The 138296-nt window shown below is 33.8% G+C and overlaps 10 protein-coding genes, 1 long non-coding RNA gene, 1 other non-coding gene and 1 pseudogene across 13 annotated transcripts; 7 read left to right on the top strand and 6 right to left on the bottom strand.

The window, feature by feature from the left end:
* Positions 1-21032: 21032 nt before the first annotated feature.
* Positions 21033-23689, top strand: LOC146950021 (vascular-related unknown protein 4-like). Its single transcript, XM_085745994.1, has 3 exons — positions 21033-21603; positions 21727-21771; positions 23256-23689. The coding sequence occupies exons 1-3, from the start codon at positions 21271-21273 to the stop codon at positions 23397-23399; spliced, it is 522 nt and encodes a 173-aa protein (XP_085602120.1). The 5' UTR covers positions 21033-21270; the 3' UTR covers positions 23400-23689.
* Positions 23690-42388: 18699 nt separating this feature from the next.
* On the bottom strand, positions 42389-44212 carry LOC146950020 (soyasaponin III rhamnosyltransferase pseudogene; annotated as a pseudogene).
* Positions 44213-50965: 6753 nt separating this feature from the next.
* Positions 50966-52963, top strand: LOC146950019 (uncharacterized). Its single transcript, XR_015027417.1, has 3 exons — positions 50966-52118; positions 52290-52376; positions 52677-52963. It is a non-coding gene; the product is annotated as an uncharacterized LOC146950019 (long non-coding RNA).
* A 27073-nt stretch (positions 52964-80036) lies between these two features.
* LOC146950018 (uncharacterized) lies at positions 80037-80471 on the top strand. Of its 2 annotated transcripts, none has more exons than XR_015027415.1 (2): positions 80037-80175; positions 80279-80471. XR_015027415.1 is itself a non-coding variant. In XM_085745988.1 (2 exons), the coding sequence occupies exons 1-2, from the start codon at positions 80103-80105 to the stop codon at positions 80374-80376; spliced, it is 168 nt and encodes a 55-aa protein (XP_085602114.1). In that variant the 5' UTR covers positions 80082-80102; the 3' UTR covers positions 80377-80471. The 2 variants fall into 2 exon arrangements, 1 of the variants encoding a protein (XP_085602114.1); XM_085745988.1 differs by having other exon boundaries at positions 80082-80172.
* A 2120-nt stretch (positions 80472-82591) lies between these two features.
* On the bottom strand, positions 82592-82662 carry TRNAG-CCC (transfer RNA glycine (anticodon CCC)). The gene has a single exon. It is a non-coding gene; the product is annotated as a tRNA-Gly (tRNA).
* A 2148-nt stretch (positions 82663-84810) lies between these two features.
* Positions 84811-91636, top strand: LOC146950016 (protein disulfide-isomerase 5-4-like). Its single transcript, XM_085745986.1, has 15 exons — positions 84811-85050; positions 85657-85747; positions 85935-86029; positions 86296-86353; positions 86506-86690; positions 86840-86897; positions 87981-88021; positions 88129-88203; positions 88987-89043; positions 89300-89366; positions 89503-89646; positions 89921-90142; positions 90921-91073; positions 91156-91233; positions 91314-91636. Exons 1-15 carry the CDS (start codon positions 85010-85012, stop codon positions 91389-91391), a joined length of 1443 nt encoding a protein of 480 aa, XP_085602112.1. The 5' UTR covers positions 84811-85009; the 3' UTR covers positions 91392-91636.
* Positions 91604-93523, bottom strand: LOC146950015 (uncharacterized). The gene is made up of 2 exons (XM_085745987.1): positions 93268-93523; positions 91604-92443 (listed from the first exon to the last, which is right to left on the bottom strand). Exons 1-2 carry the CDS (start codon positions 93446-93448, stop codon positions 91806-91808), a joined length of 819 nt encoding a protein of 272 aa, XP_085602113.1. The 5' UTR covers positions 93449-93523; the 3' UTR covers positions 91604-91805.
* A 1836-nt stretch (positions 93524-95359) lies between these two features.
* LOC146950014 (protein MAINTENANCE OF MERISTEMS-like) lies at positions 95360-97477 on the top strand. The gene is made up of 4 exons (XM_085748605.1): positions 95360-95602; positions 96000-96737; positions 96828-97175; positions 97226-97477. The coding sequence occupies exons 1-4, from the start codon at positions 95360-95362 to the stop codon at positions 97475-97477; spliced, it is 1581 nt and encodes a 526-aa protein (XP_085604731.1).
* A 4498-nt stretch (positions 97478-101975) lies between these two features.
* Positions 101976-107492, top strand: LOC146950013 (Ypt/Rab-GAP domain of gyp1p superfamily protein). Its single transcript, XM_085745985.1, has 11 exons — positions 101976-102255; positions 103253-103348; positions 103575-103678; positions 103934-104196; positions 104303-104425; positions 104757-104845; positions 104979-105084; positions 105324-105421; positions 106077-106337; positions 106622-106705; positions 107150-107492. The coding sequence occupies exons 1-11, from the start codon at positions 102163-102165 to the stop codon at positions 107162-107164; spliced, it is 1332 nt and encodes a 443-aa protein (XP_085602111.1). The 5' UTR covers positions 101976-102162; the 3' UTR covers positions 107165-107492.
* Positions 107493-108047: 555 nt separating this feature from the next.
* LOC146950012 (COBRA-like protein 10) lies at positions 108048-111417 on the bottom strand. Its single transcript, XM_085745984.1, has 2 exons — positions 110625-111417; positions 108048-109680 (listed from the first exon to the last, which is right to left on the bottom strand). Exons 1-2 carry the CDS (start codon positions 111214-111216, stop codon positions 108266-108268), a joined length of 2007 nt encoding a protein of 668 aa, XP_085602110.1. The 5' UTR covers positions 111217-111417; the 3' UTR covers positions 108048-108265.
* Positions 111418-113200: 1783 nt separating this feature from the next.
* On the bottom strand, positions 113201-119256 carry LOC146950011 (DDRGK domain protein). Its single transcript, XM_085745983.1, has 8 exons — positions 119074-119256; positions 118877-118985; positions 117980-118083; positions 116440-116529; positions 116198-116356; positions 115956-116012; positions 114133-114169; positions 113201-113698 (listed from the first exon to the last, which is right to left on the bottom strand). The coding sequence occupies exons 1-8, from the start codon at positions 119197-119199 to the stop codon at positions 113493-113495; spliced, it is 888 nt and encodes a 295-aa protein (XP_085602109.1). The 5' UTR covers positions 119200-119256; the 3' UTR covers positions 113201-113492.
* Positions 119257-126192: 6936 nt separating this feature from the next.
* On the bottom strand, positions 126193-129775 carry LOC146950010 (protein translation factor SUI1 homolog). Its single transcript, XM_085745989.1, has 5 exons — positions 129663-129775; positions 128667-128752; positions 127526-127734; positions 127394-127447; positions 126193-126446 (listed from the first exon to the last, which is right to left on the bottom strand). Exons 2-5 carry the CDS (start codon positions 128701-128703, stop codon positions 126402-126404), a joined length of 345 nt encoding a protein of 114 aa, XP_085602115.1. The 5' UTR covers positions 128704-128752; positions 129663-129775; the 3' UTR covers positions 126193-126401.
* A 7535-nt stretch (positions 129776-137310) lies between these two features.
* LOC146950009 (conglutin delta 2-like) lies at positions 137311-137985 on the top strand. Its single transcript, XM_085745982.1, has one exon. The coding sequence runs from the start codon at positions 137362-137364 to the stop codon at positions 137782-137784; it is 423 nt and encodes a 140-aa protein (XP_085602108.1). The 5' UTR covers positions 137311-137361; the 3' UTR covers positions 137785-137985.
* Positions 137986-138296: the final 311 nt, after the last annotated feature.

The following is a 138296-nucleotide window of genomic DNA, read 5'->3' as shown; positions in this document are numbered from 1 at the left end:
TTCCCGATTCATTTGCCTATTATATTATCCTGCAAAAAAAAAACATTATCAAGAAACAAAACACATTCCGCCAAAAATTTCTCTTGCAAAGAGTCTCCTTATCTACCTCCAACCACTCTCATATACCCCCACGCTTAAGTGTCTCACCTAAAAGTTGAATCTAGAACGCAAAGCACAACTATCTAACCAAGCATATCACACCAAAATGAAGTATCTTCACCATTGTCAGCCCAATGCCCTACCCCGTCAAGAAACCAACATGCAACCATTCCTCCTCCCCCCTTTTACAATATCACAAAGGTCCTTGCACCAAATAGATGACAAACTACTCCCTCCTCTATCCCGAACTCCCTCCCTCCATCCCATATTTATCCACCAACACTTTATATTATAAACCACCCAGATCTACATGCACATACAACTTGGGAACTTCAAGCCACTTTAGCAAATCAATATATCTCTTTCAAATTTGAGAACTTAATGTAAAGTCGGGAATTCTGAGATGTCGCAATGGGCAGTTGGTATTGGATTTCAACCATGGACACCAGAATTAATCTAATTCACATGCACATATTTGGTTAGTTGATCTTCCATAATAATACCAGCGACAACAAACTTTTTTGAAATTAGTTGTGCAATAGGAACTCCAATTTCTCTATATTAACCTACTTAACACTAAGCCTTTGGAAATTTTGCTATAATATTGGTAGATGTTGATTAAAATGGTTTCTTGAAAGATACTCCCTCCAGTCATTATTATAAGCAAAAGTTCACTTTTTAGATTCATTCAATAAATGATGTATGTGGTCTATAGACCACATACATCATTTATTGAATGAACCTAAAAAGTCAAATTTTGCTTATAATAATGACCGGAGGGAGTAATACATTTGTAGAAAGGAGGAGTATTCTTTTTATCTAGGGATTGTTTAGGAAATAATGCCATCTTTTTGCTCGCCTTATCAAAATTCAGGTGATGATATGTCAGAGTGTAAGAAATTGAAAGGATGGTAACATAAGTTATCTGAAATATTCCCTGCATGCAAGACATTGAAACAAACAAAGAAATAAATAATATTATACAAGAGAAAAGGAACTTTACAGTTTACATATTATAAGATTCAAAGTTTGATTTAATGAGACATGAACTTTAATTTAATGAGATTTGGAACTTTACATATATGTGCATTTAAACCATCAGGGAAGATAATCTCTGATACAGAACCAGTCACAGAAACCATGCTATCAAGTCAACGATGATCATATGCCTCCGATAGTTGGTATAGAACGTCCACCACATCCAGCAAAATAATTAATTAATTGCAAAACCATGTAATATTTAATGAATGAAATATAAAATTGCATATGAAAAGTGAAGATTGATCAATGTTATGCACCTCTCTGTGGTTCAAATTAGTGATATACAATGAAGCATAAGCAGTTTCAGTTTCTGCAGAAATCCATTCTAGTTTTCTCTTGATAGGAGAAGCCAAACTGAAACTACTTCTGGCACGTTGTATACCACTAATTTGAACCACGGAGAGGGGAATAACATTGATCAATCTTCACTTTTCATATGCAATTTTATATTTCATTCATTAAATATTATATGGATTTGCAATTATTAATTATGTTGCAATGTGGTGGACAATGTATACCAACTATCTCAGGCATATGATCATCGTCGACTTGTTAGCTTGGTTTCTGCGACTGGTTCTGTATTAGAGATTATCTTTCGTGATGGTTTAAACGCATATGTAAAGTTCCAAATCTCATTAAATTAAACTTCAAATCTCATAATTCAAACTTTAAATCTTATAATATCTAAAGTTCTTTTTCTCTTGTATAGTATTATTTGTTTATTTATATTTGTTTGTTTCTGTCCAGCATGCAGGGAATATTTCAGATAACTTATGTTATCATTCTTGACACAGATGCAAACATGTATCACATCTCATGATGTCTATACATGATCCATATCATTAACTGATTCCTTAATTTCTTCAGCATTTGAACCTTCTTGTAGTCTGTAAGTTAAATATATATGTTTCTAGTTCTATAGGATATTCATTTATTTTGACAAATTTTAGTCTCTTCCGTAGATAGTGACTAAAATACTCTAAAAATATGAACTAAAAATGACCACAATTTTTATAGAAACCAAACTTGAAAGAATAAAAAAATTATAGGGCTTAAAGCATATTTAACTCTTACGTATATGTTTAACAATCTTTTGACACAAAATCCTTCAAAAAAAAATTTTGACACAATATATCATGATATGATTTTTTTTTTGGTAGTGGTTGGGTTTGAACCCGGACCTTGCATATATTATGCATTGTCCATACCAACTGAGCTAAGCTCATGAGGATATATAATGATATGATTAATACATCCACAAACACTATCACGTTTTTAGTAAAAAAAAAAAAAAAAAAACTCTCACTTTTCTCACAGAATTAAATGCCAAGTATAATAGAGATCCTCTAAATACTATATACAGTTAAAACTCTATAAATTAATAATGTCAGGACCGGAGAAATTTATTAATTTAGAGAGTTATTAATTTATCGATAAATTAATAATTATTAATTTAAAGAGTTTTTAAGTAATTATACTATACATACCAAACAAAAAGGCAAATTAGTCTATGCCTCTTAGAATTACGTTGCAGCGAACCTTGGGACTCAACGTAAATTAGTAACTATTGTGTTCATATGCATTGGAAATCAATAATGACTTTTGAAGTACAGTAAATATAAACAAGAGGAACAAATGTGTTCAATGTATTCTTAATATATTTTTTTCAGTTTCTAAGAATTATTAATTTATGATTTTCTTGGGACCAAAAATTATAAAGGGATCTCCCGAAAAATTATTATCTTATTATTTTATCGAGTTTTTCAATTTTTTACATTGGCCCAAGTCGGGACCGGACAAATTTATTATTTTAGAGAGTTTATTAATTTATCGAGTATTAAATTAAAGAGTTTCTACTGTATTATGCAAACAAGTCAGACAAGTCATATAAGTTGTTGGAGAAAAATCTGATTGATTGCAATGCATTAGTTCATGGAATCAAATTACTATCATAAAGTCACTTGATGATATTTAATTCTTTGTTAACATAGTTCTTAAAGGAAAAGCAATAGCATATCATAAAACTTACCACATGCATTTTTTCATCATAGCTTCCATCTACTCCATCTGAAAAGCTTCCTACAATCCTTGCTCTTAAGACAATGTTGTAAAATGCCGTCGACCATTGATTCTAATTCATATCCAAGTAAAAATACATCAGCTATATAGAGAAAGATATACTATGGTTAATTGTTGAAGTTAATTACACTTCAGATTTAAAATTAAAAAAATATATGTTCGCAATGTTGATATAAATCGTGTCATCAATGTTTCTTATATCTCGCAACCACAACCCAATTGTGATTATCGAAGTTGCATAAAAAACAGTTGATGACAATTCAAAAATCATGTTGCAATTGTTACGGAAATGTGAGATTTTAAACCTTGATTGCACTATAAAAATAACCTAAAACTGTATAAACGAAGTGACAGAAAAATGAAAAAGAAAACTTACCTCATCCATATCCATATGTAATTCAACTAGTTTAGTTGGACTTATCTTAATCAATGACATGTCTCAAGAAGCTTCAATCTACAAACCTTGTCCAAAAACTTCCATTGTGTACATCGGATTTTGGTTTCGACACAAATCAAAACTAGGTAAAGTTTAAAGCTCTCCAACTTCAACCAACCTGAAAATATCCATTAATGTTGCATCAAGCCGACTAAATTGTTTCAAATATTCAATATCATCGAGAATTTCATACCTCTGTTCCTTATGTTGATGCCATACATTGTTTTCAGCAAGTCCTATTTTGCACAGTTCATTCATAGCTGAACGTGCACGGTCATTGATTTTATTGTTGATAGGCGCAGGAAAAATTGACACTCCAGGAAGGTCACTTCCTCGTTGCATGTTGAGTGATGCGGCGGTGTTAGGGTAGAATGATCAAAATTCCTAACCCTAAGTTAATTTGGTTGGTATAAATATACACGGAACTTATCAGGTGAGAACTAATACATAATGTGAAAAATGAGAACCATCAATAATAGCCATTGGATTAAAATAAAGGACCAGATTCTATACCTAACTTAATTAAAAGTGACAAAATTTTCGTTAGGTTTGCGAATAATTAACTCCTTCCATCACTATTTTTGTTATCGGCCTAATAATGCATATGCAACTATGTTTTTAATCAATCTTCTTTCTGGACAACCACACAATTCCTCACAAACACCCAAAGAATTCAAAGAATGGAAAAAGGTAACAAACAAATGTGCCCTGATCTTCTTAAATTTCACTGAACCAATGGCCAAGGGCATGTTTATGCGATAGAAATATCGTTGATAATTGAGCTTCTTAGTCACACAAGAAACAATAAATCGCTCATAACGAATAACAATGATAGATGTGCCTAAAAGGGATCAAAACAAAGTGTCAATATACAAAGAATAAAACCATCCAAAATTCGTCGTTACATATTAGCATAACCAAGACAAAGTGACATATTAGACCACCGAGAAGGTAAATCGTATAAATAATTATATTCGTAAGCCTTTAACCACCACCAAGAATGGAGCTTGATGCGTTCGAGTAGCTGATCCTAAGAGGCTTGCTTAGTGCAAAAAATTCTTGAATTGCGCTCTTTCTAAATGACTCGGATACAAGACAACCAAATCATCTAAAAGTTGAACCTAATAACCTTCTTGAAGACATGTGCACCACCAAACTGAAAATCATCGGAACTGATATCAGCTCGATGAACGGTAGAAACACCCAACCAACTATAAATTAGACGCCAAGTACCACTAAAGTATTAACAAGCCATGAAGAAATGATTAATTGATTCCACTTGATTGCAACCTCTAACACATAAGGAGTCGGGAAGTGTCACTCCTTGAAGAATCAAATTATCCTTTGTAGGAATTTTGTTGTTAATTGTTTTCCTCACGAAGAGAGAAAATTTGAGAGACACGGCTTTATTCCAAATTATATGAATGTGCATTCATGTGAAGATTATCATTAGGCATGAGAATATGATAAACCCCTTTTACAAAGTATCCCTTAGCGGGGTTATGTTTCTAGATTCATTACTCTATTATATTATCCTACACACAAAAAAAAAACAAAAATTATCAAGAAGCAAAACACATTCTGCCAAAAGTTTCTATTCCCAAGCAAAGAGTCTCCCTATTTACTTGAAACCATTCCCATATACCCCCTAGCTAACTGACTCACCGGAAAATTGAATCTATACCGCAAAACAACACTATATAACCAAGGATCTCACCAAAATGAAGTATTTTCACCATTGTCAGCCAAGTGCCCTAACCCGTTATTAAACCAACTCGCAGCCACTCCTCCACCCCCTTTAACAATATCACAAAGGTCTTTCCATCAAGTAGGTGAAAAACTACTCGCTCTTCTAACACGACCACCCTCCATCCCATATTTAGCCACCAACACTTTATATTATAACCAACCCAAATCTACATCCACATACAGCTTGGGAACTTCATGCCACTTTAGAAAATCAGGGATTCGATATTATACATCTCTTTCAAATTTGAAAATGGTCTCACTTGAGTAACGATATTTTGAATTTTCTTTATTTTCAATTGAAGACTTGTGTTGCATCCGTTATGCAAGAGTGCTTAATGTAAAGTCAGGGATTCTGAAAATGTCGCAGTGGGCAGTTGATATTGGAATTTAACATGTACGGATTAGATTAGTTGATCTTCCACAATAATACCAGCGACAGCAAACATTTTTGAAATTACTTGTGCAATATGAACTCCAATTTCTCTAGATGAATCTACTATAATCATTGTGCCTTTCGAAATTTTGCTATAATATTTGTTGATGTTGATTAAAATGGTTTCTTTCATGATAATATATTTTCTAGAAAGGGATAAGTATTCTTTTTAGGGTTAATTATGTTTCTAGTCCCTATAAAATAGCGACCTTGTAAGTTTAGTCCTTACTTAATTTTAATAGCATTTTTAGTCCCTAATTTTGTTTTTTTGCCCTGAGTATTAGTCCCTACTCAATTCAAATTTGTTTAATTTATGCTTAAACTCTTAAATTTTTGAACAATTTTTTGCAGACATGTTTAGAACATTACTAAAAGTTCCTCCGCAAAAAATTATCGCAAAATTTGATTTCTACATCCAGATTTTATTACTTTTTATCTTTAACTTTTGTCGTTTTAAAAAATTCATATTTAATTCATTTCATGTCTGAAAATTCTAAATTTTAGTAAACGAACCTTTCATAGTGTTCTAATCTTGTCTCAAAAAAATCGTTCAAAAATTTAAGAGTTTAAGGATAATTAATCAAACTTTGTTTTAGCAGGGACTAAAATTATAAGTAAATTTTTTTTTATAGGGACTAAAAATGCTATTAAAATTAAGTAAGGACTAAACTTACAAGGTCGCTATTTTATAGGGACTAGAAACATAATTAACCCTTCTTTTTATTTAGGGATTGTTTATGAAATAATGCCATCTTTTTGCTCACCCTCACGCCCTGTCAAAATTTAAGTCATGATATGTTAGATTGTAAGAAATTGTAAGAATAATAACATAAGGGGATTTGGTATTTTAGAAACCAAACTCGTCCTTAAGAAATTTTCTGCATTGCACAGGCTCGACATTTCATTTATATCTGAGATAGTATATGAGTGGATCATGTTCATGCCTATCTGGAAAAGTATAAATCTGATGCACTGTGTGCAGAATCAAAGTGAGCATTGCAGCCACGACCTAAAGTTCTCTATCTCAGATCAATATCTTGCAAATGATGTGGAAATGTTGATTGTTTTGTTGGATGAATTTATAATTCCACTAATGCTGCATAGAAGTACTCAAGCATTATGCATGCGATGCTACAGAGTAATCAGGAGATTATGCAAAGGACACCAGAGTTTATGATGGTGAAGCTTTTCATAAGGCTATATGCATGTAGTACTATAAAGATCTAGGTATGCTGCAGAGAAAACCAAAGAATTGGTGACTATGCCGATGAATCTGAATATAAGTTTAATTGTGACTTGTAACCTAAGTAGGCATTATAATAAGGCCCCCTTTTGGATTGAGCTTATTTTGAGCTTATGAAAAAGAGTTTATGCAAATAAATAAGTTTTTATCTTAATTCACAAGTTCTCACTAACGAAAATTGTATCTTCGTAAGTTGTTTTTTCAAAAACTACTTTAACATGCTTATAAATAGTACATAAAAGCATATTTATTTTCATAAGTTGTTTTGCATAAGCTCTAAAATAAACTAATTCAAAGAGGCCTTGTATATTTTTTGTCTAACGTGCCATGTTAAGTTGTGAATTTCCCTTGTCAATTCCCCATAGATCACTTGGTTGCAGAATTCTCTCCTCAACCTTGTGGTCCTTGGTCCGAGACTTGGGCTTTGTTTGCGAGTTTGGAGGGGAATGTTGGAGGGGAAGGGAGGGGAAGGCTTGGAAAAAAAGGAATGAGCAAGTGGAAGAAATAAAGGAAAATGGGAGGGGAGGGCTTTAGGGGGATTAACTTTTCTTCATAATAATAAACCCTCCTCATTTGGGGGAACTAAAAAATTGTATTGGAGGAGGGTTTTGGGGGTTTGGGAGGGTTTATATGAATTCTTCAAATTTAATCTACGTTGTTATATTAATTTTAAAATTAAAACTATAGTAATCATATGCATTGATTTATTATTCTCTAAAAAAGCCACTCTTTTAAATTTTTTGAAAGATTTCTCCATTTTCCCTCGTATCTTCCACCTCTCAAAGTCTTCCCTTCCCCTCCCCTCCAAACTCGCAAACAAAGCCTTGTGTCTTTAAAAAAAGTTATGAATTTCCCTTTTTTAAGAGCTTGAAGACATTTGTTTGGGACAAAAAAGACCATGGTAAGGCCTATATCTCCATTTCTTTTCAATTAGAAGATATGTTAATAAAGAAGACCATAATAATCTTTAATATATAAAATTCATATTAATAATATTAATAAATAATTGTTGTGAATCGGATTCAAAATCATACCATTAGAAACAATGATGTGTGGAGCAAAGGAAAGTGGTAACCAATATTAAAGTAATCACAAGCAACAACAATAATAACAACATCTAGATCTAATCTAGGAATCAAAGTGAAAAGCTCAAAACCACAAGCAAAAGATAAGGAGAGAAGAGAAACAAACACACCAAGAAATGTTTACCCAGTTCGATCCAACTTGACCTACTTTGGAGGAGAGATTGATCTCTCCAATCCACTATCAATGAGTTCTTACAAAGAGATACAAATGGGTTACAAGAAATTAGCTTCAACAAGCTAACAAAGAATAACCCTAATTTCTACCCATTTTCCCAATCTCACCAAAAAACAAGACACTCAATGATTTTCACTCACCAAGGTGTTTACAATGTTTCCCAACCCAAGAGAACCCTAATCAAAGACCCTCAACCTTAAAGTTACATCCTTTGATTTCCCAAGTTTTTCTCTCTTGAAGCTCTCCTTCAAATATGAATTGAAACACTTAAATAGTACACAGTGACAGACAAAATCGCACCACGCCTCAGAAAATCGCACCACGACAACCTTATCCAGAAATCGCATCACGCCTGCACAAAATCGCGTCACGATTTGCCTTCAGCAGCAACCATCCATTCTGCTAGGAAAATCGTGTTGCATCTGAGATTTTGCCTAGCAGAAACCATCCATTCTGCCAGGACAATCGCGGTACGGCTCCAAAAATTGCGGTATGATTTCGAGCTTTCACAGCATCACTGGACCGTCAATATATTCCTGAGGACCTAAAAGACCCTATAAGGGCTTTTAGACCCTCTCAGAGGCCTCAAGCGCCCTTCAGATGGGACCTAAGGCCCAAGGCGCGCCCTCCCCATGGCGCCACCTCAAGCTGCTTCTAAAAGCCGCCTAATATCTAAACTACCTCTATTACTTGCTACCCAAGTAACCCAAAATCAGGCCCATAGAGGGCTATAAATACAAACCTTGAGAGCTTTCTTAAGGCATGACCAATACAATACAAACCCTAATATGATTATTGTACTTTCTGCAAGTACAATCATAATTTGAAGTCAAATTCAACAATAATTATTAATAAAATCACTTGTATTCATCTGTTTCTTTATATTTCAATCTAAATAAGTGATTGTCACATAGATTTAGGTTTTTTTCTTTGTGATTTCGTCGTTTGAGTGTGACACTATGTTGTTTGTCGTCTTGTGCGGTGTTGTTTGATTTTCGGTCTTTGTTCAGCTATTCAATCAATGATTTGGTCGTCAACGTTAGACATCCGGAGACATGAGTATTTTGTTGACTTTATTTTTATCATATTATTTGTAGGTGTTTTGTCGGTGTATGTTAATTGGATCCTATGAGTTTGTTCGGATATTCGTCCATTAGGTTTTCAGCGATGTCGATTGATGTACTATATCAATTTGAATCAATATCTTTTTGTTTATGTTAAAAAAATATTAATCAATAGTGAAAGAGGGTATTTTGCAGGAATTTATTAATTATATATATTAATTATATATTGCTAACTTGCATATCCCTATTAAGAGGTTAGTAAGATTCTGTGTTTAATTTCATGTTTGTTACAGGAATCTACTATCTATCGGATCTTAATCGATATCTATATCTATGCTATATCATTTGTTCATTTGGGTTGGCTTTTTTTCTTTTCAAAACTACCCTCGACTTTTATTACAAATAACACATGTAACAAATATATAAGAGAAAATTCAAATATTAAAATAAAAGTGTAACAAACAAGATATGATTATATGACTAGTTTTTTTTATTATATCCTTTAAAAAGTGTAACAAACTAGATGAGTATATCTATACTTTATATAAAGAAAATATGAGATTTTGGATCGACGTTTTCATTATCCTAATTTTACCCTTAACAATTTTTTTTTATAATAATGATCGTTGTTGACGTCATTACAAAGATAAGAATTTAGATTATATTGTTTTGTTGTATCGTTGGTGTCATTAAAATAAATAAACAATGTTAGTTTAGTTTTGCCACCACCAAAATAAAAAATGTTAGTTTAGTTTGTTATAATTTGAAAGCAACAATCATTTATATTTTTACTTTTAATCAAAATCAAATTTCATAAAAAAAAATGCGTTCACAATTTTTAAACGTTAGTGTAATAAAAAGAGCAGAAAGACGAGAACGTGAGTACCTATCTTTTCGCTAGTAAGAATAATATTTTTAGACGACCATTTATTGAAAAATTTAATTTAGTTATCTCACATCAATAAATTGCTATATCATTGCACCTTATTATCTTTTAAAGTGCTCCCTTATGTTTAGAGGAGACCTTAGAAAAAATTTAAATGGATGTGTTATGGTTTTAGCTGACCTATTGGTTTTAAAAAATTATTGGATGGATTGTGATCCATTTATATTATTAAATGGATGGATTCAATCCGATCTATTAACTATTTGTTGTTTTTTGAACAAGTTATCTAGATTTTTTTATGAAAGAAAGAAATTTATCTAGTTTTTCTTTTATGAAAGAAAGAAATTTATCTAGTTCTTTGTTAGTTGGATTGGTTGGATGAAGTAATGAGTGAATTGATTGGATGGATGCTAAATCAAATTGTCACCCTTAACTGTGGCTAAATTGAACACATATCTGAAATGTTTAAGACTGGCCTGCATAACAATACTGTCAAGGACCACTTATGATAATGGTATTGATCCATATGGGAAGGAGTTACAAAATGTTCAATGTTTATTATAATAACTTCCCTGCATGTATATCAATTTTATAATCAACACATCTCCTATGACTTATAATGGGAATTATTGAGTGATAAAAAATAAAGTTCAATGGTCAAATGCATTAAAATGCACCTGACATTTGGCATTTGTTAATCACATGATCATTATTTCTGTTGGTGTCATAATTTAGCTAACACTGATCATCAGTAGTGGGATTCCATGACAAAGAAACATTGCCATGTTTTGTCCTTTGACAAAATGGTCACACAACATATTCAACTTTTAGAAATTTTGCATGTGTATTGTGGTCCATATTTACTTTTTGGTCAAATAACTTTCTCTTCTTCATTTTGAAGTGATCATTAATTATGTGGTTTATTTTAAATTGCAGGGTGGTCCTCCATTTTACTGAATCTGTTTCAATGCATATTGCATCATTTTATGAATTTGTCACACTTTGGGGTATTGGTACTTTTATGTTGTCAGAAAGCTACCAACAGCAAATGTAGTGGTGCTTCAGTTGGGCATTTGGGCTATCATGTGCTACTTTAAAACTTGTGTCCTTTTCAATTTTATGTATTAGTTGAATCAATTCAAAATGACATTAGAAAATGCATTATAAAGAAATAAACCATGATCTTTTTTTAAAGAAAAAAATAAACCATGATTTAGATTATAGTTTATATATGTATTTCCTAATGTGATTTCTCTTACTTCTTACTCATAACACACACAATACAAAATTGTTTCATTTGAGTTTAACTCAACTTTGCAAAATTGTTTAATGTAACAAGTGTTCAAATATTGTAACTTCTTATGTACTTTAGCCAACATGTTACTTAGATTTTTCCCAATAAATATTGAAACATTATCTGAATCCAAAATAGACACCTGAGGTATAACAACGATTACCCTACATAGCTATCTGATTTCATTCATTAAAAAATAGAAAACAGTTGTCTAGTTAAAATCTAGTTTCTAATGAAAGATTAGTTAATTACAACTTTTGAAGTAGGTTTTGTGGGGCAAAGGCTGCTGGGACAATAGTTAAATGATCAGGTGAAAGATCAACATGTAGTTATTTTTGGAAGATTTAGAAACCAAACACTTTAAGCAATTGATCAAATGTTTGATTACATCATCACTAAAATGTTCTCCATCCACGTCTTATTCCGTGTCTTGGAATTTTTCTCTTCATTCTCATCATGAAAATCTTCCAACATGCAACCGTGGAGATTTTTTTTGGTGGTGGCCGGGGTTCGAACCCCGGACCTTGCATATATTATGCGTTGTCCATACCAAACCAAGAATCTTGATTAAACTAAAAAAGACTCATGTCATCTCATCCTATCGTTCTTGGGTAGACCCCATCAACTTAACATAATACCTACGTATCTATTATTTCAATCAAATGGGGTAAAACAAATAAAATTCAACCATAAACTTATATGTATACCGTTAATAAATTAAAGGTTTTTTTTTTTCAGCAAATAAATTTAAGGTTAGATAAGTGTTTTGTTTAAAAAATATAACGAATTTACTTTAGTCCCTAAAAATAAAAACGGGGCATTTTTACTCTCTTCAAATTTTATGTTTAACTTTTGGTCTCTAATAATAAGTTTATGTTCATATTAATGTTAAGGTTATGATTTTTCATGTTAAAGAGGTGTCCAAGTCATATTCATCCATTATATCCAACATATATATGGATGTCTATATTATTATGTTCGTGAAATGTCAATGATATATATCCATTAAAGAACCAAAAACGAAACAGAAAATTTTGGAAGCATGAAAACATCTCATTATTATTTTAATGGACTAACACTTTTTTTTTAGGGATTAATGGACTAAAACTTGTAATATTTTTAATGGAAAAAAAAACTTATTTAACCCATAAATATAGCATTAAATATAGCATATATAAAACACTTATAGAAAAATAAAACATTTATAGAAAATTGTTTTGTGTGTACACCTTAAAACAAAGAGAAAAAAAATGAGTGGCATGATAGTTTGATGATATGATAGGAGAGAGAGATGTTGAATTGGTGTAGAAAAACAAATGGTGTCTATTTATCATTATTGATATTTATATATGAGGGGAGATATTTTGACTCCGAGAGTAAGTGTAATAACTTACTCCAAATCTTGACCTTTAATTTCACTATTGATTAATGACTTAGATTAATTGATATGGTAGGCTTTAACCACAAAATAACAAAACAATAAATGTCTTTTAATTGATTGATTTTTTTTTCTTCTCCCTTTACTTTTTTTTGTTTTCACGCTAAAAAAATTCCTTCAAAAATATGTGCAATTTTTATTCCAAGGAAAGGATATTTCTATTCCTTAAAAAAAATATTCACTCATTCTATTTAATTAAAGTAATTCAAGATTTTAAAATTTTAATAACACGATGGTTAATAAAGCCGGCCCTAGTTTTCTAATGAGAGAAACTCCAACTTCTCTCTAAACTTTTTTTCCCCTTCGTTCATTGAAGAGTGGTGGTTTTAGGTCATTTTTTGACCTAGAATCACCCCTCTACATCTTTTTTCTCTTTTCTTTGAATCTAAATAAGTGGTTTTCACATAGATCAAGTTTCTTCTTTTGTGTTTTTTTGTGATTTCGTCGTCTAAGTGCGGCGTTGTGTTGTTCGTCGTCTTGTGCGGCGTTTGATTTTGCGTCTTGTCGCGGTGTTCGTTTAATTTCGATTGAAAGATCGACATCAGTCAATTACAAATTCAACAAATGATTTGGTCGTCAACGTTGCAGATCCGGAAACATGTGAATTTCGGTGATTTAAGTTTTATCATATTTTTTGTAGGCATTTTGCCGTTTTATGCTATTAACTTGGGTGCTGTGAGTTTGTTCGCAGATTCACCCTTTACGTTTTTAGCGATGTTTGTATCTGATGTACTCTATCAATTTGAATGAATGTATATCGTTTTGTTTTTGTCAAAAAAAAAAAATAACACGATGGTTAAATAAGCACCAAATTTTTTATTTGACCAAAAAAAAATATTTCTTCTTTCTTTATTTTTTTATGTTAAAAAAATTGCATATATTTTTAAAAAAACAATCGTAAAATTTAAAGAATTGCATATTTGTTCTTCTCAGTAGAAACTCTTTAAATTAATACTCGCTAAATTAATAAACTCTCTAAAATAATAAATTTGTCCGGTCCCGATTTGGGCCAATGTAAAAAATTGAAAAACTCGATAAAATAATAAGATAATAATTTTTCGAGAAATCCCTTTATAATTTTCGGTCCCAAGAAAATCATAAATTAATAATTCATAGAAACTGAAAAAAAAAATATATTAAGAATACATTGAACACATTTGTTCCTCTTGTTTACATTTATTGTACTTCAAAAATCATTATTGATTCCAATGCATATGAACACAGTAGTTACCAATTTACGTTGAGTCCCAGGGTTCGCTACAACGTAATTCTAAGAGGCATAGACTAATTTGCCTTTTTGTTTGGTATGTACAATATAATTACTTAAAAACTCTTTAAATTAATAATTATTAATTTATTGATAAATTAATAACTCTCTAAATTAATAAATTTCTCCGGTCCTGACATTATTAATTTATAGAGTTTTAACTGTACTATTTTTTTAAAGACATATTTTATTTTCATGACAGATTAGTACAAAAATTTATGTTGACAAAAAATATAAGAAAAGATAAGGATTATAATGAAGAACCCAAATAAAATATGTCTTTTTTTTAGGAAAAAATAAAATATGTCTTTTAAAAAATAGTAAAGGGAGAAGAATAAATATGCAATTCTTTAAATTTTACAATTGTTTTCTTTAAAAAAAAATATATGCAATTTTTTTAGCGTAAAAAAAAAGTAATGGGAGAAGAAAAAAATTTTGTGGTCAAATAACAAATTTGGTGCTTATTTTACAATCATATTTTTAAAATTTTAAAATCTTGAATTACTTTAAGTATATAGAATGAGTGATTTTTTTTTAAGGAATAGAAATACCCTTTCCTTGGAATAAAAAAATTGCATATATTTTTGAAGGAATCTTTTTAGCGTGAAAACAAAATAAGTAATAGGAGAACAAAAAAAAAATCAATCAATTAAAAGACATTTATTGCTTTGTTATTTTGTGGTGATAAGTGTTAACTACAATAGAAAATGAAATTAAAGCATACCATATCAATTAATCTAAGCCATTAATCAATATTGGAATTAAAGGTCAAGATTTGGAGTAAGTTATTATACTTACTTTTGGAGTCAAAATATCCCCCCTCTTTATATATACATGTATATAGTCTACATCGATAAACTTAAACGGATGGATCCCATTGGAAGAAGGCAAAGAGGTACGATCTGTGTCTTCGACCCATTTCCTCCTCCGTACATACAAATAAAAACTTCCTCCAATATTTTTTTTATAAATAACAAATAGAAAAGCTTGATGGTACAGTTTATTGTCCGTTTACCTTCTTTTGAAGTGTAAATAATGGTTTACATAAAAAAAATACTGATGAAACAAAAAAAATTATAGACTAGAAGTCACTAGCCCGTGGGTCCCTAAATCGGGCACTACCCGCAACGCATGCAAATTGACATCCTTGTTCTTGTTCTATATACCCAATAGATTGCCCAATAGAAATTATTTGTTTCTTCTAAATTGTGGTTGATACATCGTATCTAGACCACATTATAAAAAAAAAATAAGTTGTTAAATTTAAAATGCGTCTCCCAAAATACTACGTGTGGTGGAGACTCTCAACAGAGACAGTATTTAATGACCTACTTTCGATAGGGCAAGATAATGAAACAATAATAAAGCAACGTGAGCAAATATAGAAAGAAAGAAAAAAAGTGCCTAATCAAATGACTTACAACAAATGCCAAAGTCATCAAGTATTTTTATTCTTTTCAAAATGATTCCTTCTTTACTTATATGTTTGTTTATGGCTTATAAGTCAATAGACTCAAATTCTCATTACATCATTCCATCCAATGATAATGTCTTGTTTATCTTTTTCAACAGGGATGAGTACTCCTAAATAATAAATTAATAAAAAGAAGAAACCTAAGGTGAGAAAAATAAACGCTAGCTCGATACCATGAATTTCTCTTTAGAGTTCGATTTATTTAGCTTTTATCGTGAGATTTTCAAGATGCTTTCATGAAGAAATGAATGATTCTAAGGCTTTAGTTTTTATCCTCTTCCTCCTTTCTTTTTTTTAGATATAGAAATTTTTGAAGAAAGATATAGAAATTGAAAATACATTAGAAGCGTGGGTGCAATATCCGTTGTTATTAAAATAAATAAATAAAAATGGGTTGAAATATATATCTTGTACAATTTATGACTCAATTTTTAAGAGCTTTTTTTTAAGAGAATATAATTTATGATTCATTAAAAATGAGTTATATATATAACCAATTACGGTTGACACCGATGGTTAGACTACCCACTCACTCAAGTTGTGATTTTAGTCCAAAATTTTATAATTGATAAATTATACATCAATTTCATTATAAATCATTAATAATATGTAAATTTAATTGATAATCATCAATGAAGTTGATGGTTTTCTCCAACCTAATAGAGATGTGTGTCTTTATTAATTTAATTTTTTTATTTACAAAAAAATGAGTTTTTATAAAAATATTTAGCTACTTTTAAGACGAAAAGAACTTCTGAGAAGAAATTACCATTTTGAAATTTAACTCATATATTGTGTATAGGAAAATAAATATCCTTCCATCTCTTTTAATAAGACCTTGTAATAAAAATCATTTGTATTAAGAAAGTTGTTGGAATAATAAATTTGTCTCAAATGTGTTCGCCTTTACTAAATTACGTACCCTTTGTTACTTATATATATGTACTTGTAAAAGCACAATAAGGAATACTAGGGTTTAGTATCATAGTCTAGGGTTGTTTTGACTGATTATTGGATGATTTGAGAGTGATCTCCAGGGTGCCATTTATGGCCCCTTATGGGCCTGATTTTGGGTAGCTTAGGCGGTAAGTAACGAGGGTAGGTGCTTCTAGAAGTGGATAGAGGCGGCGTCCTGAGGAGCACGCGCCTTGGGCTTTTTTGGTGCTTTCTTGGGTGCACTAAGCCCTCTAGCAGGGTCCAAGAGTCCTTCTGGATGTCTCCTGGGCTCTTACGAGTATATTGACAGTCCAATATATATATATATATATATATATATATATATATATATATATATATATATATATATATATATATATATATATATATACACACACACACACACACTTGTACCCACCTAAAAACACTAAGGTGCAAGTTAACAAGCTGCACTTACTTGTACTTTACTAAAACACCCTTTTGTCTCTATTAAACTTTATTTTAATTAAAAGGACATTTTTGTAAATAGCATAAATAATATTTGTTTATAATAGAAAAACATGGGTGTTTTGGCAAATAACTAGTAGGTGCAGCTTGTTAACTTGCACCTTAGTGTTTTTAGGTGGGTGCAAGTTAACAGTGGGGGCTGTTAACTTGCACCCACCTAAAAACACTAAGGTGCAAGTTAACAAGCTGCATCTACTTGTACTTTACTAAAACACCCTTTTGTCTCTATTAAACTTTATTTTAATTAAAAGGACATTTTTGTAAATAGCATAAATAATATTTGTTTATAATAGAAAAACATGGGTGTTTTGGTAAATAACTAGTAGGTGCAGCTTGTTAACTTGGACCTTAGTGTTTTTAGGTGGGTGCAAGTTAACAGCCCCCTATATATATATATATATATATATATATATATATATATATATATATATATATATAATGTTAAATATTTTTATTTCAAGATAAATTGATACTATTAATAAGAGATATACTTGAAGAAAGGAAAAATAAATGTATCTAAAAGTTTGTTGATGCTCTTATATTTAAGGACAACTTTTTCTATAATATATACTATAATTAAAGATGAGGGAGTAGTATAGTACATGGAAAAATATATGATTGGTGATGCGATGAAAAAAATGAAAAGGTAAAAAAAAATAATGTGAGTATATATATATATATATATATATATATATATATATATATATTAAAAAGAATGTGACTAAAACAAAATTTATTAATTACATGTGTAGTAGTGCCATAAAAGTTTATCATGTATTGCTATGTCTTATGATGTGCTATTTTGTCTTGCGTTATTCTGTTCAATGCTTACCTTTTAACAAAATAAAACGGACCCATAGATCTTAAAATAATTGTTAATTGAAAAGAATGAATGGAGTATATATTTAACCCATAAATTTTCATTCTTTTACTGTGGGTATAGAAATTACAATTTGGAGATGGTGAGTATAACCCCCATCATTAGAATTAGAATATAATTAATCTTTTTTTTTTGGTTACATAGCTAACAAAAAGAAAAAGGAAACAGCAAAAAGACAGCGAGAAAAGAAAGCCTAAGCCTTAAGAAACTCAGTTCACATGGCGTCGAGCCTGATCAAAGGAAGAAGATCATAAGGAGGAGATGAATGTGTCACAAACTCTTCATTCGAAGTTGCCCCAAGCTTTGCCATGAAGTCAGCACAATGGTTTCCCTCTCTTAAACAATGTTGGATGGTGAAATTTCTCGAGGCAAGCAGGTCTTGAATATCTTGGATTAAGACTGCATACGCGTGGAAGCGAGAAGTTCTGTTGGACAGCAGCCTAACTGAAAGCAGCGAGTCTGTGTAGCAGATTAAAGCCTCTATTCCCTTCTCAATTGCAACAAGCAGCCCTTTGTGAATTGCCGTAAGCTCAGCAAACAAGATATCTGTTGTTGTACCGATAAAACCCGAGAAACCTTCGATGAAGAAACCTGCTGAATTTCGCAAAAGACCTCCATAACCAGCTCGAATAGGGGAGCCCAAACAGCTTCCATCTACGTTCAGCACGACACAGTTGGCGTTATTGTTATTCCAACGAACTGTTTGCTCAGAGTGCTGGACAGGAGCAGCAGCATGGAAAGCAGTTTCAATATCGTCCATTGAACTGTGTATATTAAAAATAATTCGAGGAAGTGATAAAAACTCCTGGCTAAGGCACATTAGGTTGCGGTTTCGCCACGTCCACCAGAGGCCAGCAAGGAAGAGGGAAGAGTGAGCTCCAACAGCATGGTTTTTGATCCAAATATGCGGATTAATTTCGCTGTAAAAATTCTGACCAGCAAACCCGAGCCTATTCCAAATCTGAGAGGAGAAGCGACAGTCCCGAAGGCAATGTTGAGTTGTTTCCTCTTCTTCTCCACATCTCGGACAGGTGGAAGAGGCTGCCATTTGACGGTGGTGCAGAAGTGATAGCGTAGGGATCACATTGTGGCTTGCTAGCCAAATCATGAACTTGTACTTTTCGGGGATCTTGAGCTTCCAAATCCAAGACCAAGATAAGAATGAAGGTGGATTGATAACTGGATCCAACTTGTTAGTTAGCCAAGAATAACCACTTTTAGCTGTGTATACCCCATTTTTGTTGTGGCTCCAGATGGTGGTATCCAACTTTAGTTTGTTGCAAGTATTCTATGATGAATTTTTTTATTTAATATTAAAATTTATTACTTATGACGCTAAAATATAGTGAAAATAGGTTACACAATTTTTTATGAAATAAAAAGTAAAGCAATTTTTATGAACAAAAAAAATTACGACCCATCATTTAGTCATTTAATATTGACAAAAAGAAACAGAAAAATAATTGGCTTAAATGCAATTTTAGTCCCCCCATGTTTTCAAATTGTGCAATTTTGGTCCCCCCTAGTTTTTTTTGAGCAATTTTAGTCCCCCATGTTTACCCCAGTTTTGATTTTAAAGTCCCTACACCCATATTTGGTTGGATTTCTTTGAAGTCTATGATAGTAACATAAACCTTTCACACTTGATCAATTTCCCTTTTTCATCCGTTCTCTTCCATTCTACCTCCCCAGTAGACTTCGTTGAACCCTCTTTGTTTCCGACAACAGCCCCGCCGTATTCATCAACCAAAAATCAACAACTCCCATCCCCACCACCACAACAACCTTCCACCACCCACCACAACCATCGTCATCACACATTCCATCCCCTTCACTGTCTTCCTTCAACAATACTTTCCCGCAATTGTTTAACCTGTCACCATCACCCACCATCACCTCATCCAAACTCCCATATACCCTCTCTTCCTCACCACCAAACTCCCACATACTTTGATATCCAAACTCCCACATAGTTTGCCGCAAGTGTAGTGAATGGGGAGACCACACGGGGAAAGAGAAAACATAGAGAGGAAGAGATGAGAAATAATTTGATTTTTCTAAATCAAATTCTTAATTGCATTGAATTGGACAATCTTGGTTTGTGTTTGGTGGTAATGAGAAGCATCAGAGCCATGGTACTTGTTGAGATGAGAATAGAAGAGATGAAAAGGGAAAGAGTGATTAGGTGTGACAAGTCTATCGTACCATCATAGACTTAAAACAAATCAAACCACATATGGGTGTGGGGACTTTAAAATCAAAAAGGGGGTAAACATGGGGGACTAAAATTGCTCAAAAAATATTAGGGGGGCCAAAATTGCACAATTTAAAAACTTGGGGGACTAAAATTGCATTTAAGCCAAAATAATTTGGGTAACCCACTACCCAACCCAAACCAAATCGGAACTTAGTGGGTTGCCCAAACCCACCCATTAATATAACGGGTGGATATTTTTCATCACTCAAACCGGAGTACCCTATATGGTTTGGGTCTTGGGTTTGGCCAAACCCAGCCCAAACCCACCCACAAACACCCCTAATTATAAGTATAAATGTTTTACATTTTTATATTGTATTAAACAATACTTATCTTTTTTAATGACACCAAAAAATATAACATTCTTATAGACAAATTTATGTAAAGGTGTAATTGGAAGTGAAAAAATCACTCTAAAACCATATATTCTCTTTATATAGTATGTACATATAGATAAATTAATTAACTTTTTTGAGAGTAAATTAACTAACTTCTTTGGTCTTTGAGATAAGGGAATGAGAGTTAGCCGAAAGAACATTTCCAAAGTTCTCTAGTCTATGGTACTAAATTAAACTAAAGACTAATTCAATGCCTTAGTGGAAAGTTAAGTCCACCATAAAGAAAACTTTGGCATATCTTTGTTGGCACATGCCCTATCTGTCACCATAAAGGTCAAACTCTCTCTTCTTATTTTAACTTTCCCAACTTCTTTTTCAAGATTCCTAAGTCGTCATATATTTCATCATCATATTTATCTATACTAATTAATTCTTCATAATTAGTCTATTATATTTCGAATATACTCTATATATGTGCTTTATGTTAGAGACTTTCCCTCTTTAGAACTAGCCACCAAACTCAACTAATTATACATATATATTCTTTATCTTCTCTTGTTGGTTTTTTCAAAATTAAACAATAGCTTCAATGAGTTCAATAAGCAAAGCTCCTTCCAACAATAACATGATAAGTTTTGAGTCTTCAGAGGAGAGTAGTTGGACTAAGTACTTTGAGGATTTCTTTAACAATGATCAGAAGTGTTCTATTAATTCTTTCTCTGATTTTGATGATGGCTCTTCTTCCCTTGTCTCTGATGCTGCTAATTCCTTGGTTAGTGAAAAAAAAATTGCTGATCAGAATGCCCAAGGTGGTATGCAGTATATTAAGAGATTGAGTTTCAAGAAGAGGAAGAAAATCATAACTAGTTTGGTTGATCATGATTTGGAAGATACTGCAAGTTCTCCTATCAATAGCCCTAAGGTTTTTACTTTTGTTTTTCTTCCTACATATATATTTAAATTATTTAAAGTGGAGTTATATTTCTAGTTTGTTCATTTAGATATGGTTTTATAATTAATATTTTAGGCTTTATATGTGAACCAGATATTCAAGGCAAAAGAGAAGGAAGAAATAGACCACTTTTATCAGGTTAGTTTGATCAATTCAGTTAGCTTTTATGATGAAAAATATATATAAATAAATTAAATAGTTATCTACTTATTTTTGGCTTGTTGATCTATTGCAGTTGTTCAAACCACATTAAACTTGTTAGTTGAAAGTGATTTTGGCTAAAATTAAATGTTGTCCTTGTCTATGCCATGAATGATGTGTAGACCCTCTTGCTAAAAAGTAGTGTCTGCATTTTTGGTCAGATGATGATTGGTTTCTTGTTCCTTTCTTGTTTTCTCATTTTGGTGTTACTGCTTGAGTATTATACTTCCATTTGGATAGATCCTCACCTTTATTTCAATATATATATATATATATAGTTGGAGTATATGAGACTATTGTACTCCTTTCTTTTAAATGTTTGAAAGAGGTTTTATAAATAAAAAACTTAGTTGATAGCTGCATTGAAATAGGGTGCGAGTTCGGCTTTATAATTCCTTATTTTTTGCACACTTAAGGTGCGGATTTTTTGTCATTAGTCTATTTGACCCAAACAAAGTTTGAAAGAAGAGTTTTCATATCACAACCTATGTTGCATTGGTGCGGAACTGGCAATTTTTAAAAAAATTAAGGTATGGATAGTCAATAAAATCATAAATTTTGTTATATAATATAACATGAAAGAGCTAAATTATTCAATTCACAACAAAAATATCACGATAAAGTTTAAAAGTCAAAATTTATAATTGATTAAAAGAAACTCAAATGTACAAACAATATTATATTATCATATATCATCGTATTAATATACAAGAGAAAGCCACAAATTTCAAACATAAAAACAATCATGAGAGAAAATATAGTATCACAAATGTTGTATGCGTAACCGGTACGAGTACTTAATTCACCATTTTACAAGTAGCGCATCCATGCTTCAGAAATCAAAACTTAAGTAAATTAAGGGTGTGTTTGGATAGAGGGTTTAGCATGGGAAGAGAGGGGAGGGTTTACTAGACACTAGGAAAAGTTTTTTAAAACATTTAACATATTAACATGATAAACACTCATATAATACTTCAATCACACTTAATTTATTTTAGAAAAACATGTTATATAGTCCGTAATTTAAAAAAGAAAAGTAAACCATCCCCTCACTTCCCCTCTTAAACCCTTAATCCAAACACACCCTAAAATTAAAGCCATTCCAAACTACTAAAAATAAAGCTAGAAAAAAAATTATATAATATATATGTGTGTGTTTTTGATATATTGTCAATGATGTATAAAAAAATTACAATGTCAGTATGTGTGGTTTTAAAAATAGTATGATTGAATTCAAACATTTTAAATGATTTGATAAATATTGATTGATGGTATAAAAAATCTTTACATTGACCATCTATAAGTTAAATCATTGCAATTTTAGTTTCCTTCTCCTTAATCTTCCTTCTTAGGCTGAAATAGAGCAGTACTCGTTTTTTTCCAACTAACAAATTGCCATTTTAATATGTTATGTTTTGTAGGAGAAAGGAAATACCCCAGGAGAAAAAGATGAGAGGAAGGAAGTGGGATTTAATGAAAGGGATACTAGTAGTAACCACACAGAATTGAATAAAAAAGGCCTCTGCTTAGTTCCTATGTCTATGGTATTGAACTATGTAGGTTGATTATAAGTTTCATGACACCACCCCCATATATGCATTCCTTTCTCTTAATTTTATTGTTGGAATCATTTCTCTCTCTTCTTATTTTTTGGAAAATAGTCTAGTAGTGAGAATCTCGCACCTTAAGTGGGTAGAAAGGAGGATTGCGAGTTTGAACATGCGTTTCAACAAATCAAATGTCCTACGGCTACAAAACCAAATTGTATTTTCAGGACATCATTTCTCTTAATGTAATGCATGCTTGCGCCTTGTAAATACATAATGAGATGCATAATTATTTTTCGTTGTCACTCTTTTTAACAATTAAAAAAAAATTATGTGTATTTTTTTTTTGTACCGTTCAAGTATTGAATCACTCAATTTGAAATTTACAACACTCGCACATTTTATACACAAATTACTTGCACTAAATTTCGGTGATACAAAATTTGTGTTTATAATTGCCTCTCAAGTTTTCCATGGCCTATGTGGGGGTGGAGTTAACTAGTTTCTGGATTTTCGTACACATTTGAATTAACGGGTTTCATGAAATTATGGTTTAGATATTGTTTTATTTGTTACTATTGTTAGGCTTAAATGTAATTTTTGTCCCTCTATTTTAATTTAATCAAGATTTTAGTCCCTCCATTTCTAAAAAAAACTATTTTGGCTCTTCTTTTTTCATATTTTTTGGTTTTTTTTAATCCCCGTCAATTTTGATGATTTGTCACTCGACGTGTCAACGAAGTGTCTGTGTGTTAGCTAATTCATTCTCCATCTCATTACTAGCATTTCCATGTCATTAAATAATTGAAATACTTAATAAAAAAACTAATTATAAATTAAATTAAAATCTGCATTTCTTAGTATCGTCCTCACGAATGTGTGACTCCATAATTCCATCAATGCAAGGAATTTGAATTTGCGATACAATGAAAGATTCATAATCCATATTTGATTTTAAAAAAAAAAAATCTATATCTTATCAACGATCGCAATCACACCAGAATTTCAAACAGACATTCTAAATCCTTTTAAACCACACTCACATTAATCATTTTTTTTTTGTGGTGGTCAAGGCTTGAACCTCAGACCTTGCATATATTTTATTATGCATATTGTCCAAACTAACTGAACTAAGCTCACGAGGACACCCACATTAATCATTTAAATGTGGGAAATGGTGTCCTGTTATGGATACTAAAAAAGAAAATTATGTAATAGTTATTGCATTTAAATAATCCATAAAAAGTTAAAAAAAAATTATTTTTTAGTAATAACTTCTCTTTTTGTATTCTTAACCATTGTCTAGGGCACCGGTTAGCATGACCTTTAAATATTATACTATAAACTATGGAAATAAAATTAAAAGGCATCAATTTAGAATGAAAAAAAAAAGAAATTGATTAAGTTAGGCTAGTCATTGAATGAAACTTGGAAGTATGAATTAGACATAAAATCGAATACTTAAATAAAAATGTTAGATCATGAGCAAGGTATGAATTAGGCATAAATTAAACTATATAGTATACTTTATTCATACAACCTCATGGCCAACACAATGACTAATGCACTTTTAAGATTGTGCGTCAACGTTACAGATCTGGAGACATGGGTATTCCGGATACTTGACTATAGTCATATGTGTAGGCTTTTGTACTTTGCATTTTTATGTTATTAACATGGATGTTGTTAATTAGTTCACATATTCAACCTTTTTGTTTCCATCAATTTGAATGAATGAATATCATTTAAATATTACACTAACTATGGAAATAAAATTAAAAGGCATCAATTTAGAAAGGAAAAAAAAAATTGATACAAGGTGTGGAATGAATTAGGCATAAATTAAACTTTACTTTATTCATACCAACCTTGTGACCAACACAATAACTAATGCACTTTCAAGATTATAAAGAGTATGATACTACTTTTCTTTAGTTCGATATGGGACTATTTCTTGCTTCTTTAAGCTTTAGAAGAAGAAACATAAACGAATAATTCAGCAGCTCATAATCATATATATAGTGTTAATTGCTGTAAAGTTGAATTTTTAAGTTTATGCCAAGTTTATAGAATGCGTAACATTTCACAATTATGTTAACTGCTTTAAATAACAAATAGATGTATGCTTTGTGTATAAATGAACTTGAGATTCCATTGCAGTACAAAAAAAAAAATTCTACTCACCTTCATAAGTTGCGAAGATCTACAAACCAAAGCTTCACCAATGGAACACACTAGCTGACCAAAAATCCTAGCCAAAACAAACAAACATGCCATGCCAAGGTAACCCACACTAAGGTTGAGTACAACCCTGTAGCAAACAGAATTGACCAATTACTTCACATATTATTCACACCACTTATCAGCCTCAGCCTCTTTGTAGTATCGGTCCAGCGTCACCTATCTTGTATCGGATAATATCATAATTCTTCTAAATTAATCACCTTCAAACAATATCAACCAATCATAGTTTCACCAGATACCCATGTACCAGCCAATACACCAAATTTGTAACTAAATTCTGGTATAACTGCACCTTAATCCAACTTTCGGTTGTGCTTGATCCTCTTCGATTGCGCCAGTGTAACTGCCAAGCTATTCAATTTATTGTTTGCGAAACGCAGTTACAAGGACAGTATCTTTACATATATCATCCGACAGAGAGCATTCTTTGAGTCAGATTCTACAATTATAGGGCCTTTCAAAAACGTACTAACGCGAATTGGGAATTATGTGACTATGATCTAGATTCCTTGTTGGGTCCTACTTCTAATTTGGCCATAATGAAACTTGTTTTTAATGTGTTTGTTCGGAGAATTACTTCCCAAACTCTACATCAATCTATGTTTGTTGTTTCTAAGAACCGTCTTCCCATGATTAGCTTTTTAATGGTGTTTTTGAGTGTTTGATGTTTGATATTTACACTAATCCCAGATTGTACCAATGGCTTGGTTGATTGGAGTTCCTCTAATTTAACACGGTATTGTGAAACACATGTTGGGCCACGAGGGGAGCCCAAGGGAGTGAGGGACCATCTACATCCATGCAAGAGCAACCACATAAATGAGAGACGTCACACTTTTACCCAAAACCGTAAGGTAATGGGTCCTCCCACTTATAAAGTATACAACCTCCACTTTTCTGTCCGATGTGGGACATATAACTCACACTTACACACAACAACACCGTGGATCTTCTTTCTTTTGTTTCTTATAAGTCTCCCTCAGTATGTGTGTCATTGTCACTACTTGCTATTGCCAAACTTTTGAAATTCTGGTCTTATTTCCTTTTGTCTTCTTCCACAAATTTTTCAAAACATGGCAACCAACTTACAAGATCGGAAAATTGAAATTCGTCTCAGTCAGCTAAGAATGTTTCAATCAACTCATTGAACTAAATTTCCTCATCTTACTTTGTTCTGGAGCTCATTCGTTTTGCACGTTTCTTCCTTGATTTTACTAGAATAATTTTCCTTAGAGAAATGATATTTTGACAACTACTTTTTGACAACTTTTGGACAACTTTCTCTCTCTTACTCACATGATGTTGTTAACCTCTCTCTTCCTTTTTCTCTCTCTCCATTGTTTTTGACCAATAAAAAGTGAGAAAAACAAGGTTGTCAACAAAGTTGTAATCAAATGGGTCCTCAAAATATCATTACTCTTTTCCTTATACCCTTTATCGGATGTTGTTACCACTTGTTGTGAAAGCTGGTCGAGTTGTGTCTCAAGATTTTTTATAGACTGCATTATTTTTCTAGGTTGTTTACTGGTTCCGTCTCATATCGTGAAGAATTCATTGGTCGCTTCGATGAACTGATTCAGCATCTCATAGCGCATTGATGTTTTCCTCTGTGGTTGATTTTTTGGATGCCCTTATATAGAGTTTAGACAAAATTTGTTACTCAACCTCAAATTCGAGGGTTCCTTCTAAAGCATTATTTTAGGTGTTTGAAAAAGGATTACCTCTTCGATAGTTAATCATTTAATTGGTGATTTCTACACGCTTCTCCATATAGATGCATGAAAGACTCTACATAACCTCTTAATCGTTCACATGTGTCATACAAAGACTTTGCATTACCTTGTTCAAAGTTAATGATGTCAACACAATATTCTCCATAAATTTGGCCAATGGAAAGAACATCTTCGGACACTTCTCTTCTAGCTCATCCCAAGTTTGAATGATACTATTTGGGAAAGTCAATAACCAATTTTTTGCTCTTCCTCCCAAAGACATCAGAAAGAGTCTCGGCCTCTTTTGATCTTTCGTGATTCATTATGGGCAGCAGTATCGACTAATAGACCAGAATAGCTATAATGTGGCAAATGTAATTTGAATTCAAATATAAGTTGTTACTATAATTGTGGTTCTGACTTTCTGACTTATTAGTATCTCCTAGTATTAAGGCATAGGCTCCCATGAATAATGGTAAAACATAGCTATCCATTCCTCTGATGTGGGAATTCAGTTTGTACATTGTATCTATATATTGACCAATACTACAGTCAATAAAATCATCCTTTTATCATACTCTTTATGGTACTCAGAGCTTATTAAGCTTCAAAGCAATTTTTTTTTTTACGATCCTAACATCATGTCTTCCCCAAATTCTGATGTTGAAAACTCCATTCCCACAACACATACTGTGTCATCATCAGTTGAAAAACTGGTTGTTCTAAATGCTGGCTCACAACTTTATATTAAGTTGGATGGAGATAACTATCCTGCTTGGAGGATACAATTCATGGCACTGTTAACAGGCTATGATTTATTGGGATATGTTGATGGCAGTAATATCTGTCCATCAAAACATTTGGAAAATGATGCTGTTGCTGTCAATCCAGCCTTTACTCATTGGGTTCGACAGGATCAACTCATCCTTCATGGCATCATTTCATCGGTGGCTGCAACTGTAGTCACTCATTTGGGTATTGTCAAAAATGCTAAACAAGCATGGGACATACTCAAAACCATGTATGCAAGCCGATCACGTGTACGTGTCATGGCTCTCAAGCAACATATATCCAACTTCACGAAGGGAAATCAGACCATGGTTATGTACCTTCAAGGTATCAAGTCTATTTCTGATGAACTCTCAATCATTGATCATCCTCTTGATGAAACTGATCTGGTTATTCACACACTTAATGGATTGGGTGCTGAGTATCGTCAAATAGCAGTGGTTCTTCGCAGCAGAGAAAAATCAATTGATTTTGCAGAATTACATGAAAGTCTGATGGATTTTGAAACAATTCATCACACTGCTGAAGTTGTGTTCCTGATAACGTGGTTGTTACTGCTAATGTAGCCACTCGTAGCAAAGGCAATTACCAGAACAACAACAACAACAACAACAGAAGCAATTCCCTGCCACAAAATCCTGATAACCGAGTTGTATGTCAATATTGCAACAAACGTGGTCATACAGCCAGAACCTGCTATCACATCAAGGGATTTCCTAAGAAGAATGGACCCAAACCAAGAGCTAATTTGGCAAATCATCAAGCAAATCATCCAAATACAAATTGGATAATGGATACCGGAGCTTCTCATCATATCACTCAAGATTTGCAGCTGCTATCCTTGGCCAACTCGTATCCAGGAGCAGATCAAGTCATCGTCGGCGATGGAACAGGTTTGACAATAACTCATACAGGACAAAAAAAACTATTCAAACACCTTTTAAACCTCTTCAGCTTAAAAAAGTGTTGTGTGTACCTCATATTAAATCAAACCTGTTATCTGTTTCAAAATTGTGTCAAACTAACCATTGTTCTGTTGAATTTTTTCCTGATTGTTTTGTTGTTAAGGATCTGAGTTCGGGCCAGGCAATGCTGCGAGGACCACTTAATCAAGACCTTTATCATCTACCTGCATCATGCATTTCATCCGCCTCAAATAAAGCATTTACTACCAGCATTCAATCATCTTCCGCATGGCATCATAAATTAGGGCATCCATCTTTCAAGATATTGAAACATCTGTCTGACAACCATCATCTTCCAATAAAGTTCACAACATCTCATGAATGTAGCTCCTGCCATTGTTCCAAGAGTCATAAACTTCCTTTCTCCAATCATCATCTTACTAGTAGCAAACCATTGGAATTGCTCTATTCAGATGTTTGGGGACCAGCTCCAACAAGATCAATAGATGGTTATTTGTACTATTTAGTCATTGTTGATCATTTTTCAAAATATGTTTGGTTGTATCCTATGAAACAAAAGTCAGATGTATTCTCAATTTTTATTCAATTTAAATCCATTGTAGAAAAATATTTCAATTTGCCTATTGTTTCTTTATTTTCTGATAATGGTGGAGAATTTATAAAACTCAGAACATTTCTTGCTAATAATGGCATCTCTCACTTAACCACACCACCACATACTCCTGAAGTTAATGGTACAGCAGAAAGAAGACACAGACATATTGTAGAAACCGGTCGAGCTCTTTTGCATTATGCGAACTTGCCTTCACAACTGTGGTCTTATGCTTTCACTACTGTTGTCCATTTAATTAATAGGATGCCAACACCAACAATAAAAATGAAATCACCATTTGAAGTCTTGTTTAAAATGAAACCAGATTATAACAGAATGCACTCCTTTGGATGTTTATGTTATCCTTGGTTAAGGCCTTACACCAAAAACAAACTTCAGCCTAGGTCACAACCTTGTATATTCTTAGGGTATTCAATGTCTCAACATGCTTTTTACTGCCTAGAGCCTCTATCAAATAAGATTTATGTTTCGAGGCATGTTAATTTTGTTGAACATTCTTTTCCTTATTCATCTCTGATCAATACATCCAACACATCATCCATCATTCCATCAATAGACTCCTCTGTGCATTCAATTATTTCTGTTCAGCCACAAAAACATAATTCTACACAACATGCCTGCATTAACAATAGCCATGAACCTGTCATTGAGTCAACTCATTCAACACCTGATGATCAGCATGTAGTGGTCCAACCAGCAATGCCTACGACTCAAACTTCAGCAGGACAAACAGGAAATGATCCACAGACTGGTAATGTTTCTCATCCTTCCATCTCTACTACTTCTAATCATCATTCTCAGCAAAATATTATTGTCACTCGATCCAAAAATAATATTTTTAAACCCAAGACGGTTTTCGCTGCTACCAAACATGATCTTAAGGAAAACCTTGAGCCTTCAACAATCAATCAGGCTCTTAAAATTCCTCAATGGAGAGAAGCTAGTTCTGCAGAGTTTAATGCATTACTAAATAATGGAACCTGGACACTTGTACCAAAACCAGAAAATACAAATCTAGTTGGTTGTAAATGGTTATTTAGAATAAAAAGGAATCCAGATGGAAGTGTAGCTAGATACAAAGCGAGATTTGTAGCTAAAGGGTTTACTCAAACTCCTAGTCTTGATTTTAAAGAAACATTTGCTCCTGTTGTTAAACCACAAACAATCAAAGTTGTTCTAACTTTGGCACAAAATTGTGGGTGGTCACTACATCAAATGGATGTTAATAACGCTTTTCTACAAGGTAATTTAACTGAAGATGTGTATATGCAGCAGCCCCCTGGTTTTGTTCATACTGAATATCCAACCCATGTTTGCAAGCTACGAAAGGCAATCTATGGTCTAAGACAAGCACCGAGGGCTTGGCATGATTCTCTCAAAGCATTTGTTGTTTCTTACGGTTTCTCAACAAGTCTCAGCGATTCATCCTTGTTCATCTTCAATAAAGAAGGGGTGCAAGCATTTTTGCTAGTTTATGTTGATGATCTTCTACTAACAGGCAGCAATGTTATCTTTCTAAATCAATTTATGAAAGAACTCTCCAATAATTTTTCTCTAAAACTACTTGGCTTTCCTCACTACTTCCTTGGAATTGAATTAATTCCTACAAAGGAAGGTTTATTATTGTCTCAGCATGGCTATATCAGGGAACTGTTAAACAAATTCCACATGTCAGGAGCCAAATCAACAGCTACGCCTCTCTGCACAACATCGTCGCTCAAGTTGAATGATGGTTCAGCACCTGCAGATTCAAAAATGTTTCGGAGCATCATTGGTGCACTTCAATACACAACCTTAACTCGGCCAGACCTTGCCTTCTTTATCAATAAGCTATCTCAATTTATGCATCAGCCTACTCAAATACATTTCCAGCAATTAAAACGGCTGTTACGATATCTCAAATTGACCATCAATCATGGACTAATGCTCAAGAAACCAAAACACTTACAGCTGCACGCATTTAGTGATGCAGATTAGGGTGGAAACATGGATGATAGAACTTCTACCTCAGCCTATATCATTTATTTTGGAGGGAATCCTATTTCTTGGTTATCAAAAAGGCAAAGAACTGTTGCTAGGTCGTATACTGAAGCTGAGTACAGGTCGGTTGCAAATGCTACTGCTGAAGTCATGTGGTTGCTCAATCTGCTACAAGAATTAGGCTTGCCGTCATTAAAACCTACACTATTTTGTGATAATATTGGCACAACTTACCTTTGTTCTAATCCTGTGTTTCATTCAAGAATGAAACATATTGCCATGGATTATCATTTTGTTCGTCAACAAGTTCAGCTAGGAAAACTTCAAGTAGCTCACATATCAACTCGTGATCAACTTGCAGATATTCTCACAAAGCCGCTTCCTCGTGTCAGATTCTGTGATCTTAAAGACAAAATTGGTGTCACAGATGGTGACCCAATTTTGAGGGGGCATAATAGACCAAAATAGCTATAATGTGGCAAATGTAATTTGAATTCAAATATTAGTTGTTACTATAATTGTGGTTCTGACTAATTAGTATCTCCTAGTATTAAGGCATAGGCTCCCATGAATAATGGTAAAGCATAGCTATCCATTCCTCTGATGTGGGAATTCAGTTTGTACATTGTATCTATATATTGACCAATACTACAGTCAATAAAATCATCCTTTTATCATACTCTTTATTGACAAGTATTGTAGAACTTGATCTGATGTTCATTCGGATCATATAGTTTAGTTCCCATACATCATACATATTATCTTTCAGTCCCATGCGAACAACATTCTTTGTTGGTTGGAACCATTGAGTTATCTGCCCTTGATTTGTCCGTCTTCATAAATCCCAAAGTGTGACTTAGTGATGATTGGTTATGCTTCGACCATTGCCACTCCCTTCTTCTTTGATTTGTCAGACTGTGAGTCATTTAGGATTGATTGACTAGATTCTTCTGCCAATTTAACTAATCGGGTTGCCTTCCGATTTGCTCTAGTTATCTTCTCGATTTCTTGATCAAAAAGTAGCTTTTTATTTTCTCTCTTGTTGCACATAAACAAAATGATACCTTAAATAGAACAACAAAAGATTAAAAGAGAGTAAGAACTGTCTCTCTATATGTTATTTTTTATTTTTCAAACAAAATAAAAATAAAAATAAATGATCTTAAATACGATAATAGAAAATAAAAATAAGAGAATTGATGCTTGATTTAGCAAGTGTACTAAATTGTAATCACGATGTAACCGCGAACGTCTGCAGGAAAGCGGTAATGGCAGGTTTCTGACTGTGAATCGGTGGTGAAAGGTGACGACGGTGGGCTTCAGGTCAGGGAGGATTGGGTTGCTGGAAAATATCATGGATGGTGAGGGGATAGAAGCAACGACAGCTTTGGATGGTAAAGGAAGAAGAAGAGGAGTTAACACAGGAAATGAGAAGTCTGACGGGAATTGAGTGAGATTTGGTCCCATGATTAGCAAATGCACACATTTTAATCTCAGCCCTTACTTTTTAATCTAATGGTTTCAATTTATTCTCATCATTCTCACATATAAAAGTCATTCTCATGTGATATATATATATATGGTTTAAATATGTCATTAGTCCCTGCAGTTACACCATTTTTTGGGTTTGCTCCCTACACTTTTTTTTGTTTGGTTTCAGTCCATACACTTAATAAAAAATTTGGTTTTGGTCCGTGCTGTTAGTCAACCGTTACAAAAAATAGTCAAAAGTAACTGAGTACCACATGACCCAATTGTTACATGTCATGTGGCACAATAAAAAGTATTTACAAATTTAATTAAATCAAATAAAGAAAGAGTCATGTTAACTTGTGCCCTTAGGGCACAAGTTAAGAAACTAAAAATGGAATTAAAAACTAACTTTTGTATTGAAAAGACAAAATTTCAAACTTTTAATATATTGAATGCACAATTTCCAATGAAAAGTTTCTATGTTTAGTTTCTAAACTTGTGCCCTAAGGGCACAAGTTAACATTTCCCATAAAGAAATTGATTTATAATTAGTTTTATTGACACTTTTTTAATATTGACACTTTTTTCTCAAGTTGTGTTAACCAGTGCCCCCGGGGCACTAGTTAAGAAAGTTAAAAATAGAATTTTTTTATTAAAGACAACAACTTTTTTGACTTTTCTAAAGTAGAACATTCCACTTTTCATCATTTCCCAATGCAAATTTTCCATATTAATCACCTTAACTAGTGCCCCGGGCACTATTTAACATTTCCCTTTTCTCAATTATACCTGAATGATTTCAACTTGGGGTAGAATCTCTGCACACGCTTGCATCACATATTTCCCCAATGGAGCAGCACCGCCGGCAAGCTGTTTCAACGAAGATAAGTCATAACCACTCACCACCTCACGCCGCTTGATCAGCTCCACCATCACCGGCGGAGCAAAAAACATATGCGTCACCCTAAACTTCTCCACCGCTGCCAAAGTCTTCTCCAAATCAAATCTACCACCCATTGACACCACCGTGTTCCCTCTCCTCAGCTGCATGTACATTATCACCGCCAATCCCATCACATGTTGCATCGGCACCAAACACAAGAACACATTCTTCCCCCTTACTATAGAAATCCTGATCCGCCACTCCTGCCATGGCCGTCACTATGAAGTTCCGATGAGTCAGCATCACTCCCTTACTTCTCCCCGTGGTTCCCGAAGAGTACTGAAGCGTAACACACGAGGACCTGGTTTTTTTTAATATTCTGTTACTAAATTATTAATAATAATAAAACTAATTATAAATCAATTTCTTTATTTGATTTAATTAAATTTAAATATTTTTTTATTGTGCCACATGGCATGTAACAATTGGGCCATGTGGTACTTAGTTACTTTTGACAGTTTTTTTTAACAGTTGACTAACAGCATGGACCAAAACAAAAAATTTTATAAAGTGTAGGGACTGAAACCAAACAAAAAAAAGTGCAAGGACCAAACCCAAAAAATGGTATAACCGCAGGGACTAATGGCATATTTAAGCCTATATATATATATATATATATATATATATATATATATATATATATATATATATATATATATATATATATATAGGGGGCTGTTAACTTGCACCCACCTAAAAACACTAAGGTGCAAGTTAACAAGCTGCACCTACTAGTTATTTACCAAAACACCCATGTTTTTCTATTATAAACAAATATTATTTATGCTATTTACAAAAATGTCATTTTAATTAAAATAAAGTTTAATAGAGACAAAATGGTGTTTTAGTAAAGTACAAGTAGGTGCAGCTTGTTAACTTGCACCTTATTGTTTTTAGGTGGGTGCAAGTTAACAGCCCCCATATATATATATATATATATATATATATATATATATATATATATATATATATATATATATATATATATATATATATATATATATATATATATAGGGTAATGCTAATACACACCCACCTTAATTTTAGAAGGTGTGCATTAGCATCATGCACCTATTTGTTTTGGACAAAATTTACCCCTTTCTCTTTCTTCAATTATCATTAAATGCATTTCACACCACTTATCAGCCTCAACCATTCGAAATCAACTAATCATAATTTCACCAGATACCCATGCTAAATTTGAAACTAAATTGTGGTATTAGTACAACTTAATCCAACTTTCAGTTGTGCTCGATCCTCTTCGCGCCAGTGTATTCGCCAAGCTGTTAGCTTCCCTGAACACATGAGAAAACATCACATTTTTTAATGTAGGTTACATGGACAATCATCTTTGTTAATCATGATCCGACTGAGAGCATTCTTTGACTTGGAGTCTACAACTATGGGGCCTTCCAATAACCAATCCTTATCCAAGGATTATTCCAAAGCCAAAAAAATTGCTAAAAATACTGCTTCATTTTTATGCCAATATGAATATCTCAGGCTGAACAACCAAGGTTTTAAAAACAAGTCCATTACTGCAAAAACGGCTGCGACATAAAGGCACTAATGGTTACTTCAAAAAAAAAATATATTAAGGTACTGGTGGTGATCATTATGGCTGCAAGCCTGCAACATAAGGTTTAAGAGAGGCAAGAGAAGGTTTTAGGTTTTAAAGGTTTCAGCCTACATTTTATTCCCGTTGTGACATTTGTGATGCACATGTGCTTTTGTGCATCGCGCAATCGCTTGTAACATTTATTTCTTTTCTAGAAACTTGAACCTGCGCAATGGACATAATAATGTTATGTGCGTCGCACATCTACTTGTGAACTCTTTCACCCTTTTTTCTTCAAATTTTCTTGAATTTTCACATAGGAACATCTTGCTAGATTCCTTATTGCGTCTTCTTAATATGGACATAATGAAACTTGTTTTCGATGTGTTTGTTCGAAAGATTACTTCGCCAAGCTCTAAATCAATCAATGCTTTTGATGGTTCTAACTTCTAAGAATGGTCTTCCTAGGATTAGCTGACACTCAGAGCTTTCCTTTGTCTCCATCAGAACAAAGTCAACATGGAACATTAACTCTCCCACATGAACAAGTATGTACATTCTCTTTTTTTCCAAAAGATTTTTTGTGAGAACCATCACCTAGGATAAAAGGTGTTTCTGAGTGTTTGATCTCTATGCTGTCTAGTTGTTCTAGAAATGATGTTACATTGGATTTACATTTGATCTTAGATTACAAATGGCTCTACTGATTGGAGTTCCTCTAGTTGAACACGGTAAGGTGAAACACCCTGGATCTTCTTCTTTCATTTTTTTTTGGCAAGTCTCCTTCGATATTTGTGTCATTGTTGCTGCTTGTTATTGCCAAACTTTTGAAATTCTGATCTTCTTTCCTTCCGTCTCCTTCCACAAATTTTTCAAAACCTTGCAACCAACTTATAAGATCAAAAAAATAGAATTCATCCCGACGGGCTGACAATGTTTCCATCAATATATTTAACTGAATTTCCTCATCTTATGTTTTTGTTCTGGAACTCTTTCCTTCTACTATAATCATTTTTCAGATTTATTCATAATGTTTATTAGGAGAATTTTCCTTATACCCTTTACAAGAGGTTGTTACCGCTTGATGTGAAAGTTGATCAAGTTATGTCTCAAGATTTTTTATAGACACTGCATTATTTTTCTGTCTTTAAGATATTCCTTTGTCTTGGTTGCTTCCATGAACTGATTCAACATCTTCACCAACCTTGATGGTTTCCTCTGTGGTTGATTTTGTCGAAGCCCTTGTATAGGGTTCATAGCAAAATTTTTGCTGCAATTCAAATTCAGGGGTTCCTTCCAAGATTTATTGTAGGTGTTTGAAAAGGGATAACCTCTTTGATAGTTACCCATATAGTTGGCCTCTTCAGATGAACCTTCAAAAATGCATTCCCCATTTTCATGTCCTTTACTGCGAGACTCGCTTCAACACTTTCGCTTGTGGAGGTTTGGAGTAAGAAGCCACCAACTGTTTGGTAAGAGTTTCGAATTGGGCAGCCATAAGATTGTGACTGACCATCAAAGCATTTTCGGTATCAAGTTTCCAAATTCCCTTCCTTTTCGCACTCTTATCAGTCAGTGTGAGGTAATCATTTTGTTCCATTTTCTCCACCAGTTCTTTGACTTAAGGATCAGATTTTGTTTTCATGGTTCCTCCAGTTGAAGCATCCAATAACATGTGTTTTAGTCCCTTATCCCCTAAGTAAAGATCTGCATTTGATTAATTTCATCAATACTATGTCTCGGACACCTCTTCAGCAACAATTTGAATCATTTCCATGTGTCATACAAAGACTCTACATCACCTTGTATAGGGAATCAATAGAGTTTCTTAGTAAATAAAAATTATTATGAATTGTCAAGTATAAACAACTTGACAATTAACATGAAGAGACCATTATTTAACTTCTCATATATGTAAAATCCATTTCTATATTATATGGCAAATCAATCATGTGATTTTGTTATTTTATTCTACTACAGTTGGTAACTTCTGTTGTGAAAAGGAAAAATTGCAGTTATTTTAGCTCTGTGCCATTTTGCTCGATCAGATATATACAAGGATTGAAGAAGTGAGCAAGTTTGCTTCAACTTTCTGGTTCCATTTCAAAATTAGAATATGAAATTTCTATTTATTTTGAGACATTTTTAATTTTTACTTTTTGAAAAGTGATGCATGAGGCATCACACAAAATATTTTTTTGAAGAAGTTAAACTAGCCCACCTAAATTGGCACCGAAGAGAATCGAACCTGAGACCTCGAGGAGGAGCACACTCCCAGATCCCAAGCCACAAAATATAATACCAAAAAGAAGAGAAAGTACATAAACGAAAAGGGGAACTAAGCCAAGGACCTTTTCAAAAGGTAATGAATCTAAAGTTGGACATACGCAACCTATTCCTAATGTACTCCATCCTAAGGAAGTAGGACAGATTTATCCACAAAGCTAAAGAGGAAAGAAGAGGGTTAAGCCAAAGTTGGCCACTCTATCTGCACAAACATTTCCTTCACTATATATACGAGTAACAAAGAAAGTCATATTACTAATTAGAACTAAACAATTTAGATTAATAGTAGACTTCCGGTGAATCAATCTGTCTTGAAACCTAGCTTGATTTCTTCTATACCAAATGACATTCAAAAGATTTATGATGCTTGCTTTGATTACACTTTACTCTAGGGAGTCCAATTTCTGTCACATAAATGCCAGTTATCATGAATTGTTGTGATTTGAAGAGTGGTGATTATTACTGTGGCCAACCAAAACCAAAGTTTTAGAGCAAAGGTACATTCAAAGAAAAGATGAAATGTGGATTCAGTACAAGTTAGACAAGAAGAGAATATGGATGGAATATTAAAACCAAAACCCGAGGTTTTCATCTGCTGGGAGCTTCCCATGCATCAACCTCCAAGCTAGCTAGAAAGGATTTTGAAGGAGGGATATCAGCAAGGTTGACAAAATCGGGACTTTGCTTCAGGTCGAAAGGGAATAGCAAAATTGGGACTCGTAAAATCGCAATCAAAATCGAAGGATTTTACTCAAGGACTTTTGTAGAATCGATATAGGAAATTGTAAAATCGCAATCAAAATCGATGGATTTTATTTACCCAAAAAAATTAATACTAAATATATGTTATAAATGGTATATAGTTGTAAATGACTTAGTTTATAAGAAATCCTAAAATCGCAATCAAAATCGATGGATTTTGTCTATTTTGGGATTCTACTATGGATTTGAGTCGTTGAAGATGAAAAAAGTCGCAAAATCCTGCATTTTAGGATTTAAGTCGGGATTTTGACAACAATGGATATCAGTACTCCAAATAACTTTAGCCCAGTTTAAATTTGTAGTTGAAGATGATTTGAATAAGAAGGCTTCTTTAAAGGAAAACTCACCGTGCTATTAGGACTCCAAATGAGTTTGTCTTCTCTATGTTCAATAGGCAGAATTACTTGTTGCATGTGTTCCCTTAGAGTTGGAAAAAGTCATCTTTACAGAATTAGGAAAGCTCCATTAATTGATATGTTGCTGATAGCAGTGATTCAAATTGTTTATACAACATTTTGTATATTTTTAATTCAACTATTTAGCATCAATTTGTTCCATGAAGATAAAAAAAAATCAATGAATGTGAAAGATTTTGATCTTAACGCTGGAAAATCCTTGGATGTGTTAGTTTGTCATATCTAGACAACTTATTATTATTTTTAAGAAGTCAAACTAGTCCACTAAAATTGACACTAGAGATAATCGAACATGAGACCTTGATATGAGCACATTTCAAGTGCGTTATAACTGATAAGTTACTAATTTGTCATACCCACCTCTTAGACAGTGTGAAGTATGTTACTCAATGATTTATGTAATTGACAAACATTTGAACTTTTTATGTTTGTAATCTTAGTCACTCATGATATTTAATTATAAGACACAATTCTTAATAATTTATTTTTGAAAAAATTCATAATAATTTGTTTTTTGTGATTATTATAATGATTTAGTGATATATATATATATATATATATATATATATATATATATATATATATATATATATATATATATAGAGAGAGAGAGAGAGAGAGAGAGAGAGAGAGATTTGCTAGAACACACCCACTAGTTTTTATGTGGGAGTGTTTTAGCAAGCTACACCTTAAGGTGTGTTTAACTACTTTTTAGTTATATCTTTGCTAAAACACACCTTCTAAAATATAAGTGGGTGTATTTTAGCAAATGCCTATAGGAGTTGCTAACATACACCCACTTATTTTTTAGAATGTGTGTTTTAGCAACATTCACCTTAAGGTGTGTTTAACAATTTTTTAGATTTTTTTTTGAATAAAAACTAGCACTTTATATTAATTGAACATGTCCCAATGGACTTCTTGTACAATGCAAGGGGGTGTGTCTTCTAACCAAACCTTATTTGGTTCAGCTAAAGCAAATTGGGCCAGTCTACGAGCTGGGCCATTTCCCTTCCTACCCACATGACTAAAAGTGACCCATCTGAACTTCCCCATTCTAAGTCTAATGCCTTTAATAATGTTGCCAACATAAGAGTTGGGGCTGTTCTTCTTCGTCGTAAGAATCTGGATGATACTCTCGTTGTCTGACTCAAATTGAACGTCCAGGAAACCACAATGATAAGCAAGCTCCATGGCCAAGTATACACCGAAGGCCTCAGCTGCGGCAGGATCGTTGAATCCTTTCCTTTTCCAAGTGGCAGCTGCGAACACCTCTCCAGATCTGTCACGAACTACAGCAGCAAGATCCCAGGTATTGTTTTCTGAAAGATTCGCATCTGTATTAATCTTATAGATGTCCTGCTCCGGTTTTTTCCAACCTGTTTCTCTATTGCGGTGAACTTGAGTTATGGATCCAGCTTGTTTCATGTTGAGAGAGGTAGAGTTGATGCTATTGCATGTTTTATATTCCTGAATATTTTTGCTGGTGTAGTTAATCACATCTTCTTCACTACTTTTTCTATCTTTTAGTTATATCTTTGCTAAAACACACCTTAATAAAAACTAGCTAGTGGGTGTATCCTAGCAAACCTCATATATATAGATATATATATATATATATATATATATATATATATATATATATATATATGAGCAGGGATCCGTTGACTCCGAGAGTAACTCTTTGGAGTTACTCCAAATCTTGACCCTTGATCTTAATTCTAATTAATGGTTGTGATTAATTACTAATGATGTCTATTGTAAGATTACTATACCCCTTCTTCCTTCACAAACCTCTAACCATGAACAGATTTTGAAAACGAGGTTGCTTATCATCAAATTATTAATGAAACCTTTTATTATAAAAGTATTCACTTAAATTATCAATGATACCTTTCGTCATAAAAGTATCAATCGATACCTACAAACCTATTAAAGCCTTCAATTTCAGAAAATTAACGTTAGTGTAACATGTAATTGTTTTTTGGTTAACAAGTTGCAACTGAAGGCAGCTCTCCTGGTGTCAATTATAGGATTCAACGTTATACCTTCCAATTATTTGAAGGCATTTACAGGCTTGTGGGAGATTGCCCCAAAATTAATATAAATTACTTTTAGGTGATGAAGTTTTATATGGATTTGTCCAATGGCTAAATCACATCAATTTTTAACTTTTATAGGATAGAACTTCGGATGATGTAAATTATTTAAAAACAAAAACTGTTCACCTATGTCGATTGATCCTCCCTTAACTTGATAAAAAAAATTCACGGGTTGAGTATTTTCTTCCAAAATTTGATTTCTGTCTCATGCACTGTTGTAGCGTGACTTGGTGTTTAGAGAGCACTATTAAAATCTTCTGCTAGGGATCATTAATAATTAATCACAACCATTAATTAAAATTAAGATCAAGGGTCAAGATTTGGAGTAACTCTAAAGAGTTACTCTCGGAATGAACGGATCCCTCCTCTATATATATATATATATATATATATATATATATATATATATATATATATATATATATATCTAAACTTGCATTTTTCTTATGCAAGTATTGTGTTGATGTGGTACTCTCCAAAGAGTTCCCTCTCTACTTTAAAACCATTGCAGTGTCTAATTATATAACTTCTACAACAAAAAAACAGATGCATTAAATTAAATTTGTAAATCAGTAAATGTATGTATATTTAAAAGGTTTGAGGTCCCATGAGCATATCTAAGTTAACAAGGACAATATGCATTATTATATATAGAGGTCGGAGTTTAAACCTCAAACATCCCATTTATTCACCTTAAAAGGTTAATTGTAGTTACATGAAGAAAAAAAAAGATTTGATATACTTAGACCCATTGTCTTCTTTGATTAAAAAAAAAACCATCGCATTTATACTTTAATATCTTATTATATAACATCTAAAAAAAAAACTGATGCTTTAAATTAAATATGTAAATGTATTTAAAAAGGTTGGATATGCTTAGACCTATTGTCTTGTGTAAAAAAAAATATATATTGCATTTATGATAACTAGTGATTGCTAAAATAGTCTATCCAATGTTGGCATCCAATATAGTAGCATATTTAAAAGATCAGAGGTGTTATTTATCAAGAAATAAATCATCCCGAAGGATTCCCGACGTTTGTGCACCGTTGGATTTGTTTTGTTTACAGGAATACATGGGGTTATTGAAAAACAAGGTGGTGCCCACATGGTCCCACATGGTTACCTTACACCATCGGGATAATATCGTGATAATAGTTTTCGGAAAAAGTAGCATTTTTCTTAAAAGATAACCCTTGTATATTTAATGCAAAACAAAATAAATGATATTTATTCATTCAAATTGATAAAGTACATTGATACAATACAAATTCGCTAAAAATGATGTATCTACAAACAAACTCACACCATCCATGTTAATAGCATAAAACAGCAAAGTACAAACGCCTACACATATTACTATATTAAAGTATCTGGAATACTCATGTCTCCAGATCTGCAAGATGCACAACGTTAAAGTCATTGATTGGATCTGCACTGGATCGAAGCTGATATGACAATCTGTATTGAACAAATACTTAAACGAAACAAGAAAGACAAACAACGTCGCACAAAGATGGCAAACAATAGGTTGGTTTATTATTAAAAGCTTAATTGTGAGAATGAACTCTATACTTTTGAAGAGCATCAAGGAAATTTTTAATGTATTCATTCTGAAGATCTTTTGATCTGAAAACATTTCCCATATCTTTGGCATTTTTCCTGTACGTACTTCCTTCCTCATCCACTATTACCAACCTCAATGTTTTGGCTACAGAGTCCCTAGTAAAGGACCCATCTTGCTCACTCCTGGGTACCTCAATAGCCACCTTCTTTTCTTCTAGTGCTCTTGAAAACAAACATTGGTCAAGTAAATAAGGTAATGTCACAAGAGCATGCCCAAGATGAAGAATCTCAATGACTGAACCTGCACCACAGTGACTCATACATCCACCAATTGATCCATGAGCTAAGATCTTAAGTTGGGGTGCCCATGTTTTCCAAACAATTCCGCGTTCCTTTGTTCTTTCCTCGAATCCTTTAGGTAATTCAAGTGTACCCTCTTTAAGATTTTTCAGAGCCCAAAAGAAAGGCAACCTAGAAAGCTCAATTCCATGAGCTAACTCAGTTAGATCTTCTTGACTTATCTTCGTCTCGCTCACAAATGCGATGTAAACAACAGAAGATGATTCTTTTGAATCCAACCATGCCCTGATTTTCACCCAATCAGGGTTGTTTTCTTCCTTTTCATCATCTCTTATCTGCATGGATGGTGGAAGCAATCCAACTGGAACCACGGGAACCTTGTGTCGGTCAGAAAGATAATCTAACCATTCACCTTCAAGTTCTCTACAGGTTCTGATAAGATAAAGGTCACAGCTAGAGTATACATTTTCGGTATCAGAACGGGTGAATTGTCTTCCAGAATCATTCTGAACACTTGACTTTATTCTCATAATCTCATAAGGTTTGAAATGCATGCTTGTTTTGAAAGGAACCCACTTTGGTGGACCACACACCTATGCTGTTTTGTTCCTTTGGTGGATTAAAGAAACATATGTTCCAAGCTGGGACTATGCTATAATGAGCACAAGGAATGTTGAGGCTTTTCGCTATTGCCGGTAACCAATTAGCTGTAGAGTCACAAAAAACCCAATCAGGCTTTGATGTTTTGAGTATCTCAGTAACATGGTCTTGGAGACCGTCATAAGCCGATTTAAGGTAAAAAATCATGTTTGGTGGAACATTCTGAGTGCTCTCTTCACCTTGGAGTTGTTCAATATGTGGTAAAGGTGATTTTACCAAATTGATGAATGGTTGAATTGTTTTGGGTGGTTTGGGAATTTGATCAATGTTTTTGGGAGAGTTTATCAACGTGACAGTGTGACCCTTTTGAGCAAGAATTTTGGCTAACTCGAAATAAGGGAGTATGTGTCCCATAGCTAGCCATGGGAGCATTACAACATGAAGAGGCTTGCAATTCTCATTCTCCATTGGAACGGTTTAAAGGAAGAGTTAAGGATGGATGTAGTTGCATCCATGGCTGTGATTGGGAGATATATATACATATATGATATAAGTTGAAAGTCTCCCCTGTCTCATGGATCTCATCGGTCTCGTCTATCACGTGGGTCTCGTTACGTTGGGATTACTGTAGATTATTATTTTTGTCTATATTTAAACTTGTACCGACAGATGCGTTTGTTTTCTTTTTTGTTTTTTACAAGAGGGTGTGTTCGTTTCAGCTTTAAAAAAAAAATAAACTTTAGCTTTAAATATGTCATCAGTCCTTGCACTTTCACCATATTTTGGAATTTGGTCCATACACTTTTTTTGTTTTGGTTAAGTCCCTATACTTTATAAAAAAAAATTGGTATTAGTCCTTCAGTTAGTCAACTCTTAAAAAAAAATCAAAACTAATTGATTGTCATATGGGCCAATTATTTTACAACATGTGGCACACTACATGACAAAAATTTAAAATTTTAATAAATAAACAATAATCTTTGGGCCAATTCTCTGTTACTCTTCCTCCCTCCTATCTCTCTCTCAAATCTTTCTCAAAACTAATTAGTTTACGAAACCTGCAAGCATTAATAAAAAACATTCGAAATCAAAATGCTTGATAATATTAGTTTGTCAAAAAAATAGTATATTACATTGATACTTAATATGTCTGGTACTGATCAGATAGTTGTGTAATACGTATATCATAATGCATTATATTTGACCAATAAAAATGATAGAATCAAGTAACATATATGTTTAAGGGGCAATTATGGGTGGCACTTTGGTGACATTAATGTCACCGTGCCATTGCATCTGGGCCACACATTGTCATTGCCATTGCATTTGGGCCACGCAACACATCTAATGTCACCCAATGTGTGGCCCAGATTTAATGTCACCGTGACATTAATGTCACACAAGTATTTCCCGGGCAATTATAGTATGAAAACGGTGGATGATGGTTAAGACTAAGATGACTCACCAAATCAAACCCTCCGAGCAAATTTTTTACGGTTCATAGTTCATACCATAGTGCAGTTATACTTGAAATATCAACTTATTTAAATAACCAGCTCAATAAAATAAACAAATCCAAATTATTGCAGTAAAATATATTTTTTAATTTATTATTTTTGTCATGTAGTGTGCCACGTGTCGTAAAATAATTGGCCCACATGACAATTTGTTAGTTTTGATTTTTTTTTAACAGTTGACTAACAGAGGGACTAATACCAAATTTTTTACAAAGTGCAAGGACTTAACCCAAACAAAAAAAAGTGTAGGCACCAACCCCAAAATATGGTACCAAATTTTTTACAAAGTGCAAGGACTTAACCCAAACAAAAAAAAGTGTAGGGACCAACCCCAAAATATGGTTAAAGTGTAGGGACTAATGACACATTTAAACCTAAATTTTATGTTAAAAGAATCTAAAGATTATTTTTAGAGATTTAAAAAAAAATCTGAAGTTATATTTGTTTGTCTACTATCCATAAAAATCTATTTGCTTAAAAAAAGAAATAAGTTTTAACTTGTACATGTGTTACCTCCTTGTTGTTGAAAAAATTAGATTTTAAGAAAAGATAATCCTAATAGATTTTCAGTTTAGAGTTAAAACAGATTTTTTTGATAAAATGACTTTTTTTTTAAATCCTAAACAAACACTTGAAAATTAAAATAGTGATTTAAAAAAAAAAATCTGAAACAAACGGACCAGATTCAATACTAACCTCTCAATGATAAAATGGGTTTAGGGTTTTTTTTTGCAAGAATGGGTTTAGGGTTAAATCCTACCATTATGCTCAAACCTTATATATTAAATATGTCATTAGTCCCTGCAGTTACACCATTTTTTGGGTTTGGTCCCTGCGCTTTTTTTTGTTTGGTTTTAGTCCTTGCACTTTAGAAAAAATTTGGTTTTGGTCCTTGCCGTTAGTTAGCCGTTAAAAAAAATGTCAAAATTAACTGAGTGCCACATGCCCCAATCGTTACATGCCATGTGGCATAGCAAAAAGAAATATTTACAAATTTAATTAAATCAAATAAAACAATGATTTATTATAATTGATGTAAAGAGAAAGAAAGATAGAAAAATAGTTCTTGTTTACCCGTGGCGGTGTTTGGATGCAGTCTTCTGTGAGTACCAATCACACTGCAATCGCAGCTTGATGTGGTCTGCACTTTTAAATCTTGGTATCAAGTATGAATGTGGTCCTAGGTTAAAATCTTATTGTATCCATAGTACCAAAAAAAGCAACAAAGTCTATCATGGTGTTCATCTTGAATCACGATCAGTAAATAGATATGACTCCCTTGATTATTTGTAATTCCATTCAAGGACTATTGAATTTAACTTAAAATTTGATTATACGAACATTTACAGTTCTGCGTGCTTCTGTAAGAGTTACTCTAGAAGATGCTATCAACGTTCTGTTTTGTGAGTCTGAAGGATCAATCTTCCAGAGTCTTACATCCCACACCTGATACAGAGAAAATTATTTTATTTGATTTAATTAAATTTGTAAATATTTCTTTTTGTTGTGCCACATGGCATGTAACGATTGGGCCACGTGGTACTCAGTTAATTTTGACATTTTTTTTAACAACTAACTAACGGCAAGGACCAAAACCAAATTTTTTCTAAAGTGCAAGGACTAAAACCAAACAAAAAAAAGCGCAAGGACCAAACCCAAAAAATGGTGTAACTGCAAGGACTAATGACACATTTAAGCATATATATATATATATGTGTGTGTGTGTGTGTGTGTGTGTGTGTGTGTGTGTGTGTGTGTGTGTGTGTGTGTGTGTGTGAGGGGGGATATTTTGACTCCAAGAGTAAGTATAATAACTTACTCCAAATCTTGACCTTTAATTGCAATTTTGATTAATGGCTTAGATTAATTGATATGGTAAACTTTAATTTCATTTTCTATTGTAGCCAACACTTATCACTACAAAATAACAAAACAATAAATGTCATTCAATTGATTGATTTTTTTCCTCTCCCATTGCCTTTTTGTTTTCACCTTAAAAAATTTTTTGAGGGTTAGTAGTAAAATAATCATCAAAGTTTTTTATTTGACCACAAATTTTATTTTCTTCTCCCTTTATTTTCTTTTTTTACCGTGAAAAAAATGCATATATTTTTTTTAAAGAAAACAATAGTAAAATTTAAAGAATTGTATATTTATTCTTCTCCCATTACTATATTTTATACGACATATTTTATTTGGTTTCTTTAATATAATCTTGATCTTTTCTTATATTTTTTGTAAACACACATTTTTGTACTAATCTATCACGAAAAAAAAACGATAGAGGAAGTAACCATGGTCTTTTCTTATATCCAATTTACAATAATTCCATAAAAAATAAAGAAATTGGTGTATTTTTTTATATAAATAACGACAAATTAAAATAACCATCTCCATTTTAATTAGTTTTTGTTGGCAAGATCATACATAGATGATGATGTTATATGAGAAAGAGCTCATTATTGTAAACAAAGTGTATACATAGGAAAAACATACATGTAAAAAAAGCAGGTTTGTAACGACAAATTAAAATGCATATTTTAGCATTAACCATCAAAAACTTTTTTAACGTGAAAACAAAAAAAAACAATGGGAGAAGAAAACTAAAATCAATCAATTAAATAGCATTTATTGTTTTGTTATTTAGTAGTGATAAGTGCTGCCTACAATAGAAAATGGAATTAAAGTCTACCATATCAATTAATCTAAGTCATTAATTAAAATTGCAATTAAAGGTCAAGATTTGGAGTAAGTTATCCTTTATATCTAATCCTAGCAAACATTCTTACCCTAATTCCCAACCCATAACCCTACTTTTTTGGCTCCAATCTATCCAGACCGTTAGATCATTGTAATTAGTGGGGTTAGCATATCAGCCGTTGATCAATTCTCACTCCTTGAAAATTGATTCACGCGCATGGGAAAACAAAATCACGTGAGCCTCTTTCTCTTCTTCTCTTCCATTCTAACCTGTATTTTCCAAGGCACCTCCATGTTCACCGACCTCTTTCTCTGTCAATTTACCGTCTCTTCCTCTTTCTCTATCCACACTCCCATTTCAATTTCATGCGGTGCCGAATCAGAGAACACCGTAACCAGATCTGAACCACCACAAACCAAATCCAACCGCTTCACAATGGAGGAAGCACGCACGAAGGACGCAACGGAACGCATGGCAGGGGTAAAGCGTCTCCACAGTCGTACTTCTCCTCTCATCCCTGGCCGTTGTTGAATCGACCGCCACCGTCAGCGGTGAATTTTCTCTTGCGGCCTCCTCTCTAACTGATTGACAACAGTTAACTCATAACTGATTGTGGGTGGTGATTATCACTCTTTTAGTTTTACTAAACAGGGTTTGTCTTTTTGATTGGCTCTTTTAGAACAACTTAACTCTTTTCAGGCTAAAATACGTTTTTCTAAAATTGAATGTTCCTTCTTTTAGTTAGATGTTGTAATCAAGAGTCCTTTGAAGTTTGCTTATGATTCTTTTGACATGAATTTGTAGAGAAGCATTGATTTTTCAAGCACTGCTTATAGAGAAGCATGGTCTGTTTTTTTGATGGAATCAAAACTTTTAGGCTAGAAGAATGGTCTATTTTTGATATAGAAGAATGGTCTATTTTGATATGGAATCAAAACTTTCAAGCACTGATTATAGAGAAGCATGGTCTATTTTGATAAAGAAGAATGGTTGGACTTTTTCTTCATGTTCTCTTATTCTTATTTTCTCTGTTCAGATTTATTTTTATTGAAATAGATCACACCAACTATGAATATCTACTCATTAAGTGCTATTGTGAAAAGTAAGTTAATTTTAATTTTTTAAACACTTTATTTGCATCTGTGTATTTGGCATTAATTTTAAGCATTCTACTACTTCATCTATGTTTGGATGAGATTTTTAATGGTGAAGCAAATGAACTAATTACATGAATGTTTTGTTTAATCATGATGTTATACAATGTCTTCGGAAAACAAAGTTTGAAAAAAAAAATACTTATGCTACAGTGTTTGATTCATAATTCTTAGGGTTAATATATTTTTACCCCCCTGTAATATAGGCGAGTTCCGGTTTTCCCCCCTGTAAAAAAGATTCTTTCGATTCCAACCCTGAAATATGAAGATTCCGTCGAAAACACCCCTGGTCAAATCTGGCACACGCCAGGTGCTGATGTGGCGCGCCACGTCACCTTTTTTGATGACGTGGCACGCTGACTGTATAATTATTTTTATTTTTTATTTTTTTAATAGGGACACGTGGCATTTCCTATTTTTTATTAAAAAAATATTTTTTTAATAAAAAAAATATTTTTTTAATAATTAAAAAAATATTTTTTTTAAGTTTTTTTTAAAAAATTTTTTAAAAAAAATAAAAAAAACGAAAAAAATTCTTAACAAATAAAAAAATGAAAAAAAATTCTTAAAAAAATAAAAAAATACAGAATTTTTTTTAAAAAAATTGGAAAAATTAATAAAAATGAAAACAAAAATCTGGAAAATTTTAAAAATAAAAAGTAAAATCTGGAAAAATAAAAAAAATGAAAACATTATGGAAAAAATTAATAAATTTTGAAAAATTCATATTTCCAAATTTTTTCAATACCGAAAAAATGAAAAAAAAATCATATTTTTTTTCGGAAAGTACTTGTCATTCAACCGTATAACATGATTTATATACCGGTGTCAATCAATATACATTGTATCTTGTTATTCGGACATGGTTTTTATAAATATGATTAATCTTCATATTTTTGAAAATGATGAATCTTGAAATTTTTGAAAAAAGATTAATCATATTTACGAAAACTAAATTTTCGAAAAAAAAAGATAAAAAAATATGAATTTTCGAAAAAAATATTTAAATAGTAGAAGTTCAAATAGTAAAACAAATATAAATTATGTTTGACTCAAATACCATTGAAACTAGTAGACACTAACATAAAAAATGTTTTGAGCAGTTTGTATGTTTTTCGAAAAAAATATGAATTATGTTTGACTCAATTACCATATTTTTTTTTATCTTTTTTTTTCGAAAATTTAGTTTTTGTAAATATGATTAATCTTTTTTCAAAAATTTCAAGATTGGTCATTTTCAAAAATTTGAAGATTATTCATATTTATAAAAACCATGTCCGAATAACAGGATACAATGTATATTGATTGACACCGGTATATAAATCATGTTATACGGTTGAATGACAAGTACTTTCCGAAAAAAAATATGATTTTTTTTTCATTTTTCCGGTATTGAAAAAATCTGGAAATATGAATTTTTCAAAATTTATTAATTTTTTCCATAATGTTATCATTTTTTTAATTTTTCCAGATTTTACTTTTTATTTTTAAAATTTTCCAGATTTTTGTTTTCATTTTTATTAATTTTTCCAATTTTTTAAAAAAAATTTCGGTATTTTTTTATTTTTTTCCAGAATTTTTTTTCATTTTTTTTATTTGTTAAGAATTTTTTTCGTTTTTTTATTTTTTTTTAAAAAAACTTAAAAAAAATATTTTTTTAATTATTAAAAAAATATTTTTTTATTAAAAAATAGGAAATGCCACGTGTCCCTATTAAAAAAATAAAAAATAAAAATAATTATACAGTCAGCGTGCCACGTCATCAAAAAAGGTGATGTGGCGCGCCACATCAGCACCTGGCGTGTGCCAGATTTGACCAGGGGTGTTTTCGACGGAATCTTCATATTTCAGGGTTGGAATCGAAAGAATCTTTTTTACAGGGGGGAAAACCGGAACTCGCCTATATTACAGGGGGGTAAAAATGTATTAACCCTAACAACATTGGTGACTTGATTGCATTGAGAGTCAAATGCAGGTGAGTTTATATCATTACTAGATTATGGAAATGATGAAAAAAGTATCTGGTTGCCGTATGTGCTGCTACAGCTATCTCTACCAGCTTTAGTTGGTGGTGGTGGTAAGTCATTCATATTGTCTCAAACTGTGAAGACCAAACTGCGATTTAAATTGCTTCTCATCAAGTCTAATTTTTGGTTAGAAAAGTATTATTGTTAGTACAATATGAACCTGTTACATGAATGTTTTGTTTAGAAATCAAAGTCTCCTGGAAAAAAAAATGCCTCTTCTTCAAAATTGTTGGAACCAAACACATAATAACAATGTTATCTAAACTCTGCATAAAGCTCAGTGACAAATTATGCTTAAAGCTCAAGTTAGTTAATAATGCTAAAGATGATATGTTTCATACTCAATTTTTGTTGGTTAAATTTATATGTTAAAATTTGTCGAAATATTGTACCCCACTTTAATGATTGTTTGTGGTATATAGAGTTTGACATGGTCATGCTGCAAAGCAAGATTCCATTTCTTTTGTAGATTATCGTTGAAGAATGTTAAATGTGTTTTGTACTGTTGGAGTGCTTTAGAAACAAATTTTCTCATTTTTGAAAGTTCTAATTACTAACTGTCACACAATTCAATTCAAAACGAGGTGCTCCAAACACTTACGAATTAGAAGTAGAAGGATATATAGAAAAATGGTTGAGATATTATTCCTCATGTTGCCCTTTCACATTCTCACTAATTCCTCCAACTCTCACTCTCTTAACCAAGAAGGTCTATACTCTCATCATAGTAGTGGCATATCCTTAATTAAGAAATCAAAGCTTAACCGCAAAATACTTCATATTTTCCGCTCCTCGGCTACAAAGATGTACAATAGTGACAAACCAAATTGAATTTATGTCTCCCACGTTCGGTTGATTTTGTTCATTTTCCCACATATCTTTTCTGCTCCACCTTTCTCATTTTGTTCTTCATGCCATATTCTTGATTGTTCTGATGCTAATGTGTTTTGTATGTTGTCTATTTATCGTTCATTTTGCAGTGCTTTCTACTTGCTGTGCAAAACCAATTGTGGCATGAACCTTTGAAATTCAAGGTTTTATCCAAAGAGTTTAATTTATTTGCCTCAGGTTTGATATTCCAACTTTTTTTTGTCCACTTCCTATCTGTAAAAACCCTATTGCTGGTTGTCAATCAATACTTTTCAGTTCTAAAAATATATTTCATATATGTCTTTGTATATATGTAAAACCATTCTAATTAGTCCTTTAATTGACTTATGTATATATTTGTATTTGCAGCAATTTTTATGTAAGCGTTCATAATGTTGGAGTGGATTTCGTAGCAGATATGATGAAAGTATATGACATCCTCATATGTGACAAATGGTTGGTAACTTGGTCTCTTTATTTGCTCTATGTTCCGTTAATTTTTTTTAGTTTTTTTTTTGGGTGATTGATTATGTTGATATTCCTTATTTTCACTTTTCATAATGTTGAAATTCCGCCTCCTATTTTTAATATACTTTTACCGATTGCTTTTCAAGAATGGAATGTTTGGTAAGGGACCAAATTTGCAGTTGAGGGAAAGAAAAATGTTGAAAAGGCTTACATTAGTTTAACATTGAAGTTATGCTTCTTCATGGTTGATTCCAAACTTTCAATTGATTTCATTTCTTACCAATGTAGGGGTGAATCAGAGTAATGAAACAAGATGTTTATGAATGATTTCCATTAATGTTTGGAGCAAGATGGTAGCTTAATGTTGGAGAAGAAAAGAAGACTGAGTTGTGATCAAGTAAAAACCTTTGGAAAAGACTTTTAAGTTGGATTTTGAGAGTCAAATGAAAATAAAAGCATGGCAGGCACAAAACGTCCCACACCATACTATTACCAAGCAAGTGGGTACTAGAGAATTGGTTGGAATGATTTCTTATGCTCTCTTGGTTCATATTTCCTTTATTTTTTTAGTGCTCTTGCATACCTACTGATAAGTGCTAAAAAGTGTTAATTTCATGTTATATTTTAAGCACTTTTTGTTGCTTGCTTTGCAAGTAATTGAAGGAAAAGCCGAGAAATAAGCGTTAAATGCCTTATTACGCTTTACTTATCACTTCTCTATCCTTTTGTGCAGGAATTAGCCCAAGACATTGATCAAAGAAGCAAAATCATGAAAAAGTACTATTTGGGCAGAAGCTGATCCAGGAGGCATGCAACTCGCACTCAAACTCGCAACAGCGAGTGCCAATGCGAGCAGCTCGCAAATGCGAGCTCCCTTACTCGCACCTGCGAGTAAGGGCAGTTTGCCCAGATACGCCAATAGCGTATCTCTCTGGAATCCTTTGAAATTCTCAACTCGCATCTGCGAGTGGTGTAGCTCGCAGCTGCGACCTCAGGCAGGGCAGACCTCTATAAATAGCCCACTTGCTATTCCTTGAAGATATTATGTTGGGATTTTCTTAGATATTTTGAGATCCTTTTTCCCTTAGTTTTAGCTTAGCTTTTCTTGTAATTTCATAGAGAGAAATAGGGTAGATCATATAGAGTGAGATTGGTTTTGGAAGTTGGATCTTAATACTTTGTTGAGACATCACAAGTGTAATGAATCCTTCCTTTTCAATCCATCCTTGCATGGCTTCCATGATGATGAGTAGCTAAATACTCTTTGTTGGGATGAGAGGTACTTGATCTTGCTTAACATGTAATCTTTTGATCTTGCAAAATATGTTTCTAGCAATTTATATTCAATATTGTTGTTATTCTTGTGTTAATGCTTTCAAGGAGATTCAAGATGCTTTGGACACAAACTCTTGAATCTTGAGCTAGAATAGCAATATATCGTAGGTTAACTTACTTGACATCTTTGTTAATCTTGTGATAATCACCATAATCAAGAGCTAAATGCTTTCGTATAACTTAACCAGGCTGGACACGGTCGATTAGGTTATTCGATCGACTTTGTTATCGTTTAAGGGATTTGGACACGAATGTTTAAACGATAACTTAGAAATAATTATATCACTTTGGACACGAAGGATAGTTTAGAATTGATTGTGATAATGTTGTTTACAAAGCTAGAATTCGTATGGATCATTAGGTTACGTGTGACGCTTGGTTAAGGAACGCTACTCCTAACAAGTTTCAATCCTTATTTATCTCAACTTTTACTTTTTGCAATTAGTTTAGCTAGTTACATTTCAATTCAAACAAACAAGTACTCTTAATACTTTGAATGATAATCGATGTTAAACTGTCATTGATAACGCACTATTCCCTGTGGAGATGATACACAAATACTTATCTTGTTTTTGATGCAAAACTACTTCATCAAAATGGCGCCGTTGCCGGGGAATGGTGTTTAGTTATTATAGATAGAACGATTGATTTATCGTTTTAAGTATTTGTATATAATCCGTAAATAGTTTTCTTTATTTGATAGTTGTTTGTACTAACCCCTTGTTGATAAACAAAGAAAAGTTTCTTGTTAGTTGTTTCCGCTTTAGGATCACCACCTAGCCAAAATCATGGCTGATCATGGTTACTTCAACTTCTATACTCCACCCGAGTATGAATCCTATCCGCAGTATCAGCAACATTCTTATGAAGATGAGAGATACAAGGTGATTGAAAATACTTTGAATGTCTTCATGCAACAATCCATGATAAACATGCAAGATACCAACCAAAGATTGAAGACTTTATCACTTCAAATTGGGTTGATTCAAGCACAAATCATGGATAACCAAGCCAACAATCAATCCACTCTTGGAGAACAAGAAAATAATCCAAACATGTTTGAGAGAGTCGGAGAGATTGTTGAAGAAGTTGTTGTTCAAAATGAGGTAGTTACAACTGTTGATATTGAAGAAGCAACGGTGGTTGAGAAAAAGGAACGGTTACTAATCAAGGAAGATTTAATGGTAACAAGAGGGAAGAAGATGAACAAGGTAGAAATCGATCGAGTCATTGATGAAATTAACGCCTTGTTCAATAAACCAAAGCTAGGGAGGCCATGGACTCCAAATCTTTTGTTCCTAAAGTTCATGGAATTCCTACCAAAACGTAGGGTTTCAAAAGATGATGTGCTTTCCGTTTCATTTTGGCCGCCCTAACGAAAAAGGCGTCGAGCTAACGACGTTAAACAAGCGCTTGTTGGGAGGCAACCCAATTTTGTAAGTCTATTTATTGTTTTAAATGCATAATTAGATACAAGAGTCATGTGCATGCATCCAAACATCCAAAAACAGAATCCAAACAGAGAGCAAAAGTTTGAACCAAAAGTACTCGCAACTGCGAGTAAAACAGCTCGCAATTGCGAGCTGAATGGGTTTTGTTGGAACAAAATGTGTTTAACAATGAACCTTAAAGGGTTTTGATGATAACAAGGTATTAAAAATTGTAAATTGGACTAGCTAATATTTGTTCAAGTGTACAGGACCATAATTATAAAGTTACATCATCATTGGTTCTGAATGAGCAAATAAAGAGCTATGGAAACAACAAATATTTGAAGCTTGGACGCTCCTGAAGGCATCTTGCTACTGAAGAGAAAAAGCGCTCCTGAAGAAATAGCGCTCCTGAAGTAAGCTGCTCCTGAAGAATAGTGCTTCTGAAGACAAGAGGTCCAGAAGCCACATCATCAGAAGCTGCGTCATCAGAAGCTGCAGAAGTCATATCATCAGAAGCTGCATCATCAGAAGCTGCCTCATCAGAAGCCATTTCACCAGAAGCTGAATATCAACTGGATTTGCAAAGAATCAAGAATTGAAGAATCATCAATGCAAAAGCTGTCTATTGGATTCGAAAACACAAACAAAGGATTAGTGGAGTTTGCAACGGTCATTTCAAAGGTGTTTGAAGGCGTGTGTTTGCAATTTGGACGAAAGCGTTGACATTGTACTTTGTACGAATTGTACAACCACGTTCTCCACTACTCTGTTTTGTGTCCGCACTACAGGACAAGAAAACAGCTCCAGAATACGGTTTCGCCTGCATAGATGTTCCTTTGGATAAGGAATGGATTTCAAATTTGTTCTTCATAGGACAACAGCCAAATCAGGCAAAAGATTATTGGTGAAAGATCAAGCTTCAACAACGACTCTTTGGTGTGCTGGCAATTTCACAACGTCTCTCTCACACCTCTATATAAAGGAGTGAAGACTTAGAGAATTGGCAATGCAAGAACGCTGAACGAAAGACTCACAAGATTTTCACTAGTACCAAACCTCTGCTGAAATTGTTCTGCATTCACTTAGAATTTCTGTGTCTCAAAGTCATATCTTAGAAATTCTTAAGTCCATTGAGTCTGTATCTGATTTGTATTGTGAGCACCTCTGATTGTATATCAAGTGTTCAACTTTAAACAATTTTCTGTGTAATTTTGTTTAGTTAGGAAGTCTCTTGCAGTTGTGCTTGAGCAGGAAGTCTCTTGATTGTGTTCTTGAGCAAAGGAAGTCTCTTGCTTGTGTGCTTGAGCATTGGAAGTCTCTTGCTTGTGTGCTTGAGCATTTGTAATCAGATATTACTCATAGTGAAATCTCCTTGGAAGTGCAAGGGGGACTGGACTACTTCCGGATTGTGGAAGGAACCAGTATAATTGCTTTGTGTCGTTCTTCTTCTCTCTCTCTCTGTTTTATTCCGCTGCATTTAGATTCTGATTATCACTTCAGAAGCTGTCTCACTTAGCTTCTGATCAGTGTGTTCAGTTTTTAGGAGAAACGAAGAATTTTTCAAAAACACAATTCAACCCCCCTTCTTGTGTTTTTCTCACCTTCAATTGGTATCTAGAGCCTTGGTCTGTTGTGTATCACTTAACCGTGCAACAGTCAAAGATCTGAGAAAAACATGACTACTCCTCCTCCTGATGGTGATACTAGCTATAAAAATGTCTCACATGATTATAGTGATAGTAAGAAAACCAGTGTTGGAAAAGTTCCAAAGTTCAATGGAGATGCTGAAGAGTTCTCTTGGTGGAAGACCAATTTTTACAGTTACATCATGAGCCTAGATGAAGAATTGTGGGATATTCTGGAAGACGGCGTTGGTGGTTTAGTCCTTGATGAAGAAGGAGCTGCTGTGGATAGAAAGAAACATACTCCAGAACTGAGGAAACTTTACAAGAAGCATCATATTATCAGAGGAGCTCTTGTCACTGCCATACCCAAAGCAGAATACATGAAGATGAGTGACAAATCCACTGCTAAAGCTATGTTTGCTTCTCTCTGTTCAAATTATGAAGGGAGCAAGAAGGTCAAAGAAGCAAAGGCTCTCCTGCTTGTACATCAGTATGAGTTATTCAAAATGAAGGATGATGAAACTATTGAGGAGATGTACTCAAGGTTTCAAACCTTAGTTTCTGGTCTACAGATTCTAAAGAAGAGCTATGTTGCTTCTGATCATGTAAGCAAGATTCTCAGAAGCTTACCTGCCAGATGGAGACCGAAGGTGACTGCCATTGAGGAAGCTAAAGATTTAAACACTTTAAGTGTCGAAGATCTTGTTAGTTCTCTCAAAGTTCATGAGTTAAGTCTTAATGAACATGAGTCTACTAAGAAGAGTAAATCAATAGCTCTTCCATCCAAAGGCAAGTCATCAAAAGCTCTCAAAGTGGTTGAATCTGAAGAGGAAGAACAGTCAAGTTCAGATTCTGAACCAGATGCTGCAGAAATGGCCATGCTCTCAAACAGACTTCAATATCTGGCCAAGAAGAACAGAAAGTTTCTCTCCAGAAGGGGTAACTCCAGAAGCTCAAGGAAAGAAGATCAGAAGGGATGCTTCAACTGTAAGAAGCCTGGACACTTCATTGCTGAATGCCCTGATCTTCAAAGAGAAAAGTCAAAGGACAAGTCAAAGAGGTCTACATTCAAACCAAGCAAACTCAAGAAGCAGATTAAGCAGAGTTTAATGGCAACCTGGGATGATTTGGGTAGTGAATCTGGATCTGATAAAGAGGAAGCTGATGAAGATGCAAAGGTAGCTGTTGGGTTGGTAGCAACAGCAACTTCAGAAGCTGGGTCAGATTCAGACTCAGAAGATGAAAATGAGGTATATTCCAAAATTCCCAGAGATGAACTTGTTGAGTCACTTAAAGAACTTCTTACACATTTTGAAGTAAGAACCAATGAGTTGAAGGATTTAAAAGAAAAATATGCTGATTTGGTACAACAGCAAAAATCAACTTTATTGGATCTGAAAGCTTCTGAACAAGGACTTAGGGGCTTTGACTTCATGTGTAAAACATATGAAGATCAGCTCAGGTTCTTATGTCAGAAGCTACAAGAAAAGTGTAATGAAAAACCTTTAAGTAACCATGAAATTGCTCTTGAAGACTTTATTATACCTGGCATTGACAGAAGCAGAGTAGCTTCTATGATTTATAGCATTTACAAGAACAATGGCAGAGGAATTGGCTTTCCAGAAGTGAAACTGGAGAAAACCAATCTAAAGTCTTGTTGTGAATGCATCAAGGAAGGTCTGAAAACATTCTTTGTACCAGAAGGGGCTGAGTTGGAAACTGTTGTTCAATCAGAACCTGAAGCTTCTAGTTCTAAGGCTAAGATTACTTCAAAGCCAAAGAACTCTAAGTCAAAGGCTATGATCAAATCTGATTCCAAAACTTCAAAGGTTAGGATCCTGAAAAGATCAGAACCTATTCCTCAGAGTCTGGTGAAACCAAAATCTGGGGTTCTGAAGTCTAAGTTTCAGAAGAAGACAGTTACTGCTTCTGAAGTACCAAAACCTAAGGTGATGGTTAATCAGAAGCAACCCAACTCACAGCACAAGTTACAAGAAGTGAAGAGTAAAGCCTTAAGTACTAACCTTCCAGGACCCATAGAACAATGGGTACCTAAATCTAAAAATGTCAATGATGCAGGTATGTCTAAGAGCAGTGCCAAAGCAAAGATCATGGTACCTAGACAGTGGTTGCTCAAGACACATGACAGGAGACAAGTCCATGTTCCTCAGCCTAACAATGAAAGAGGGAGGAAATGTGAAATTTGGAGGCAACCAGTCAGGCAAGATCATAGGTACAGGAACTATTGGTAACTCCTCTACCTCAATTAATAATGTATGGTTGGTAGATGGTCTTGAACATAACCTTTTGAGCATTAGTCAATTTTGTGATAATGGTTATGATGTGCTTTTTGAAAAACCCAACTGTACAGTAATCAACAAGGAAGACAAATCCATTGTGTTCAAAGGAAAGAGAGTTGACAATGTCTATAAAATCAATTTTTCTGAACTGGCTGATCAGAAGGTGATTTGCCTACTATCAGTGAATGATAAGAAATGGATGTGGCACAGAAGGTTGGGACATGCTAACTGGAGGTTAATCTCTAAGCTTAGTAAGTTACAACTTGTGAAAGGGCTACCAGACATTGACTATCATTCAGATGCACTCTGTGGTGCATGTCAGAGAGGGAAAATTGTGAAATCATCTTTTAAAACAAAAGATATTGTTTCAACCTCAAGACCTTTAGAATTACTCCATATTGATTTATTTGGACCAGTAAGTACTGCATCCTTATATGGAAGCAGATATGGATTAGTCATTGTTGATGATTACAGCAGATGGACTTGGGTGAAATTCATAAAGAGTAAAGATGTTGTGTGTGATGTATTCAGTAGCTTCTGCACTCAAATTCAATCTGAAAAAGAATCAAAAATTTTGAAAGTCAGAAGTGATCATGGTGGAGAATTTGTAAATGAGCCATTTGAAGCTTTTTGTGAAAAACATGGAATTTTCCATGAATTCTCTTCTCCTAGAACACCACAACAAAATGGGGTTGTAGAGAGAAAGAATAGAACTTTACAAGAAATGGCCAGAACCATGATTCATGAAAACAATTTACCAAAACATTTTTGGGCAGAAGCAGTGAATACAGCATGCTATGTTCAAAACAGGATCTATATTAGACCTATTTTGGAGAAAACAGCATATGAACTCTTTAAAGGAAGAAAACCCAATATCTCTTACTTTCATCAATTTGGATGTACATGTTACATTCTGAACAACAAGCTCTACCTAAAGAAATTTGATGCCAAGGCCCAAAGAGGAATCTTTTTAGGTTACTCTGAAAGGTCAAAGGCATACAGGGTGTATAATTCAGAAACACTCTGTGTTGAAGAATCTATGCACGTTAAATTTGATGACAAAGAGCTTGAAGATAAAACTTCAAAGCAAGGTGAAAGTTTTGCAGAGATACAGGTTCCTGAAGCTACTCCAGAACCTGATCAGATGGCTGAGTCTGAAAATAGTCCAGAAGCTGAACCCACATCAGAAGCACAAGATGAAGCTGCTTCTGATGAAGCACAAGATGACTCACATCAAGAAGATCCTCCCAGAAACACATTCAAACACAAGTCTTCACATCCTGAAGAGCTAATCATTGGAAACAAAGATAGTCCAAGAAGAACAAAATCACATTTCAGACAAGAAGAGTCAATGATTGGACTAATCTCAATGATTGAACCTACAACAGTTGATGAAGCACTTTCAGATGATGGATGGATCCTAGCTATGCAAGAAGAGTTGAATCAATTTCAAAGAAATGATGTGTGGGATCTGGTACCCAAACCTCAGCACAAGAACATTATTGGAACAAAATGGGTATTCAGAAACAAGCTGAACGAGCAAGGTGAAGTAACAAGAAACAAAGCCAGGCTTGTTGCACAAGGGTATAGTCAACAAGAAGGCATTGATTACACTGAAACGTTTGCTCCAGTTGCAAGATTGGAAGCAATCAGGTTACTTCTTTCCTATGCAGTTAATCATGGCATAATATTATATCAGATGGATGTCAAGAGTGCATTTCTCAATGGTGTCATAGAAGAAGAAGTGTATGTTAAGCAACCTCCTGGATTTGAGGATATTAAATATCCTGACCATGTTTTTAAATTGAAGAAATCACTATATGGCTTGAAACAAGCTCCCAGAGCTTGGTATGATAGACTAAGTAATTTCTTAATCAAAAATGATTTTAAGAGAGGACAGGTTGACACTACACTCTTCAGAAGGACCCTTGGGAAAGATATTCTTGTTGTGCAAATATATGTTGATGATATAATATTTGGTTCTACTAATGCATCTCTTTGCAAGGAATTTTCTGAGTTAATGCAGGATGAATTTGAAATGAGCATGATGGGAGAGCTGAAGTTCTTCCTTGGCATTCAAATCAATCAATGCAAAGATGGAGTCTATGTTCATCAATCAAAGTACACAAAGGAGCTTCTGAAGAAGTTCAAACTTGAAGATTGTAAAGTGATGAACACTCCAATGCATCCTACGTGCAACCTGAGCAAAGAAGATGAAGGAACTAAAGTAGATCAGAAGCTGTATAGAGGTATGATTGGTTCTTTGTTATACCTCACTGCATCTAGGCCAGATATTTTATTCAGTGTATGCTTGTGTGCAAGATTCCAATCAGATCCTAGAGAATCTCATATGACTGCTGTCAAGAGAATCTTCAGGTATTTGAAAGGAACGACCAATCTTGGACTCCTTTATAGGAAATCCTTAGATTATAAGCTAATTGGATTCTGTGATGCTGATTATGCTGGTGATAGGATTGAAAGAAAGTCAACCAGTGGCAATTGTCAATTTCTGGGTGATAATCTTATATCCTGGGCTAGCAAAAGACAAACAACTATTGCTATGTCTACAGCAGAAGCAGAATACATTTCAGCTGCAAGTTGTTGTACACAACTACTTTGGATGAAACATCAGTTGGAAGATTATCAGATAACTGCTAACAGTATTCCCATTTATTGTGATAATACTGCTGCTATTTGTTTGTCTAAAAATCCAATTTTGCATTCAAGAGCGAAGCACATTGAAATCAAACACCATTTTATCAGAGATTATGTTCAAAAAGGAATTTTAGATATACAATTCATTGATACTGAAAATCAATGGGCTGATATATTTACTAAGCCTTTAACTGTTGAAAGATTTGATTTTATAAAGAAAAATTTGAACATGCACTTTGTATCTGATTAAATGCTTGCTTGCTCCTGAATAGGATTTTAGGTTCTGAAGTTAGTTCAGAAGCGGTAGTCCATCAGAAGCTCTTTATTGAGGTTCTGAGGAAAACTCGCTTCTGATGATGACGTCAGCATCTGAAGTCCAGAAGCTGGATTTGTTGCTTCTGAATAGTTGAATTAGTGGAAACGTTGGAAGTTACCTTTTAAAAAGTAACTTCTGGCCCACTAACTTGGTAGTTACTCTGTGAACTTCTTACGTGGCCTATATGTGTTGGTGTATAACTAAAAGGGCAATGATGATTTAATAGCTTTGAAAGTACTTTTCACGCGCCCCCAATTTTGTCATTAATGTTATGTTTGTTTGTCTCTTTTGAATTGCAATCGTTTTACTTTTAACACTTTGACAATTCACACACTACTCACTCACAACAAACACATTTGCTCTCAAACCTCTTGCGAAGTAAGCGCATTCTCTCAACCTTAGAACCCTAAAATCTTCATCTTCTTCAAATCTTCGTAAATCATCAAATGGCATCATCAAGCTCAAAAGTTTCAGAATCTACATCAAACAAGCAAAGCGTATCAGAATCTGGGTCCATCTACAAAAAGAAGACTATGGATATTCCATGGGAATCCTTAATAGTTCAAGTAGAGTCACCGGTGGATTTTGCTTCACTCAAGAAGTATGAAGTAAACATGGAAGGTTTGATAGAAACTCAGATGATGTCTGAGTATTTCAAGATGCTAAATGGGCCAACATATGTGAACTTGGTCAAGGACTTTTGGTTAAAAGCTGAAGTGTACAATGAAAAGCCTGCAAAAGTCGTAAGCAAACAAGCGGGGTCAAAGAAAGGGAAAATGGTCATGGATATGAATCCTACATCATTTGATAGCTTAGAAATAAGGTCTGAAGTGATGGGCATTCCTATAACCATCACTGAGGACGTTATAGCTAAAGCTTGTAGGATGCATGCAGAGGGAAGATTCCAAGAAATAGTCAGGAAGGAAGATGTCCTGCTAAAAGGTTACTACAACTCTCTTCTGGGTGGGAAGAAAGATGCCAAGCCTTCAGAGATGGAGATTCACAACAGAATGTTGGTGAAATTCAGTAATGATTGCTTCTTTCAAAGAGCAGGAGGGTCTGACCAACCCAACAACCAACAGAAGCTAGCAATTTATTTCATGACCAATCTTGAAAAGATAAACTTCCCCAGATATGTAATGGATCATCTCTGCTGGGCCATAAACGAAAGCACTACAAGAGGAAGAAAACAAGTACCCTATGGAAGATTGCTTTCTGAAATCTTTCATCAAGGAAGGGTGCTGGAGTTCTTAAAAAGGACAAGGAGTGCTTCTGATAAATGTTTCGTAGTCTCTACTGCTGAAAGGACTATCAGTAGCAGGAGCTTATGCTCTATGAAGTTCATCAAAGAAGCCCCTAAAGATGAAAAGTGGTTAGAAATGACAACTGCTGAAACTGAGATAATCAGGGACTTTCCTCCCATCTTTAAGGAAAGTGACTCTGATTTCCTAGTTCAATCAGTAGCTGAGTACGTCTTGGAGGAAGATGCAAGGTCTCAGGAGGAAGCTGCTCTTGCTAAAGGGAAAGGCAAGAAGGCCAAGGCAGTTGCTGTGTCAGAAGCTGCTGTTTCTGAGGCACCTGAAGGGAAAAGGGCCAGAACTAGTTCTGAATCAGAAGCTGCTCCTACTAAAGGAAAGAAGGCCAGAACTAGTACTGAGTCAGAAGTTGCCAAACCTGTTTTTATCAAGGAAAAAGGAAAGATGCAGAAGGTTGGTGCTGCTTCTATTCCACAGAAGAGGAGAAAAGGTAAGGCAGACTTGGTAATCACTCAAGAGCAGCTGGATGAAGCTCTTGAAGAAATAGAGAAAGAGGAGGCTGATCCCAAGCTGAAGAAGAAGAAGGCTCCCCTTCAACTTGTGAGTCCTATGGTTGAGATGACAGGAATAAGGAAAAGGATGGCAGATGAACGTGCTGCTGATCTTATATCAGAAAGAAAGGATCAAAAAGCTCAATACACTCATCAAAGAGATGAAAAGCTCAAGGCTTTGGGATTGGAGGACTGTGATAGGTTCTACAAAGATAAACTGGCTGAAGTAAGAGCCATTGCTGGTAAACCTACTGAAGACAATGAGGAAGACGATATGATGCTCGTCTTTGAAAATGCTCCAGAAGAGGGAACTTCAGAAGCAGGCCCTGCAGATCAAGTAATTCAGATTCCAGTCACCTCTCTCCCCATTTCACCCTCTTCACCATCAGCACCTGAACCAATAGAAGACACTTCTGTCTTAGACAATCTTGCTCTCCACTACTCAGGTGAGTTACCCATAGACAAATTTACTTCAGAAAAGGCCTCTGAAACAACTCCAGAAGCAGCTGCTTCTGAAAATGTTGTTTCAGAAAACCCCCATCAACAAACACCTGAACCACAAAAACCCACAACACCCCCACAATCACCAATAGCCATCATTGACCCCCAACTCAACAATCAAACAACAACTTCACCACAACAACCACCAACTGAAACTGAATTTCAACCTTTACCTGAACACTCTCCAGAACCAACTCCCATGGATGTTGACATCTCTCTAGTCAATGTTCAAGACTCAACCTCCACCACACACATTGATTCTAACCAGCCTTCATCTTCAAACACACAAACACACTTTACCATTCCAGTTCCTAACCCTGTTCAAGATTTGGAAATCAGTGATTCTGATCTTGAAATCCTTGAACAACCACCCTCAAACATCCTGGAATCTGGATATATTAATTCTGAGCTTCTCTCAATCCTGAGTCAGTTGCATAATCTTGTGGATCAACGAAGGACAATTGATCTCACAAGTGCATATGATGACTCATGGGCATCTCTTCAGAACCGGGCAACTGAGCTAATTGAAAGCATAAGGGTTAAATGCATCAGAGTCAAGCAAGCTTCAGTCAGAAGGCTAATGGAAAATCTGAATCAGAGTCTTAGAGTAAGAAGTTCTACACTGCTCCTGGCAAACCAGCCTTTCTTCTTTGAAACGGATTACTTGACCAGAGAAGCCAGGTTGTGTAAGCTTCTGAAGAAACAGATGGCACAGCAGCAGCAAGAAGCTAGAGAAAGGGAACAAGCTCTTCTTCAGAGGCAACAACAACTTGAAGAACTGTTGAAGAAGAAGATTGAAGAAATGGAAGAGATGAAGAAACAACAACAAACCAACCCTTAGTTGCACACCCTTGTGTTTTTCTTTGTTTGTTGTCTGTTTTAAAATTTCTTAGTCCTTGCTTCTGAAACCATCTTGTCTTATTTCTCTTGCTTCTGAATGCTTACTGATTCTGACTGTTTAGCTGCTTCTGACAATTGATATGCATGTTCATATATTTTGCTCTGACTTATTTAGTTCATTTTCTTTTATACTCTCTCCTGTTTGAGTTTTTCTCATATCTTTTTGTCTTTTATGCTTAAATTTATTTTAATTTTTTTTGATAATGACAAAAGGGGGAGTATATGTGACAAGTATTTAAAGGCTCTGAGCCCCATTAATGGCATTTGAAATTTTTGAAGACCTTCTATCATTTTTTTTACCTTATTGGTATAAGCTATGAACGAACGAAGGAGTATCAAAATTCAAGTAAAATTAATTGAACCATTCTTCTTATCTATAAATTAATTCTTTCAATGATTCAATTTTGTTTTTAAGCTCTGATAATATTATTGTGCGAAAAATGAATTTAATTAACCTGGATAGAACTTAGGGGGAGCTTAGAAACCTCACCTTAAAGACTATCAGACTCAGGGGGAGTTTGAGCTTACAAACCTCAGATTCTGAGCTTACAAACCTCAGAACCCCAAAGTCAACTTGTTAATTAGATTAACAACAATTGATCAATTTTAAATACTTTTGTTTGTCATCATCAAAAAGGGGGAGATTGTTGGAACAAAATGTGTTTAACAATGAACCTTAAAGGGTTTTGATGATAACAAGGTATTAAAAATTGTAAATTGGACTAGCTAATATTTGTTCAAGTGTACAGGACCATAATTATAAAGTTACATCATCATTGGTTCTGAATGAGCAAATAAAGAGCTATGGAAACAACAAAAATTTGAAGCTTGGACGCTCCTGAAGGCATCTTGCTACTGAAGAGAAAAAGCGCTCCTGAAGAAATAGCGCTCCTGAAGTAAGCTGCTCCTGAAGAATAGTGCTTCTGAAGACAAGAGGTCCAGAAGCCACATCATCAGAAGCTGCGTCATCAGAAGCTGCAGAAGTCATATCATCAGAAGCTGCATCATCAGAAGCTGCCTCATCAGAAGCCATTTCACCAGAAGCTGAATATCAACTGGATTTGCAAAGAATCAAGAATTGAAGAATCATCAATGCAAAAGCTGTCTATTGGATTCGAAAACACAAACAAAGGATTAGTGGAGTTTGCAACGGTCATTTCAAAGGTGTTTGAAGGCGTGTGTTTGCAATTTGGACGAAAGCGTTGACATTGTACTTTGTACGAATTGTACAACCACGTTCTCCACTACTCTGTTTTGTGTCCGCACTACAGGACAAGAAAACAGCTCCAGAATACGGTTTCGCCTGCATAGATGTTCCTTTGGATAAGGAATGGATTTCAAATTTGTTCTTCATAGGACAACAGCCAAATCAGGCAAAAGATTATTGGTGAAAGATCAAGCTTCAACAACGACTCTTTGGTGTGCTGGCAATTTCACAACGTCTCTCTCACACCTCTATATAAAGGAGTGAAGACTTAGAGAATTGGCAATGCAAGAACGCTGAACGAAAGACTCACAAGATTTTCACTAGTACCAAACCTCTGCTGAAATTGTTCTGCATTCACTTAGAATTTCTGTGTCTCAAAGTCATATCTTAGAAATTCTTAAGTCCATTGAGTCTGTATCTGATTTGTATTGTGAGCACCTCTGATTGTATATCAAGTGTTCAACTTTAAACAATTTTCTGTGTAATTTTGTTTAGTTAGGAAGTCTCTTGCAGTTGTGCTTGAGCAGGAAGTCTCTTGATTGTGTTCTTGAGCAAAGGAAGTCTCTTGCTTGTGTGCTTGAGCATTGGAAGTCTCTTGCTTGTGTGCTTGAGCATTTGTAATCAGATATTACTCATAGTGAAATCTCCTTGGAAGTGCAAGGGGGACTGGACTACTTCCGGATTGTGGAAGGAACCAGTATAATTGCTTTGTGTCGTTCTTCTTCTCTCTCTCTCTGTTTTATTCCGCTGCATTTAGATTCTGATTATCACTTCAGAAGCTGTCTCACTTAGCTTCTGATCAGTGTGTTCAGTTTTTAGGAGAAACGAAGAATTTTTCAAAAACACAATTCAACCCCCCTTCTTGTGTTTTTCTCACCTTCAGGTTTGACTGCGTTGACTACCAAAACACTCGCATCTGCGAGTAAAGCTGCTCGCACCTGCGAGTAGCTGCAGTTTTGGGCAGTTACGAAAACCAAGGCCACCAACTTCCATTATCTCACATTAAACTCCCATTATCATCATTTTTATCTCATTTTTCGGTTTTGCTTTCTCTCTCATCAAACAAATCACAAAATTTTCTCCCTTCCTTTGTTGAACTCACGTGAAACACAAACCCTTAAGCTTCAAGGAGTCATTCAAGTCAATCCAAGTCATTTGCATCCCATTTTCATTTCTGCACTTGTATTACTAAACAATCAGGTTTGTTTGTTTCTTCTCTGTTATCATTCTCTGCATTCTTCAAACCCTAGGGTAGAAGAGTTCTGTTGATTCTTAATCTGCGAAAATGATACCCATTTGTTTGAGATGAGCATAAATCATGCAAAGATTCATTTTCATTGCACTTGCATCCACAATTTTTGATTCACCCCCTTTTGTAAAAAGTTCAAATAAAATTAGGGTTTTTTGTGGACCAATTCGAAATTCAAGCTTAATGCATGATTGTTCTCATCTCTGTATCAATACTAGGTTCGAAAATGCTTCATTTAGGTTTAGAAAACCATGCCTTTGAGAAAATTTTGAAAAGGATGCGTTTTTGCCAAAATCTGGGCAACTCGCATCTGCGAGTGAACCAACTCGCATCTGCGAGTAGCAGCCTGAGCTCGCAACTGCGAGTGCATCTGCTCGCAACTGCGAGTTGCAGCAGGACTTGCTGCATGTTTCTGTGATTCAGCCTGCATTTGTGTAAATTTTGTTCCATACTGGTATTAATTGTATATTCTATGTTGTATGGTATTTTTCTGGTTGTTTTGCAGGCATGGCACCCAAAAGAATTAACACCGGTAAAAGAAAGCAAGGCGAGTCATCCGTATCTCAACCACCAACCCAAAACCAGTCCTATGATCAGGAGAGATTTAGGTCTAGGTACCACCAAAACAGATACAACACCTTGCTTAAACAATCATTGTGGATGGAGAGAGTTGTTGACATTAAACCCGAGGGACCGTTTGGCCACTTTCATAAACTTTTTCTTGACCAAGGGTGGGCTAGACTCCTAAGCCACATAACCAGAATCAACCAAGAGTTGGTACGTGAGTTTTACGCCAATGCCCTTCCTCAAAACCCCCAAACCGATCCATTTACTTTCGAAACTTTTGTGAGGGGTAGAACCATTAAGTTTGATCGTGATGCTATCAATACTTTCCTAGGAAATCCTTTCGACCTAGATGTTGAAGCTGAAAATGGAATTGATGATTTCCATAACAAACAAAATCTAGGTCACTTTCTCCTTGACAATGTCCATGATGAGATAAAAAAGTTCATAATGCTAGAGGGGGAAACCTATGATAAAAGTGATGCGGGTAGAGAACACATTGCCCAATATAAAAAGATGAAACCACAAGCCAAACTGATGTTTCGATTCATCCTTCACAATGTCAAGCCTAATAGTCATATGCTTGATTGCACCATTGATGTCTGCCCTTTAATCTTTTACATTCTTAAAGGCATCAAGGTGGATATAGCACGAACTATTGCTTGGCAACTGAGAAAGGTGGTGCTGCAAGGCCATGGGGAACCAAAAACCCGTCTCTCATTTCCGGGGCTAATCATGGGGTTGATCAAAGACACCCACATGCGGATGCCCGTTGATTTTCATGAGGAGATAAAGAACCCAATCAATGACACTTTCATCGCCCGTTACATCATGGGTGAATCAAAGAAAGCTAAGGGTAAGGGTACGCAAGCCTCATCCTCAAGGGCACCTCCCACACAATCCGAGCCTCAAGATGGACCTTTACCATTCCCACCAGCAGCTGGATTTGATTTTGCTAGCTATGTTCAATGGCAACATGAGAATAATGTGCTCAATTATAACATGATGTCGGCCATTCATCGGGAGAACTTGTACTTTCAGCAATCTCAATACATTATGCAGCAGCAGCATGGATACCCTCCAGAGATTATGGCACAATTCATGGCACCTCCAGCTTTTCAAGAATATGCAAATTGGCCTGAGGACACGCCAAAGCCTTTTGGAGGGGGTGGAGACTTTAGAGGTCATGAGGATTTGAACATGGATGAAGATTTAGGTGATGATGATGATCCGGCAAATGTGCCAAGTGCTACTTCAACCCCTCATGGGTCAGATGATGATGACATGCAGTCTTGAGGAGGAGGAAAAGAATTGAAAGCTAGTTCTTCAAAGAGTGATTTTATCAAAGCTTTCATTCATTTCTTGCTGTCTTCCTTAGTTGTTATTTCTTTTCTCTTTTGTTTCTTTGTGAACAATATTCTGTTGGTTTTTATTTTAGCACATGAACTCATTTTATGTTATCAGCATTTTGTTAAGTATTTTGGATCTTGATGTATGATAACTTTTATTTCGTTTTAATTAGTATTATTATGTTCGTATTTATATTAGTATGGTTTAATTTTATTTTGTAGTATATTAATGTGTTAAGCATTTTTCAAGTACTTTATATGGTTTTAATTTAAAAATTGTGGAAGTTTCTTGCGTATCACTCTTGCTTAATTTCAAATCTCAGATGATTGATAACAATTTATAGTTGTGATTAAAGCGCAAAGCCAAGGTACAAGTTTCCAGTTTTTCTAGGTTTTTACTCGAATATGGAACGAGTACTTTGCGCAAATTTCATTTCATTTAGTTCTTTACAATAATTTATTTGTTTGTGAACCACGTAGTACTAGCCTAAAGTGAGGAAACCTCAAATGTTTGTACATATGCAAGGAGACCGGCTTTCATTGTTTAACTCGTTTGTGTTATGTTAAATCCAATAAGTGTTTTAAATTGTGTGAAGGCATGGAAGTGATCAAGGCACATTTTTTTGTTATTGAGTGAAACTTACTTGACCACAAATAGCCTACCTTGTGAGAAGAGCGAGTATTTGCTAACCCACTTGAGCCAAATGAATCGGAGTCCTCAATTATGAACTGTCAATTCATAAGCACAATGCTTGATGAAGTTGCCTTTAAATTTTTCAAAATTCAGTTCATTCTTGACGCACTTTAGGACTCTGATATGTTTTTAATTGTTGAGCCCTTAAATTTCAATGTTATTTGTCCCTTTTGCCTTAGAGTAGAGGAACATTCAATTAGGGTATTTGTTGATTCAAGTTGGGGAGAGAAGGTAGATGTAAATCTTATGTCAAGTACTATGGTGTCAAGTTATTTTTGATCAAGACAACATGTTGTTGTAAATACAAAAGAAAAGAAAAACAATGTGTACATGAAAAGAAAAGAAAAGAAAAAGAAAGAAAAATCCAAAAAGAAAATAAGTTGTCAAGATCAAAGTGCTTCATGTTTAAGCACCAAGGGTTTGTAATGATTGGTAGGAAAGATTGTGAATTTTAATGGTTGATACAAGGAATGTTCCTCTTTGATAGGCTTTTTGATTTCAATTGCCCACATATGACATTTCTTTTGTAGCCAAGCCAAGTTATAACCCTCAAAGACCTTTTGATCCATGTTTTTATGCCTTTTGAAACGATATTTGGATGGACACATAACTTGATTGGAATGTTAACTTGATTGCCGGATGTGTGTTCATAACCCTCATTCATTTGATTTCAATTGTTTATCTACTTTCATAGAAGTGTGTTAGGTGTGGTTCGTAAATAAATATATTATTGTTTTGAAATGTTTAACATGAACTTTGTACTCAGGACTCATCTCATATTAGTAGTAGAATTTTAGATTAGTTGGAAACTTAGACTTGCCCGCGCATTCACTTTTAAATCATTCATCTGAAGATGTTTTCAAAGCCTTTTGTACTTGTGTCTTGTTATTAACTTGTTTGATTTTCAATCTTTTGTTTGAGGACAAACAAAGAGTTAAGTTGGGGAGAGTTTGATAAGTGCTAAAAAGTGTTAATTTCATGTTATATTTTAAGCACTTTTTGTTGCTTGCTTTGCAAGTAATTGAAGGAAAAGCCGAGAAATAAGCGTTAAATGCCTTATTACGCTTTACTTATCACTTCTCTATCCTTTTGTGCAGGAATTAGCCCAAGACATTGATCAAAGAAGCAAAATCATGAAAAAGTACTATTTGGGCAGAAGCTGATCCAGGAGGCATGCAACTCGCACTCAAACTCGCAACAGCGAGTGCCAATGCGAGCAGCTCGCAAATGCGAGCTCCCTTACTCGCACCTGCGAGTAAGGGCGGTTTGCCCAGATACGCCAATAGCGTATCTCTCTGGAATCCTTTGAAATTCTCAACTCGCATCTGCGAGTGGTGTAGCTCGCAGCTGCGACCTCAGGCAGGGCAGACCTCTATAAATAGCCCACTTGCTATTCCTTGAAGATATTATGTTGGGATTTTCTTAGATATTTTGAGATCCTTTTTCCCTTAGTTTTAGCTTAGCTTTTCTTGTAATTTCATAGAGAGAAATAGGGTAGATCATATAGAGTGAGATTGGTTTTGGAAGTTGGATCTTAATACTTTGTTGAGACATCACAAGTGTAATGAATCCTTCCTTTTCAATCCATCCTTGCATGGCTTCCATGATGATGAGTAGCTAAATACTCTTTGTTGGGATGAGAGGTACTTGATCTTGCTTAACATGTAATCTTTTGATCTTGCAAAATATGTTTCTAGCAATTTATATTCAATATTGTTGTTATTCTTGTGTTAATGCTTTCAAGGAGATTCAAGATGCTTTGGACACAAACTCTTGAATCTTGAGCTAGAATAGCAATATATCGTAGGTTAACTTACTTGACATCTTTGTTAATCTTGTGATAATCACCATAATCAAGAGCTAAATGCTTTCGTATAACTTAACCAGGCTGGACACGGTCGATTAGGTTATTCGATCGACTTTGTTATCGTTTAAGGGATTTGGACACGAATGTTTAAACGATAACTTAGAAATAATTATATCACTTTGGACACGAAGGATAGTTTAGAATTGATTGTGATAATGTTGTTTACAAAGCTAGAATTTGTATGGATCATTAGGTTACGTGTGACGCTTGGTTAAGGAACGCTACTCCTAACAAGTTTCAATCCTTATTTATCTCAACTTTTACTTTTTGCAATTAGTTTAGCTAGTTACATTTCAATTCAAACAAACAAGTACTCTTAATACTTTGAATGATAATCGATGTTAAACTGTCATTGATAACGCACTATTCCCTGTGGAGACGATACACAAATACTTATCTTGTTTTTGATGCAAAACTACTTCATCACCTACTGTATTTCCTTTTGTCTCTTTATAATGTTCATATAAATGTTATGTAGTCTCAAAACTACAAGCAGACCTTACAAAAGTCAGTTTTGAACCTTAGTGGATTAGTTGTTGCGAGTAGCATATCATGGAAGCAAACCAATGCATAGTATTAGTAAATGGCCAATGAAATTTGAAGGACTACTTGCCGATGTCAATAATATGTTTATTTTGTGAGTATAAATTTGGAACTATTTGTTGATTATATAATATAACATAGGGGTGTGAATCTACATTTCTCATATTTGTTGATTTAAGCATGGTCTATTTGTAAGGCTTGGGATTTGGTTTTGCTAACAAAGGCCATAGCAGGTTTGGCTGATACCTAACATACGTGTGTAATTCTTAATATTCCCAAGTGGTTTGTTCAATATGTTAGCCATTTTTTACATCAATTTTGGTTATATAAGACTCATCTTGCTGTTACAATGTCTTGGAACTAATGGAAGGTGATGGTACTGGAGTACGGTATGATGTCCATTGGTGGTTGCGGTTCTTTGTTATTTTTACATCCATAAGAACATATGTAATAATAACCACATTATAACGTATCGCGTGTGTCATGGACATTTTACTAATTTCGTTCGACAATTCACGATGAATAGCAAGTAATGTTCTTAGCTTTTTATGGCCCGTGCGGCAGCACGGGTAGACGATCTAGTTACACTTACTCTTGGAGTCACAGATACTACCCACACCCCAAATAATCCAAGTTACACCCCAAAGTTACTAATATACCCTTTATTCATGTTCACTGCACATTAATTATGTATACGTAAATTCAGTTTACATAGTGTATGTAAACTCAGTTTACGTAGTGTATGTAAACTCAGTTTACATGAGTTAAGTAAACTGAGTTTACGTACACTGAGTTTATATACACTATGTAAACTGAATTTACATAAGTAAGTTAAGACTGAGTTTTAGTTCATGTAAACTGAGTTTACGTAGTTTATGTAAACTGAGTTTACATACACCACGTAAACTGAGTTTACGTAGTTTATGTAAACTGAGTTTACATACACCAAGTAAACTGAGTTTAGGTGTATGTTATTCCTTTTTAGAATATGTACGTAAACTAAATTCACGTGAGGCCTATATGTAAACTTAAATTTAAATCAAACAAATCGATGTAGATAGACAAACGTGAAATCAACAACAACTATAAACATCCATAAATCATAGAGCAAACGATAAATAGAAACTTGAAGAAATTTATGAAATTCACTTACTTGTATTAATCGAGTACGTATCAATGGAAGAGATGTTGATTCAATTGACGATTTTTGTAGGTATTGATTGCATATCCATGGTGGTTTGTGGGTGAAAAAGGGGTGAGGGTTCAGAATGATAGTAAAAGAAGGGTTTTTAGAAATTTAGAAGAAGAGGGTAATTTTGGTATTATTGTAAAAAATTTAATAAATTTGGGTGTAACTATGATTACATGGGGTGAAACTAGAAAGAGTCAAATATCCCCCTCTATATATATATATATATATATATATATATATATATATATATATATATATATAAAGAGAAGATCTTTGATTCTTCTTCACATAGTTGTGTATGTGGCACATTATGAAAGCGTAAAACATAATGTGGGTAAATTGTGAACAATTGTGAAACTAAGATAAAACAATTATGAAAGCATAAAACAATGGAGAAGAGAAACCGAGTGCTACTAACGAGGGAATAGAGTAAATTGTGCCTGAATTAGCTCAATTTATTAACTTGTGATTTTGTATATCAATTACACAGAAGGTTTTAAGGAAATAATTAAATCTCACGCGTTAATTAAATCTGATGGTTGATATAGAAAGTTCTCGTTTCTCATATAAGATATTGGTTCTCACCGGATATGCTCCCTATAAGGTGTTTATGTTAAGATTCTCGTATCACTAGTGTCTTTTATTGTTTTTTTATGAAGAAGGAGTATACAAACCTAATAATGATAATTAATAGCAATTGATCACAACCATTAATTAATATTAAAATCAATGGTTAAGATTTAGAGTAACTCTTTATACTTACTCTTGGAGTCAATGGATCCCTCCTCATATATATATATATATATATATATATATATATATATATATGGGTTTTGCTAGAAGACACCTTGTATGAAGGTGTCTTTTAGCAAAGTTATAACTAAAAAGTGGAAATCACACCTTGAGGTGTGGGTTGCTAAAAGACACCTTCATGGGTGGCTTCTAGCAAAACCATATATATCGTTTATGTTCATAAATTGCTCCAAAAAACTATTACGATTGTTTTCTATACATTTCTATAGGTACCATTTGGGATAGTGATAGCCGACAATAATGTCAGTTATTACTTAGCATTTATCGCCCATTTTATGTGATCCTTGAGTGCATGCAATGCCTAGTTTATACTTCATTAGCATTTTATTGTTTTAAGAACCTTTATTTCAGTTTTTATTGTTTATTTGAGTTTTAAGAGCATGTTATGCTTTCTAGTGTTGGTTTGAATGACAGGTTGTGTGAAGATGTTCAAAGATATAGCGCTGGGAAGCAAGTCATTGATGCAAGATGATGTAGCTCCGGAAAGGATTATGGAGCTATAGCTTCGAAGATCTCTAAGTACGGGTCAAACAAGTGTACGACCTTGGGTCTCTTATTTGCATATCTTGAGGACTAAGTTTACATGAGCTAACTCCAATGAGTATAGTACGAGGTAGAAGGAATATGTTGATTCCCAAGGGATAAGATTGACAACTCATACAAGAAAGTACCAAAGGATAGAGCCTGACGATGTAGGAAGCTACAACTTTGCGAAGTATCAGACTTGGTCTAATGGATGTATACTAAAGTGGGCCCAGAACATCTTGTGCTTAGAGAGAAAGATAAGAGAGTCTCAAATAGTACACCAAACAGATACGGTATATTCATATGCTTAATGGTTAAGGCAAAGACCATCACATAGGAAACGACCAAAAATACACTAAAGGATAAGAAATGACTTGTACTATAAAAGGATAACAAAATAGAATAGAGATTGGAGGCAACAGCCTCCAATCATCCCTAGCCACCAACTTAGTGATTCAAATCATTTTTCTTCATATCATATCTTCATCCATTTCATCTAGAAAGCATCATAGTTAAGTCTTAGAGTTGTAGAGTCATTAGAGTAAATTGCTAAGTGAGTGTTGCAAAGAACTCACAATCATCCACAAAGGATTGTAATTTCTCTTCTGTAAACTCCACTCTTTTCTAATGATTTGTGCAATTATGTTTTTATTCATTATCTTCTCCATTTCTACTTTTCTGTTTAAGTTCATTATGAGCCAAAGCACTTTTGTGGTCAAGGAATGATTAGGTAATAATAAAGTTTGCAAGTTTAGTTTGCTACAATCTTTAAGCTTCTTTTAAACAAACTATTTTAATGATATTCTTTGTAAATAAAACTTAGGTACTTTTACATTCATTGCCAAATTCCTTGAGACCAAAATGAGATGGGAATGGAATTGTGTTGTTTGATATGAGTTACGTCACCAAATACTGAAAAGATATGGGAACTAGACAGACTTCTTGAACTTAAACAAGATCTTAGAAGAGCCTAGAGATGCGCAAAGATTTATCTAGGAGTCTTGTCATAGGTTACGATTCAGCCTCTAGTCAGATGGAGAGCTACTGATGGCCTAACCTAGTAATGTTGCATGTTAAGTATTGTAATTGTACTCTGGTGAAGGTGTGTCTTCCCATGCTTAACATGATGATTGTGTCAAAAGACCCCTAAGGCCACCAGGTTGGTAGAAAGTTGTGCGAAGCTATAGCTCTCTACATCTCTCTAACGATATACACAGCTATAGCTTCCATGAGTTAGAGTTGTAGCTTTCTAAATCGTACAAACCTCTATTTTTACCAAGTTAATTCCTTGACAACACTTTTTTACTTGACTCTCTAAATCATTTTTACATGCTTTATTTACTTATGCATTTTAATTTAGTGTCTTAAAATCATTCCTTTGTTGTTTTTCATTTTGGATCTTTCATAACTAAACTTGGTATTTGGAAATACTTAGAACTTATCCACTCCAATTCTCATCGGATATTCTACTTGCACTTTATTACTTGTTACGGCAGTTTATACTTGCACTTTGCGTATATTGGAAAATAGACAACTCTTTTACAAGCATCAGATAGCCAATATTTTGCTCTTCCTACCAAAGACATCGGAAAGAGTCTCAACCTCTTATGATCTTTTGTTATTCCTTCTCGATATTAGTATTGTCAAATATCCTATAACTTTCTTAGATGTTCATTTGGATCCTGTAGTGTTCTTGATGTTAAAGGTTGTCGAATTTTCTTGTTGGGACCCATGAGTTATCTTCCCTTGACTTATCATCCTTCCAAAATCCCCCAAAGTGCACCTTATATGTTGGTGGTGGTGGGTTACATTCGCCCATTGTTACTTCTTCCTTCTTAGATTTGTAACTGAGTGAGTGAATTAGGGTTGACTGCCTAGCTTCTTCTACCAATATAGCTAATCGGGTCGCCTTTCAATTTTCACTAGTTGTCATCTAGATTTCTTGATCAAAGAGTAGCTCCTTCAAAAATATACCTTAAATAGAATTGCACAATATTAGTAACAAAAAAATGAACTTATATATGATAACATAAAATAAAAACAAGAAATAAAAATCACATAAATCTTAAGAGCATTGATATTTGTTACGATGGTTAACCACAAGAAAGGCAAGAATTACACATGCCAAAAAACAAAAACGGAACCAACATATATTAGTGGTATGTGGCAGAAATCAAGGTGTGCTTGGAGACAAACTGAACGGTGAGGATTCATTCTTGCTTTTCGTTAAATGATAATTCGTAATAATAAGCATTTCCCTTATAATCAAAATCACAATATCCTTGTTGAAATTAATAAAAAAATCCTCGAGAACACCGTCAAAAGTTTGATTGTCAATTTTGCAAGTTTACTAAATTGTCATTACGCAATAAAATATATAAGTTCATCGCCACATGGATTGTGAAATTTCTACTCAACTTCTATGATTATAATTAGGATCTGTAAAATGAGGGTTGCTCTTGGCAATGATTTGTTTGATATTAAAACAGTAAAAGCAGATTAAAGAGTGATTAGATCATATTTGAGTTTCTCTTTCACTACTTGGTAACAATTGCCTACTTAGTTTACGACATTCTAAGAAGCTAGCTAAGCCCAATGTTTGGTACTTGACCCGTTTCTTTCCTCACAATCCCCTAATGTCTTAAGTGAGACCGTGACCTTTGAAAGTTTTACTATGTGTTAAAACTATTGTCACAAAGGCGACAATATAATATGTCTAAAGCTATTACAGATTGACCAATTAATATTAGGTCAAGTCCCTTGTTTAAAAAAAAAAATTAGGTCAAGTCCCAAAATCTATGGTTAATAGCCATTCAAGATCTAGATCTATTTATGGACATTTGTAAACGCATAAAAAACATTAAGAAGATTAACTGAATAAAACTAAGCAATTCAATTGTATTCAAAGGTACTCAACATATTACACGGTTCAAGTATCTACATAGAAGGTCATCTACATGATCGAACCTAGAAAACTAACTACTCATGATAACTAAACATAAACAACAACATATGTGAAGAAATATATAAATAAAAGATCACCGTGAGATGATTATATGCCTCTGAGATGTTTCCATAAGCTCTTAGCCTTACTAATTGTGTTTCGCCGCTTTTATGATATTCAAGAGGTGTTACTCAATTGAAATATGGCATTTCAAATTATAGATTCGTGTTTCCCTCAAGTTTCGGAACGTTTGTGCACAACACGCAAAGCCTTGCACGTGTCGCACATCTACCAATAGTGATGCACTACTGATTTCACTTCAACTTCGTGATGCGCAGCTCAAAGAACATGCCGCACATGCAACTGTAGTGACTATACCCCTAGATATCACTTGATACATCTTGGAAGAAGTATAACACAACCACAAAGTTGTCTTCTTTGGGTGATTCGTCATGGTTCCAAGGTCTTGTACACATAACTATTCCTTCCATGATCCTTCATTTGATTTATTATAAAAATCAAGTAAAACGTTGAAAATTGCTAAAATGAATGTAAAATGACTCCTAATAAGTGCTAAAAACACGATATGACAAATTGTCGTCAGATTCCCCTTATGGGGAAGAAGCAAGACATTGTTACTACCCTCTGCAGCCAGAGTGAGGAAGGGAAATGTATCGATCCAAGGGACGATAAATAGGACTCCAAGGGGGACCCGCACCATAATTGGAAGAGCCAAAACTAGGCATACCCTCATCACCATAATCCTGGAGTTGTTCACTATCAGAAGAAATAAGGGTACGAGGGAACATAGATTTTGTTCCTTAAAAGTAAAATAAATGGTTGTAATGATCAATAAAGGGGTGAAAGCAAAAACCTCTCGGCTCGAGTCAAGCCCAGCCCTTAAAACCTAGAGTTCACTGTCCCATATTCTTAGGCCCAATAAGGTGCCCATCTACAGTTGTTAACTACATGCAGTGGCAAAGAACCGTGATGCACCAAATACTACACTTAGAGCACATTTGAGCCCTCCAAATTATCAAACATTTGCCAGGCCATCGACCCATACGGGTATAACAAACATATATGCTCTGGTGGAGGTTTATAAATAGGGTGTATCACACCGAAATAAAATACACACTCCTATTTTGAGAAATCTTTTCAAAACACCTTGAGACTTGTCTAACTTAAACGTCCAAGTGTCTTTGCAAATGCACCCCCATCCCTCCCTCCTGCCTAGAAAATATTCATAATTAACACAGAAAAATTATTCCTAAAAAGTAACACATTTTCTATGCACTTCTTGAATCTAGGTTCCTCTCTACCCAACATAGAAATATTCCTAACTAACATACAAATGCAACGGTAGTCTTATTTCTAAGATGTGTGAGAAGTACAGGAATAATGAGGTGTTATAATATGTAGTAACTTTGATCCCATAATTTAATGAATCAAAAAAATTACCTATGGTAGTTTTAACTTCTAAATAAATGTTTTATCACATCTTTGATGCATTATTTCTAGAACCAGGTTTTACCCTGATTCGTCACTATTATTTTTCTTATGATATGTTTTTTTTTTGTCTATCGTGAAAGGTTAAAAGACAAATAAAAAATATATATTGGATGTTTAATAAAAAAGAAGAATGTGATGTGATGATCATCAAGATTTTTATGTGAAATATTTATTAAAATTAAGATATCAATTGAGTGAGCGGAAAAAAACAACATGACACATCGATTTATCTTAGAGACATTAACCAATAATTCCAATTTTATGAACAGCTTCGTGCATCTCCAAAGGGCTAAAAAATATTTCATTGAGGTTAACAATGCATGCATTGCTTCCTATAAAGTTATCAAACAAATTTTTATTTGTTACATCAAAAGAAGAAAAATATGGCTCGAGTCATAAGTTTATTTTATGCTTTGATCATCTTTCTTTTCCTATTTCTTGTTGCAACCAATGGTGGTGAGTAACGTTTCACCCCATTTTCAAAAAACTTAATTTATTTTATATACAATATTTCATCACCTTTTAGTAATATCAATGTTGTTGTTATTTGACATCACAGATTTGAGTCCCTGCCTTAGGAGTGGAGATTGTCCAAAAGATGATTGCCCCTCTCATTTAGTTCCTAAATGCATTGGTCTTACCTGTTATTGCATTTAACTGTAACCATTAAGTTGAAAAATAATTATATGTTACTTTTATTCACGTAATTTTATTTGTAAGTCATAATGTTAGTACTCTTATGATTTTTCTCACGGTTTTATTTTGGAACGATTTAGGAATGAATAGTTTTTTTTTTTGGTGGTGGCCGGGGTTTGAACCCCGGACCTTGCATATTTTTATGCATTGTCCATACCAACTGAGCTAAGCTCAAGAGGACTAGGAATGAATAAGTTTTTTGATGCTAAAAAATTACCAAACTTTTTTTGTTCCCATAAAAAGAAAGTGGCATGTTTATGTTCCTATATAAAAAAAAAAAAAAATCTACATGTAGTTTGAGTCCCTAGTGTTTTTCAAAATTCTTTAATTACCCTATAACTTTTATATTTTTTAATAATTATTTGCATAAATGTTTAGAACTTTTTTTTTTAAGAAAGAAATGTTTAGAACATTATAAAAAGTTTTTATGTATAAATATAGAAATTTTTAACTTGCGATGAATTAAATATGGATTTTTTAAGTTTCAAAAGTTGAACATAAAAGTAATGAAAATCTCGAACTAGAAATCAAATCGTAGAATCCTTTTTGTCAAAGAAACTTTTTAAAATGTTCTAAACATGTCTACCAAAAAAATAATTTAGAAATACACATCGACTTAACAAGAGAAACTAAAACCACCAGGAAAATTTAGTAGGGACGAAAATGTGCAAAATTATTTTATGGGTACGAAAAATAATTTTTGATAATTTTTTATGGATCGATGAATAACTAATTTAATTTAATCATTTTATCTATGTTTATTGAGCCTTTCAATTTCATTGACAAGCTCAAATGAGTATTTTAATATTAGGCAAGTATGTTCCCTTCATTCACTCATAAAAGAAATGGGAAATAACAATATCACACTACATAATTATAATTAACTACTTTAATAAATTAACACAATATATGATTGTGTAGAGGAATTATTTATTCTACTTATGTAGTTTGCAAATAACTGTTGATTCATATAACCTGAAAAATATTACTCCCTCCGTCCCATATTACTTGACCTATATAGAATATTTGCACTATTCATGTAACATGCTTTGACTCTATTTTTCTACTAATATATAAAAACAAAATATAGCATATAAGATGTTGTTAGATTCTTGCTCAAAAAAAAAAGATGTTGTTAGATTCGTCTCGATTAATATTTTCAAAATATCAAATTTTCGTAATTTTTTCTACTAGATTATTAAAGAAATTTAAGTTTAAAATTGTGCATTGGCATACGTGACAGAGTCAACTAGGTCAAGTAATATGGGACGGAGGGAGTAGTATGTAATTTTATATCCAATGAAACGAAGTTAAACAAAATTGGCTTGATGTACAACTCCTAGAGTTCATCCATACTTAATAAAAAATTGGACCAATCAACTAATGATTTTCACGATAACAATCAAATAGCTAAAACCTAAAGTTACTACTCTTCATCATCCACATCAATGTCATGCTCAGTTGCAACCTCATATTCTACCCATAAACAATGTCAATGATGCACTAGCAAATACGCACAAACACATGCCCACATAAGATAATATCACTCATAATATAGACGTCATTTGGAATTTATAAAACTATGGATGTCTGACATTGTTTTATTGCGTGAAACCGTGTTTAAAATTTGAACTGTCTGATTTAAAAGCTATGATTGAGATTCACTACATCGTGAAATCTCTACAACTGAGACTCCAGATCCATGCAAGTAGGCTATGCAAAACATATCTAAAACCCTTTTCAAATAAGAAGTTGAAAACAAAAGGTTTCTTAAGTAAGATCTCTTCAAAGAAGGTTGAAAAATTTCGAATATACATACTATTGGTGCTCACATACTAGATGTTGTGACTAGTACAAGTTCAATGTATGATTCAAGAATAGACTGTTTGATACGCATCATATGGTGGTGGATGAGTTATATAAGATTGATCAATTGCACTCAAGATGAAGAACATTTTGTGCTGACTTAATATATATTGTGAGTAGTTCAGATTGAGGGTGTGATATAAGAATATACCATCTGATACACATTATTTAGTTAATATCACCGTTTCTATGTTCTTTGATAAAAAAAAATTGAAACCTTAAAAATATATCGTTGGGTTTACACAAAAAAGTAGAGAAAATAAAGTTGCCAAAAAATGAAAGATCCAAAAAATGAAAGATAAAGATACTCTGCGCATCCAGGGAATCGAACCCTGGTCAGTACCGTGGGAGGGTACTATGATACCACTACACCAGATGCGCTACTTGTTGACAGTTTTCACTCTAATATATTAAATACTAATTAAATTACGTTATATAGAAAATTATGTAGAAATGACTTGAGTGTGCCATTATTATTTAACTACACGAGTGTTGAAAATAGTGTTCGATTTTTTTTTTTTTTATATGAGTAGTAGTACTCATCTAAAAGTTAATTGTGAGATAAAAAATTTATCTTTTAAAATCTTCAAGACTTTTTTTGCTAAAATAGTCTTTTAAAATCTCAATCCAATACACCCACCTTAATATCTCAATATATGAAAATGATGATACAATCAATTATATAAAGAGAGATGGTGCATCAATTATACAAAGAGATCAATGCAAAGAATAGCTTTTTTTTTTTAGGAAATGTAAACAATAGCTGTTAGCAAGACAGTTGATTAGATCCATCTTTTTTTTTTCTTCAAACATTTTGATTTAAAATATTGAAAAAAGAGAACATACATCGTCAGTGTAAACTTACATTTGTTTTACACTGACATCTAATAGAAATTGAACGGTTACTTTTAAAAAGCGATTATAATACATGCTTGCATAGATATAGAGTAATATTATCCAGAAGTCCTAGCTCAACTGGCAAAATACCGAAATTGTTAGGCCGGATGCCATGACCGGGGTTCGAACCCTGGTACCTCCACTTGTGTGTGTGAGTTTATAATGGCTTTGCCATTTCGTCTATCTACCTAAAAAAAAGAGTAACATTGACAACTCTTGAGAAAAAAGTTTGTCAACCATGAGACCTACCCAGCTCAAATGACATGGATATACATTGATGGAGTTACATAACCGGATCTATCGACTAGTTAGTATTTCAATTTTTTCCATCATATTATTGGTACGACGTTTTCAAAGCCTATAAACATGTATTTAATGGGTTCAAATCCCTCACAAAGTCAATGAATTGTTAGTGCTAGTATTCTAAGTTTACAAATTAATTCTAAAACACAAAAATTGTGGATAATCATATCAAAGATCAAATAGTCCGAATTTGCAACAACATGAATGGTCAACACTTCCTCTCAAAAAAAATGCTTAACACTGCGAAATCCAATTCAAGATACGGACATCAGAGGTGTATTTGTGAGATAGAATATTGACACACAACTTATTAGTTCTTTGAATCATATCCCAAACGAGTTTACCAAGAATTAAGAAAATCATTAGTATTTACAAATTAATTCTAAAACACAAAAATTGTGGATAATCATATCAAAGATCAAATAGTCCGAATTTGCAACAACATGAATGGTCAACACTTCCTCTCAAAAAAAATGCTTAACACTGGGAAATCCAATTCAAGATACGGACATCAGAGGTGTATTTGTGAGATAGAATATCGACACACAACTTATTAGTTCTTTGAATCATATCCCAAACGAGTTTACCAAGAATTAAGAAAATTATTAGTATTTACAAATTAATTCTAAAACACAAAAATTGTGGATAATCATATCAAAGATCAAATAGTCCGAATTTGCAACAACATGAATGGTCAACACTTCCTCTCAAAAAAAATGCTTAACACTGGGAAATCCAATTCAAGATAGGGACACCAGAGGTGTATTTGTGAGATAGAATATCGACACACAACTTATTAGTTCTTTGAATCATATCCCAAACGAGTTTACCAAGAATTAAGAAAACTATTAGTATCTCTTGTCGTTCTAATTAATGTCGAGACGGTCTCATACCTTTGGGTCGGGCAATTTTATTCCAACTTACTAAGTTGAGACTGGTGTTGTTAGAGGTCTTCCAAATAAAATTACAAGTTGTTCTTTCAATGAGGCCAAACTAGTTTACATTTTTTCAACAATGAAATGAAAAATCACTTTTCTTTTGCTCTTCCTTTAAGATGGGGAAATCATGGTTTTTATGTAGAGGACAAAAGTGAATTAAGCTAACATAATAATACAAGTAGAAGAGCAAAATATATTTTGACCAAAAAAAAAATGAAAAGCAAAATATATTAGTAATATTTGCTCTTTTAACAAACGGACGCAATCTAATAAATTAATAATTAATCCAGTCAAAAAAATGAAATTAAATTAAATTAGTAAATAAATGATGAATTAATTAATTAATTAATGAACGAATAAAGTACACGTACTATTACATGTGTTATGCATAGTAGTGAAAGAGAAAGCATGAGTGTTACTTAGTCACGTAAAAGCTAACGTAACAGTTCAACAAAACCTCATTCATCATTCCTGTTCGATCGATCACATAATTCATCATTCAAATCTCATTTCTATTGAGATTTGAGATTTGAGTTTTCTTCTTCATTTTCATTTTCATTTTCATTTTCACTTTCTTGCAAGTCACAATCATGATTACTGCCAGCAAAATCAAATCTGTTGATTTTTACAGGTCATCATCATCATCACAATCATAATCTCTTTCATTTCTGAATTTCTCGTATTCGCATGGGAATCATCGGTTACAATGCCGTTAATTTGATCGCAAATGTATTTTATTTTCAATTGCACCGTAAACTCATTCTACACTGTCACTCAACCGGTGGCTGTGACAGTGTAAAATGAGTTTACAATGTGAGCAGGGTCGTAAAATTTCAATACTCAATAGTCATTTGTACTTTTTCTATTTATAAATTCAGCTGAAATCTGGAAAAATATATATTAAAAGAGAGATGATGTTTGAGACTGAAACGGAGGATATGCTTGGTTAGATTGAAAGATATATTGAAAATGTAAAAGGAAAGGTTATGAATGATATATCTCGTTCTTTGGGGAAAATGGAAAAATGTTTGGATTCATGGTGGTGAGTTTGACAGAATCACGGTGCATGGCAGTGATTTTGACAAACCTACCGTGATACCAAAAAGGCATTAAGTCACTCAACGGAAGGACTCAAATTTAATAAATGAAGGCGTATTTGAGAATGAGAATGCATATGCGACATTATTTTTTCTCGGATATATAGATAGAAGTTTTTAACAGTTTCTTATGTCAACAGAAAAATCCCAAGAGATTTAACTGAGGCATCATTATCTGGAGCAGGGTTATCAATAGTAGCAGCTCTTGCCATGATGTTTTTATTTGGAATGGTTAGTAGCTTTTACAACTTCCCGTTTTATGTTTGTGACACTTCGACAATTTAACATTAACATATGCATATATGTGCCATGGATTGATATTATAAACTCTTTATGCCTTAATTTAGTTTTATCAAAGTTTTTTGCATGATTGGTTTTCAAGTATCATATTGATATATATCATGCAAACTTGTTGCAGGAACTTAATGAATATTTATCTGTCAACACATCTACGTCTGTGATTATCGACAAGAGTTCTGATGGGGAGTTTTTACGTATAGATTTCAATTTGAGGTAGACGTCTTTTTCATTTATCTTTATTTGAATATGATATGATTCTTCTCTAAGGGACCTGATTTTGTTTTCTGTATTGTGATGATTTATGAAATTGACATAAGGCGATAATTTTGTTTATCATATTTCATGATTATTTTCTAAGTGTTTCAATTCCTTGTTCAATTCATGTAGCTACTGCATCTGGTTGTAGTATTGCTTTGAGTACATTCAGGGTTTTCTCTCTCAATTGTTTCGTGCTGACAGCTTCTCAATTTATCTTGTAGTTTTCATGCACTCTCATGTGAGTTTGCATCAGTCGACGTGAGCGATGTGCTGGGAACAGTAAGTTTCTATTATTTCATTTGTTAAATCTTCATCTCCTCATGCATTTTATGATTTCCTAACTTGTGATTGCCTATGCTATAATACCTTCTTATCGTTGATCCTTTAATATTTTTTCAACTTGTCCTTAATTTGTGACTTCTTGATTTCAGAACAGGATGAATCTAACAAAAACAGTTCGCAAGTTTTCTATCGATTCAAATTTAAGACCAACTGGGTCTGAATTTTACTTGCGCCCATCTACCAACGTCATTAAGCATGATGATAAAGTGGATGAAGAATCTCCTGAAGGTGCTTTTGTATTCACATCCAACAATTTTGATAAATATGCTCATCAGTAAGTGTGTCAATCGCGTAATTCATTTCATTCATTTGATTTTTATGAGTTTCAGTTATGCCAGAGTTGAACAGATCATTTCTTTTCCTCTCTCAAATTGCACGATAGTTACACATTGTTTACACTATTTTCAATAATCTTTCTTGCAGATTTCCAATTACAGCTGTAAATTTTTATGCTCCGTGGTGTTACTGGAGTCAACGCTTGGTAACTATTTCATCTTCATTTCTTTCTTCCTCTCCAGTTTAACAAATAAGATGGTTCCAAATATCTTTATTCGTTGACGAATGACATTTACTTCTCTTTTTTTACTATCAACAATTTCTTAGGCAATAAATTTTAACGACACAATGTAGGATTTTAAGAACTTGTTGCCAAATAACTTGTTTGGATGTCTGAAGAATGAATTTAGACAATACTGTAATTTTATTGTATGTTTTTAATAGAAAAAATGAATTTGAAAGATAAGCGAAACAAAAGGTATACGACGATATCCTAGTATTATACAACAGAGTTATGTTATCACACCCACACACACACAAAATGATGATTTGCACTAACAAAGAAAGTGGCAGTGTCTCCAAATAAAATATTTTCTCTAATAAAAATGACGTTTCTCTGAATTGCTTAGTAGTCCTGTGAAATACTGGATGTGAGGCAATTTGCGTAGCAACTTCATTTTTGCATAACTGTTATCTATGTAACCTCTATAAAACTTAGCTCATAAAGTATACAGTTGATCAAAATGAGCTCACAAGTAGCTGATATCGGTGCACTTAACTTCATGATTTGCTTCTGAACTTGACCTTAAAACGGCATTATTTTTCGTTCTTCTTATGGAAATAAGGTTTCTTCCAATGAATATTCAATTCTCGAAAGTGGATTTCCTGTGTAAATGGTTTAAGGTGTGTATTTATATATCACCCTTATATCCCTTTCTGTTAGGATATAAAATAACGGTTAATTAAAGTAGTTAAGAGTTGTTACAGAAGTTAGTTAGTTGGTTAGTTTAGATTGTTATAGGGATATTTGTATAAATTAAATATGGAGAATACAATGTAGAGTTGATCATTATTGAGCATTGTAATCATTTGTGAACAGAGTAGTAACTATTGTGAAGGTGAAATCCTTAGAGGAGAGATTTCTCTCCTATTATTTCCTATTTCTTATTAAAAGTGTTCATTCTTTGGAATCCAATTATTGGGTTCCTAACACTTCCATTTCACTCTCTTCTGTATAATGGTTGAAGGTGGTTGTTTATATATCATTCTTTTATCCCTTTCCTTGCAGAGACCTTCATGGGAGAAGGCAGCTAAAATAATAAGAGAGAGGTACTCTACATTTTTCCGTGTTATTCTCACTTTACTAATTTCAGTAACTAACTTGGCATCACTTTACTAATTCAGTGTCTTGTTTGTAAAATCGCATTCTTATTTAGATATGATCCGGAAATGGATGGTCGAATACTTTTGGGAAAGGTAGATTGCACTAAAGAAGCAGACTTGTGTCGGAGGTGCCTTTTTTTCTTATGTTTCTTAACTATTCACTTTCTTGCTTGCAAAATCTGTAACAAACACACGAAATTATGATCATTCTTTATTATAACAATTGCAAAATTTGGAATTCTAGTATGCCAAATTCTCAATTGTTAAATCTTTCTCAATTTGTTTTTCTACTTGCAAAGAGATTGATTTAGCTGAAATTTAGTTTATATATTCTCAGTTGATTTTCGTTACTCCTATTTTCCTTCTCTATTATAAAAAAATGTGATTTTAATCACAACTCTTTTGATTCCTCCGGAATCACTTCCTCCTCCTTCTCTTCCTACAAACTATGTGTTGGTCTTTGTAAATTTTCTCTCGTACACCAAATATTTCTTAAGAAAGATATCTATCGAAACAGCTGAAATACTTATTTGAGTTTTACCAGAAATTGGATATACTAGAAATGCATGTTTATGTCTCCTTTAGCTTTGTAAGATATTCATTCTTTTGACCGCACTATGCGATGTATTATTTCATTACATAAAGGAAATGTGTATAGGAATTCTCATCCATTTCTAAATTATGTGTTGTCACAAATAGATTCATGATCTAGGTTAATTGATATATGCTTAGCTTACTGTCAAGATGGATATTAGCATTAACAGTTAGTTGAGCATTATTGGAAGTGCATGTTCATCATTACAATTTGATATTTTCATTTTCACTTGCTAATTTTGCTATTTTTCCCATATCCTTTTCTATCCGCTCTTCTGATTTCACTGTTCTTTTTGTATCTTGTTACCGATATCCAGGCATCACATACAAGGGTATCCATCCATTCGTATCTTCCGTAAAGGAAGTGATGTCAGGTAACAACGAAAACTCCTTTAAGTCAGAAATAATCAATACCTACTCATATGCTTGTCCTTATTGGATATTATGCAGTTCGCCTTTTTTTCATTTGTACAAGTTCAGTTTTTTAGTGAAATCTATATGATTAATATCTTTAAAGTTTTTGTATATGCGCATGCTGAATATTTTTTCACCACCTTGGTCAGTGATTGGGTTTCTAAAGTTTTGGATCTTTGAATATATCTAATTTTTTGAATCTTTATCCTATTTCAGAAGTGACCATGGACATCATGAGCATGAGTCCTATTATGGAGATCGTGATACAGATAGCCTTGTTAAGGTACAAATTATATTTGATTTAAATTAGCATGATTTGTATCATTTTACTTTGAAGTGTTTATGCTTTTAAATATAATTGAACATCACTGTTTACCATTAGAGTACAACATGCCTGATATGAAGTGTCTCCACTGCAGACAATGGAGAATATAGTGGCGTCTTTCCCTTCAGAGTATCAGAAGCTAGCTTTGGAGGATAAATTAAATGTTACAGAGAATTCAAAAAGACCAGCACCGTCAGCTGGGGGATGTAGAATTGAAGGATATGTACGTGTCAAGAAGGTAAACTCGCATACGGATAAAATTTGCCTTCTAGTTCTAGTGTAATGTGGAAAACTTCTTTTGATGCTTCCTTGTTTTCAGTTGTGAGTATGAACCAAGATTCTGCACATTGTTCTTGTTTTTAATTTGTCTTTTGCATTATAATAGAAGCTTCAGTTGTCAATAGTATAACAGCAGAAATAAATGATATAATATACGGCTTATGACTTCATATTATTTTTCTTTCTGTATTTTAAATATTATGCCGAAACGTAAGCTGTTTTGCACTCTGCAGGTTCCAGGAAACTTGATCATCTCAGCAAGATCCGATGCCCATTCATTTGATGCTTCTCAAATGAACATGTCGCATGTCGTACACCATTTATCTTTTGGAAAGAAATTGTCACCTATGGTTATGAATGAAGTCAAGCGCTTGATACCTTATGTTGGTAACAGCCATGACAGGTTGGATGGTCTGTCATTCATCAATTCACATGATTTCGGAGCAAATGTTACTGTAAGTTAATATTTTGCATAAAAGTCTCCAAATTCAGTAACTTTTTATTTAGCTATGTGCCTTTTTATGGTCTGCGTTGGGAATACTTATTGCTAATGGCAGGCTGTATTGACCTGCATGCATCTGCAAGAGCCAGATGCAATAGATAGCATCAAATATAAGGCCAGATAATATTTTATTTCTGTTTGGAGGCTATTTCAACACATTTGTAGGACAAGATTGGGTCTTCCCCATTATCCTTTGCTGCATGATTCTAAATCATGCTTGTAGTCGTTTTGCAGTAGTTGTTATGCTGCGAACCTTGATTTTGCAGCAAAATGTAGGCAAATGCCAACCGATGCGGCCGCAATTACGGTTGCGATGACTTTGCAAAGACATCTAAAACCTTTTTATTACGGCCACAATTGCAGTTGCAGACCGCAATTTAAAAGTGTTAGTTCATTTGGAAAATAATTGTGGTACATTGGAGTCCCTTTACAGTAACCAGCTTAGAAATCAAAGGCTTTGCTCCCTATGCATGTGGAAGTTTCATCACCAAAATACATCCCTTAATATTCAGACTTCAATCTTCTCAACCATTAGTTGTTTTATTTAAAATATGCAAGTTTGTTGGACCTATATGTGCATTATTTAGGTGTTAGTCTCCTCTGAGATAACACAATTTCTCAATAATGCAATCTCTGTTATCATTTGATGCCTTTGATCATGGTTATGTTTTTTTGTATGGAGGCTAAAAACTACAGAAAGATGAGCACTAATCTAACTTATGTGTGTGCAGATGGAGCATTACCTTCAAATAGTTAAAACAGAAGTGATTACTAGACAAGGTTATCAATTAGTTGAGGAGTACGAATACACAGCGCACAGCAGTGTAGCACACAGTTTACACGTTCCTGTTGCGAGGTTCCATCTTCAACTCTCCCCCATGCAGGTCTGCATATGGAGATTATCGGTTTGAATAAGCTTCTGCTCTTTTAAACTTCTTGTTGATTTACTGAGTTTTTTGTGGGCAGGTCTTGATAACAGAAGATCATAAGTCTTTCTCACATTTTATTACAAATGTCTGTGCTATTGTTGGGGGTGTTTTCACGGTATGTATCTCAGATATTGTGGCTCTATACTTGAATTATTAACTATTTGTATTGTTGACTAATCTTCCTTGTGGTTTCAGGTAGCTGGAATTACGGAATCGATTTTGCACAACACTATTAGGTTAATGAGAAAAGTTGAGCTGGGCAAGAATTTTTGATAGAGATAGTTGGAGATTTTATCTAGGTTAGGGCTCTTGATTCACTAAACTAACTTCAATGAAGATGTCTTTCGACAAATTGTTAGCTTTAGATACGCTATATCAAGCAAAAAAAATGTAGTGTTTTTCTTTTCATTTGGTAATGATCATGACATGGATTGCGAGGACCACCGCATTTTTGTACTTGGTAGCGTTTGGTTAAATAGGATAACTAAGTGCCAATACAATGGTTTTATTTATTTCAAGTTCAACTTATTGAATATTATTACACCATCATTAGTAAGAAGCACACAAAAGAGTACATTACTACATATTACCAGCTTATTTCTCAACTCTCACAAACAAATATCGAACGTTGCTATAAGAAGAAAAAAATAAATAAATTATAGAAATGATATGCAATAACTCATACTTTTACTTGGAAAAAACCAGAAGTGAAACCATGAGTGCTCCAACAGAACAACCAAAGCTAACCAAGATTGAAGAAGCAGCATTAGGAGGAGGAGGTTCTGAAACAGGAGATTGAGTTGGAGTAATTGGATTTGTCACATCAGTCCCTAGTGGTGGTGGAGATGAACCGACTTGCTGAATAGGTGGTGGAGTAAGAGTTGAACCATCTAGTGGAGAAGGTGGTGGAGATGAACCATCTAGTACTGGAGAAGGTGGTGGAGATGAACCATTTAATGGAGAAGGTGGTGGAAATGAACCATTTAGTGGAGAAGGTGGTGGTATAGGAGTTAATGCGTCCGATGAGTGTGAGGATAAAGGAGAAGGAGAAGGAGCAACAGAAGGAGAAGGAGAAGGAGGAGACGTTGTTTGGTTTGAGTTTTTGTTGGTTCTATCAGCAAGCACAATAACCAACAGTTTCTCATTCTTGATACAGTTATTTTTGTTTCCACTTATGAAGTAATGAGGACCTGATTTGATGAGTTTGATTACTGTGTGGCCATCAGAGGATTTTTCAGAAGATGATGCATCAGTGTTGCAATTCTCATAGTCTTGTTGGCTAGTTACTTGAATTACTGAGTCTTGGCCAGATTGGTAATTGAACACTGCAATTTGTCATATGTGTAAATTGAAAATAATGTGAGTGCACAATTTCAGCTTTGGATTAGTAATACACTATTGAATAATTGCTAAGGAAAAGAAGTGTCTCATGTAGTCTACGGTGGACCGATGCTTAAAAATTACTCAAAACTTTGACGATGACCAGCGTCAACATTTTTAATAAAAGCTTAGGGTCATCTATATCTAAGATTGCGGCCAAATTGTTTTTCTTTGACAAAAATAAGAGAAGACAGACATAAATCGGGTTTTGAGAAACTAATGTTATTTATTCTTTGTCAAACCCAGTATTGATTAAATCATAGCTTTCATGAAAACAAGTAATATTGTGAGCTTCTATTCATGAGAAGTGATGCCGGTTGATGATAGAATTTCAAGTCATTTTCGACCGTTACCTATATAAAACACTTTGTCATCTTAGACATCGGCTACGTTATGGTAAAAAAAAATTAGGATTACTTCTTATAAAAGAAACAATTCACTTTAAAGGAAAAAATAAAGTAATCTTAAGTATTGTGGATAAAATAAATTAGACTCAAACATGCTTTTTATTCGATGTTCATTTTGGTCTTTCATCGTTCAAAAAATTAATTTTTTTTATATAATCAAAAGATTCATTTTAGTGTTTTGTACAAATGAGTCCTTATGGTCTTCCTCAACATCATGTACACAATTATGAATTATTTGTATAAATTATAGTACATACAAGATGTTGGGGAAAATCAAATTATTCATTTGTATATAATTTATAAAATATAAAGGACTAAAATTAATCTTTAGATAAAATATAAAGGATTGAACAATAACTCACCTAGGGAGTCTCCTACTTGAAATCGACTCTTTTCTGCCCATTGATTGTAAGGGTTGGCATTAGGGTCACTTGGTACACTCCAACCCTTTTGGCCTCCAACTAAAAATTCATAGGCATCACCTTTGTGCATCAACAACACCAATAGACATAAAAAGACCAATGCATGAACCGTGGTAGCCATTGGAAATTATGATCAATGAGGAAAAGACTATAGCAAAAAAAAAATATGATGGAAATATTGAAGATAGAGTGATGCAATAAGATGGACCATCATCAGGGGTTTTTGTAGGGATCAGATGCATGAAAACTTTACAAACTGTGGCAGTGAAGCTTTTGAAACTTTTTCATATTCTCATTTCATCTCTTTGGTTTACTTTGATTCTGGTGCAAAGCATAAGTTCTCTTTTATTGTTAAGAGTTTGAGCCTCACTTAATCTTTCACTTTCATTTAAAAAAAAAATTGTGAATGAGTTTATGCTTTGCTTATAGAAGACATATTAATTTAAAAAAAAAAATGTATAAAATAAAAGGGAAAGATAAGTTTATCTTTGCATTGATTTCAATTTCAAAATATGTTTTAGGCATATTAAAAAAATTAATAAATTTTGTTACTTTTGAAAAATTATTTATCTTATTCCTATAGTATCATTCATTATTTATTATCTCATTACACTTGTTTCTCTATGCAACAAATAGTTAAGAATAATTTGGACAAAGTAAAAGTTGAAATTATTTGAACTTTCAAAAAATCAAATAAAAAAAATTCTAAAAAGCAAAACATAATAAGGAAAGATGGAATATATTATAGCCAGCAAGACCTTGCAGGGTTAGAGAATTTTTCACAGCTTATGTTATAGGAATAAAACCGGATGCCTTTCTCTTTGCAAGCAATGATGACTAATGATGGGTCCCCAATGTTTTTGTTTATAGCTTGACATGTATAGGTGATAGATTAACACTATGCAAGCATTTTCCTATGTCTTGTTCGAACACTTTAAGAATTTTAACCTTTAGCCTTCTCCTTTCTGAGAGTAAATTTCTTTAACGTTCTGTCAATGATTTTGAGAAAAAATAACATAATATAGAGGTGTGAAATTCTTACATGTGTTTTTAGAGATATTTTTTAAGATGAATGAATTGATAAATTTCACTATTATATTGGTTGGAGAAAGAAACCTGCTCTTTACCCAAACAGTATTGCTCAGTCCCAAAGTAAATTACCTTTATGACCCTACGCATGTTAAGGCACGCCACGCATGTTAACTTGCGTTAGTTATAACGGTAACGCAACTTAAGTTGGTTTTCACCAACACAGAACCTTCATTCCTCCATTTCTCAACTTTTCAAAAACGAAAATTTCACCCCCAAATCCAAATTTCACCATTCTTGCGCCATTCAAACCGAATTTCTTCCACAATATCAAGTAAGTGATTATTAAACTACTTCTTTGCATTATTTTGGTTGAAATTTTCGAATTTTAGTATAAAATTAACATTTTTAGGTTTTAAAAAATTGTCTTACATGTTAAAGATTATGGTTGTTAGTGATGATTTAACTTAGGAATTGTTGTTTAGATGTTGTTTAGGGTACAATGTGGTAGTTTAGGGTTTTGAAAATGCTAGATTACATAGTTGTTTGAAGAATGCACACTACGTGTTCGGTGAAATGTCTCAATGATAATTTTTTTGGTTTTATTGGATTGTTAATGATGTAATTAGTTAGAGTTATGTTTGTTAATGTTGAGTATAGTTAATTTGACTGCAATGTGGTAGTTTATAGATTCAAATGACACTGTGGACATTATAGTGTTGTTGTTGTATTGCTAAAGATTACACGTATGTTGCTGTCGAAATTATGTGAAAATGTGTTAAATATTTTTTGATTTTTTTGCAGATATGTCTGAGCAAGAGAGGCCTGATAGGCTTAGGTTAGGGAGGATGGCCCTACTAGTAGTGCACGTTGGGAGAAGCAAGCACTACATCCTCCGGAGGGTCGAGGTCGAGGTCGAGGTAGAGGGAGAGTGGGGCCCACGAGTCTTGCTACTGTTGATGTTGCGGGGGGATTGACGTCACAGACGGGTGCATCCCAGATTATGGACCCCCCACAGTATCAGCATCAGTTTGAGGAGCTGGCATATCAGGATCAGCATTATCAGGAGCAGGCTGGATTTCAGCCAGGTTATCAGTATCAGGAGGAGTATGAGTATCAGCATCAGTTTCAGGAGGGGTATCAGCCTGAGCATCAGTTTGTCGACCCTACTCAGCAGCAGCATCCTGAGCAGCCTCCTCAGCAGCATCATCCTGAGCAGGATCCTGAGCAGCAGCATGCAGAGCCGGTTATGGAGGATGAGGATGGGGGCTTTCCAGGGGGGGCCTTACGAGTTGTCACTTTTACTGGACTTCGGTAGACACGTGGCATGCAAGCTTTGGAACGATAAAAGAGTAAGTATAATTTGCTTTATTTAATTTAATGATATTTTACTATTATGTGAAGTTTATTTTACGTATAATGTAGAATATTTTTAGTTTATTATTTCATGTTTCTTTTACATATAATATATATAGTTTATTCTACGTATAATATTCTACGTATAATATATTCTACGTATTTTTATTTATGAAGTGTATTTCATGTTTAATGATATTCTACGTATAATATTTTACGTATAATATATATAGTTTATTATTTCATGTTTATTTTACATATTTAATTATATTTTTGTTGTATTTCAGTTGCAAGCGGATCGTAAGATGAAAGGCATCTCTCACGGGAGGAAACTGAAGCTTTCTTCCCTGTCCCTTCCAATGCCGGTAGATGCTAACCCTTGGTTCTGGGAACCGGTTGATAGATCGGGTCTAAGGCCCCTCCTTCTGACTGGGTACGACAACATCTCCCACGGTTTAGTGTGTGCCATGGCTGAGAGATGGCATCAGGAGACCAGCAGCTTCCATCTGCCTGTTGGGGAGATGACCATCACACTAGATGATGTCACTTGTCTCCTAGGCATCCCCGTAGCTGGACGGCTCATTCATGAGGAGGGTTTAGATCATGACGCAACTATGGATATGCTGGTGACCCACCTGTTGTTTCCGGTGGAGGCTGTGGTTGGGTATGTGACTGATTTTGGTGCATCTGTCTCTTACACGGCCCTGAAAGACCAGTATGACTACCTGTTGAATAGGTGCAACCAGTTACTGGGGGAGGATTTATCAGAGGAGGAGGAGCAGGAGCTGAGTCGTATTAGGCCCGCCTGTGTGAAGGCGTTTTTGTTGCTCTTGCTTGGCTACACCCTTTTTGTCGGCAAGAACAACAAAACCATTAGTCTGCTGTGGATGCTTGCCATTCGGGATTTGGCTAACATAGGCACGTGGTCATGGGGCGCGATGGGACTTGCTTTCTTGTATGAGCAGCTGAATCTTACCTCAGACCCAAATGTTGGCTCAGTTGGTGGTTACATGAGCTTGCTTGTGGTAATATATTTTTCCCTCTTTTTTTAAGTTAAACATAAATGTATAGGTGCTTGTATGACATGTATATATTTTGTCTGTTTGTGTTTGCAGGGATGGGTTATAGCTCACTTCAGACATGTGGTTCCGAGGTCCAAATATTTAGATTACAACCGGGAGGACCCGTATGTGGGTAGATGGAAACCTCAAAGGGGGTTTTCTCATGTTGACCACTTCAGAGGCTTGTTGGACTCGATAGAGCATTGTCATGTCACCTGGAGGCCGTACGAGCACCGACGAGACGTGACGCCTTTTCATGACGTGTGCTGGTACTCTGGATGGATCATTGCAGGCAGTCAGAGGATGGTGCGTCACTTGCCGGAGCGGGTGCTGAGGCAGTACGGACATGTTCAGAGGGTTCCCCGACCTCCTACTGATGTTATGCCTCTTGCCGCAGCAGATGTGGCTGCTGCCTTCTTGATGTTATGCCTCTTCATGTCGTTCCCCACCAGCGGAGGGGTCGCCAGGTCCCAGACGACGAGCCTTGGAAGCATACAGAGAGGTACGTGAGGTGGTTCTACCGTGTGTCCCATCCTCTCATCATCAACCCTGCTCCAGAGCCTAACATTGTCATGTCGAGACCTGTATACCAGGATATTCTTGTTGACCAGGAGTGGGCCAGACATCCTCCCGATCCATTGCAGGTCATCGGCAGCATGAGAGAGAGTGGAGCATGCGATGGGGATTCCAGAGGTGGTTTCTAATCCACTCTTCTTTGGCATTTTGGAGGGCCTCCGTACCGACTATAGTGTGTTTGAGCAGCAACCAGTTCCGAGGAGGAGGTCTAGGAGTCCACAGGAGGACCAGTAGTGTTAGGACTACATTTTAGGACCAGTAGTGTTAGGATTACATTTTATGACTTTTTTTTGGATATATTTGTACTATTTTCTCGACTTTTTGGTTTTTACATTTAGGTCTAGCAGCTGGTTGTATGATATTTACATTTGCGCGGTTGCGCCTCTTTATGACATTTGCGTTAATTATCGTTAAAATTGCATTTCTAAATTATTGTTGAATGTATGCATGTTCTCTAAATTAAGAGTTTTGGTTGAATCAATGAATACATGTACTGTAAACAGGGAATGAAGGAACAAAACAGTAGCTAGTGCCACTGCCATTGCTGTTCTGGTGCCACTGCCAGTCTGTTCTGCTGCGAGCAGTGCACCAGCAGCAGCGCAAGTTAAGTCACGCTAGTTTTAGTACTAGCGTGAGTTAAGTTGCGTGACTAGGCATGGGCTTGCGTCAGTTGAGTTGCGTGATTTGCAGTACACCAGCAGCAGCGTGAGTTAAGTCACGTAACATATCCAAGGCATGGGCTTGCTCTGAACCATAGGATTGCACGCTTTTCTAGTTATAATGAAAAAAGTGCAGTTGGTTGGATCCAATCTATTCTTTGAAATAAACAACTCGCACACACTCCCTTTCCAAAAAAAATTAATACACCTAGCACTACACTTAGATTTATTAGATTTGTTGCTAAAATATCGGTATCAAACCCGAAACTTCCCGCGGATGGCCAGTAAATGAAGCAAAGAAAAGAATCGGTTATATTTTTCATATGATTGCATCTCCTCTTATGGATAGACTAATTTTGTTTCTACGATTCCCAGTTTTTTGATTTTTTTTATTCATTTTTTTATAATAAATTAAAGTTTATTCTATACTATTTTCATTTCTTACTAAGAATAGTCACGTAGCGTAACTTAACTCACGTGAAACTTTATACTAGCGTAACTTAAGTCACGCTACGTGACTTAAGTTACGTTCGTTTTGTACTTGCGCATGTTAAGATGGAGACCAAAGAGGTTTTGTCAACATTGATTGCATCGTCGTGATCAAAGCCCAATAAATTCCACTACGACATGATTTTCTCGATATAAGATTGTACTAATCAATGAGACCCAATTATAAACGGCATTTTCATCTTTGGAGACTAACCAAAACAAGATTCTATGAAAACAAAGTTAACTTGTCTAACAACTTTCATGGAAAAATTTCTCTTTGAGAACACGTTCATATCTCATTTGATAGGTATATATTCTAACTATCTCATTAGTTAGATCACACTAACAAACACGAGCGTTCATCAATAAGTGGGAGAAGATCTCTCACACTTAACTTCGCTCATCAATCGCGTCAAATGCTTTCTTCGATTATTCAATCATGCAAGGTACAAAATTTATTGTATTGCAATAATATCATACCATATAATTGTGGATGTGATCTAAAATCACATAAAAGAAGTGAATTTATTAGAACCTAAAATTTGATTTGATCGTATGAAAATTTTAACAAACGAAGATATAGAAATATAAAGTAAAAGTCTGTTCCGTGTAATTTTTTTATTAAGTTTATTTATAATTCCTCAAGAAAAAAATATATGTCAGGTGTGAAACTTTTTTATAAATACATTTACTTTTGTTTGCTATATATACATGCATTTAATATTTTTTTAGTGAATAGGAAAAAAACTCTCTGAAATTGTAACTTTCGTCAAAAATTCTCCTGACTTTTAAGAAACTTCAAAAACCCTCCTGAAATTGTCGAATGTTAGTCAATTACCCCCTTTCGTTTGTTTTGGTTGTTAAACCATATGACGTGGCAAGTAACTGTACACGTGGCACCTCCACATAGACTGAACTTTATGCCACGTCATAGGGGGTAAATGCCTATCATTTATTTTTTTTCTTTCTTCATCTTCTTCTTTCCACTTCTTCATGATCTTCAACATCTCACCTTCATCAATATTCATAAAAAGTCCAGAATTTTTTTTTAAGAAACAACAACCTATCAACAACATCATCATCATCTCATTACATCACTTCCACCACCATCAACAACAATTACACCACCTAAGTTAATCAACAAAAATCCACTTCGTTACCTGCATAAATTCATGCAACAAAAGCACTAGTACATACATATCTAAAGCCTAGACTCTATCTTCAAAAACAAAACATCATAAAATTGAGTAGATTGCTGTTATTGAAATGAAATTTTCCTTGAGTCTTAAATCTTAATGTTGGTAACCTCTTAGCTACAATGAATGGAAAAGTGGTTGTGATGTTGTATACCGTTAATTATTAAGTAATGTAAACAATATATTTTTTTGCATGATGTTAATTATTTTGCATATGTTGTGTAAATTTATATTATTTTTTTGCAGAGGCAACATCTAAAGAATGTGCCAACCTTGATGATGAAAACCTTGAAATTGTTTAGGATCATGGACCTTGACAAGGAATTTTATGATGTTTTTGCTTTTGAAGATAGAGTTAGGATTTAGATATGTATGTACTAGTGCTTTTGTTGCCAGAATTTATGCAGGTAGTGAAGTGGATTTTTGTTGATTAACTTAGGTGTTGTTATTGTTGTTGATGGTGGTGGAAGTGAAGTAATGAGATGATGATGATGTTGTTGACAGATTGTTGTTTCTTAAAATTTTTTGCATTTTTTATGAATATTAATGAAAGTGATGTTGAAGATGATGAAGAAGTGGAAGGAAAAAGATGAAGAAACTCTAACGTTTTTGAATTAAAACTAACGTAAAGGACCAAAATGTGTAACAGAGAAAGAGTTAAGATACCAAAATAAATCAAATTTTAATTAAGGTACCAAAGCGATACTAGCAAAATAGTTAAGGGACCAAAAATGCAATTTGGCCAAAATAAAAAATAGTCATTAACCCCTATGATATTGCATAAAGTCCAGTCCATGTGGAGGTGCCACGTGTACAGTTATTTGCCACGTCATATAGCCAAAACTAACGGAGGGGGATAATTGACTAACGTTTGACAATTTCATGGAGGTTTTTGAAGTTTCTTAAATGTCAGAGGGTTTTTTGCCGAAAGCTACAATATCGATAGGGGAAGGGTTTTGCCTATTCACTCTTTTTTCTTTTACAAGATATACATGCATATAATTAAATCACATTACATAGATATTTCTTGGGATATTATAGAAAATAACTAAAAAAAAGTGACACTACAATGTGATATGGTTGTTTTAATTGATTTTTAACTTTTATTTAAATCATCCCTAAAAACACGTTATTTAAATCAAGTTAATATTCCCTAAAAAAAAAAGCAAGTTAATATGTTCCTATTAGTATAAATCAATTAACTGAGACATTGATCTAATATATAGGAGTCGGAATTTGAATCTGAATCCTAACAATCAACATATTCACTTTGTAAGATGAATATCTTGACGTTAGACTATTTAATAGAAAAAATCACTTTAATGTAAAAATCAAACGAGTTGAATACTCTGTCAATTCCACCCACTTCTTCTAACATCATTATATGTGGAAATAAGTTGGATCCAAGTGGAGTCGGTCCTTTGTCTAAGACCTGGTCTTTTGTTTTTAATACAAAAAAGGCTGTACATAAATCCTTTACATCTTTTATTTTACAATAAATTCTTTAAATAATAAATACCTCAAAAAAAAAATTCTTTAAATAAATCAAAAATTTATTTTCAAACTTTTTGCCTAACTAAGCATTCTATATCCTTTAAATAGATTACCAAATATACAATCTTAATACTCCCTCCGGTCCTATTTATAAGAAAAAGTTGACTTTTTAGATTCATTAAATAATTGATGTATCTAGCCTAAAAATAGACCAAATACATCAATTATTCAATGAATCAAAAAGTAAATTGTTTCTTATAAATAGGACCGGAGGAGTACTATCTTTACAAAAACATAATAATGAATATTATTTATTTTATTAAATTATTTATATCAAGTTAACCAATTATATTTTGTATTTTTGTGATAAATGACTTGAAATGTGATCTTTTAAGACAAGTGGAGTTTTTTAAAAAAAAAGTCTTAATTTGATAACATATCAAGTCTTTTTTTTGTCAGGTAGCCTAGTGATTAGAATTCACCTTATAAGATAAATAAGTGAGGTATCCGGGGTTCGAACCCCGTCCCTGCATATAATAATGCATTGTCCTACCAACTGAGCTATGCTCACGGACCCATTAAAAAAATTTCAATCCATCCAACATTAAATTTTCATCTATATCCATCCACCCACCCAACCATATCTTTATTAATTTTCAATCAATAGTCAAATTAAAAAAATTATTACAAAATATATCTTTTTTCCTTTTACACAAATGTCCATATTTTCTAATTAATTGACTAACTAATACACTAATTAAATATCCAAAAAAAGTTTCTTTTTTTGCATTGTTGTTGAATGTATATGGACCCATTCTCTTTGAGTTGACAAGTTTTTGTTTCTGGGTCTTGTTCTTTTCAAAAGTGTTGCTAAAACACGTTTTTTGTTACTGTAAATCATTGTTTTTTTTCCTTGTTTCTTCTTGTGTTTGTGTTTTTGTTTCTTCTTCTTGAAAAAATTTTCAGTTTCTTGTGATGTGGAGAGATCCAGGAGTTTCAGCTGATTCTTTCTATGAAACCAGACCAGATTGCAGTAATGATGTTCCCATCTCAAGATTCAAGATCAAGGTTTGTTTTTTCACTCCAAAGTTTGATTTTTATTTCTGGGTTTTTGTTATAATTTTGTTTGGTGATATAAACTGTTGTTGGGTATAGGAAGTGTATTATTGGATTGATGGAAATTGGTGTTGGTGTTTTATCAGCAATGTATGTTATGTACTGTATATATGTAGCACTGACACCTCTGATTGAAAGCCTTTTAGGTGTGCAGTGTTGATGTGTATGTGTCGTGTCCGGTGTTCATGTTTGTGTCCGTGCTTCATTGTTATGTACTAGATATGATGTTTTGTGAATGCATTTGTTCATTTACGATTACTAAAGTTTTTTTTATAAATGGTTTATCTTTATATGTGTTTCTAAGCTGTATTGAGCTTGTTAAGTTGATAAACAGGTAGAAACTTTTGTTCATTTTGAGGGGTAGATTGTGATTTCAGATAGTTGATATGTGAGGTTGAATGTGATGACAAGTATTGGCCATGGAGGATTTTTTGACAATCTCCATGGCCAATTTGTGAAGGATGGCGGTATCCATCATGGTGTTTTATGGTGGATTTTTAGCTGTCCGCGATCCTCCGTTGATAACATTGTGTGTTAAATGGGTTGTGGAACTTTGCTAAGTTGTCAGTAATGGTTTTGTTGGCGATGCTACTTTGTTGAGGGAGAAAAATATTTTGATTTTAGTCTTTAAGATAGTGTCTTTTTTTGGTTGTTATCAATTTCAAATTCAGTCTTGTAATGTATCATTGTCATCGATGAATTTTGATTCATTGACAGTAGTTTATTGTTCAAAGTCATCGATAAAACATTAAATGACGTAAATCAATTTGACGATTTTACACCTTAACACAAAATCATTTGCATTCAGATACAGACTTCTAATCTATCTAGACTTTCAATCTCACAATGGTTGTATTTTTTTTTATTTTTCTTAATTTTGGAAACTCGGTACAATGATTGTATATTGTTCTTTTATTTTTAACTTCTTGATTGTTATTACATGGCTCAGGCTGGTAAAACACTAAGTCCAAGAAAATGGCATGATGCATTTACTCAAGAAGGGTATCTGGATATAGGCAAGACTTTGAGACGAATCTACCGAGGGGTATTTGCTCTTATATAGTCTCTCTTTTTCAATTTGTTCAAATACTGAATATCTGAATCCTAGCTTGATGGAAAACCTGTCTGATCTTAATCATATTTTTGTTTTAATACCCTTGAAAGTATTGATGATTATGGTTTTCTTGTGTATACAAGTGTAGAAAGACAAGAATTTTTATGTTTATGTGGCTCTGTGTTAGTCGTTAATTTGTTAAAAAATTTCAAACCAGGGAGTCCATCCATCAATTAGGGGAGAAGTTTGGGAATTTTTACTTGGTTGCTATGACCCGAAGAGTACATTTGACGAAAGAGATCAAATAAGAGAACGCCGAAGGTAGTCAGCTTCCATTTCATAATTGTTTCAATGTTTTAAAAACTCAACCGGACATTGAACTGACAAGACCTGTGGCTCATAGTTCAACCACTCAAACCGGAACAGAACAACAGTCAAACCACTCAAATAACCGAATAGTTGACAGCATCGGTTCACGGTTTAACTGGTTGAACTGTATGGTTCGGTCCCAACATTTCTGAATTCTAGACCTATAAGATCATTACTTGAACTTCACTTTTATGTTTATGTCATCAGGATGCAATATGCTACATGGAAAGAAGAATGTCGCCAATTGTTTCCTCTTGTTGGAAGTGGTCGATTTATCACATCACCTGTAATTACTGATGATGGCCAACCAATTCAAGACCCCATGATTATGCCAGAAAGAAATCCAGACAAGGGATTAGCTGTACTTCCTCAAGATAATAATAGGCCTTCAAGTATAGATTCTGTAAATAATTTAGAAAATGTGACAGACAAGAAACTAATCCAGTGGATGTTAACTCTCCATCAAATAGGTTTGTGAATTTTTCTTGTGCACTATTTTGTAGTAGGATGAAATCATATCACCGTAATATAAATCACATGGTAAATGACCCTTTTTATGCACATAATACGTTTCAGGTCTTGACGTGGTTCGCACTGATAGGACATTGGTTTTTTATGAGAAACAAGAAAACTTGTCAAAATTATGGGATATTCTTGCAGTTTATGCTTGGATAGATAAAGAAGTTGGATACGGTCAAGGTGGGTTTTTACCTCTTTGAAATAGATCAGTACTATATTTAGATACTTCTATCCAACTATGGTATTTCACGTTGATACATGTGATAATTCCATGCAAGTAGTAGTTTTTTTTTTTATTCTAATAAGAAGGAAACATGAATAAACCAAGTAAACAAATTGGAAACAAGAGAGAAGAAAACATCCACTAGATTGATATATCGAGAACTTACTCGTTTATGTATTAGTTTTACTTCCATTTTTCTTGCAACCTTGCAACAAATAATGGCAAGTTCCAAACACCATTTGCAATGTCTCTAAGCTACTAATTTTAACAATTCACAATTCTGAACAGGAATGAGTGACCTATGCTCCCCAATGATAATTCTTCTTGATGATGAAGCAGACGCATTTTGGTGCTTTGAGCGTCTGATGCGCAGACTTGTAAACACCTTATCTCTATTATCTCTTTTATCTTTATTTCGTTTTACAAAGATAGAAAAAAGTATGTAATTCAAGTGCTCGGTTATCAGCTTTTTCACAATTTCTTATGATTCATGTTCTTGAACTTTTCAAGCGAGGAAATTTCAGATGTACTGGTCGCACTCTTGGGGTGGAGGCTCAACTAAGTAATTTGGCTTCAATTACTCAAGTAGTTGATCCAAAACTCCATAAACATATAGGTATTTTATTGCACGTGTGATTTTGTATTTATGATCAAATCTAGAATCGAATTTTCTAACTCGATTTGGGTGGTTTTTACTGTGATTGTTGTTTTAAGATATGATGCCTGAAGAAATTATTAATGGAAAATGAAGTGACTAGTTTTTTTGCCATTAAAATTTGTTGAATAAAATTCCTCTTTTGTTATGTTGAAGAAATGGAAAGTAACAATTTACTGTCTTTTAATTTTGGAGAACAGAACATATTGGTGGAGGCGACTATGTATTTGCTTTTCGGATGCTTATGGTTCTGTTTCGTCGAGAATTTTCCTTTTGTGATTCATTGTACCTATGGGAGGTGTGTCTGGCTTCTTTTGTTCATTTTTTTATATATTCATTTACATTTTATTGAACAATGGATCATTGAGTTGCTTTCTGCATTCGTGAATCAGATAGTTATTGATATAGTGTATATCATCCGAATTAATGAGATAGTGTTAGAACACCAACCGGTAGCGGAAAATGAAAGAGAAAGCAAATTGCAAACAATGGTACATGATCGTTTGCTTACACAGTTCGGCCGATTGTGCATACCTCTACGACTATAGAGCAGCTATAGTTCTGTAACACTTGAGTGAATTAAGATTTACAAAGTTACAAGCCATATATATATATAGTACTACGGTTTACATTAGAACAATACCCCTGAACCGTACCGCGGGGGATATCCCCCCTCCCCCGACAAACAGTCGGGCCTAAGACACCAAGGCCGGAGGGAGCTTTGCTAGCTCAACTCCCCGCCCCTTGCCTCTCTTATGTGTCTATATATGAGCCATACTCAACAGATAGTTTTACGTAGTTCGCTTTCTGTAAATATGTATTATGTATGCATTGTGTGTGTTTGATGATTTTTTTCCCCCATTAAAACAGTTTATGATATAACAATATCTCAATTTTTTTGAGAATCTTTCTAAAATGATAATTGATAAATAATAGCTTGAAATTTTTAACAGATGATGTGGGCTCTAGAGTATGATCCTTATTTGTTCTTGATGTATGAAGAAGCTCAATCAGCTTCTGTAAAAGCTGAGGGCGTCAAAGGAAAAGCAAAGTCAATACGACAATGTGGAAAATACGAGAGACAAAATATGAGAAATGGAGCAAAGAATGCTGAATCTCCTCTTCCTATATCTGTTTTCCTTGTTGCTGGTGTGTTGAAAGATAAAAGTACAAAATTACTCCATGAAGCGCGAGGCTTGGATGATGTTGTCAAGGTTAGTCATGGGAGGTGACATCTAAAGCATAAGTTGCATTGAACTAGATGTAGCAATCATTGATACAGAACAAAATAATGAAATTGATGTTCCCTTTTTGGTTAACAAGCTATGTGAATTTTAATGCTACTTCATTTATTTCATTGTGACATTATTGCTTTAGACTTGAGATTTTTTTTTTGAAAAAAATTGTTACATTCTTGTAACAAATTTAGCTGTCCTTTTTATGTATGTGTTAAATTGTTTCTCCGTTCCTCTGACATCTTGCGTGTTATTGTTCTCAGATATTGAATGACACAACAGGAAATCTAGATGCCAAAAAGGCTTGCGTTGAGGCTATGAAGCTTCACAAAAAATATTTGAGAAAGGTAATGTGTTCTCTGCAACTTCTCCTTGTACAATCTTCGTATTCTCTAACAAATCTTGTTTTAGACATGTTATAATCTCCAATACATTTATTGCAAAGTCTTAGATTGGTTACATTATATAAAACAAAAAATGTTAACTAGTGGTTAAGGTCACTTGTTAACAATATGTTTGACCATTTACCGTCACATAGATCTGTATTTCGCGTTGCATCTATCTCGACATTTACTTTCTTAAACCATATGCCATTTTTGCCAACTTATTGCTTATGACTATTATCATTTACATTGATGCATCGATGATAATTGCACTGACTAAATTATATCTAACTATATGTCACTTTGTTATACACTTAAAATTTCTCAGTAGTTAGCCATATGGTACGATGTAAAACTTTCTTATTTATCTATCTGCTAAATATACAAATAAACTTTAATTGCTTGCAGGCCAAGAAAGCCTAGCACCAAACATATCCATTGATTTTTTTCCTTCCATTTGAGATGATTAAATGATGGGATGCTTCTTGCATGCTGTCAATGTTATACCTTATAGGAGACAATAATGAAGTCAATCAAATTTAGAGTGTGGTTTGCAGAATTGATTAAAGGATCCAAGTTTCCACCCATTAAATTCCCTGAGGGAACTGTTGTATGTTAAATTAATTTTATACTTTTTCTTGTGTATCCATCCAAAAGAGCAGGTAAAAATTGTGTATGAAAATAGAATGTTGTACAATACAATCATTGTAATTTGTAATACAAAAAAGAAAAGACAGGAAATTGTCATCCATTTCATGTCATTGAGTGGTCAATTGAATAAATATGTATTAAAAATAATCAAGATAGCTTAAACAATGTTCTTTTATCCATAGCTTCAATATTGCTTTGGATAAATTTTTTCTAGTACACTTTGATATTAAATTAAATTTATGGTCCAAATATATGTGAAATAGAAAGAAAAATATTTAGCTCTCTAAAATGTGCATGCATAAAAACTCGGATGTACAGGTTTACCGAGTGGCCGTTGATTTTTCATCAACGGTTGAAATTATTTTATTCTCTAAAGTGAATTGCTTACTTTATCAGGAGCGGAGCGAAATCAAGTAAACGCTTTTTTGTGTCTAAAAAGTCTGCCTTTAGCAATTTCAAATTTTCAAGTTCTATGTAATCATGACATAGAGAAAATATTAAGATTGAAGTTCTTGGAAGCATTAGTCCCCTCCCTCACCCTCCACCTCCCCCAAAATTTCAAATTCAAATCATATGATCAAATCTATGAGAAGATTTTGAAAAAGAAAATGAGGCTACCAACTTGAACTAATAATTAATACACAAAAAGGCCATCTAATATGTAATATGAACTAGATATGTATGTACTGAACTTTTAAAGTTCCACATAATCTTGTATCGATCATATATACTGTTATGTACTTTTACAGAAAGAAGCTGTATCACTCATCATTCGATCTGTCATAGGCACACACAATATCTTGATGATGAGACTCAAAATGCAGTTCTTTACCAAAGCCACAGTTTCCAAACGATAACAACGACGACAATATCTCAGAAAAAGTGATCGGTCATGAGCAAAAATGTCATAAAAGCTGTGAAAATGACTGCAACGATGCTGATAGAAGATTTATGTCCTGCACTTTTAGTAGGTCTACGTGGAGGCATTGAACATTCCATTCCATTGAAGTATACCTTAGAAGGAAAAGCGTCTTTCTCGACATTGAAATTTTTAGTGTGTTTCTTATGAAAAGAAATCACAGACTGTTGTTTCCCTGGCACCCTTGGATCATATTCATGAGTTCCATTAGTTTCTCCTGCTAAGTAATTCATATCTTTAAGTCCTTGAAAGAAAATGGTTTTGATACCGGGAATTCTTGTTCCATTAAATGAATAAACATCTTGAAAATCTTCAAAAGACTTGTCGAACCTCATTGCAGTGAACCAATCATCAAAAGAGAAATCCTCCCAATTGAAAAGTGTAATCCTAGCTGTCCAGCCTTCCTTGTGATCTGAACTAACATGCCAGTTAATACTAACAGGACAATTATCTCCACAAGGTAACTTACTCGGAACACGGCGATGTTTGAGTTTCGCCCAAGCCTTTGCCTTTGCGGTTCTATTCGCGAAAGGCACAAGAAGTGCATCAGGTGGAAGAAGTAAAGGCGAAGCATTAGGATTACAATTCTTTGTATCATGACAACCACATGCACAAGTGTTACAAGGGATGGCAGATTCATTATAGAAAGCCGAGAACGAAACACAACAGCGATTCTCTTTCGGCTTCGGTTTGGTAATGTTGCAAACTATTTGCCAACTAGCAACAGCCGTTGAAATTGCGTTAAGTCCGGTTGGATCAGGAAACTGTTGTGGATCAACCCTAATTGGTGGTCCACATGTGTATTTAGGGTTAATGACACCATCAATTTTCCATTTCTTTGGTGGTGTAAGAGCTGTTCTGTTATTATTATCAGGTGGCATTTTGTAAACTTGTACCTGAAAAAGTGATCTTGCTTTGTTCTTATCCATAACAGGTGGTAAAACAGTACCATTCTTACAACAAAAAGGTAATTTACCAACTTTGTCATCTAACTCTTTTTCAGCTGGAAGATCAGAGAGAAGAGGATTCTTTTGACAGTTTGCAACTTGAGAGAAATCTAAGCTACCATAGTATTTTCCGGCAGGACCGTATAAACATTCCGAAGGATCTTTCCTGCGAGCATAAGCGCCTTTCAACGAGTAAATGAATTCTCCATTTGGCCATTCCCATGTTAAGTTCCAGTGATCAAGACGACCTAATGGGTGGTTGTTGTCAATGGTTACTTGCGCGAAGTAGTTCGATTGGAAGGCTTGAAGTATGTCGTATGCTATGGTTAGATCTCCGTAGCGACGAGGCATGAACTTTGTTTTCTTGGCTAGTTTGGCTTTTGCTTTTGGGTCCTTTCTGCAACATACAAACATTGTTGTACCTGCATTATGATAATCCACATTATAAATCAATAGCAAAATCTTATTCTCAGTGCTAGTATACAACTTTATATTTCTATAAAGATGCAGAAATTGTTCCTAACATATCACAAGGTGGGTTCACGAACGAAGCCCTTCTTGCACATGGAAATCGGCAACAGAAATATTAGACTTAGATCCTCTCGATCTCCTCCATCCCTCCAAACAAGTCTCACGATTAATTTAATTGTTGAGAGTGTTGATCTCTTCATGGTTAAATTAATTCAACGATTGAGATTTTTGTTGGATCAGTAAGAGAGATCGAGGAGGGAGGATACATCCGCTACAATATCCATCGAATCAAACCAAGTCTTGTATCACCCTTATACATAATTTTTTTTTTTTAACAATTTAATTTGTAGAAGTAGTTGTGCATACGAGAAAGCATCATCAATAGAAACTATCCCTTTTTATTTCAGAGAAAGTTAACAATTAAGGACGAGAATAGTCAAAATAGAAGGAAAAAAACTTACAAACATGGTAATTTTTTCATATAACATAAGTTAAATAAAAATAAACATGCAATTCGTTTAACCAACCATTATAAAATGGTAAAGTGGTTAATAAATTATCTACTTCTAGTTAATTGACAATTCTACACCAATCTTCTTCGATCGATTGATAATTGATTTTATGAGTCTATGCTCCTCCACTTTATTGCTATATAGTTTTCCTTGTATGGAATCCGACCCCTTTTACGAAGAAAAAAACAAAGGGCATCTGATACCTGAGTTTGATCCCTAATAACGATAAAATAACTTACGACCAAATTTTATTTACCTACCACCAAACACATATGAGACATCATCATTAACAAGCATAATAGAGGTGAAAATTATATATATAAACATGAAATGAGACATGCATGCATGCATGCATGCATGAAGAGATAATAGATATAAAATACCTTGACGCATAGGGTTGGGGCATTTGAAGCCATCATTAACAAGCTTAATAGTTTTAGGCATAGGTTTACCACTTTTACCAAGTCCAAACTGAGTCCCACTCATTTGAATCCTAACAGCGATTTGATTCCAATCATTAGCTGTTGAAATTGCAGTCTTCAAATCCATCATAGAACTCCCAGCAATTGTAGTGCCATTCCCTACCTCAGCCGGAAAATCTTCCGAGTCAACCGGAACAGCCCCATCGGCTGAAACAAGAACCTCCTTATGCTGAAACCCAATATACATCTGCCAACCTTTCAATTCCTCATCTCCAACATTCGTCAACGACGCTTCAGCTTTAAACGCCCACGCTTGTTTCTTCACATCTTTTACGTGGGGCCATTCCTTCTCCCTTGAATTCAAACTATAGGTTAGAAATATTCCGTTGCAGGTGTCAAGACCCTTAGGTGGTGGTGGTGGTGCTGCTGCGTCATCATAGTCGTCAAATTGTCCATGACAAATTTCCAAACCCGAAAACACAAATACACACGACAACAACAATAATAAAAGTGTTTGGTAAGAGGAAGTTTTACCTTCCTTAAAAAATTTCATGCTTGTTACCTTGGAAACAACAATCACTATTATTTTTATTTATTTAATCTTTCTATAGTTTTTTTTGGTTTTGTGTGTGTAAAGAGGATGGTGATAATTAAGAAGGTCGGCCGCGGTAATACGCCGCGGCTGAACAGGAAGGAAACTTGAGGGAGAAGAGAAGGTAATGTTGTGTTTTATTTATATGATGGAGAGGGAAAATTGGAAGAGAAAGGTCAAGATGAAAGTTATATTCCGCTAGTTTAAGCGATTGTTTCGGAGGGACAGGTAAATTTGTGTGCTATATTTAGCAATTAATTAGAAGCTTGTATTTTGTAAGGTTGTTTATATTAATAATAATTTTTGTATTAATTATAATAATATTAATTTGTTTATAGTTGTTGTAATGAAACAACGAATGAAAGAAAAGAAAGTTTAGTAATAACCATATTCACTTTCATGTTGTCGTTATGTGAACTTCCATACTAAATTGTGGTGATTTTTAGTTTAGTTTAACCCATTAACAACTCTTCTCGAGAAATAAGGTGACATTAACTTATGGTTTGTGTATAAATTAATTAAGCTGAATTTAGTAAAAGTTAGCTGTTCACGGAGGAATCAAACAATATGGTATCGTTTATAATCAAACAAAATCTTCCTAATTATAATAAGGGGTCTATGTTCTTATCAACAATAAAAAGAAAATAAGTGGTGTATATCAATTTCAATATAATTTAAATCCAATTAATATTTTGTAAGAAATCTAATAAGTGTCTTCTTACTAAAATTTAATAATATAAGTAAGGTATCCCGTGAACTTAGCTCATTTGATAGGGATATTGCATATTATATGCAGGGGCCGGGGTTCGAACCCCCGAACACTCCATTTCTCCACAATTAAATTGTGTGAGTTCTAGCCACTAGACTATTTAACAAAAAAATAATAATAAAAGTAATGTTGCATATAATGATTTGCGTGTATAATAATTAAATAATAGTGTATAAGTTTAAATATGTTTTACTTGTAAAAAAAAAATTAAATATGTTTTAATTCATACAAACATAAAAAAGTTTATACTTTTAGTCTAAAAAAAGAGTCAATAAAAGGTCTATATAAAAAATCAAATTATTTATTGATCTATAATCTTTTCATAGAGATTTTAAAGTAAGCAACTCACTTTACCATAAAAATGAATATTTTTAATCATTTACAAATCAAAGATAGATACTAAAAGAGCACATCAAAACAAATCACGATTGTGTTAGAAATAACAACTCTTACTTTTCTAACTTTACATCTTACACGAGTAGCGTAATTCCATTTTGTTTCATTTCATGTGTTCGATCTATAGCACTTATATGACGGATAAAAATATCATTTTTTATGGGAGGAGATATTGTCTCACATCCTTATTCCTCTTATTATAAAAAAATAATGTCGCACATCCTTATAGAGGAAATGAACACAATATTATTGTAAAAGATGCAAGAATATAAGAAATTGATTCTACTCCACTTAGGAAACTCCGCTGGTTGTCCATAATCACATTAGAATTCAGATTACATAAAAAGCAAGTCGAAAACAAGAGGAAAAAATTGGGACTTATTTCAAACCAATAATAATAAGATTGAAAAGAAAAAAAATGAAGATATCAAATAATCTGTTCTAGTAAACTTTTTAGAGGGTTGAAGCTTAAGTGTGAAAATGATGAGTATTAACGGCATAGGCTTCCAATTTTGAGTGGGAGTACATTCATTTTGTTATAAATAGTGCAACAGTGCATGTATAATAGATGCAACTGAAACACAAGACACTGTAGGAGCGCAGTTGGGATGAAATTAAGTTCAAATAACAACAATGTAAAGGACTGCAATCAATATCAAGTTAAAAAGGTGAGAAAAGTTATAATGCATTGCAAACTGATCTTGTCTTGCTATGAAAAGGTGACTCTCTACAAGCAATCAAGTTTGAATGTCTCTTATTTAACATGCTCTTACTTCCATCTGTCTGAAACTGGTTTCAAATTAATTGAGAAATTACATGGTACAAGCACACCTTCAGAAGTGCTAAAATTGTTGTGAAGCCAAAAATATGGAATAACTTTCTAAAATAGTGCATTGAGATATTAATATGTTCTCTTTAAATACAGTAAATATATTTTTGCGGGAAATGAAATTGGAGTAATGCTAAGGCTGCTTAAAGTCATGTACCATATCCTAATAAAACCAGATCAGTGCATTCTATTTCTTTATGTACATTACATGATTTCTCTTCACATATAAGCCAAAAAACCATGTCAGTTGACAGTTATCTCCTCCATGTTACTAATGTCCTCAGCATAATGAGTCTTTGGCTCTAAATCAATGAACTGGTTTGATTTACTAGCTAAATGGGAAATGCTAACCCTCCCTTGTCGCTTAATATAATCAGCAACAGCTTTCATCTCTTCCTGTGAGATGTAAATGAATTTTCCCCTATCATCCATGACACCCGAAAGCCGACCTGACAAAATAAATAAATCATTATTTATGTTTGCCCCTAGACAGCCCAAAGTGAGAAAAAACTTCCATTTGATACACCTATAAAACCTACGTACATGCTAGAGTAGGCATAAAACCTAGCTATTTTTGTAGGAAACTTCTAAGTAAAATCAATAAGAGTATAGACAGCCCATAACTTGCAACAATAGGGTATAAGTCATTATAAATAAAAAATCAGCAGTCCCAATTATGTCAAATATTTCTTCTACTTATTCAAGCCCTTGCGAATGACATGGCATCTAATCTAACATGGTAAATTGATTGTATATGAATTCAAAAGGAGTAGATGGTAATGGAGAAGACAAGAACTATGATGAAAAATAAACCAAGGGAAAGTGTATATATTTCTTTTGATAGATGGTAATTTAAAAGAAAGGATACACGAAAGGCTCTTACCCATGCTTTCCAGAGATGTGATGCGATTGATACATTCCTGCATAAGTTTACAGTGTCATAAAAAAGAACCCCGAAAATGAAAAATATATTACTTAGATATATTAAATTGATTCATGAACAAATTGAAAGAGCACCAACAAACCGTAAATAGGGCTCCATTACTTAGAAACATTAGAAAAGGATCCGATCAGTCAGTTTCAAGAACAACAACAACCAAGCCTTGTCCCACTAAGTGGGGTCGGCTATATGGATCAAATTATGCCATAACGTTCTATCATAAACCATATGCTAATCCTTCCTATGATAGCCTCATTATGCATAGCCGGTCCCAAGCCCAATAAAAGGGGAGGGTTGTGTTAGGCAGTCGTCAGCCAATATAAAACCCAGTCGAAACTCTATGACATGGATCTGACCAGTCATGTTAACGCCATAAAATTATAAAGTAGTCGAGACATCATCCTATTGAAATATGGTTCAGGTTTGATTCTGTTGTATCTTATCCTTACGTAATCCCAAACTTTAAGATATTGTTTCTTGTATCCTTGTATATAAATATTCTATAAACTTAAGGATCCCAAACTTAAGAGATTGTTTCTTGTATCCTTAAGAGATTTTTGTGCATGTGTATTTAATTATATGTATGTATTACGAAATACAGCTTAGCATATTAGCAAATATACCTAGGCTTAGTTTAACTGAATCTTAACTTGCTCAGCAAGTAGTTAGACAGCTTGGACAGCTGTCAAGTAGTTATGACAGCTGACATCTCAGCTAGGAGTTCACTACGATTCTAACAGTGTATAAATACTTGTAATCATCACAGTTTCCATGCAATTGAGAATCACAAGATTCAGTTACACAATCACTCTCTCTAGCTGATTCTCCTCATCTCTATGAATATCAACTTTTAACAGTATATAATAAGTATATATATTCCCTATCAGAATCTGTGATATGATTCTTGAATTACGATCTTTCAACCACCTCCTGATCTTGCGTAGACTCTCGATTTTTAAAACATTGGGTACAACAAGTCTTTGTATAGCAGCATTATTAATATAAATATATGATCACCCACGAATTAAACAATTGATTATTATGTTTTCTGTCAAGCATCTCTGTTTTTCCCTTCCCCGATAAAACTTGTCTACAAGATATCATAGTGATATCATCTATGTTGAACATTTGGTTCTCCCTAGCTTCCATTACAAAATGTAAGATAAAAAATCACAAAAAAAAAAAAAAAAAAACTAAAAACATTCAATGTCCTCAGGATAGGCTGATCTTTCTAATTTTTATATTTTATACTAACTTCCAATTAATAATGTTTGGGAAAAGAAGTTAGATATTAGTGGGATGGCCGATGGCAGTGAGTGATGTAAGTGGCCGATGGCTTATGGAGTATAAGAGTCCCTGTATAATACTAGTCATGTTTGTTAATATAAACCGAAGGATAACTCATCGTGTGAATAACTGTATATAACCAATCTCTGTAAATAGTGGAATACTATGTTCCTCTATTACATCACCCTTTGTTTTCCCATTGTCTTTTCACTTGTTTTCTGCCAACACTGCTAAAAATTCCTACAACTAAATATGTAAGTAGAAAAGTAAAACTAGATACAAAAGATCTATCATATAAATCATTAAACATACTGGCATAGCAGAATTTGTTATCCCGTGACACTGTTTCTCCCACAAACTAACAGCAACAAACAATATAAAAAAGAAGAGGTGATAGAGGGAATAGAATATAAAAAAGAAGAGGTGATAGAGGGAATAGATTGGTCAATTCAGAAAAAGGAAAAGAATAGAAAGAATACCTGTGTGCGCAATTTAAATTCTGCAGCAAGATCTTCTAAGGGAACACATTTGTGCTTCTGAATAATTACACAAAATTTGTCTAAATTAGAACAGTTATAAAACCCCCCACACGGTTACAATTATAACCCTTAGCTAATTTCCATTAGGTTTCGATGCCCTATGGACATAAATAAACTTTTGACAACTTATCAAGGCAAAATAAGGAGAGCAAGGATATAGAAAGTACAAAACAGAAAATAACCTTTATATATTCAACAAAATTGGTAAGCAAATCTTCAGTTTTATCCTGCTCCTCTTCAAGTGTACCTTCATCATCAACTGAAAATTCACCTTTCCACTTGTCAAACTCTAACGCAGCAGCTTCCTCTTCCCTAGCCTTTTGAGCTTTGGCTTCCTCTTCCTATATGAACGTGTGCTTTTCCGATCAATAGACCATAAGAAAGCTAATCCTGAGACTAAACCAGAACAAGGATGTTGACTCACCAACTTACGCTCCTGCGCCTCACGCTCTTCATCCTTCAACCTCCGCATTTCTGAATAACGGTCTTGCTTTGACTGCCGAGCTTCTTCGGCCTTTCAAAAAGAAGTACCAAAATCTAATCAACCACTTAGACTTCAATCAACAACATAGACCCCCCTCTCCCCCATCGAATAACAAGCAGGCATACATACAATATATAAAAAACTAACTAATCATTTAACCAGGGAAAACACTAGTTTAAGATTTAATGCTCTAATTGCGATAAAATCATGTTGAACTGTTAACAATTAAATAATATTTAATGGAATTTTATATAATATACTAAATATTAGTCAAAAAATTATATTTAGAATTAGAATATTTATAATTTTAAAGAATAAAAAATTGCATGCAGTAATATTTTAAAATCACAAATATATGTACCAGAAATCAAATAACAAGTAAGAAAAGGCAACAAATTGATGGCATAATAATCAACTGCTAGTGTTGTCAAATCATTGTGCAGAGTCTCGGATTACTAAACAATAGGGTATTGCATAAAATAGAGTCATGGCCGCAACAATATAGTGTTGTTTAATCATTGTACCCATTTTTAATAATGAGTGATGACCTGAGAACAAAATTAAACTATTGATGTCCTCATAGGACTTGCACTCGCTTTCTCCCACTTGTTTATTGTTCTGTTATCAGTACCTTTGCTCTGTTGTGTACAAAACAGATTTTGATTTATGAGATGGGTTCATTCTAGTGAAGATCTTTGGCAAACAAACAGCTTTGGTTGTTTAGCTCGAGAGTGAGCAGAAGAAGGTTTCTGCTGGCACTCATGGCTGAAGCAAAGAACAGTAGAAAATCCACCAAGGAGGGTTTTGATGACACTCTCAAGGTTAATTGGTTAAAAGAAGGTCAAGTTTTAGAGATAGAGAAGAGAAAAGGGTCTCAATCTCGGCTGAGAGGCTACAATGGAAGCCAAATTATCCTTTGTATTATCTCTCCTACCCCATTCTTCCTCCTCCTTTGCCCCCCCTTTATCTAAAATATTATTTCCTTTTATTTTTCAAAAAAGTCTCAACATCAAACCGTTCCAAACAGGTGAATGTCCGTATTTACCATGTCATGACCAGTTCCTTCAGGTTTTAACTGGTTGTTAGCAGAGAAATTCTATAGGTTAATTGTCCGATACAGTTTTGGGATGATGTCTAGAATAATATATTTTTCACCAATATCTGAATATCATGTCTGTAGAGTATTCCTCAAAGTAATCCTATCATGTGCATGACAGTTTGAACAATAGTTTGATAATTTACACAATGTATAAATGTCAGTAACCTTATTAAACCTTCATATACACATAACATCTTTCATTTCGAGAAACTCTCCATTTTGGTTAGTCAAATTTAAATCATTATGCTCTTAGACACAGGTTCTGAACACATTGCGAATAACAAGAAGCCAGACAAATGAATATCTTAGTGTCTTTAATAATGAATAAAACTAACAATAGATAAATGAACCAGTTTGCAACGTGGAATGAGGAAAGAATACCTGCCGTCGAGCTTCCCTCTCTTGCCTTTTGAGTTCCTTTTTCTTTGATGCTTTGGCCTCATGCTCATCACCAGCAGCTTCATTGTCACTTTCATCTCCATACTCTGTTTAAAAGTATACAGTTGATCACTTCACAAATGCAACTCGATTTCAAGATGCAATCCATGAACATTATTCCCACAAAACAGTACTAGTTTAACAATATTTCCGCATAACAAAAAACAGAGAGCCAAATAACAATGGCAAGTAGTTGACTTGACTCCACATTATGAAATCCACCCTAAACACTTGAACAAAATAGTGAAATGGAAAAGAAAAGGAATATCACAAAGATCCCCCAAACTACAGCAGTTCAATTTTCAAGTCCGTCAACCCTTTCAAGAAGAAAACTACACAACTTAGTATGTGTTTGTTTTTAACATTGCCTTTAACGTGAACGTGTGTTGATTTACAAGCTACATATTGTAGCTTCTTCATTTTCACAATAAAATTCCATTAATCAGATGGTGGTGGTGGATTGACTTACTTGATCTTATTTACTGATATAAACATTTGTGAGACCGTTTGAAAGAGCTTATGGAATCAACTTATACGAGCTCTCAAGGATAGCTTATAAAAACAACTTTTTTTTAGCTTATTTACACAAGCTCTCCATGATAACTTATAAAAACAACTTGCAGCTTTATATAAAAACATTTTGACAGTATTTCATCTTTTGTTATGCAAATAGCGTATACATAAGCATTAACAATTATACGAAAATTGTTTAATTAAGCTGTTTATCCAAACAAGAATTAATTCAATTATTTATTCTAATCCATCAATCATAAAACACCATCATGCAATACCAAACACAAATAAAATTAAATCAAAATTAAATCAAAACGATCAATAAACCTTGTTGCGTTGCAGGCGGAGCTGATGAAGAGCTAGCACCAGACGCAACCGTTCTCCGACGCATGCGGCGAGTAGCGGTGGCACGTGCAGCAGGTTCTCTGACTGGAGCCTGATGATTCATTCACAATTAAACTAAGAATTCGAGTTTTATTGTTAAAATGTGGTGAAATTAGGGTTTTGGATTGGGAATTGCAAACCTGAAGAGATTCTTCGGAGGAAGATGAAGATGAGGATTGAGAATCGCGATGGCGTTTCCATAGGTAGAGTGGAATTAGTGCTGCAATGAGAAGTGTAGAGAGGATTGCTACGAAAAAATCATCCATCGTTGATGATGTAAAGAAATCAAAATATCTATCTTTGCGGTTTCTATTGTTCTTCTTCGGTTTGCAGGAAAGATTAAAGTAGTTAAAATAGAAAAGTCAAAAGTTTAAAATGATACAGTGTAAAAAAATTCTTTTTTTGGTAGATAGACTTCTTTTTTTGGTAGATAGACGAAATGGCAAAGCCATTATAAACTCACACACACATTGGTAGATAGACGAAATGGCAAAGCCATTATAAACTTACACACACAAGTGGAGGTACCGGGGTTCGAACCCCGATCATGGCATCCGGCCTAACAATTTCGGCATTTTGCCAGTTGAGCTAGGACTTCTGGATAGTGTAAAAAAGTTCTTTACATCGATAGTGTATACTCCTTGTATGACATTTTGGGATGTATTAAGTGTATGACTTTTTGGTACGTATAGTTATTTTACAAAATCATCCTTGATAAATAGTTAAGGATATAATAGGACGGATGAGTACAAATTAAACATTTTCACTTTGTCGCTATAAATTTTTATTCATAAATAACAACAAAAGATCTATCGTATTGTTTAATCAATGATTTTTCAATCGATTAATTGATGGGATTGCATTAAAGATTTGATAGTGTATGTGTATGAATGTTAAATTTAAATCCATTCTTATCCAACACCGTTTACTTGTGGTAGCTCAATTTAAAGTCAGAGCAAAGTATTGACCGACAAAAATTGACATTGAGATAAATCGAATCTGATATCTCGAGAGGAACACACTCTAAAGTTTCAAGCCAACACCACCATAACATCTCAAACAGAATAGATCAAAATATAATTTTATGAGTTGTAAACTCATAAAAACATTAAGATCAAACATAAAACACGGATATCATGAATGCGTGTTTTGAAAAAGAAAAAAAACAAGTGTGCGATAAGACCTAAAATAAAAAACGACAATGATTTTTTTGTTTTGAAAAATAAAGTGAAATTGATAAAATTATCCTTTAATTTCAAGTAACTTAAAATAGTGTTAAGTAAATTCTTTTACTCAAAAAAGCAAGTGAATATAGATTGTTAATTTATTTTTTTTGGTCAAGTAGCCTAGTGGTTAGAGCTCGCACAATTAAATTATGGAGAAGTGGAGTGTTTGGGGTTCGAACCCCGGCCCCTGCATATAAAATGCAATATCCCTACCAACTGAACTAAGCTCACGGGCATAGATTGTTAATTTATTCCTTAAAATTTTTGGATGAATACAACTAATAGTCTTCATATATCGCCAAATCAAAAAAAAAAAAAAAAAAAATACATCATAGCTAGTTACATCAAACCTCAACAAATAAGAAATTAGCGACTCATAACTCATGGTAGCTTCACACAAAGACAAGAAACTAAGATGAAAAGAACATCCAAAAATCAACATCCTCACTCCTAGATTGTTTCTTCAGCTTGTTGTTTGTGCTTTGCTTTACCTCCAAGTGTACTATCCGAAAGTATATCAGAAAATGAGAGCTTGAGGTTTATTTACAGTTGCAAGATATGTGGAATTTCGTTAAGAAGAATAAATTAATTATGTGACACATCTTAAGCTTCACATAGCAACTTGAGTATCTCGGTTGGGGTAGCACTTGGGTGACATAGTATTTGGTGACATTAGTGATATTGACCAACTACAATATAACAAGTGGCTTTCTTCTCTCTCTTTCACAAAATTTTTTCGTTTTTCTGTACACCAGTAACATTGTGATTGACCAATGTCACCAAGTGTTATGCCATCCAAGTATTATCCGCCGTTGACCCCCTTCTTAAGAAAGAAGAAAAAAATCTAAGCTACCATAAATACGATATATTGCAACTTACTTCTAAAGTTTCTATTTATTTCCTTTTTCTATTTTTCGTTGTTTCGATATTAGATTTTGTTCTACCAAAAATGGTATATTTGACTGTTTTTCCTTCGGTTTGCAGAGTTTTGATTTGGTTTTAGTTGGCATTGTTATATAAAGTTCCACTACGTAAAAAAATTATATGGAAGAAGCAAAAAAGAGTACTTTTTACTGATTTGAAAACGGGGGTTCAATTTCAACCAGATGTTGCAATGATCATTGTCCTCGTAAATTCTCTTTGCACAAGGGAGAAAGTGAAGAAATCTATGAAGGTTTTTGAACTTACGTACGCGTAGAGAGGTAACTAACATGTATGATATGGAAAATGCTAAAAGGAAAGAACTAACTTGCATTAAGATACTTAAGTTAAGGGATCAAACTCAACCTCAAGAATAAATTAAGAGATTAAAAATGTGTTTAAGCCAAAATAAAATACCGATAAAATGAGTAAGTGTATCCTACAAAATTGTCTTTAGCATTACCCCATTTTTTTCCCTTAGATAGAAATCAATCACCCCCTTAATTTATCTTTTTCTTTTAAATGGTAAATGTAAGCATTCTTAGTTTTTTAAGTTGAAAATGGGGATTGAACCCTTAACATTCTTATCACTACTCCTTAATTTCTCACTTGTAGTGACCAAGTCATCCTTATAACCTCGCCTAATTAATTTTGTAGCGTGTGTTTGTTTTCATGGTGGATACCCACCAAGCACACGTTTTTCCTAACTATTCAAATTGGAACTTCTGTATTTTCACGTTGGAATTGCCTCGGGACGCGAAAATTAAAAGCAAAACGTGCATCCAAACAGATACAAGATTTGGGTTCATATATTTTTTTTAATAAATGTTAAGAATATTTTTTAAAACTTTCACTTCTCTCTCAGTGGCCCTAAAAAAGAAAACAAACATCTAGAAATAAGAGAGGTAAGAAATGGTAGAAGCTTGTTAGAACACATAAGAAGAAACAATACTTAAAGCTTATATAGAGTTTGTTTTGGGTGATTGATGACACTTATATCTTACATGTATTGGTTTTGAGATGATTCATGACCAGTAGTAATTTTGTGATTCAAAGATTGAAAGAATTGATTTCTTTTAATAATGAAAGACAAATATTTGTTCCTATTTGATAATTTATTTTAAAGATAAATGTTAGCATGTTACTCAATGTCTATGTGAAACAAATTAAGGTTCAAGAGTTACTATCATTAATGTCAACTAAAAAGAGTTTATGTAGTAGAGATCTCCACAAGTGTCTATCACGGTTGGTACCCACCAGCAACATCCTTTCAGAAGTGGAAGTACATGAAATCTTAGTATGTTCATGGTGGATTCTCATTTTGTTTCATTTCTACCTCTATATTTAAGCAATAACTTGAGGTATTAATGATTTATTATTTGTTATTTTAGCATTTAGGAGAGCATACCTTAGCTAGTTTATAACTTTTATTAATTCTTAAACAAGATTTTTTTTCCTTTGGTTACTACTCCCTCCGTTTCAAAATACATGTCCAAGTCAACCATTTCACATATGCCAATGCACAATTTTGAAAGTTAATATCTTTAATTATCTAAAGTAAAAAATTATAAAAATTTAATATTTTGAAAATATTTGTCGAGACAAATCAAACAACATCTTACATGCTAATATTTGTATTTATACATTAGTTAAAAAGTATAGTCAAAGTAAGTCAAGTGAATAGTGCATATTGCAAAAATTGGACATGTATTTTGAAACGGATGGAGTAATTTAGAACATAGTCACATAATTCACAACTCACGTTGATACACATTACAGGTTCGCGGTACACAACATGATAACAGTTCGTTACGTATAAGGGTATAGAGCTTTGATACACGTCGGCGTCATAATACTAATACTACCAAATTAAGTATAGTAAACTATCAATAAATTTTTAAGAAAAAAGATTATTTTTTACATAATTTTACTAAACAAAACTTAAAATTTATTAGTGATCAGTGAATATTAACATCTGAATGTAAGTCTTTCCAAATGCTCATACATATGGTAAAATTAAAGGTCAGAGCCGTATCTGAGGCAGGGCAAAGAGGGCAACCGCCCTAGGCCCCAAAAAAATAAGTACGAAATTTGGGTCCTAAATTTTTTTTTTAGGGTTTTACTAAGCTCTAAAAAAAATTACTTAGTTTTTTGTATCAAGTTTGATGTTTATATATATTTATTAGTTAGGATCCAAATTATAGATTCACCCTAGGCCACCAAAATCTCAAAAACGGCCCTGTTAAAGGTAGTCATCATGGTTTAGAAGTTATCTATGTACCACCAACCTTTAGCATATATGGCAACACCGCCAACACATAATTACTCAAAATATGGTGGTGAAATTTTGGCACTACATAATTTAATAACAGATCCCACATATCCACCCAAGTACCCAACCACATACTCACACTACTTAATCAACAGTTTGTCTTCTCCTTCCATTGTTCATACATTCTCAGTTGGTACATTTTGAAATAGTTTTCGTAAAAAATAAAGATACTCATATGGTGACATTCTTGGTTTGCTTTCTTTCGCAATGTTTGGTCATGGGCCGACACAAAGAGGAGCTTCCACTAGAGGATATGTTTGTTAACACAAGTTACACACCATCTCCACCTTTACCTCCACCTCAATCTCCAGCTCAGACGTCTCCATCCCCGCCATCTCCACCTCAGTCAACTCCAGTCGATCCGCCGGCCAAGAATGAGATCCATATAACCCTCACTTTCAAAAGTGTGTTGCCCACCACCATCACAGTCTTTCTCGTGATAGTAGTGGCGGAGCCACGTTGTAGTCAAGGGATGCAGCTGCAACCCCTCAACTTTATAATTTACACCTATTTTTCAAGCTTTTTCCTACTATGATAGAAGTGGCACTAAGATGCAACTGACACTAAGTTGGAATTACTTCGTTTAAAGACATCATAAATCATATAGGACAAATTAAAATATGCCATCTAAAAATTGTAATTTATAAAAACAAAATTACAATTGAGAAAAGATGTGTTATTTATACGACCTCCGTTATTTTTAAGCGTCGTTTCGGTATAAATTTTGTATTTTTATTTAACTATTGTTTTGATAGCTTAGAGATACAATTTGTCAATTATACACTTTCTCAAATAATCATGCTTACTTCTATTCAATAAAACCAATTAAAGTTAGTATTTGGTGTCACCATCACCCGTTGACTTAGGTGTCACTATCACTCGTTACCAAGACCACTTCTTTCAACAACATTGATAATGAGTTGATTATTGAACAATTTCAAAACATGAAACCGTGTAAAAGGCAATTATGGAATACACACGCACGTGCACGCGCGCGCGCACACACAGAGATATATATATATTATTAATCAAAGTTCAAAAGATTGAACCTCCTAACCCAAGGTCCCAACAACGCCATTGCGTGATAGGATTCCTAGTCTACAACAAAATGAGAAGATCAAGAAGGTTAAAGGTTGAGGGGTAACCTTGGCGCAACCAGTAAAGTTGTTGTCATGTGACCGTAAGGTCACGGGTTCAAGTCTGAAACACCTCTTGTGTAAAAACGGGGTAAGGCTGCGTACAATACACCAAATGGTGGGACCCCCTTCCCGGACCCCGCGTAAGCGGGAGCTTCGATGCACCGGTTGCCCTTTTAAGAAGGTTAGAGGTTGAAATTGAAATGCAACCGAATCTTAATACCGTAGCAAGCTTTGAATTTGTTTCATTTAGATTTGAACTTCCTTGTATACTCAATTCTTATTAGTAGGAAACATGGCTCATGTTCCATAGTCTAGATTAATTAGATAATGGACTTCGAGCACCAAATAATCAAATAAGAAGAAATTGAATCCTCGTACATAAAGCCATAAATGAATGAATAAAACTAGCATACACCTAATTTACCATCACCGAGTTCACCACTCCAGGGACATATCTAATGAGAATGCTATTTATAAATAAATAGATATTAGATTAAAATATGTGGTTGAGATCAAAACTTGGTTAAGTGAGTCATGTGAATCTCCCACGTACTTTTTCTTCTTCGATATTCATCTTCTTCTTCAATGTTCGTGCCGGCATGAGCATAGGGTCGCCGTCTTCGACGTTGGCCGATAGAGCACGGCCGTTGCATCTCTCTCTCTCATCCCTCCTCTATTCTTGTTAATACTTCGTTTTCGATTGAAATTCGTTGTCAAATCCTTCAAATTTTGGAGTTAATAAAAAATGAACGTGCAATGTAATACGGCTTTTTGGGGTTTGAAGAACGATTATCTTCTTGCGGTGTATCGATCGATAGCTAGAGTCAAGCTTCATGTAGGTTAACAATCATCGTCACTTTAATTGCACTATGATTTGTTTTTCGAGTTTACTCTAGCAAACTAGTTTGATTACAATTGATTTGGATTATGATCTTCGCATTCTGCATGTGCAAGAAGTTAAATAGAGATGGAAAAATGACAAGATAAGAAGTGACTCACTTAAAAATTGTTCGTTTCTCAGCCGTAAGGGTTAACATTTATTTTATCATTCACTCAAATATAACATTATCACGTAAACTGACCCAAATCAAAAGTGATTGAGGATTTTTGTTTTTGGTGGGTGGTTTACGGTGGACATCAACCATGCGTTTAGAAGGAAGCTACAAATTGTAGCTGTTCATTTTTCATGATAATACTAACAACAAAAAAACACCACTCGGATAGTGCTAAACAGAAGAAACCCATTTAGATCAAACTTTCATTAACCGAGGGCAAAATCAAAGTTTAAAAAAAAAAAAAAAAAAAGGGCTGACAACTGTAGAGTATTATTCTTCGTTCAACAGACGATTATCAAAATAGTTGTTTATTATATCAGGTATTTTTTTTTAATGGTGACTAGAATCCAAGATCCCACTCTACTTGAAGAGAAAGAGCAGAAGGCTTCGCCACTTAAACCAACATGCATGATTTTATTTGAAATAATTTTAAAACTTTCGGAAATCGGGCAATCCAGTGTTTTAGGTCATAAAACCTCTTTAATTGTTGATCAATCAAAACTTGTTCCAAGCCAAAGGCATCTGAAATCTTGAATCTGGTATAAAAACATAGCACAGTAAACATAAAGTAACACATCCAAGCATCTGAAATGTTAAATGAAGTCTTATAAAACTCCTTTAAACTCCTTTGATACATATTATTGAAGCAAACACCACATAATGTCATAAATTCCATAATACTGCATCACAACTGTTGAAAATACTACCAGACCACAAGAAATTCCACAATCACATATATATACCCAGCTCGAAATGAGCCAGATACAACTTTAACACTTGTAAGATTCCAGCTGCTCAGAAACCATGAATTTTAATATGCTCCTTCTTCACGATTCCAGCCTGTTCAAATTCACAAGTGCAGAGGGATAAGGACTTTGTTAACAGAGTTAAAGATATCATCTACATAACAAGTTCATGATATATTCAGTTTTCCATGCAATGAAAGGCATGAATAAATGTTTGTCACAATGTTTTCCATATGATGAATGACATGAATAAACGTTTGTCACTACATGGCAGAACAAATATGAAAAGCTATCAACAATCAATGAAGAATATAACAGATCGTTGTAGGCTATATAACCAGTGATTTACGTATCTAAATCCGTTCTATAGAGGCATACATCCACCAAATATAAATTTATGGGTAAAGACTGTTTACCCAAGTCCCGGGAAAGGCAACTCTATAAGTGCCAACCTGCTCAAAGGACTGGTGCGAAAAGATAAAAATTGCAGCATCAAACAACTCATGTAAGTCTTTTAAAAACATAAAGTTTCAGTACAAGATCATTCCCAATCAGGAGGAAAAAAACACACTGAGGCCCTGTTTAGTAAAAATAGTTGATATTCTAGGAAATAGCTAATAGCCTATTGCTGAGAAGCTAACAAAGAACTAAAAGTACTTAGTTGTTGAATTAACTGATAAACATAAAATAATGTCAAAGGACGTATTTATATGATTATTTGAATTAAGCATAGCAGGATTAGCTCAATTTCCAAACAGCTCTATTTTCATTAACAAGTTTATCATCTAGTCCAATAAGCTAAGCATATGCCTTTAAAATCAGACTTCTTTTTACTAATAGAAGACAGACTCTGAAGACCAGAGAAACTTGATCTCAGACAACCACTCAGATCAAATTACGCCACAGAAAATATCAAAAGTAAAACGGAAAAATAAAAAGGGTACTTAACCAGGGAAACAGATGGATCTCAGGATAGACAAAAATTAAAAACGATGAGTACAGTATACTTCATAAAACCAAAGATGTGAAGTCATTCATTACCTGGACTAAAAAGGTAGACACATTTTTCCTCTGATCGCCTTGAAGTTGAATAACCTACACCATAAAAAAATGTTATTTGAAGCAACAAGGGGTAGATAGATCGCTATCTAACAAGAGAACATCAAGACATACCTGTCCTTGCTCTGGGTCCTGGACAACTGTACCATTACAACAAAACTCCTTCTTAAGGTCTTTCAGAATCTTGTTGTAACTGAATTCTTTCTTCAATCCCTGGACAGTTGTCAAGCTTTTTCTACCATTTCGCTGCTGTATACGAATATGGACGTACTCCTTTGATGACCCAGCACCGGCGTCCTCAGCATTTGCCTCAGCAAAAGGATCTAAAATTGTTGCCACACATCCCACAGGAGTCATATATCATATCAAAGTAAGATAATCAATAGTCAAACTTAATTATCATGATCACACAGAAACCATCTATTTCTATTCTTCATCTACATAATGAATGCTGTGTGAGGCTGTAAGTATCAATTTTACATTTTTACCCTTCACAAACGTTAAGATCCTAAGCTTTAAAAATTCAATTTTAAACCACCTCAAGACCCCAAAATACTATTTCAGATCAAAGTTATGTACAATGATTGGCATCTTTTAAGCATCTTGTTCAATAATGGAACGAAACCTTCACACACGATAAAACCCAAAGTATAAACATTAAAAACCCAATCTTAAACCACGTTAAGCACCCCAGAAAAAACTATTTTAGAAAAAAATTCTGTGCGATTCTTGGCATCTTTTAAGCATCTCGTTAAATAATGAAATGACATCTAATTAACATTTAACATTTGCAAGAACAATACTATTAACACACTGATTATCGTTATAAGTAAAAAAAAAATAGGGTCAACATCATGTCCAAGTAAAAGTAAAAGCAATATCAGTAAGAAAGCAACTCATTTCTGGAGTTTAGTTGAAGGTATAATGCATCTACATTTTAACATAAGAGTTAATAGAAGAATTTCTCATTTCTGGAGTTTAGATAATACATCTACGTTTTAACATAAAAGAGAAAATAGAATTTACTAGTCAATTGTCAGGTATAAACAATGAAAACCTAAAGATAATAAAAATTCAAAACAAAAGATATGCTAATGTTAATAATCTGAGACAGCATTTTCAAGGAACCCAACAGTACACAGTATAATTGAACAACTATTGACTACCCTTTCCAGAATGACTGCATATCATGAACAGAACAATTAATCTGACAGACAACACGCATCAATAGGTATAGTATAGAGTTCCAACTTACCGTAGGCAGTAGGAATTTGTGCGTCTAATTCAGACATGAAACTTAATCTCCAAAATAGAATGCCCCACCAACCAGATAGCTCAAACCTATAATTAGAATCAAAACATTAGCTGAATTATAATAACAATCTCGGCACAATAATACAACATCAAAATCATTGTCAAACAATCATCCACAAATCCAACAAAAACAATATATCTATCAGCCCCCGATAAGCATGGTGGGGAATGTCACGTGACATTGCCCAACCACAATAAGCATGGATAATTTCATATATTCATCAACAAATCAGCATCCACGCCCGTCACAATCTCTTAAAAGCACAGCTAAACATGGGTTGAAATCAGATTACTCAAAGTCAAATCAATATTTCTTTAAACAAATCACCCCCAAAATTCATTTACATTTACAATATCTTAATATTACAAAACAATTTATTCACAATGTCACACCACATGCCTAAAAATCCATTCACAATATTTCTTTACAACAAATTACCCCCAAATTTCATTTACAATATCTTAACAATAAGAAACAATTAATTCACGGTTTCACATCACATCCTAAAATTGATACACAAATTATCTCTTTAAAACAAATTACCCCCAAATTTCATTTACAATATAACAGTACAGATCTATTTATTCATTATGTTAAACTAAACACACCAAACACCTAAAAATTGATACCCAAAAAATTCAAATATACAGCTAGAAAAACCATGATTCAAAGATAAAAGCTTAATCGTAACTAGATCTGAATCCCAAGACTTACTCGTTCAAAAATTAGAGACAAAACCCGAAACTTCACAAAATTAACAAATCTCTAAATATCAACAAGAGAAATGGTTTAAATTAACAAGATCTGATCATAACCAAATAAAACCCCTTAAAATTTAGGCAAATTGAAATCAAAATTAGGCTAATTTTATCAAACCCTAAAATTAAAACGCGAAAATTTCGATTTAGAGAAAAAGGATGAATGATCTGATTTTACCTGATCCTAGATTAGGGTTTCGATGCGTAAAGAACTGAGCGATTAGCGAAGAATAGAAACCCTAAAATTGGATAAGGAACGATCTTCTCTCGGTCGTTGAGATTGCGTTGTTTGGGAAAGAGAGAAAATAGGGGAGAGAAGAAAATATAGAGAAATTTTTTTGGGGTATTTTGGGTATGATTGAGTTCTACTTGCGAAAATGGGTGAGGGTGTTCACGCGCTGGGTGTAGTAGGTGGGGTCCAGGAGATGTTTGTGAAATGTTGGCGCGTGGAGTTTAGATGCTTTGTTAAGGAGGTGGGAGTGAGGTTTTTGTATGAGGATAGAATTGTCAGGACAAATAGAGAGTAAGCAAAGTAGAAACGTAGAGAAGCTTGGAAACAACGCATTGAGCATTTGAGCTTTGCCAAATTTAGAGTGGATAGCAAATTAGTTTGATCCGCTAAAAAATAAGGGATTAGACGACGGTGAGACAAACTCGAAGACAACGATATGATTTTTTGTCGTAAATACAAGTCGTTTCTAAACAAATCATAACATAACTTTTTATCATAGATACATATTGTCTAAAATATTAAAATAATATTTTGTCCATTAAACATTGTATAAAACGTTGTTTCGTTCAATACAACAAAAGTGTAAGAATATTTTCTTCTTCGTGACTCTATGTTTAATATTTACTCTTTTATCGAGTGAAATCACCGTGAGTAATTCCACTTTATATGAAGTTCACTATCAAAGTATGAGATCTACATTGATTCCATTCGATAACAGAGCAAATGTTATACGAAGGTTAGGAAAAAGAGTGATCTAACTCTTTTCTTGTTGACAATGAGAATGGTAATGGTAATGGTAATAAGTGCTCTACCGGTCCATGGATAAGCTTTTAAAATAGTGGAATCAAGCGAGGCTATATAAGATTACACCGTGTTTATCGTACCAAGTCCCACCACAATTAACACTATTAACATTGACGTCTTCGAATGAAATCAAAATTTCGAACTCAAGTGAGGCTATAAGATTTACACGGTGCTCGATTCAAACTCAAAATTTTGAATTATAAAATGGGAATATGTATTATTTGGAAAGTGCAATCAAGATCGTACGACCGGTGATGCCCCAAACACATCCCCCCTACTATATGGAATCAAAACTCGTGTATTAGTGCGACCATTGTTAGTAAACATGGCATCCATGGAAGGAAGAGAGAAAAGCTTAACTAACTTTGTATTGATGAATATGAAAATGTTACAATCGGGGAAAAGTTACAATAAAGGAATACATCAAGGCCTATTTATAGGCATCCACTAACTAGTAACTAATACTCCTCATCACTAGCTCTAACTAACTATCTTTATTCTTAATAGCCTCCCTCAAACTCAAGGTAAGAGAACTCTTAGCTTGAGTTTGGAATTACAAAGTTAACACCAAACAGAGGAAATTAAAATGCGAGTATTTGACAACCAAAAAAAATAGTAGTTGATGTGCATAAGATGACCGATACAAAACCGCACACCATAAGAGAAGACTTCCAATCAAACCACTTGTTTCCTCCAACGAAACATCTTGCAAAATCTCGCACTCCAACTACTAACCAAAACAACTTTCCACAGATGTATAACCTCAATAATACTTCAAATGTATGGAAGCAAAACAAACTTCCAAAGCAAGTATGAATAACCAAATTCAAAACGAGGAGGTACCAAAGGTGTTGGCAAGGAAAACATAGCACTCACAAACTACAAAAACCAACATCACTAGCAGAACCACCAAAGTAGATATGTAAGCAATGCTTCACCAAACCAAACCAAATCCAACCAATATTTGATCTCAAGCAAGAACTAACCAAAGCCATAAGGCAAAACGCTTAACCATCGAGCAGAGGCCATAACTCTAGGCTTAACCACTTAACGAAGCTACCATCAACAAAGCCAACAAAGTGGCAACATGCTTAACCACCATAGGCGAAGCTATTATCATCAAGCCATAAGGCAAAAGCTTAACCACCAAGCGAAACTATACCCAAAGTTTAACCACTTGACGAAGCACAACAACAAGCTTAACCACCTATCAAAGGCGAAGCAATCATCAAGAAAAAATATCAACGCTTAACCATCAATGGAAGAAGTGTCACTCTTAACAACCATTAACGAAGCTACAAGAAGAAGAAAACGACGCTTAACCATCCTTGGACGAAGCACAACGCTTAACCATTCATGACGGAAGCATATCAACATGTCTTAACCATCATGAACAAGCACAAACAAGAATTAAAGCCAAAGATAGGAGAATAACAAGACCGAGAATGCAGCCCCGCATCCCATCAAAACAGAATAGAATAGGCACTCTCATAGTACCATAAGCAAAGGCCGAGGACAAAAGTAGCTATAACGATCCAGACCAAATAGAAAGAGGTAATGAATCACAAACCAAAATTGTCTTCAATAACCAAATCGAAGCCGAATCATAAACCTCACCAAATACCACACCAAGGGCATGAAAGTGCCATGTAGAGCTCATAAAGGAAGAGAGCCGAATGGTAAAGATAATACGCCAAAAACTAGTACAATTGTGCATCCACAAAACTACCGATGAAGAAAGCCGAAGCAAGCATTAGGTAACCAAAGTAGCTTCGAACCAAACAACTTTTGAACCAAACAAATTCGAACCAAACAGACTTCGAACCAAACAACCTTCGAACCAAACAAACTTCCGAACCAAACAGATTCTGAACCAAACAAACAAATTTCGAACCAAACAGCCTTCGAACCAAACAAACCTTCGAATCAAACAACATTAACCAAACAGCCTTCGAACAACAGAATCCACCAAACCAAATATCCAAAAACCGATTGCAATGAATCAACCAAAGCCGAACGAATCAACTCAACAATCGGTTCTTAAAGCCGAATCAACTCAACAACTTGTGAGTATCCAAAGCAACCGAATCAACAATAACAATCACCTTGGGAGCTTCCGTACACTATTCCTGAGGACTTTCAACAAACACCTTGAGATCATAATGATGCAGAAACAAACACAACACTTCAATCCGACCACACCACAAACAAACGAATCGAGGCTTAGAAAGCGGATTCTCGCACCGAACACAAAAGGAAAATTGATGATTCGCTAAAATGTGTAGATTAACCGAGAAATCAATCAAGAACATCAAATTCGATAATCCGTTTCGCAAAGACAAACGAATCACGACGAAAGTCCACCAAACCGTCAATTGTGAAATTGAAGTGGAATTTGTGAAACGAAATGCGAATGTTATTGATTCGATAAACGGAAAATGTGATCAAAACCGAACACAAACCCTAAGATTTGGGGAAAAGGACACAAACAAGAACGAATCAAAAAGAGATGAACACCGAATCAATGTTCACAACAAGAACGAAGCGAAGCAACCGTTCAAAAACATACGAACGTAGACAAAACCGGATCGATAGAAAATCAAAGACGATCGAGACGAAAAACGAAATCAAAGAGCAGAACCGAAACCGAATCGCGAACAAGAAATCAAATGCGATGAAAAACCGAATCGCGATTGCAAATCCGATTGATCAAGAATACAAACAAGAGCTTCGAATCGGACATGAAATTATGAATCGAACAAGGAATTGATCAAACAAATCAATAACATGAACAGATTTTGAGTACGGGACAAAGATGAAGAGAAAGAAAATTGAATCTCAATGTTGAGATTATAACGTAATCAAGAAGAAAGTGGAAGAAATCGATGAAAACGATCGAGGAAGAAAAGAAAATGAAGAAAAAAGAAATAAGAGAAAGAAAGTGAAAGAGAGAAAATTTTATTTTCTCGAGAAAATGCAACGGAAAATATCCTTCAAGGTGGATACCAAGATTGCTCGATACCATGTTAGTAAACATGGCATCCATGGAAGGAAGAGAGAAAAGCTTAACTAACTTTGTATTGATGAATATGAAAATGTTACAATCAGGGAAAAGTTACAATAAAGGAATACATCAAGGCCTATTTATAGGCATCCACTAACTAGTAACTAATACTCCTCATCACTAGCTCTAACTAACTATCTTTATTCTTAATAACCATGTTGTGTTATGTGTGTCATTTGAACATCTAAGTGCATATTTACGTTGAATTTGATTAAATGGGTTGAATTACAATCCATTCATTTTTATAATTGAAAGATCTTAATTTTTTTAAAACAAAGAGGACTAGAGACTAGAAAGAAAATCTACATAACTATGGGATATACAATCCATACATAATCAGTAAAAAGTGGTGGTTAAATAATCCATTCATTTTTATAATTGAAAGATCTTAATTTTTTTAAAACAAAGAGGACTAGAGACTAGAAAGAAAATCTACATAACTATGGGATATACAATCCATACATAATCAGTAAAAAGTGGTGGTTAAATATGAGTCAAGGTTCAAGCATCATGACCTTTACCAATAGATAATACATAATTAACAACAAAGTTGTGTTTTTGAAACTTTTACATACAGACAAACAATATTTAGTGATAAATTTTGTCCATAAATAACTTCTTCTTCTTCTTTTTCTTCAAATTTGAGCCCCTAACCTTGAGGCGCGTGCTAAGGGTCTCCATGCACAAGGTCGGCCCTAACAAACAATATGAAGCGCACACATTACAAAATAAAATATGCCCGACAATCATGTCTAGAGTATATGAAATTGTTCTTCATTGACATTATTATGTTTGTGTGGTTAATTTGAGCTTTATTTTATGATTTGATGAGCTTGTATTTGCAACATTTCCACACCCATTTTGAACTGTGTGGGGTAAAATGGAAGAAAAGTGGAGAAAGATTGTTCTTTTTCTTAGGAAAATTGTAGGTGAAGTTGAGTTTTAGGGGTAGGTAATGCGCAAATTCACAATTTTCGGCCTATCCATAGCAAAACGGTGCAAGAGGATGTTGAGGTGATTCAGCAGGTATGGGAAGCTAGGATGTTGAGGTGACAACTAGAATACCCATGGAAGAATGATGAGTAATTTACCTCAACCAATTAACATTCATCTTTTTATGTGGTGTCCATGAACTATCTTGACCCCACTAATAAATTGCTCATTTTCATTGGTTGGTGGATAAATTACCCACCATTTTTTAAAGATAATCTAAAAAAAACCTATGTATTAATGTTGATAAAAAAAGTACCGTGCACACCTTATATTTTAAAACATTAGAACATTAGAAAAAGGAAGACTAAGTTAAGAAGCGTAAAATAACAACTACAACACCGCTATAGAACGTTTCAAATATAAAAATAAAAAATAAAAAAATAAAGGCTTAAATGCACTTTTGACCCCTATGTTTCAAATAGTTGCGATTTTGACCCCTAAGAAAAAAAATGGATATTTTGACCCCCTAACTTTTGTGCCTCTTTTGATTTGCTGATTTTGACCGACCAACGCCCATGTGTCGTGTGAGGTGGCATGCCACATGTGTAAATACTAAATTAAAAAATAAAAAAAGCCACTTAATCATTTTTTAATTAAATAAATAAAAAATCTAATTAAAAATATTTAAAAAATAGAAAAAAATATTAAAAAATTCTGAAAAAATGAAAAATAATAAAAAATTGAAAAAATCTGAAAATTAATAAAAAAATTGAAAACAAATTCTGAAAATATTAAAAAATTCTGGAAAAATTAATAAAAAATTGAAAAATTAATAAAAATACGGAAAAAATTTAAAAATTCTGAAAAAATTAATAAAAACAAAAATTGATTAAAAAATAAAATAATCTAATAAAATGAAAAATAATGAAAAATTCTAAAAAAATAAAATTTCAAAATTTTCAGAAAAAATTAAAATTCGGAAAAATGAAATTTTCGAAATTTTAATGAAAAATTTTAAATTTTCGAAATTTTAATTAAAATTCTGGAAAATATTTAAAAAAATTTCAAAATTTTCATTGTAATATGCATATTTCAAAATTTTCATTGTAAAATTCCCGGTTTATAAACACACAAAAATTCCCGAAAAAAACACTAATAAAAATTTTGAAATTTCGAAAAATACACAAAAAACCTAAGCTCGGTTTAAGGAAAATTTCGAAATATGTGTATTTACCGTAATTTCAAAATTTCGAAAAATACACTAAAATCCTAACCTTAAATACACAAAAATTTTGAAATTTTGAAATTTTCATTGTAAAATTCCCGGTTTATAAATACACAAAAATTCCCGGAAAAAACACTAATAAAAATTTCGAAAAATACACAAAAAACCTAAGCTCGGTTTAAGGAAAATTTCGAAATATGTGTATTTTCCGGTATTTTGAAATTTCGAAAAATACACAAAAAAACCTAAGCTCGGTTTAGGTTAGGTTTTTGTGTATTTTTCGAAATTTTGAAATTTTTATTAGTGTTTTTTCTTCGAATTTTTGTGTATTTATAAACCGGGAATTTTACAATGAAAATTTCGAAATATGCATATTACAATTTTTCATTAAAATTTCGAAAATTTCATTTTTCCGTAATTTTAATTTTTTCGTAAAATTTTGAAATTTTTTTTTAGAATTTTTCATTATTTTTCATTTTATTAGATTATTTTATTTTTTTAATCAATTTTTGTTTTTATTAATTTTTCCAGAATTTTTAAATTTTTTCCGTATTTTTTCAATTTTTTTTCATTTTTATTAATTTTTCAATTTTACAGAATTTTTTATATTTTTTTCAATTTTTTATTAATTTTTCATTTTTCCAGAATTTTTTAATATTTTCAGAATTTGTTTTCAAATTTTTTTATTAATTTTCAGATTTTTTTTAATATTTTTTAATATTTTTAATTAGATTTTTTATTTATTTAATTAAAAAATGATTAAGTGGCTTTTTTATTTTTTTAATTCAGTATTTACACATGTGGCATGCCACCTCACCACGACACATGGGCGTTGACTGGTCAAAATCAGCAAATCAAAAGAGGCACAAAAGTTAGGGGGTCAAAATATCCATTTTTTTTCTTAGGGGGCCAAAATCGCAACTATTTGAAACATAGGGGGCCAAAAGTGCATTTAAGCCAAAAATAAAACGCTATAGAAGTGCACCATTCATCATGCTAAATGATGCCATTTCTCTTGGCTTTTAGTTTTCCTTTTTATTTTGTCATTCCTTTGTTTTTTGTTTTCCTTGTTTCTTTTATTTATTATTTTTTATGGGTGAGCTTTGAAAGATTGTTGAGAAGTTATTATTTCTTGGCTTTTGTTATTATTTTTTTTAAGAAGGTAAACTAATCTACCAAAGTCTTAAGTCTCAAATTGACACAAATAATGAATCAAACATGAGTTTTGAAAAGAAACATATTCTAAAATCTCAAGTCAATATCATCAAAACAACTCAAATGGGTTGAGGGTTGATATCATGTGTCATCGTTGTTTCTTAAATATATATGCATCCACGTGAAAACTATACAATCCAAATTAAGCAATCTAGCTGTTGTGCAACAAAGAAAACCACCTGACCCGTTTGCATGAAACTTTCATACGTGGAAGGCCATAAAACAAGCCAAGAAGCAAATATAGCCACACCATCAAAACACCAAAACATCCCTCACCAATTTCCCTTACACGTACCTAACATGCAACACCTCAAATTCCTCAATAAATACCACACTCTATCCCTATATTTTACTCATCAAATCAAAAAGAACTTATAACACAATCTCACATTCCACAAAACAACATGGCCAGGCACAATATCATCCTCATAGCTACCCTTCTTGCATTTGTTCTCTTCATTGCTCAAACAACCGCCACAAGGAAAGAAGAAAGGCCAGAAAGTTGCCGCAAGAAACTCCAGAGTTTGAACCTAAGACACTGCGAGAAACACCTAATGCAGAGGATTCAGAAGGAAGACGAGGACGTGCTGAGAATGAGGGGAATCAACCACCACGAAGAAGATCTCAAGGAGAAATGTTGTGATCAGCTTAGTGAAGTTAACAATAAGGAATGTAGGTGTAATGCTTTGCAAGAGATAATGGAGAATTTGAGTGATAGGTTGGAAAAGAGGGAAATGTATGAGATGGAGAGAGAGGTGAGGAATTTGCCTAAGAGGTGTGGTATTCCACAATCTTCTGAGTGTGACTTGAGCTTTGATCAGTACTAAAAAATAAGTAAGAGGTCATGTGATAGCTTAATTATTGTAATATTAATTAAGCTATCTTTCTATGCTTTTGTAATGTAATAAAGATCATTGGTGAAAATGGTCATGAAATGAAAGCACATATGGTGAGTGTGCTTTATCACTCTTTTGTCTATGTTTTGTTTGTTAATATATATGGACTATGTTGTTTGAAATTAAATTAAATTTTTTTGCTTTTGCAAATTTATTGGTTTTTCTCTTTTAAGTTTTACGAAAAATGTAAAGACCAGCTTGTTAAAATTAAATAATTTAAATGACTTCTATTGTAATTAGTCTTCCATTTATACACATTCATAAGAAATAAATGAATATGTTGCAATGTTGCACCCGATTCATAAAGTATGATCAGATGTACCTCTTTATAAGACATGTACCTTGAATATTATCCTAAGACTCAGATGCTTCTCTCAATTGATGGATGATACATCTAAGAAGTTATAAGCATGGACTAAATGGATTATCAAATGAAATAGCAT

The sequence above is a fragment of the Medicago sativa genome, chromosome 2 (assembly GCF_051527215.1).
Source record: "Medicago sativa cultivar Bolivia chromosome 2, Bolivia_mono, whole genome shotgun sequence".
In the NCBI taxonomy this organism is placed as follows: Eukaryota; Viridiplantae; Streptophyta; class Magnoliopsida; order Fabales; family Fabaceae; genus Medicago; species Medicago sativa.
The sequence above is the reverse complement of the archived record's forward strand: the minus strand, read 5'-3'. Positions and strand labels throughout refer to the sequence as shown.

Bases quoted from the DNA above. Each gene is read 5' to 3' on its own strand.
- LOC146950021 (XM_085745994.1), top strand. From the start codon at position 21,271: ATGAGTTCAATAAGCAAAGCTCCTTCCAACAATAACATGATAAGTTTT. The intron at 21,604-21,726 runs GTTTTTACTTTT...TATGTGAACCAG, and splicing joins CTCCTATCAATAGCCCTAAG to ATATTCAAGGCAAAAGAGAA. The intron at 21,772-23,255 runs GTTAGTTTGATC...TATGTTTTGTAG, and splicing joins AAATAGACCACTTTTATCAG to GAGAAAGGAAATACCCCAGG.
- LOC146950018 (XM_085745988.1), top strand. From the start codon at position 80,103: ATGGCTCGAGTCATAAGTTTATTTTATGCTTTGATCATCTTTCTTTTC. The intron at 80,173-80,278 runs GTGGTGAGTAAC...TTGACATCACAG, and splicing joins ATTTCTTGTTGCAACCAATG to ATTTGAGTCCCTGCCTTAGG.
- LOC146950016 (XM_085745986.1), top strand. From the start codon at position 85,010: ATGATTACTGCCAGCAAAATCAAATCTGTTGATTTTTACAG. The intron at 90,143-90,920 runs GTAAGTTAATAT...ATGTGTGTGCAG, and splicing joins ATTTCGGAGCAAATGTTACT to ATGGAGCATTACCTTCAAAT. The intron at 91,074-91,155 runs GTCTGCATATGG...TTTTGTGGGCAG, and splicing joins TTCAACTCTCCCCCATGCAG to GTCTTGATAACAGAAGATCA.
- LOC146950015 (XM_085745987.1), bottom strand. From the start codon at position 93,448: ATGGCTACCACGGTTCATGCATTGGTCTTTTTATGTCTATTGGTGTTG. The intron at 92,444-93,267 runs GTGAGTTATTGT...GACAAATTGCAG, and splicing joins TCAAGTAGGAGACTCCCTAG to TGTTCAATTACCAATCTGGC.
- LOC146950014 (XM_085748605.1), top strand. From the start codon at position 95,360: ATGGACCCCCCACAGTATCAGCATCAGTTTGAGGAGCTGGCATATCAG. The intron at 96,738-96,827 runs GTAATATATTTT...TTGTGTTTGCAG, and splicing joins GTTACATGAGCTTGCTTGTG to GGATGGGTTATAGCTCACTT. The intron at 97,176-97,225 runs GTGGCTGCTGCC...GTTCCCCACCAG, and splicing joins TGCCTCTTGCCGCAGCAGAT to CGGAGGGGTCGCCAGGTCCC.
- LOC146950013 (XM_085745985.1), top strand. From the start codon at position 102,163: ATGTGGAGAGATCCAGGAGTTTCAGCTGATTCTTTCTATGAAACCAGA. The intron at 103,349-103,574 runs GTATTTGCTCTT...ATTTCAAACCAG, and splicing joins TGAGACGAATCTACCGAGGG to GGAGTCCATCCATCAATTAG. The intron at 104,197-104,302 runs GTTTGTGAATTT...AATACGTTTCAG, and splicing joins GTTAACTCTCCATCAAATAG to GTCTTGACGTGGTTCGCACT.
- LOC146950012 (XM_085745984.1), bottom strand. From the start codon at position 111,216: ATGAAATTTTTTAAGGAAGGTAAAACTTCCTCTTACCAAACACTTTTA. The intron at 109,681-110,624 runs GTATTTTATATC...ATCATAATGCAG, and splicing joins CCCCAACCCTATGCGTCAAG to GTACAACAATGTTTGTATGT.
- LOC146950011 (XM_085745983.1), bottom strand. From the start codon at position 119,199: ATGGATGATTTTTTCGTAGCAATCCTCTCTACACTTCTCATTGCAGCA. The intron at 118,986-119,073 runs GTTTGCAATTCC...ATGAATCATCAG, and splicing joins CCTCCGAAGAATCTCTTCAG to GCTCCAGTCAGAGAACCTGC. The intron at 116,357-116,439 runs GTGAGTCAACAT...ACGTTCATATAG, and splicing joins AGGCGCAGGAGCGTAAGTTG to GAAGAGGAAGCCAAAGCTCA.
- LOC146950010 (XM_085745989.1), bottom strand. From the start codon at position 128,703: ATGTCTGAATTAGACGCACAAATTCCTACTGCCTACG. The intron at 127,448-127,525 runs GTATGTCTTGAT...TTTATGGTGTAG, and splicing joins AGGACCCAGAGCAAGGACAG to GTTATTCAACTTCAAGGCGA. The intron at 126,447-127,393 runs GTAATGAATGAC...GAATTTGAACAG, and splicing joins TGTCTACCTTTTTAGTCCAG to GCTGGAATCGTGAAGAAGGA.
- LOC146950009 (XM_085745982.1), top strand. From the start codon at position 137,362: ATGGCCAGGCACAATATCATCCTCATAGCTACCCTTCTTGCATTTGTT.